Below are 144,179 nucleotides of genomic sequence, written 5' to 3'. Positions count from 1 at the left end.
TAGCCCCAGCAGGGGCAGGCTGATTACAAGAAACTGAATTGACCAACAAGCGCAAGTGTGAACATAAGCAAAAAACACACTTAACTTGAGAAGACTGGAAGAGAGCTGATGTCCAGGACCTGAGAAGCAGACTGAATCACCAGCACTAGGGTAGGGCGTCGGCTGTCTTATATCCAGTCTGATACTCCAGAGATCCAATCGTTATCTTCCTCATCAGGTGGCAGATCACTACCACTTAAACCAACCTCACTACCTCCTGTCACCACCAGAGGGAGAACAGAAGGGGAACTCTCAACTGGTGGAGCAGAAAATGAGTTCATGACAGTACCCCCCCTTGAGGAGGGGTCACCGAACCCTCATCCATGCCACCAGGCCGATCAGGATGGGCCGGTGAAAAGCACGAACCAATTTATTGGCATGAATATCAGAGGCAGAGACCCAAGAATTATCCTCCTGACCATAACCCTTCCATTTGACCAAATACTGGAGTCTCCGTCTAACCAAACGAGAATCCAATATTTTCTCTACCTCATATTCCACATTGCCATTAACCAATACAGGATCAGGAGGTGCCACCACAGGAACTACTGGCTCAACAAACCTCTTCAACAGTGACTTGTGAAATACGTTATGGATTTTGAACGTAACTGGAAGAGCCAATCGAAAAGAAACAGGATTAAGAATCTCCAAAATCTTATAAGGTCCAATAAATCTTGGCTTAAATTTTGGAGATGCAACCTTCATAGGAATATTCTTAGACGACAACCAAACCATATCACCCACTTTAAACCGGGGACCAATGGTCCTACGCCGGTTGGAAAAACGCTGGGCCTCTTCCTGAGAGAGTGACAACTTATCCACCTCTTGGTCCCATATCTCCTGCATTCTCACAACCACAGTGTCCACACCTGGGCAGGACGAAGATTCCACTTGCCCTGAAGAGAATCGAGGATGAAACCCAAAATTACAGAAAAAGGGTGACATCAGAGTGGCAGAACTAGCTCTATTGTTCAGTGCAAATTCAGCCAAGGGCAAAAATGAGACCCAATCATCCTGATCAGCAGATATAAAACATCTTAAATAAGACTCCAGGGTCTGGTTTGTTCTCTCAGTCTGCCCATTGGTCTGGGGATGAAACGCGGAGAAGGATAACTGAATTCCCAGATTGGAACAAAAGGCTTTCCAGAATCTGGAAACAAACTGGACCCCTCTATCGGACACAATGTTCTCAGGAATCCCGTGAAACCGAACCACCTGTTGTAAAAACAAGGGCACCAACTCAGTGGACGATGGCAACTTTGGGAGTGGTACAAGATGGACCATCTTCGAAAATCTATCACAAATCACCCAGATAGCAGTCATTCTCTGAGAGACAGGAAGATCAGAAATAAAATCCCTTGAGATATGGGTCCATGGCCACTTGGGCACCGGCAGGGGCATCAGCAACCCACTAGAACGAGAACAGGGTTTAGACCGAGAACAAGTCCCACAGGACTGTACAAAATTCCTGACATCACGAGGTAAGGCAGGCCACCAAAACGACTGACTCACCAAATCTCTGGTACCAAAAATACCCGGATGACCAGCCAATGCGGAGCAATGGACTTCAGACATCACTCTCTTTCTCCACTGGTCAGGAACATGCAATCTTCCCATAGGGCAACGCTCAGGTTTATCCTCCTGAAATTCCTCCAGGGCGCGTCTCAAATCGGGCGAAATGGCAGAAAGTACTACCCCCTCACCTAGGATAGTAGTAGGCTCGGTCACATTAAGAGAATCAGCAAAGAAACTCCTAGAAAGGGCGTCTGCGTTACCATTCTTAGTGCCCGGAAGAAAAGAGACCACAAAATTAAAACGCGTGAAAAACAAGGCCCGTCTAGCCTGTCTAGGATTCAAGCGTTTGGCCGACTCCAGATAAATCAGATTCTTGTGATCGGTGAGGACCACAAATTGATGTCTAGCTCCCTCCAACCAATGTCTCCACTCCTCAAATGCCCATTTCATGGCCAACAATTCCCGATTTCCCACGTCATAGTTGCGTTCAGATGGGGAAAACTTTCGAGAAAAGAAGGCACAGAGATTCATCTTAGAAGTCACAGGGTCTTTTTGGGACAAAACAGCTCCTGCACCAATCTCAGAAGCGTCCACCTCCACTTGAAATGGAAGTGAGACATCAGGTTGCTGTAAAACTGGAGCTGAAGTAAATCTCCGCTTAAGCTCCTGAAATGCTGAGACAGCCTCAGAAGACCAATTCAGCACATCTGCTCCCTTCTTGGTCAGATCAGTCAGTGGTTTGACAATACTAGAAAAATTACCTATAAATTTACGATAGAAATTAGAAAAACCCCAAAACTTCTGGAGAGCCTTCAAAGAAGTAGGCTGAACCCAATCATAAATGGCCTGTACCTTGGCAGGGTCCATTTCAATAGTCGATGGAGACAAGATGAATCCAAAAAATGAAATCCTCTACACCAAAGAGGCACTTCGATCCCTTAACAAACAGGGAATTCTACCTCAAAATCCAGATCACAGTCCGGACGTGTTCCACATGGGAATCCCAATCACTAGAAAAGATCAAAATATCATCCAGATAGATGATCAAAAACTTATCCACAAAGTCTCAGAAAATATCATTCATAAAGGACTGGAAGACAGAAGGGGGCATTAGTGAGCCCAAAAGGCATCACCAGGTACTCAAAATGTCACTCCGGAGTGTTAAACGCCGTCTTCCATTCATCCCCTTGCTTGATGCGAATAAGATTATACTCCCCCTGAGGTCAAGCTTAGTAAACCAGCAGGCACTCTTAACTCTGGAGAATAAATCAGACATCAGAGGTAATGGGTACTGATATTTAACCGTCATCTTGTTAAGGGAACGATAATCAATGCGTGGTCTTAATGAACCATCTTTCTTGGCCACAAAAAAAACCCAGCGCCTAACGGTGACGAGGATGGTCTAATATGACCCTTCTCCAACGACTCCTTAATATAGGATCGCATAGCATCATGTTCGGGTACAGATAAGTTGAAAAGCCGACCCTTGGGAAATTTACACCCAGACATCAACTCAATTGCAAGGTCATAACTCCTATGAGGAGGCAAAGACGCAGACTTACTCTCACTAAAAACATCAGAGAAATCAGCCAGATAATCAGGAATATCATGAGACTGAGGAGAGGTGGAGAAAACAGGAGCGTCCCTAAGAACACACTGACAACCCCAACTCACCACAGACACAGATTTCCAATCCAAAACTGGGTTATGAGTTTGCAACCAGGGGAACCCCAGAACAATAGTATCATGCAAATTATGCAGCACCAAAAATTTACAATTTTCTTGGTGGTCTGGGGCAACTCGCATTATCACCTGGGTCCAAAACTGAGCTTTATTCTCCGCCAAAGGAGTGGCATCAATACCCCTCAAAGGAATAGGCATCTGCAGAGGGGTCATGGACAAACCACAACGTTTAGCAAAGGCCAAATCCATCAGATTCAGAGCTACTCCTGAATCCACAAAAGCCTTAGTGGAAAATGTGGACAAGGAGCAGATCAGAGTAATTGCCAAAAGGAACTTAGGTTGTATACTGCCCACAGCAAATGTGTGTGCAAAACATTTCTCTTGTTTAGGGCAGACAGATATAGTATGAGAGGCGTCTCCACAGAAAAAATACAGCTTATTACGCCTTCTAAACTCCCGACGTTGCGCCCTAAACAAAACCCCATCACATTGCATAGGTTCAGACATTTGTTCAAAAGGTGGCAGCGACTCCCATGTAGTTTTACGTTCACGTAAACGCCGATCAACTTGAATGGCTAATGACATAGAGCCATCCAGACCAGAGGGAACAGGAAATCCCACCATAACATCTTTTACGGTCTCTGACAAACCTTTCCGAAAGAGAGCTGCCAATGCACTATCATTCCATGTAGTAAGGACCGCCCACTTTCAGAATTTTTGACAGTACAACTCAGCAGGATCCTGACCCTGGTTTAATGCCAACAGGGTTCTCTCAGCTTGATCAACGGCATTAGGTTATTATTATTATTATTATTATTATTTATTGTTATAGCGCCATTTATTCCATGGCGCTTTACATGTGAGGGGGTATACATAAAAACAAGTACAATAATCTTAAACAATACAAGTCATAACTGGTACAGGAGGAGAGAGGACCCTGCCCGCGAGGGCTCACAATCTTCAAGGGATGGGTGATAATACAGTAGGCGAGGGTAGAGCTGGTCGTGCAGCGGTTTGGTCGATCGGTGGTTACTGCAGGTTATAGGCTTGTCGGAAGAGGTGGGTCTTCAGGCTCTTTTTGAAGGTTTCGATGGTAGGTGAGAGTCTGATATGTTGTGGTAGAGAGTTCCAGAGTAGGGGTGATGCGCGAGAGAAATCTTGTATGCGATTGTGGGAAGAGGAGATAAGAGGGGAGTAGAGAAGGAGATCTTGTGAGGATCGGAGGTTGCGTGCAGGAAAGTACCGGGAGACGAGGTCACAGATGTATGGAGGAGACAAGTTGTGGATGGCTTTGTATGTCATGGTTAGGGTTTTGTAATGGAGTCTCTGGGCAATTGGGAGCCAGTGAAGGGATTGACAGAGGGGAGAAGCTGGGGAATAGCGGGGGGACAGGTGGATTAGTCGGGCAGCAGAGTTTAGAATAGATTGGAGGGGTGCGAGAGTGTTTGAGGGGAGGCCGCAGAGCATGAGGTTGCAGTAGTCAAGGCGAGAGATGATGAGGGCATGGACTAGGGTTTTTGCAGATTCTTGGGTGAGGAATGAACGGATGCGTGAAATATTTTTGAGTTGAAGTCGGCAGGAAGTGGAAAGGGTTTGGATATGTGGTTTGAAGGAGAGATCAGCATCAAGGATTACTCCGAGGCAGCGAGCTTGTGGGACTGGGGAGAGTGGGCAGTCATTTACTGTAATTGATAGGTTCGTAGGGGGGGTCACGTGAGATGGGGGAAAGATGATGAATTCTGTTTTGTCCATGTTGAGTTTCAGATATCTAGTGGAGAAGAAGGATGAAATAGTGGACAGACATTGAGGGATTCTGGTTAGTAGGGAGGTGATATCTGGTCCAGAGATGTAGATCTGTGTGTCATCAGCATAAAGATGATACTGAAAGCCATGAGATTCTATGAGCTGTCCCAGGCCAAAGGTGTAAATAGAGAACAGCAGGGGCCCTAGGACTGAACCTTGTGGGACTCCGACAGATAGGGGGCGAGGTGAGGAGGTGGTGTGTGAGTGGGAGACGCTGAATGTCCGGTCTGTTAGGTATGATGAGATCCAGGAGAGGGCCAAGTCTGTGATGCCGAGGGATGAGAGGGTCTGTAATAATAGGGAATGGTCCACTGTGTCAAAGGCAGCCGACAGGTCCAGGAGGAGGAGGACAGAGTAGTGTCGCTTGCTCTTGGCAGTTAAGAGGTCATTGGTGACCTTAGTAAGGGCAGTTTCAGTGGAGTGGTGTGACCGGAAGCCAGATTGTAAGCGGTCGAAGAGGGAGCAAGAAGAGAGATGGGAGGACAGTTCAAGGTAGACGTGTTGTTCCAGTAGCTTGGAGGCGTATGGGAGAAGTGATATAGGGCGATAGCTAGATACAGAGGATGGGTCAAGAGAGGGCTTTTTGAGGATAGGTGTGATGGAGGCATGTTTAAAGCTTGAGGGGAAAACACCAGTTGTTAGTGATAGGTTGAAGAGATGGGTTAGGGTTGGGATGAAGACTGTGGTGAGGTTTGGGATGAAGTGGGATGGGATCGGGTCGAGTGCACAGGTGGTGAGATGTGATCTTGAGAGTAGAGTGGAGAGTCGATCTTCTGTAATGGTGGAGAAGTTGGTTTTGAAGGTGGAGGGCTGGGAAGTCGGGAGGAAGGGCTCTGGGGGTTGTTGACCAAAACTGTCCCTGATGTTATCAATTTTCTGCTTGAAAAATGAGGCAAAGTCTTCAGCTGAGATGAGTGGGGAGGGAGGAGGTGCTGGGGGGCGGAGGAGAGAATTGAAGGTGTTGAATAACTGTTTAGGGTTGTGAGACAGGGAGGATATGAGAGATGAGAAGTAGGTTTGTTTAGCTGTGGCGAGTGTGGTCTTGAAAGTAGTGAGGGACTGTTTGAATGCGATGAAATGCTCGTTGGAGTGGGATCTTTTCCATCTGCGCTCAGCAGCCCTGGAAGCTCGCCTCAGCTCTTTGGTCAGGCTGGTGTGCCAGGGCTGTCTGTTGATTTTGCGAGTTTTGGTATGTGTAAGTGGGGCAGCGGATTCCAAAGCTACAGCTATTGTGGTGTTATATAGAGCAGCAGCGTCATCCGCATTGTGTAAGGAACTTATATCTGTAAGAGGGAGGAGGGATTCGGAGAATGAGTGTAGGTCAAGGTGTTTAAGATTCCTGCGAGGGTGTGAAAGTTTGTGGGGTGGGGATTGTAGACATGGAGTGAAGAGGGAAGAGAATGTGAGCAGGTTGTGGTCAGAGAGAGGAAGAGGTGAGTTAGAGAGGTTAGATAGGGAGCAGAGGCGGGTGAAGATGAGGTCCAGTGTGTGGCCATCTTTGTGGGTGGCTGTAGAAGACCATTGAGTGAGGCCGAAGGAGGAAGTGAGAGATAGAAGTTTAGTGGCAGCTGAGAGGGAAGTGTCAATGGGGATGTTGAAGTCGCCCATGATGATAGTAGGGATGTCCGCGGAAAGGAAATGAAGTAACCAGGTGGTGAAGTGGTCAAAGAAGGTGGTGGCTGGCCCTGGGGGGCGGTAGATGACAGCCAGTTGGAGGTTGGAGGGGGAGTAGATGCGCACAGAGTGCACCTCAAAGGAAGGGAGGGTAACAGAGGGTGGCAGTGGGATTGGGGTGAAGGAGCAGGTATCTGACAGGAGAAAACCAACTCCTCCACCATGTTTGCTGCTGGGGCGGGGGGTGTGAGAAAGGTGGAAGCCGCCATACGAAAGTGCAGCAGGAGAGGCTGTGTCAGAAGGGGTGAGCCAGGTTTCGGTGATGGCGAGGAAGGAGAGTTTGGTAGTAACAAAAAGATCATGGATGTAGGAAAGCTTGTTGCAGACAGAGCGAGCGTTCCACAGAGCTCCTGTTAGTGGGACTGGGGAAGCGGGGGCTGGGTGAATGGGTATAAGGTTGGAGAGGTTACGGAAGGTTGTGATAGAGCGTGGATGGGAGGTAGAAATGACTGTGGGAATGTGGTGAGGAGGACCAGGATTTGGAGAGATATCACCAGCAGTGAGAAGGAGCAGAGAAAGTGTTACCAGGTGGGAGCAGGAGAGGGCATGAGGGGGCTGTCTGTGTTTGGAGACAGAGGATTGTATGTTAAGGAACAGTTTTGAGGCGGAGGTGAGGTGGATGGGGAGGATTGAAGAAGAGATGAACAGTTCCTTACTAGGAGTAGGGATTAGGGGAATTAGCAGAAAGTGAAGGATTATTGGGGTGAAAGTGAAAACAAACAGAAACATTGTTTACAGTGACTGTCCAGTTACCTTCAGTTCCCTTCTGGTTCAATTCTGGTTTTAATTCTTAAATTAATCTTCACACTTCTAGCACACACTTATAGCAATCACAATGCAGACTGAAGTCTATGCAGACTTGTACTCTGCAATATATGTACAACTAAGTGCAGTCAGGTGTGAAGCAGAGAGGAGTGGTCTCTGCTCATCTTGGCCAGACAATTAAGAGTGGACCAGATGTATATGATCAAGCCAGAGTAAACAAGGTCATAAATAACACTGGGGTAAGCTGGGGTTAGCTGAACGGCATACCATGTGAATGCTAGGTGCAGAGGCAAGTCTATGTGCAAAGCTGGGTGACGCACTGTGTGTCCTTCATAGACAGACAGCAGGAGAGCAGGAGAGCTGGGTGGATGGACATACCATGTGAATGCTAGGTGCAGAGGCAAGTCTATGTGCAAAGCTGGGTGACGCACTGTGTGTCCTTCATAGACAGACAGCAGGAGAGCAGGAGAGCTGGGTGGATGGACATACCATGTGAATGCTAGGTGCAGAGGCAAGTCTATGTGCAAAGCTGGGTGACGCACTGTGTGTCCTTCATAGACAGACAGCAGGAGAGCTGGGTGGATGGACATACCATGTGAATGCTAGGTGCAGAGGCAAGTCTATGTGCAAAGCTGGGTGACGCACTGTGTGTCCTTCATAGACAGACAGCAGGAGAGCAGGAGAGCTGGGTGGATGGACATACCATGTGAATGCTAGGTGCAGAGGCAAGTCTATGTGCAAAGCTGGGTGACGCACTGTGTGTCCTTCATAGACAGACAGCAGGAGAGCAGGAGAGCTGGGTGGATGGACATACCATGTGAATGCTAGGTGCAGAGGCAAGTCTATGTGCAAAGCTGGGTGACGCACTGTGTGTCCTTCATAGACAGACAGCAGGAGAGCAGGAGAGCTGGGTGGATGGACATACCATGTGAATGCTAGGTGCAGAGGCAAGTCTATGTGCAAAGCTGGGTGACGCACTGTGTGTCCTTCATAGACAGACAGCAGGAGAGCAGGAGAGCTGGGTGGATGGACATACCTGTCGGAAGAATAGAGATGCTTGTTAGAGTGCGATGGTGGCAGGTAGCAGGGCACAGTCTGTATACATCCTTCTGGTTTTAATTCTTAAATTAATCTTCACACTTCTAGCACACACTTATAGCAATCACAATGCAGGTTCATCATACAACAACCCCAAGGCCTCAAAAAATGCATCCACATTAGTCAGAATAGGATTTTCAAGAGTCAGAGAAAAAGCCCAATCTTGGGGATCGCCGCGCAGCAAGGAGATGACAATTTTAACCTGCTGCACAGAGCTCCCCGATGAGTTAGGCTTCAAAACAAGAAATAATTTACAATTATTCTTAAAATTCAGAAATTTAGACCGATCCCCAGAAAACACATCAGGAGTAGGAATCTTGGGTTCAGCAGCATGTGACTGAATAAGGTAGGTGGAAATTCCCCGTACTTCAGCAGCAAGCTGCTCCACACGATCAGACAGTTGCTTAATCTCCATTAGGAAAAAAATCCTACGGCTCCAGAGAAAAAAAGGAAAAAATACATAAAAAAAAAAAATTCTGACACTTTTTTTTTTTCTTTAACAATTCTTTCCTGCTTTTGAGTACCCTAGAATCTGGGTATGGCTGGTGATTCTGTTATGAATGGGTCACCGAGGAGGAAAAAAAAGACAACAAGCTAAGTTTCAGAAAACCAGAGAAGTTGGTAGCTATGCAGATTGCAGATCCCTGATCTTAACCGCACAACTAGCAGCAGTCGTGGAGCATTCCTATGATGGTCCTAGATGCCTCATCACAACCGGAGAGCTACATAAGTCTAAAGCAGGAAAACTAACTGACCCAGAGCAGACCCCAAAGGAAAGACAGCCCCCCACATGTATTGACGGTGAAGCAAGATGAAAATACAAACAAAGGCAGGAAAATAGGCTGAGCAAACGATGGGGCCCGGCTAACTAAAAAGGACAGGAAAGGAAAAACACCTCATCACAACCGGAGAGCTACATAAGTCTAAAGCAGGAAAAGAGGAAAACTAACTGCCCCAGAGCAGACCCCAAAGGAAAGACAGCCCCCCACATGTATTGACGGTGAAACAAGATGAAAATACAAACAAAGGCAGGAAAATAGGCTGAGCAAACGATGGGGCCCGGCTAACTAAAAAGGACAGGAAAGGAAAGACACTGTCTGCAATCTGCCAAAAAAAACCTACAAAAATATTGTCCAACACTTCTGATAGCAAAATTAACCCCGAAGTCACTAGACTTCAAAACCTATATCAGCACTCTGAAATATTCTGAGACAGAGCAAAAAGAGGCCAATCTAATAAGGGACAAAAAGCAGATTGGCAAATACTGATAAATAGGAGTGGAACTTCAGCATAGCCCCAGCAGGGGCAGGCTGATTACAAGAAACTGAATTGACCAACAAGCGCAAGTGTGAACATAAGCAAAAAACACACTTAACTTGAGAAGACTGGAAGAGAGCTGAAGTCCAGGACCTGAGAAGCAGACTGAATCACCAGCACTAGGATAGGGCATCGGCTGTCTTATATCCAGTCTGATACTCCAGAGATCCTATCGTTATCTTCCTCATCAGGTGGCAGATCACTACCACTTAAACCAACCTCACTACCTCCTGTCACCACCAGAGGGAGAACGGAAGGGGAACTCTCAACTGGTGGAGCAGAAAATGAGTTCATAACACCACCATACTTCCTCATGTTTTGGAAAATGGACCCAAAATACCAGCAGATATATGGTACTGTATCAGAAGCGTACAGCTCTATACAGTCTAGGGATAACAGTAAATCTCCGTATATATTTCATGAGTCATACACTGACGCTCACAGGCTCAGTATGGATTACCCAATAAAATAAAAAGCTGAAAAAGGGTACAGTATACAAGGGTACAGTATACAAGGTATATATAGTATAGTGTAAACATTCTGAATCTTCGTATACATTTCAGGATTCAGACACAAATGCTCTCAGGCCCAGTATGGATTACACAAGAATATGAAAAGCTGTAAATGGGTAATGTAACACAAGCATACAACTGTATACAGTGTTGGGGTAATCTTAAAGCTCCAAACATATTGCCGGAGTAACAGACAGACGTTCACTGGCTCATTATGGATTACACCAGAATCTAAATAGCTGAAAAGGTTACAGTATCAGAAGCGTACAGCTGTATACAGTGTTGGCCAAATTTGAAATCTCAGTATATATTTTCGGAGTCACCCTCAGACGCTCACTCAGTCTGGGTTTCACCATAATAAAAAATGTTGTAAAAAAGGTACTTGATAACAAGATAGCAAGTATATATATTTATTATATGGTACAATTGAAATCTCCGTATACATAGTCCCGTAGTCACTCTCACACGCTTACTCAGAATGGATTTGACAGTAATACTAAATGTCGAACAAAGGTACTGTATAACAAGATACAAGCTGTATCGAGTTTAGGGTAAAAATTGGTATCTCCGATTCACTGTATAGAAGGCGTAAACCACACACGCTCACTCACTATGGATGATACCGTAATGCAAAATGAACAAAGGTACTGTATCAGCACATACCCTGGTGTATCCAGTCTAGGGTTAATTGTACATTTCCGTCTGTACTTCCGGAGTCAGACACAGACACTCACAGGCTCACTATGTATTACACCAGAATTTAAAAAGTAGAAAAAGGGAAAGGTAGTCGAAGCGTGCAACAGTATACAGTGTTGTGGTACTTTTAAATCTTCGTATATATTTCAATCTCAGTAAGCCAGTCCAGACTCTCCGCTACTGGAAGCTACAGGGATACAAGTACAGACGGAAAGTTGAGTGTTAGCAGAAATTTGTGAATTACTCATCGCTGGAAAACCTCCCAGTAGATGTTGCAGTGGCGATGCAGACCCTCAATTACTGTGTCTGTGGAGGCAGCGAAAACGGTTCTTTGTGAAGTAAGGATTGCTTTATCGCAGTAGCGTGGATCACATCACCGTTACTGGTCTCCATGAATAGTGATCACAGGGAGAGTTGTAGACATGGTCCTCACTGCCTCTCATGATGTGTCTTGTCATTTTGGAGTGCAAAAGACAGAAGCCACAGGCCGTAGGCGATTCTATTGGATTAAAAAAGAAGAAAAGAGAAGCCAGCGTTGCCAAGGTCAGAACGCATAACATAAAGTGCATTTGCACATAACATCTAACTGTATTCAAAATGAGATATTTAGCAAAAAAATTGATCAATTCAATTGGGCCACCCCGCCGCGCCAAGGCAATCTCATGTGGGGGGTCCTACTCTACGTTTTTAATAAACACTGTGCCATTACGGCCTCCTAGATACATTAAAAGCAAGACCACTTTAAATGCAATCCGTACCTGAGCATTTCTGGATCGCTCCCATGATGCCAGAAAAGGCAAGTGCGGATGAAGGCCAACCAGGTCTGAATGCAGACGTGTCAGGTTTAGCCTCCACACATTGCCTGACCAGCAAGCATAGATGAAGGGCAATGCAGGTTCAGATACAGGTGCACAATTAAATAAAGCTTGGGGCAGGGTGGGGCTGCTGTGTATGTGTGCACAGCAGCCTAGATCCATCACAGTGAACACAGAAAAAATGGCGAACACAACCCAGCGCGCACGGCAACAGTGGTGGTCAGCCACATACCAATGTACAAAAAAAGAAGAGAAGCCAGCGTTGCCAAGGTCAGAACGCATAACATAAAGTGCATTTGCACATAACATCTAACTGTATTCAAAATGAGATATTTAGCAAAAAAATTGATCAATTCAATTGAGCCACCCCGCCGCGCCAAGGCAATCTCATGTGGGGGGTCCTACTCTACGTTTTTAATAAACACTGTGCCATTACGGCCTCCTAGATACATTAAAAGCAAGACCACTTTAAATGCAATCCGTACCTGAGCATTTCTGGATCGCTCCCATGATGCCAGAAAAGGCAAGTGTGGATGAAGGCCAACCAGGTCTGAATACAGACGTGTCAGGTTTTAGCCTCCACACATTGCCTGACCAGCAAGCATAGATGAAGGGCAATGCAGGTTCAGATACAGGTGCACAATTAAAAACGTAGAGTAGGACCCCCCACATGAGATTGCCTTGGCGCGGTGGGGTGGCTCAATTGAATTGATCAATTTTTTTGCTAAATATCTCATTTTGAATACAGTTAGATGTTATGTGCAAATGCACTTTATGTTATGCGTTCTGACCTTGGCAACGCTGGCTTCTCTTTTCTTTTTTTATTCTATTGGATTGGCATGACAGGAGACATTAAAAAATGGTGGCAGGAATGTCACACATCTGTGACTATCACAACTGTGAAAGGTGATCATAAAGCACCACTGCATCTGCTTGTAAGTTGACGTCCATTACAAATGGTAGCCATTGATCATCTGAAGGTAGAGGCCAGCAGGACAGGCCATAGCTAGATCTTAACCATAATCGATCAATACACCAAATTTCTAGTGGCCGTCCCTGTGATGGATTTAACTGCCCAGACTACACAGCGGTGGAGCAGGGAGAGGCAAGTATTGCAACTTGCAAGTGATGTGGCCATGACCAAGCAGGGGGGCATACTCGTGGTCGACAGTACTGGCACAGGGCCCCTCATAGTATGCTGGTGTGTCTGACCGCGAGTGGGCCCCCCCACCGTCAGAGACACTGTATTGTACTATGAGGGGCCCTGTGCCAGTGCCATAGGCCATCAGTGGGCCCATCCACCTGTTCAGAGCAACGGCACTTGCCCGGGTGCGCCAGGTGTTGACCCCACCCCTTGGGGGGGGTGGGCAGCCCAGTTAGGGAGGTTTAAAAAATGGCATATGTTCATGTGTTGGCTGGACATTCAGCTGCTGCAAAGGGCGGAACTGGGCAAGTCTGAGGAAGAGGAGGACAAAAGCGAGGCAGTTTTCTGGCAACCTATGTGCCATCAGGGGAAGGTGGGACAAAATCCTTTGAAACCCATGCATGGTTCATTTTAATGAAGGTTAGATCATCGATCATCAACATTTTGGGTTGACAGACGGGTCGTTTTTTCTGTCAGGATTGATCCAGCAGCACTGAAGACTCTTTGAGATAACACACTACCAGCAGGGCAAGCGAACTCCTGTAAGGCATATTGTGCCAATTCAGGCCAGGTGTCCAGTTTAGAGGCCCAATAGTCAAAGGGGAATGACCTGTGAGGGGAGAACATCGATATGGGAGAAGTAGTTTGTAACCATAGTTGACAACTGCTGTCTCCTGTCACTTTTAATCGATGCAGTATTAGCAGTCGTGTGAGCGGTACTTGAGAAATCATTCCACAACATGGTCATTAAACCCCTGTCTCCAATGCCACTTCGGCTGTGTGCACCATGAACACCTCTTCCATTGTGCACACTACAGCTCGTGGGAGAACCAGCACCGCTGCTGTGTGCTGGGAAAGCCTCAAACAAACGATTTACCAGAGTTGCTTATTTGTTAGCCAATATTATCTCTAGGTTCTCCTGTGGCATGATGTTGTGTAATTTGCCTTTGTAGTGTGGATCGAGGATGCTGGCCAGCCAGTAGTTGTCACCCTCATCATTTTGGCAATGCGGGCGTCCCTTTTTAGGATCCAAAAGGCATAATCGCACATGTGGGCCAATGTTCCAGGTGTCAATGATGCACTGCCACTGCTGGGTGGAGGAGCACTTTCTGGCAAATCCACATCCCTACAGTCACGCACAAAGACTGTGTCATGGCTACAGGCTCTGCTTTTTCCCCTGCGCGCTCCTTCTTGGCGTGTCCCCGCGCCTGGCCTCCGGCTCCCCCGGCGTCAGGCACCCAGCGCGCAGCCTCCTGGGTTGTCTGCTGCGCTGGCCCCGCCCCCAACATGGCGGCGCCCACCGCTATTTATGCTCAGCGTCTCCTCAGGTAAGACGCCTGGTTATCGTATGCGGTGATGCCTGTCTTGTGCAGCGATCACTGTGTCCTCAGGCCCCTTCTCATTATCTCTGTCTGCACTGCCCTTTTTACCTCTGTGCTCCTCGCCCTGGTCCTCTGTCATCTGCCTCGGTACTCTGCCCTCCATGCTTCCCTGAGTCTTCCTGCCTCGCTACCCTGTCCCTGCCACCTTTTCTCCCTCTCCGTTCCCTTCCTGCCGTTTGTCTTCCCTTTTTGCCATGTACTTCATTGTACCTCTTTCTATTGCAGCCTCCAGTCCTTGTCTTCCCCCTGGCTCTCCAGTCCGGTGTCTTGTTAGGTCTCCGTGTGTCTCGGTGTCCAACTAGTCTGATACACCTGTGCCTCCTCACCTGTCTACTACCCCCTGTCACCCCTTTGGTTCCGGCTGTCGCGGTTCTACCCCCTGGGGGTCTGTCCCTAACGCTCCCTGTATAGGGGGCGGTCCTCACCTGGGCACTCGCCCTCGGGGGCTCTGGAGCCGTGACCCAGAGGGTCCACTCTCGGGTAGATCTGTCTTTCCTCTTTTGCACAGGTAACATCGCAACAGTATAACCAGGCCATGGACCCAGCTGGAGCCATGGCTGCTCAAAAAGAGTTAGTTTTTCTTCAGGAGAACCAGACGCGCATCATGTCCTTCATGAAAACTATGGACTTGCATTTCTCCGCCCTCTAGTCTTCTGACCCTGGTAACGCCGCCCAGTTGGCTGGCTTACAACAAGAATTGGCTCAGCAGCGAGATACCCAGTCACACATCCTCAGCTACATGGCTTCGGTGGATGGTCAGTTGCTCGCTTTGCACTCGGCCGCATCTGCTCCTCCTGCCACGGGTTCCCATCCTCCTCCGCGGTTAGCCAAGCCACCCCGGTTTAGCGGTGACCCCAAATCACGCCGGGGTTTTATAAATCAGTGCCTTCTCCATTTTGAGCTGCTGCCCCAACAGTACCCTACAGACCGAGCCAAAGTGGCCTTCATCATTTCCCATCTAGAGGGGGATGCTTTGGCTTGGGTCAATCCTCTCTGGGAGCGTGATGACCCGGTAGTCACTCAGCTTTCCATTTTTCTTGATACTTTTCGTTGGGTTTTTGATGAACCGGACCATTTAGCCTCCACCACTGAGGCTTTGTTTAATTTATGCCAAGGTTCTCTAACTGTGGGCCAGTACGCTATTCAGTTTAGGACCCTCTCCTCCGACTTAGGTTGGAATAACGAGGCCTTGGTGGGCGCCTTTTGGCGAGGCCTTTCGAGCCATATAAAGGATGAGCTTGCTGGCCGTGACACCCCAACAATTCTAGAGGATTTGATCTCTTTAGGCATTCGAATTGATCTCTGGTTTCAAGAGCGGGCCAGGGAGAGAAGGGTCTCTCGTCCATTTTCTTCTGTCCGCAGGCCACCCAGTCCTCGACCCAGGAACCTCCCTTCATCTCCTGCACCCGAACCTATGCAGGTGGACCGCATAAAGCTCTCTGACCAGCATCGTAAGGAGAAGAGCCTCCATGGTCAGCGTTTCTACTGCGGTAGCGGTTCCCATCTCATCCGAACTTGTCCAGAGCGTCCGAAAAACTTCTCCCCCTAGGCCAGGTAAGAGAGGCCTCCCTAGGTGTATGTGATACCTCTCTCCCCCTCACTTTGTCTGTCCTCTTGCATGTTAGTGGGAAGCGGGCTTCACCGGTGGCCTATGTGGACTCGGATGCCGCTGGAAATTTTATAAGGCTAGAAGAGGTTAATAGACTTTCTGTTCCCTTGAGGGCCTTGCAAAAACCACAAGTTCTCGCTTCCGTAGATGGTCGACCTCTGTTAGAGACTGTTACTTTAGTTACTCATGAAGTAGAGTTACAGGTAGGGGTGCTGCACAAGGAGAAAATTACGTTTTACGTCTTAGCAGGAATTTCTCATCCTATCCTGCTAGGTCTTCCTTGGCTGCGGCTCCACGAGCCCACCTTAGATTGGCATAGTGGCAACGTCTTGCACTGGGGGGAGTCTTGTCAGACTCGGTGTCTGCTGTCGGTGCATCACGTAGGTATCCCCCATCCTTCCTTTGTTCCCCCTGGATTGCCATCAGTGTACCATATTTTTTGGATGTTTTTGACAAGAAAGAGGCTGAGACTCTTCCTCCGCACCGTCCCTACGACTGCCCCATTGAGCTCGTTCCTGGTACCACCCCGCCTCGTGGAAGGATTTATCCTCTCTCCCCGGCAGAGACCCACGCCATGTCTGAATACATCCAAGACAACTTGGCTAGAGGCTTCACTCAAAAGTCTTCGTCCCCTGCTGGTGCGAGCTTCTTTTTCGTAAAGAAGAAGGATGGATCCCTGCCCCCGTGCATCGACTATCGTGGTTTGAATCAAATGACGGTGAAGAATAAATATCCACTCCCACTCATCTCTGAGCTTTTTGATCGCCTGAAGGGGGCACATGTGTTTACTAAGCTGGATCTACGAGGAGCCTATAATCTGGTTCGCATACGCTCCAGGGACGAGTGGAGGACTGCGTTTAACACGCGAGATGAACACTACGAGTATTTGGTTATGCCCTTTGGGCTATGCAACGCACCTGCCGTATTCCAGGTACTCGTTAATGATGTCTTTCGAGATCTCCTCTACTCCTGTGTCATAGTCTACCTGGACGATATCTTGGTCTTCTCCCCCGATCTGGCTACCCATCGTCGAGACGTTCGCCAAGTTCTTCTACGTCTCAGAGAGAACCACCCTTTTGCCAAGTTAGAGAAATGCCTCTTTGAGCGAACTTCGTTGCCTTTTCTTGGTTACATCGTCATCAACTCAGGATTAGAGATGGATCCTGAGAAAGTCTCGGCAGTTCTCAATTGGCCACGTCCCCTCGGAGTTAAGGCAATTCAGCGGTTTTTGGGTTTTGCCAATTATTACAGGCAATTTATCCCTCATTTCTCTTCTTTGACAAAACCCATCTCAGCTCTTGTCCGCAAAGGAGCCGATCACAATCACTGGCCCCCTGATGCAGAGGTTGCCTTCCAATCCCTGAAGCAAGAATTCGCTAAGTCTCCTGTACTCCATCGCCCGGATGCCAGCAGGCCATTCATCCTCGAGGTTGACGCATCCTCAGTGGGAGCTGGAGCAGTTCTTCTGCAGAAATCATCCTCGGACCGCACTCTCACCTGCAGATTCTTTTCTAAGGCTTTCTCCGCTCCCGAACGTAATTATGCTGTTGGAGATAGAGAACTCCTGGCCATAAAGATGGCTCTTGAGGAATGGTGCCATCTTCTCGAGGGTGCTCTCCATCCGTTCATCATTTTCACGGATCACAAGAATTTGGCCTACCTTCAATCCGCCAAGAGGCTCAACCCATGTCAAGCCAGATGGTCACTGTTTTTCGAAAGATTTGACTTTGAACTCCACTTCCGACCCGGGGAGAATAATATCAAGGCGGATGCTCTTTCACGGTCATTCAAGTCTGTCGACAAGGAGGAGGGTCCAATCCATCTCATCAACCCTACCAAGATCCTTACCGTGGCTCCATTAAGCCTGGTCTCCCCACCATCTGGTAAGACCTTTGTTCGGAGTGGAGACAGATTAAAAGTTCTACGCTGGAGTCACTCATCTAAATTCTTCGGAAATGCTGGAGTTAAAAAGACTCTCTCGCTTGTCTCCCGCCATTACTGGTGGCCTTCGCTTCGCAAGGATGTCCAAGATTTCATCACCTCCTGTCCGTCTTGCGTCCTCGACATTTTCCTCTGGGACTCCTGCATCCGTTACCAGTACCGGCCAACCCATGGACTCATATTGCCATGGATTTCGTCACTGATTTGCCTCCATCTTCTAGATGCACGGTGATATTGGTGGTCGTGGATAGATTTTCCAAAATGGCTCATTTCATCGCTCTGCCTGGTCTGCCTACCGTTCTTGAGTTAGCGAAGATCTTTTTGCTTCACGTTTTTCGCCTCCATGGTTTTCCTCAGCATATTGTCTCAGACCGAGGGGTCCAGTTTACCTCCCGTTTTTGGCGAGCTCTCTGCGGATTACTGGAGATAACGTTGGATTTCTCCTCAGCCTATCACCCTCAGTCAAATGGTCAAGTCGAGAGAGTCAACCAGGTGCTAACATCTTACATTCGGCATTTTTCCAACGCTCATCAGGATGACTGGGCCTCTCTTCTTCCTTGGGCGGAATTCGCCTACAACAATCATCCAAGTGAAGCTTCCCCAAATCTCCCTTTTTTGTGATTTTTGGTCAACACCCCGGCATTCCTCTTCCCATAACCCCCACCTCGGGTGTGCCGGCAGCGGATTCCTTATCTGTGGACTTCTCTCAGATTTGGAGGGAGACCAAAGTGGCTCTTGAGAGTGCCAGTCTCAGAATGAAGCGGTATGCCGACAAGAGATGGCTAGACGCTCCTCCATATCGCCCTGGGGATAAGGTTTGGTTAGCTTCTCGGCATATCAGGTTGAAAATTCCCTCCTACAAGTTAGGTCCACGTTACATTGGTCCTTTTGAGGTCTTGAGTCACATCAACGATGTGGCCTACAAGTTGAGATTACCCGCCTCACTAAAGATTCCCAACACTTTCCATGTATCTCTCCTTAAACCAGCTGTGTTTAACCACTTCCATTCTGCACCTTCTCAAATCTCCCAATCATGTAGCTCAGATAACACCTTTGAGGTACGGGATATTTTGGCTATGAAGACTGTTAAAGGAAAGACTCTGTTTTTGATTGATTGGAAGGGTTTCGGCCCCAAGGAAAGATCATGGGAACCCCAGGAAAATATTAATGCTCCCCGCATTATGAGACAGTTTCTCTCCAACATTAGGAGGAGGGGGCGTAAAAGGGGGGGTACTGTCATGGCTACAGGCTCTGCTTTTTCCCCTGCACGCTCTGGCCAGCGCACTCCTGCTTCTCGGCGCGTCCCCGTGCCCGGCCTCCGGCTCCCCCGGTGTCAGGCACCCAGCGCGCAGCCTCCTGGGTAGCCTGATGCGCTGGCCCCGCCCCAACATGGCGGCGCCCACCGCTATTTATGCTCAGCGTCTCCTCAGGTAAGACGCCTGGTTATCGTATGCGGTGACGCCTGTCTTGTGCAGCGATCACTGTGTCCTCAGGCCCCTTCTCATTATCTCTGTCTGCACTGCCCTTTTTACCTCTGTGCTCCTCGCCCTGGTCCTCTGTCTTCTGCCTCGGTACTCTGTCCTCCGTGCTTCCCTGAGTCTTCCTGCCTCGCTACCCTGTCCCTGCCACCTTCTCTCCCTCTCCATTCCCTTCCTGCCGTTTGTCTTCCCTTTTTGCCATGTACTTCATTGTACCTCTTTTTATTGCAGCCTCCAGTCCTTGTCTTCCCCCTGGCTCTCCAGTCCGGTGTCTTGTTAGGTCTCCGTGTGTCTCGGTGTCCAACTAGTCTGATACACCTGTGCCTCCTCACCTGTCTACTACCCCCTGTCGCCCCTTTGGTTCCGACTGTCACGGTTCTACCCCCTGGTGGTCTGTCCCTAACGCTCCCTGTATAGGGGGCGGTCCTCACCTGGGCACTCACCCTCGGGGGCTCAGGAGCCATGACCCAGAGGGTCCACTCTTGGGTAAATCAGTCTTTCCTCTTTTGCACAAGTAACATCGCAACACACTGTACCTGACCTTGGAACGCCAACATTTGCTCTTGCTCCCTGAGAAGCATCCTCCTGCCCAAAATAATCATCCCCCTCATCCTCCTCCTCCTCCTCTTCTTCCTCCACCTCGTCCAGGACAGTTCCCTGACCAGACAATGGCTGACTGTCATCAAGGCTTCCCTCCTCCTCGGCTGCGGACGCCTGATCCTTAATGTGTGTAAAACTTTGCATGAGCAGAAGCATAAGTGGGATGCTCATGCTTATGGCGTCGTCTGCACTTACCAGCCATGTGCATTCCTCAAAACACTTTCTCAAAAGAACTTTACAGAGGTCTTTCAGCTTTGACCACTGCTCACCCGACAATTCCATGTCTTCCCTCAAACTGCCTGCCCGTGTATCCTCCCACAAATGCATTACAGCCTGCCTCTGTTCGCACAGCCTCTCAACCATGTGCAGGGTGGCGTTCCACCTTGTTGCAACATCTATGATTAGACAGTTCTTGGGGAGGTGGAGCAATCGCGGCAGCTTCTGCATACGAGTGGAGTGGATGTTTGAGCAACGGATGTGTGAGCACAGTCTTCGCACCTTATGGAGCAGGGATGTTAACTCCGGATAATTATTAAGGAAGCACTGCACCACCAGGTTCAAGGTGTGAGCCAGGCAAGGTATGTGTGTGTGAGTTTTGCACGGGCTATGGCTGCCACAAAATTACAGCCGTTATCACTGACTATCTTGCCTGTTTCAAGATGTAGATTGCCCAGCCATGACTCAGTTTGTCGCTGCAAGTAGTCGGCCAGTACCTCCGCGGTGTGTCTTTTGTTGCCCAAAGACATAATAATAATAATAATAATAATAATAAATTTTATTTTTATAGCGCCGACATATTCCACAGCACTTTACATTTCAGAGGGGATTTGTACAGACAATAGACATTACAGCATAACAATAATCACATACACAAACAAAAAGCACAGAATGACAAATGTGCAAAAATACCTTGCAATAAGACATATAACAGTAGTCAGCAAGTGCTGATAAAAGGTAATAACAAACACAGGGTATTTAGTCTATACGTTTTTTTGCAAAAAAATGTATAACAAGCTGCCTCACCAACGTCAAGGTAACCCGTATTGAAGCAGTCCCTATCTAATGTATTTAATACCTGAACATATGAACTGTATCTAAATGAGCAGGATTAAGACAGGCGCTTTCTGGTATGGGCACGTGATGCAAGACAGCTCCTTATGTGCATGTCACACAAGAGAGGGGTGGGGTCTCTCAAATCATGCATAAGCACGAAAAAAACTGGATTAAAAACACACATGTGACATGCACAATGTGAACAAGTCTGTTGGACCATGTTCACTCCACCCTGACTGAAACACAAACAAAAAGCACAGAATGACAAATGTGCAAAAATACCTTGCAATAAGACATATAACAGTAGTCAGCAAGTGCTGATAAAAGGTAATAACAAACACAGGGTATTTAGTCTATACGTTTTTTTGCAAAAAAATGTATAACAAGCTGCCTCACCAACGTCAAGGTAACCCGTATTGAAGCAGTCCCTATCTAATGTATTTAATACCTGAACATATGAACTGTATCTAAATGAGCAGGATTAAGACAGGCGCTTTCTGGTATGGGCACGTGATGCAAGACAGCTCCTTATGTGCATGTCACACAAGAGAGGGGTGGGGTCTCTCAAATCATGCATAAGCACGAAAAAAACTGGATTAAAAACACACATGTGACATGCACAATGTGAACAAGTCTGTTGGACCATGTTCACTCCACCCTGACTGAAACACAAACAAAAAGCACAGAATGACAAATGTGCAAAAATACCTTGCAATAAGACATATAACAGTAGTCAGCAAGTGCTGATAAAAGGTAATAACAAACACAGGGTATTTAGTCTATACGTTTTTTTGCAAAAAAATGTATAACAAGCTGCCTCACCAACGTCAAGGTAACCCGTATTGAAGCAGTCCCTATCTAATGTATTTAATACCTGAACATATGAACTGTATCTAAATGACTTGCTGACTACTGTTATATGTCTTATTGCAAGGTATTTTTGCACATTTGTCATTCTGTGCTTTTTGTTTGTGTTTCAGTCAGGGTGGAGTGAACATGGTCCAACAGACTTGTTCACATTGTGCATGTCACATGTGTGTTTTTAATCCAGTTTTTTTCGTGCTTATGCATGATTTGAGAGACCCCACCCCTCTCTTGTGTGACATGCACATAAGGAGCTGTCTTGCATCACGTGCCCATACCAGAAAGCGCCTGTCTTAATCCTGCTCATTTAGATACAGTTCATATGTTCAGGTATTAAATACATTAGATAGGGACTGCTTCAATACGGGTTACCTTGACGTTGGTGAGGCAGCTTGTTATACATTTTTTTGCAAAAAAACGTATAGACTAAATACCCTGTGTTTGTTATTACCTTTTATCAGCACTTGCTGACTACTGTTATATGTCTTATTGCAAGGTATTTTTGCACATTTGTCATTCTGTGCTTTTTGTTTGTGTTTCAGTCAGGGTGGAGTGAACATGGTCCAACAGACTTGTTCACATTGTGCATGTCACATGTGTGTTTTTAATCCAGTTTTTTTCGTGCTTATGCATGATTTGAGAGACCCCACCCCTCTCTTGTGTGACATGCACATAAGGAGCTGTCTTGCATCACGTGCCCATACCAGAAAGAGCCTGTCTTAATCCTGCTCATTTAGATACAGTTCATATGTTCAGGTATTAAATACATTAGATAGGGACTGCTTCAATACGGGTTACCTTGACGTTGGTGAGGCAGCTTGTTATACATTTTTTTGCAAAAAAACGTATAGACTAAATACCCTGTGTTTGTTATTACCTTTTATCAGCACTTGCTGACTACTGTTATATGTCTTATTGCAAGGTATTTTTGCACATTTGTCATTCTGTGCTTTTTGTTTGTGCTTCAGTCAGGGTGGAGTGAACATGGTCCAACAGACTTGTTCACATTGTGCATGTCACATGTGTGTTTTTAATCCAGTTTTTTTCGTGCTTATGCATGATTTGAGAGACCCCACCCCTCTCTTGTGTGACATGCACATAAGGAGCTGTCTTGCATCACGTGCCCATACCAGAAAGCGCCTGTCTTAATCCTGCTCATTTAGATACAGTTCATATGTTCAGGTATTAAATACATTAGATAGGGACTGCTTCAATACGGGTTACCTTGACGTTGGTGAGGCAGCTTGTTATACATTTTTTTGCAAAAAAACGTATAGACTAAATACCCTGTGTTTGTTATTACCTTTTATCAGCACTTGCTGACTACTGTTATATGTCTTATTGCAAGGTATTTTTGCACATTTGTCATTCTGTGCTTTTTGTTTGTGTTTCAGTCAGGGTGGAGTGAACATGGTCCAACAGACTTGTTCACATTGTGCATGTCACATGTGTGTTTTTAATCCAGTTTTTTTCGTGCTTATGCATGATTTGAGAGACCCCACCCCTCTCTTGTGTGACATGCACATAAGGAGCTGTCTTGCATCACGTTCCCATACCAGAAAGCGCCTGTCTTAATCCTGCTCATCTAGATACAGTTCATATGTTCAGGTATTAAATACATTAGATAGGGACTGCTTCAATACGGGTTACCTTGACGTTGGTGAGGCAGCTTGTTATACATTTTTTTGCAAAAAAACGTATAGACTAAATACCCTGTGTTTGTTATTACCTTTTATCAGCACTTGCTGACTACTGTTATATGTCTTATTGCAAGGTATTTTTGCACATTTGTCATTCTGTGCTTTTTGTTTGTGTTTCAGTCAGGGTGGAGTGAACATGGTCCAACAGACTTGTTCACATTGTGCATGTCACATGTGTGTTTTTAATCCAGTTTTTTTCGTGCTTATGCATGATTTGAGAGACCCCACCCCTCTCTTGTGTGACATGCACATAAGGAGCTGTCTTGCATCACGTGCCCATACCAGAAAGCGCCTGTCTTAATCCTGCTCATTTAGATACAGTTCATATGTTCAGGTATTAAATACATTAGATAGGGACTGCTTCAATACGGGTTACCTTGACGTTGGTGAGGCAGCTTGTTATACATTTTTTTGCAAAAAAACGTATAGACTAAATACCCTGTGTTTGTTATTACCTTTTATCAGCACTTGCTGACTACTGTTATATGTCTTATTGCAAGGTATTTTTGCACATTTGTCATTCTGTGCTTTTTGTTTGTGTTTCAGTCAGGGTGGAGTGAACATGGTCCAACAGACTTGTTCACATTGTGCATGTCACATGTGTGTTTTTAATCCAGTTTTTTTCGTGCTTATGCATGATTTGAGAGACCCCACCCCTCTCTTGTGTGACATGCACATAAGGAGCTGTCTTGCATCACGTGCCCATACCAGAAAGCGCCTGTCTTAATCCTGCTCATCTAGATACAGTTCATATGTTCAGGTATTAAATACATTAGATAGGGACTGCTTCAATACGGGTTACCTTGACGTTGGTGAGGCAGCTTGTTATACATTTTTTTGCAAAAAAACGTATAGACTAAATACCCTGTGTTTGTTATTACCTTTTATCAGCACTTGCTGACTACTGTTATATGTCTTATTGCAAGGTATTTTTGCACATTTGTCATTCTGTGCTTTTTGTTTGTGTTTCAGTCAGGGTGGAGTGAACATGGTCCAACAGACTTGTTCACATTGTGCATGTCACATGTGTGTTTTTAATCCAGTTTTTTTCGTGCTTATGCATGATTTGAGAGACCCCACCCCTCTCTTGTGTGACATGCACATAAGGAGCTGTCTTGCATCACGTGCCCATACCAGAAAGCGCCTGTCTTAATCCTGCTCATTTAGATACAGTTCATATGTTCAGGTATTAAATACATTAGATAGGGACTGCTTCAATACGGGTTACCTTGACGTTGGTGAGGCAGCTTGTTATACATTTTTTTGCAAAAAAACGTATAGACTAAATACCCTGTGTTTGTTATTACCTTTTATCAGCACTTGCTGACTACTGTTATATGTCTTATTGCAAGGTATTTTTGCACATTTGTCATTCTGTGCTTTTTGTTTGTGTTTCAGTCAGGGTGGAGTGAACATGGTCCAACAGACTTGTTCACATTGTGCATGTCACATGTGTGTTTTTAATCCAGTTTTTTTCGTGCTTATGCATGATTTGAGAGACCCCACCCCTCTCTTGTGTGACATGCACATAAGGAGCTGTCTTGCATCACGTGCCCATACCAGAAAGCGCCTGTCTTAATCCTGCTCATTTAGATACAGTTCATATGTTCAGGTATTAAATACATTAGATAGGGACTGCTTCAATACGGGTTACCTTGACGTTGGTGAGGCAGCTTGTTATACATTTTTTTGCAAAAAAACGTATAGACTAAATACCCTGTGTTTGTTATTACGTTTTATCAGCACTTGCTGACTACTGTTATATGTCTTATTGCAAGGTATTTTTGCACATTTGTCATTCTGTGCTTTTTGTTTGTGTTTCAGTCAGGGTGGAGTGAACATGGTCCAACAGACTTGTTCACATTGTGCATGTCACATGTGTGTTGTTAATAATCACATACAGTAGATTATAACAAATACCAAGAGGAAAGAGGGCCCTGCTCGCAAGCTTACAGTCTATGAGGAAAGAGGGAGACACGAAAGGTGGGTGGTAACAGTTACCCTGATTGTATGGACCAGTCATAATGTTAAGTGTGTAACAGTACAGACACAGAGGGCTAATGGAGGCATAAAGCATGTGGGAACATGATGCGGGGAACCTGGTTATGGTAAAACTTTTGGCTCTGCCACACAGGGATAGATTAGGTTAATGTGTTGGGGTGGTAGGCCAGTCTGAATAAATGCGTTTTCAGGACACGCTTAAAATTGTGGGGATTGGGGACTAATCGTATTGACCTGGGAAGTGCATTCCAAAGAATTGGCGCGGCACGTGTAAAGTCTTGGAGACGGGAGTGGGAGGTTCTGACTATTGAGGATGCTAATCTCAGGTCATCAGCAGAACGGAGGGCGCGGGTAGGGTGGTATACTGAAACAAGGGAGGAGATGTAGGGTGGTGCTGAGCCATGGAGGGCTTTGTGAGTGAGGGTAATAAGTTTATACTGAATTCTGGAGTGGATGGGTAGCCAGTGTAATGACTGGCACAAGGTAGAGGCATCGGTGTAACGATTGGTGAGGAATATGATCCTGGCTGCAGCATTCAAGACAGATTGGAGGGGGGAGAGTTTGGTAAGAGGGAGACCGATTAGAAGAGAGTTACAATAGTCGAGACGAGAATGAATAAGAGAAACAGTAAGAGTTTTTGCAGAGTCAAAGGTAAGAAAAGGTCGAATTCTAGAAATGTTTTTGAGGTGCAGATGACAAGAGCGAGCCAGTGATCGAATGTGGGGGGCAAAGGAAAGCTTGGAATCAAGTATGACCCCAAGACAGCGGGCCTGTTGCTGGGGAGTAATAGTGGAACCACACACAGAAATGGCAATGTCGGGTATAGGTACATTAGTAGAGGGAGGAAACACCAGGAGTTCAGTCTTTGACAGGTTCAGTCAGTTAAAGACATCATCTTTAACACAGCCTGCTGACGCTTACCACTTGCTGATCGATAGTGGGACACCTCGTGTGCAACACTGCCAGCTTATGCGACTGCGCTCTGTGGACGAGCTTTCACTGATGGAGGTGGGGGGTCGAAAGCCTACAGCCAACTGTTTCCTATACCATGGGCTAGGCAGCACTGTCCACCGCCGCTGTCCACTGTGGAGCCTGCATCAACCACATTAACCCAGTGCGCAGTGATGGACGCGTAATGGCCCTGGCCATGCCTACTGGTCCATGCATCTGTTGTGAGGTGCAACTTTCCACTCACTGACTGTTTTAGTGCATGGACAATGCGGTCTTTCACATGCCAGTGTAGGGCAGGGATGGCTTTTCGAGAAAAGAAGTGCCGACTGGGTAGGTCATAGCATGGTACAGCGTAGGCCATGAGCTCGCGAAAAGCTTCGCTTTCAACCAAACAGTAGGGCATCATCTCTAATGAGATTAGTTTGGCAATGTAGGCGTTCAAACACAGTGTACGCGGATGAGAGGATGAGTACTTTCTTGTCCTTCTCAGAGTGTCTGGTAGGGTGAGCTGGACTGGAAAGCTGCATATGGGGGAACTAGCGGTGGACCACACAGAGTGAGAGGGGGGTGGTGATGATATTGGTTGTGATGGCCTAGATTCAGTGTTGTGTTGCAAAATCATTGTGATTCCCTGAGTGCTTTGGCCTTGCGATGACACCTCCACATTTAGTGCTGGTGGTGTGCTTAACAGTGGCGGTGGTCTTACAGTGGGGGAAGCGATGGAGCGTTGCTGGCTACCTTCAGTCGGAGCAGGTGCACATGTGCTACCTGAGGTTTTGTAGTCCGTCCACGCTTGCAAGTGCATGTTGATTAAATGTCTAAGCATGCAACTGGTATTCAAATTTCGGAGTTGTTTACCTCGGCTAAAGGTCCTTCCACACTTCTTACAGGTAACCTTTGCCTCATCAGTAGGATTTTGGACAAAGAAGTGCCATACTGCACTCTTCCTACTATGGTATACAATTAGGTCCATATATATTTGGACAGAGACAACATTTTCCTAATTTTGGTTCTATACATTACCACAATGAATTTTAAACAAAACAATTCAGATGCAGTTGAAGTTCAGACTTTCAGCTTTCATTTGAGGGTATCCACATTAAAATTGGATGAAGGGTTTAGGAGTTTCAGCTCCTTAACATGTGCCACCCTGTTTTTAAAATGACCAAAAGTAATTGGACTGATTAAATAATTGTAAATAAAATGTTCATGTCTAGTACTTGGTTGAAAACCCTTTGTTGGCAATGACTGCCTGAAGTCTTGAACTCATGGACATCACTGCAGTGATTTTCAGTTGCTGTTTGTTTGTGGGCCTTTCCTTTTCTGGCCTTGCACGCTGTGCTAAGTTGACCACCTGGCCAAGCTGTCCTGCAACTCTTAGTTTTTTTTCCATATTTTAGGACAGCTACGGGCCTGCTAGATAACCGCTGCTGCGATGTCAATGCCTGCTGCGGATCCTTCTCCTTATCTGAACTATTGCCAGCACCACCCTCCTCCCCCAATGGATGCCAATCTGGGTCAAGAACTGGGTCATCCATCACCTCCTCTTCAAAGTCATCTGCACCTTCCTCTTTACCTTCCTCTGTGTCACTGTGTAAGGTGGTATAGTATGCGGCAAGGGGCACCTGAGTTTCATCAGGGTCAGATTCTGGCTCAGAAGACTGCGAGGCCAATGTAGTGCTCTGGGTGAATGTACCAGCAGAATCATCTAGTAGTGGCTGTGCACCAGTGCACTCCATGTCAGATTCATCTTGGACTGGGGAATTCAGGATTTGACTGGATAACCCAGGCATGGTATTTGAAAAGAGCTCCATAGAGTAATCTGAAGTGTGGGCTGCCGCATCCCTAACTTTTGGTGGGGGTGAAGGACACAAGGAAAGGTGTTTTTCCTGACCAGAACCCTGCACTGACGACTCCGTGCTTGCAGGTTTCGAACGTTCAGAAGAGGAGGCAATAGAGCTGGTGGCTAGAGTTGAGCAAAACGGGTCGAAAAAATTCAAAAGTCGCCGACTTTCGCCAAAGTCGGGTTTCATGAAACGAAACCCGACCTTAGCGTGAGGTCGGCCACAAGGTCGGCGACCATCGCGCCAAAGTCGTGTTTCAAAATATGCTTTAGCACCCTTTTTCAGCCAATCAGGAAGAACGGACACTGTGGGCAACGTGATGACATAGGCAGCGGTCACCACCATCTTTGAGAAGGGCATGCAAGTGATTGGCTTGCTTTGTGTGGCGTCACAGGGGGTATAAAAGGGCGTGCACGCCGACCGCCATGTTACTTATGCAGATCTCAGAATAGGGAGAGCTGCTGCTGCTGATGATTCTGTAGGGAGAGCGTTAGGAAGGCCAAAAGAAAAAAAAAAACGCTTCTGCTGATAGCGCTTTTCACTGTAGTTAGTGTGCAGTGAAAGGTGAAGATTTTTGCTTTTGTGCAGCAGCGCTGGTGGTGATTAGGCTGCCTTTTAAGGCTACCTGCATTGCTATGTGCACACTGGTGTTCAAACTGCTTTTTTAAAAGCAATCCAAATTTTATTGTTTTGTCCTGGTGAGGTACTGAGCGTTCATTTTTTCACACACCGTACACCAATGTACGCTCCTCACACAGTACCGTGTACCGGCTGTTATCACGGCCAAATTGAAGCTATCTGTATGTAAGGAAAAGCCGAGGAGTTTGTCCGTTCTTACAGACCTACACCTTACAGTTTTATCCGTTTTTCAAACAGTTTCGTATATCTGCTGTTTGATTACATTCAAAACTAGAGAGAGACAGCGTGTGTCAGTCCGTATACAAAAACACGGAGCTTGACAATCTGTGTGTGACTCTGTAAGGAAAAGCCGAGGAGTTTGTCCGTTCTTACAGACCTCCACCTTAGAGTTTTGTCCATTTTTCAAACAGTTTCGTATATTTGCTGTTTGATTACATTCAAAACTAGGAGAGGGTGTGTCAGTCCGTATACAAAAACACGGAGCTTGACAATTTTACATACACACACCGTACAGCGTTTTACGTGTACGCTCCTTACAGTACCGTGTACCGGCTGTTATCACGGCCAAATTGAAGCTATCTGTGTGTGACTCTGTAAGGAAAAGCCGAGGAGTTTGTCCGTTCTTACAGACCTACACTCTAGGGAGATTCCAATTCTGCCCAATTCTACATACACCTTGTAGTTTGTCATACACTAGGTAATTTCTGCCTGTTACATTGCGGTGTAATATACACAGGGCCTGACAGAATACAACTGTGTCCTGAAGTCTGTAGAGAGATTCCATTTCTCCCCAGTCCTCTATACACCTCTTTTACACCATCCAGAATCAGCCTGTTACTTTGAGGTGTAAAATACACAGGGCCTGACAGAATACAACTGTGTCCTGAAGTCTGTAGAGAGATTCCATTTCTCCCCAGTCCTCTATACACCTTTTTAACACCATCCAGAATCAGCCTGTTACTTTGAGGTGTAATATACACAGGTCCTGACAGAATACAACTGTGTCCTGAAGTCTGTAGAGAAATTCCATTTCTCCCCAGTCCTCTATACACCTCTTTTACACCATCCAGAATCAGCCTGTTACTTTGAGGTGTAAAATACACAGGGCCTGACGTCCTGAAGTCTGTAGAGAGATTCCATTTCTCCCCAGTCCTCTATACACCTTTTTAACACCATCCAGAATCAGCCTGTTACTTTGAGGTGTAATATCCACAGGGCCTGACAGAATACAACTGTGTCCTGAAGTCTGTAGAGAGATTCCATTTCTCCCCAGTCCTCTATACACCTCTTTTACACCATCCAGAATCAGCCTGTTACTTTGAGGTGTAAAATACACAGGGCCTGACAGAATACAACTGTGTCCTGAAGTCTGTAGAGAGATTCCATTTCTCCCCAGTCATCTATACACCTTTTTAACACCATCCAGAATCAGCCTGTTACTTTGAGGTGTAATATACACAGGGCCTGACAGAATACAACTGTGTCCTGAAGTCTGTAGAGAGATTCCATTTCTCCCCAGTCCTCTATACACCTTTTTTACACCATCCAGAATCAGCCTGTTACTTTGAGGTGTAATATACACAGGGCCTGACAGAATCCAACTGTGTCCTGAAGTCTATAGAGATTCCATTTCTCCCCAGTCCTCTATAAACCTTTTTTGCACCATCCAGAATCAGCCTGTTACTTTGAGGTGCAAAATACACAGGGCCTGACAGAATCCAACTGTGTACTGAAGTCTGTAGAGAGATTCCATTTCTCCCCAGTCCTCTTTACACCTTTTTTACATCATCCAGAATCAGCCTGTTACTTTGAGGTGTAAAATACACAGGGCCTGAAAGAATCCAACTGTGTCCTGAAGTCTGTAGAGATTCCATTTCTCCCCAGTCCTCTATACACCTTTTTCACACCATCCAGAATCAGCCTGTTACTTTGAGGTGTAAAATACACAGGGCCTGACAGAATACAACTGTGTCCTGAAGGCTGTAGAGAGATTCCATTTCTCCCCAGTCCTCTATACACCTCTTTTACACCATCCAGAATCAGCCTGTTACTTTGAGGTGTAATATACACAGGGCCTGACAGAATACAACTGTGACCTGAAGTCTTTAGAGAGATTCCATTTCTCCCCAGTCCTCTATACACCTCTTTTACACTATCCAGAATCAGCCTGTTACTTTGAGGTGTAAAATACACAGGGCCTGACGTCCTGAAGTCTGTAGAGAGATTCCATTTCTCCCCAGTCCTCTATACACCTTTTTAACACCATCCAGAATCAACCTGTTACTTTGAGGTGTAATATCCACAGGGCCTGACAGAATACAACTGTGTCCTGAAGTCTGTAGAGAGATTCCATTTCTCCCCAGTCATCTATACACCTCTTTTACACTATCCAGAATCAGCCTGTTACTTTGAGGTGTAATATACACAGAGCCTGACAGAATGCAACTGTGTCCTGAAGTCTGTAGAGAGATTCCATTTCTTCCCTGTCATCTATAAACCTTTTTTACACCATCCAGAATCAGCCTGTTACTTTGAGGTGTAAAATACACAGGGCCTGACAGAATCCAACTGTGTCCTGAAGTCTGTAGAGAGATTCCATTTCTCCCCAGTCCTCTATACACCTCTTTTACACCATCCAGAATCAGCCTGTTACTTTGAGGTGTAATATACACAGGGCCTGACAGAATACAACTGTGTCCTGAAGTTTGTAGAGAGATTCCATTTCTCCCCAGTCCTCTATAAACCTTTTTTACACCATCCAGAATCAGCCTGTTACTTTGAAGTGTAAAATACACAGGGCCTGACAGAATACAACTGTGTCCTGAAGTCTGTAGAGAGATTCAAATACTCCCCACTACTATATACACCTTGTACCTTGTTTTACAGCACCATATAGTTGGTGGTATTTTGGGTACATTTTCCTCAAAAATGAGGAAGTGTGGTGGAAGAGTCCATGGAAGTGGGCGGGGGTTGGCAGCTGGTAATGATGGTGTTGGTGGTGGATTTGCTGGTAGTGGCAAAAGCAAAATAGCACCAAATGCAGGAGGTATTGAGCCTGTGTCATCGTTTGGATCTGCAAGGCCTCGAAGGCTCCCTTTTCTGGGAGTAGGTAAACCGCTTTTAAAGCCGGAGCTTCAGGAACAAGTTTTGGCTTACATTGCTGACTCAGCCTCCAGCTCTATCGCCTCCTCTTCTGAAGTTTTAAAAAATAAAAGCACTGAGTCGTCTTTGGAGGCTCATGGTCATGAACCACACCTTTCCATGTGTCCATCACCCCAACCAAAATTGAAGGATGCGGCAGGCCACACTACAGATTATTCCATGGAGCTGTTTTCACATACCATGCCTGGGTTATCAAGTCAAATCGTGAATTACCCAGGTCAAGATGAATATGACATGGAGTGCACTGATGCACAGCCACTGCTAGATTTATCTGCTGGTACATTCACTCAGAGCACTACATTGTCCTTACAGTGTACTGAGCCAGAATCTGACCCTGATGAAACTCAGTTGCCCCCTCCCGCATACTATACCACCATACACGGTGACACAGAGGAAGGTGCACATGACATTGAAGAGGAGGTGATGGATGACCCAGTTGTTGACCCAGATTGGCATCCATTGGGGAAGAGGGTGCCGCTGCCAATAGCTCAGAAGAAGAGGAGGAGCATCCGCAGCAGTCATCAACATCGCAACAGCTGTTATCTGGCAGGCCCGGAGCAGTCCAAAAACGGGTTACAAAAGCCAAAAGAGTTGCAGGACAGCTTGGCCAGACGGTCAAAATAGCACAGCGTGCAAGGCCTCAAAATATCTTCCATAGTAGGAAGAGTGCAGTGTGGCACTTTTTTGAACAAAATCCTAATGATCAGGCAAAGGTTATCTGTAAGAAGCGCGCAAAGACCTTTAGCCGAGGGAAAAATCTGAGAAATTTGAATACCAGTTGCATGCTTAGACATTTAACCACCATGCACTTGCAAGTGTGGACGGACTACCAAACCTCACATACCACATGTGCACCTGCTCCCAAAGAAGGTAGTCAGCAACGCTACATTGTTTCCCCCCCTGTAAGCCCACCGGTTAGCACACCACCAGCAGCAAATGTTGAGGTGTCGTCACAAGGCCAAAGCAGTCAGGGAATCACAATGTTATATCAACGAAAGACTGAATCTAGGCCATCAGAAAGAACACCAACTCCATCACCATCATCAACCCTCTCTCAGTCCGCCATGTGCACCGCTAGTTCCACCATATGCAGCTCTCAAGTCCAGCTCACCCTACCAGAGACTATGAGTAGGACAAGAAAGTACTCATCCTCTCATCCGCGTACACTGGGTTTGAATGCCCACATTGCCAAACTAATCTCGTTAGAGATGATGCCCTATCGCTTGATTGAAAGCGCAGCTTTCCGCAAACTCATGGCCTACGCAGTACCACGCTATGACCTAGCCAGTCGCCACTTCTTTTCTCGCAAAGCCATCCCAGCCCTCCACCTTCATGTGAAAGACTGCATTGTACATGCACTCAAGCAATCAGTGAGCGGAAAGGTGCACCTCACAACTGATGCATGGTCCAGTAGGCATGGCCAGGGCCGTTACGTGTCCATCACTGCGCACTGGGTTAATGTGGTGGATGCAGGGTCCACAGGGGACAGCGGTGGTGGGACAGTGCTGCCTAGCCCATGGTATAGGAAACAGTTGGCTGTAGGCATTCGACCCTCCTCCTCCTCCTCCAGAAGCAAAAGCTCATCCACAGACCGCAGTCGCACGAGCACTCCATCTGCAGCTGCCAGTGTTGCACATGAGGTGTCCCCCTATCAATCATCTAGTAGAAAGCGTCAGCAGGCTGTGTTGAAGATGATGTGTTTGGGCGACAGACACACCGCGGAGGTGTCGTAGCTGCTTTTGTTCTGACCAAGCGTGAGCTGTCCAGATCACCAGTGAGTCCGAATTGTGAGGTTTTTCGCCCTTTCTGTTGCAAGCGCTTGGAGACAAAGAGACTTCAACACACAAGCCGTGGTCAAATCACTTTATCTGATGTAATGAAATACAAGACATGTTTTTATACCATTTACAGCAATATGTGACTCTATGGAGCTCATTTGGCCCCCACCATCACCTCAGGGTCGCACCTTGTTTACAATGTACCCAGAACACGTTGTTGAGAACAAATATGATAACAAGTATAGTTTCCTTGAAGACAGAGACTAGTAGTCTATATAAGAATAATTCTAGCAATAATAAGGCAAAAGGCAATTGAAGTCTTAAAGGCATTTAAAGGGATATAAAAGCAAACCATTAACTCTTCTATATCAGAGGTACTGGCCGACTACTTTCAGCGACAAATTGAGTCATGGCTGGGCAGTCTACATCTTAAGGCAGGCAAGGTAGTTAGTGATAACGGCCGGAATTTTGTGGCAGCCATAGCCCTTTCAAAACTCACACACATACCTTGCCTGGCTCACACCTTGAACCTGGTGGTGCAGTGCTTCCTCAATAATTATCCGGAGTTAACAGGCCTGCTCCATAAGGTTCGAAGACTGTGCTTGCACATCCGCCGGTCGCCGGTACACTCCAGTCGTATGCAGAAGCTGCTGCGATTGCTCCACCTTCCCAAGCACCGCCTAATTATCGACGTTACAACAAGGTGGAACTCCACCCTGCGCATGGTTGAGCGGCTGTGAGAACAGAGGCAGGCCGTAATGCATTTATGGGAGGATACACAGGCAGGCACTTTGAGGGCAGACATGGAGTTGACAGGTGTGCAGTAGTTGAAGCTGAAAGACCTCTGTAAAGTCCTTCAGTGTTTTGAGAAATGCACACGGCTGGTAAGTGCAGACGATGCCATCATAAGCATGAGCATCCCACTTATGCGTCTGCTCATGCAAACTTTGACGCACATTAAGGAGCAGGTGTCTGCAGCCGAGGAGGAAGAGGAGGGAAGCCTTGATGACAGTCAGCCTTTGTCTGGTCAGGGAAGTCTCGTGGACGAGGTGGAGGACGAGGAGGATGATGATGGGAATGATTATTTAGGGGAGGAGGATGCTTCTCGTGGGGCTAGAGAAAATTTTGGTGTGGCAAGGTCTGGTACAGGGTTTGTGCGTGACTGGAGAGATGTGAATTTGCCAGAAAGTGCTCCTCCACCCAGCACTCGCAGTGCATCATTGACACCGGGAACATTGGCCCACATGTCAGATTATGCCTTGCAGATCCTAAAAAGGGACCCCCGCATTGCCAAAATGATGAACGATGACGACTACTGGTTGGCCAGCATCCTGGATCCACGCTATAAAGGCAAATTCCATAATATAATGCCACAGGAGAACCTTGACCTAATATTGGCTAACAAACAAGCAATTCTGGTAAACCTTTTGGTTGAGGCATTCCCAGCACACAGCAGCGGTGATGGTTCTCACACAAGCCGTAGGGGCCGAGGGCAGCTTGGAAGAGGTGTTCGTGGTGCACAAAGTAGCGTTGGAGACAGGGGTTTCATGACCATGTTGTGGACTGATTTTTCAAGTCCCGCTCACACGACTGGTAATATTACATCGACTGAAAGTGACAGGAGACAGCAGTTGTCAATGGGTCGCCCTCCCAGGGCTGTGGGGTACTCGGTACCGGGCCGGTGTCCGGGGGATGTGTCACAGCAGCGGTGACCTGGTCCGTGGCCCTGGGCGCCCAATATCAATGGCGGTGATGTTGATTGATGTATATCAATTTCCCCCTTTTGTAAATGGTATAACCTTTGCCACAGGGTCAGCTGATGTCCACAAAGGAGCTACTGTCTCATGGGTCTAGTACCCATAAGGGGGCTTCCTACCTGCTTCGCCCATCCACCCTCAGTGTGGACACTCACTTTCCCCATCAGCAATGGCTACCTGGGGTCTATGATACACTACGGAAGGTTCAGCCTTAGATTCTTTTTTTACGCGTACATTATTCAGTAGCTTAAGTAATACATATATTAGCGCTTTTACGGCTACATAAAACAATAAGCAAAACAACAAACTTTGCATACAAGTCTATATAATGCCAAAAAAATCCATCCTGCAAGGCCATTAAACCAATTTGCTGGATTTAGTAAAGAGAATGTGTTACCCCACCAGGAGTCTCTGCTTTCACTGTGTTGTTTTAACCATTGGTCTCTAAGTTCACCTATTTTGTCTATACTGGCCCTGATCGGGAGATTGCCAGCAGGGTCGATATAATTACAACAGGTGGGACCAATGATTTGACACATTCCTCCTTCTTTTGCTATCAGGTAATCTAGTACTATAGTATGTTGGTTAGTAACTATAATTAATTGTCTCTGTATTGTATTAGTTTCATTAAGAACTTCAAGAATCTGGAAAATCTGATCGTCCAGGTAATCGGTGGCTTCCACTAATTTATCCCACAGTTGTGTTATGAAGGGGTATATTAGCATACTACGGAATATTTTATTTGTTATCCCCATTTCTACTAGATGCGGCCTACCATTTGGCTTATTGTCTGAAGCCCGTCTATACAAGGTATGAATTGGAACTGCTACAGTGTCTATTTTACTATGAGGAACTATGAAAGTGGCTAGTGTCAGTTTAGCAAGAGTGCAAACCCCTCTTATGTCTGGGCTCACCCACCTGTAGGCACGATGTCCGCAAACCAAGAATACTCCGTCAGGGAAAACACAAACGTGACCAGGGGTCTGTATACATTGGTATAGACTCAAAAGTCCTGACCTACTGTAGGCTTATGGGCACAACAAGTATTATTCATTTGTTTTCCACTTATACCAGGTGTACATTTACCCCTTTCTTTCCTTATTATTTTACCCATAGATGATTTACAGCCTTCAACACCATCTTGGTACACTGTATCATTAACCTGTGTTTGATCGCGAGTGTATATGCGGCAGCAATTATTGTCCTCACCACAGGTGTCTGCTCCAGTGTGTTGAAGACTGAACTACAGTCCATCATTGGGAATAGGGTCTGTGCGAGGGATTTCAGTCCTCCTCCTGGCGACCATATTTCCGACATCTGAGTCATATTCCCGCCACCACATTTGTACCTTTAGGCCGCGTTATATTAAACTGAAACCAGGGGTTAGCGGCCCATCCGATTATAGCCAATTTTGGCAGATATATCACGGGGCACATCTTTTCCCCAAAACCTAGATTGAGTCCAAGTCTCATTGTGTATGCAGTGTGGGGTTAATACCTCCCATGGCTCCAAAGGTAAGGCTAAATACGGCATAGTCCTTGCAGATACTGGGCTGTGTGTACAGATCCAACAGTCCTTCGGTTTCTCTCCTTCCATGTCCTTTATAAGAAGAGCATGATGCCGAATAAGTTTGTTGTCCCAATCAGCATTTAAGAGTTTGTCTTGTGTCTCTGTAGAGTGCAGTAACCCTGTCACTGCCAGCAAGGTGATGAGGAGAACAGTCATTCTGCTGTTGACAGGACCTTCTTGCAGTGACTGGCGTGGATCCAGGTGGGCTTTCCCTCAAGTTTTACTGAGGTGGATGTGGTCAGCTGGACTTGGAAGGGGCCATCAAATCGTGGGTCCAGGCTCCTTCTCACATGTCTGCATATAACCACCCAATCACCTGGATTCAGCTGATGCACATCTGCACTGGCATTAGGATCTGGAATGTATGAGAACACATGTTTATGCACCACATTAAGTCTTTCCTGCAAGGCCTGGACGTAGGCTGTCATAGCACCGTGTTGCATTTGCAGCACCTGTGGGAAGTACAGACCAGTCTTTGGTGCATTACCAACAGGACTTCAAAGGGAGACAAGCCTGTCTTTCTATTTGGAGTGTGTCTGACTGAAAAGAGTGCAAGAGGCAAGCACTCTACCCAGCTCTTTCCTGTGTCTGCCATGGCCTTTTGAATTTTCAGTTTAAGTATCCCATTTAGTCTTACCACTTTCCCACTACTTTGTGGCCTATATGGTGTATGAAATGTTTGCTGTACACCCGGGGCCTGCATGACTTCCCTCATTTCTCCCATGAAGTGTGTACCCCTATCTGTTTCTGTGGCTTCTGGGACACCATACCTGCAGATCAGTTCTTTCATCAGATTGTCTGTAGTCATTTTAGCATTTGCACATTTTACCGGATAGGCTTCCGGCCAACCAGAGAAGAGATCTACACATACTAGGATATTTGCATACACTCCTACCTTGGTAGCTGTATGTCATCAATCTGCAGTCTCCGAAACGGGTAGAGAGGCCTAGGTGTCGCTTTCTTAGTGACTTTTACTGTTTTACCTGGGTTGTGCTGTGCACAGATGAGGCATGATTGTACAAGTTTCGCGGCTGCGTAACTGAAACCAGGAGCGATCCAGAAGGCATCTACCATGGCACACATGTGACTTTGAGGTGTGAGTGGGGCCATGTGCTGCTTGCGCCATGATTGGGAACAGGGACTTTGGTGGGCACATTTTATCCTTATTCTCCCATACTCCATTTGAGTTCAGCTTAGCTCCCAGTCTCCCCCGGTGTATCTTCTCTGTTTGGGCAGCCTTTTGCCGGAGGGATTTCAGGACATCTAGACCCAATGTGGCTGGAATACGCTGACTCCCCGCCACCGTCCACTGCTCTTTCTAGGCCGCCTTGTGCTATTTTAGCAGCCTCGTTCGCCCTTCTATTGCCCTCTACCTCCACGGAGTCACCTTTGTGTGTGCTTTTACCTTGACAATGCCAACCTGGACTGGTAACATCAATGCCTCCATCAATTGTTTTACCAGCTCTGCATTTTTAATGGGCTTCAAATCTGTGAAAATATTAGCGACTTTACCTGCAGTGGCTCTACACGCCTCAGTGAGTGCCTTCAACTCTGCCTCCTGCGCCAACATGTGAGGAGAGAGTGGTTCCGCTCGGATTACCTCATGTGAGGATACCACTGCATATCCAGTGTAGAATCGTCCATCCTGGTGGTATCTGGAGCCATCTACAAAAAATAAACTCAAAGTCTGCATTAGGAACAGGTTTTTCATGAACGTGTGCAAACCCAACTGTCTCCTGACTCATCAATTCTATGCAGACATGTTCATGCGTCATGTCAAAGCATCCTTCCTCACTTGCTAATACGGTCACCAATTCCCCCTTTTCTGAATCCACTGGCAGGAGGGTGGCTGGATTCAGAACGTTACATCTTTTGAGGGTGACTTACTCAGGAATTAGTAGAGCACACTCAAGTCGGAGCTGTCTGGCCATAGACAGATGTTTTGGTTGAACTTGTACGAGTATGGCATGGATGTCATGTGGGGAATAAATTGTCAAAAGAAACGTCAGTGTGATCTCACATGCCTTTCCTAGTAGTAGTGCAGCTGCTCCTACCGCACAGACACAATCAATTTTGTGTGAGGTCCCGTGTCTGATGACAAGCAGTCATAAAGTGGTTGGAATATTTGTGAAGCGGACCTTATCCAAGGCCTACTGTAGGTCACTAAACCTAGGAAAGTGCATAGATGCTGATGTGACCTGGGTAGAGGGAGATTTTGAATTGCCTGTTTCCTGTCAGGTGTCTGGTACCTTCGGCAATATAATGTCCCAACAAATGTCACCTTTTGTTTGTAATACTGTAATTTGTCACGTGAGACCTTGCAACCCTTTCCTGATAAATAAAAAAAATAAAAAGAAAACATAGCAAGGAAACCATAGCTTCCCTGCAGGACCTCTGGTCCAGGTAGAGCAGCAAAAGGTCATCCACGTACTCTAATAGTACAATCAGCGGATGAGGTGATTGCCACTACTCAAGGATCCCTGCCGTCACTGCTGAATAAATGGCAGGGGATTTCTTTCCCCCTTTGTGGGAGGACTGTCCAACAATATTGTTCACCTTTATGAGTAAAGGAGAAAGATACTGACAGTCAGGGTGCAGGGGTACAGAGAAGAATGCACCTGCTAAATCAATGACTGTGAAACATTTTGACATCACTTGGACCTGTGACAGTATAGCGTGTGGATCAGGGACGATTGAGGTCACACTCTCTGTAACATCATTAATAGCCCTTAAGTCATGAACCATTCTGTAAGTGTCAGCACACGTTCATGAAGATCTTTGCAGTCCGGGGGGGGGTTTCCTTGCACCAGAACCCCTGCCTTAACATACTCTCTAATATCTCTGCTCAGGGCAATTGATTTGGCTAGGCTCAAGGGGTATTGCTTAAAACAAGGAGGAGTGCTTCCTTTTTTTTTCAATTTAATCATGACGGGGAATGGGCAGCCGACCCACATCAGTTTTCCCCCTTGCCCAAACAGTGTCTGGCACCTGTCCCATTTCTTCATCCTCAGGCATTTTGGGGTCAGGTGTTGGTTTCACCGATTTTGTCATATACACCATTGCCGCAATCTTACACAAATGTTTATCTGAGAGGGGACTTGTGAGTGTAATACCCTCAGGAGAGTACTGTATGATGGCCGGGATCGCACTCAGCACATCTGCTCCCAGTAAATTCATAGGGGTATTGTCACTAACAATAAGTTTTGTAAGTGCCACAATTCCAGCACCTCACTTTTTCTATGTCCTTAGGTCCCTTATTACGTCTCCACTGTTTTCCTTGTGCTCCAGCATACATGACAGGTCGTCTTATTGTCCTTGTTTGATCAACTTCTTTAGCTCCTTAAGGAGGTCTTTTCGGATCTACATATCTCCATTCAGGTCTGGCGTCTCGTAAGTCTTTGTTCATACCGTCAATGAATGCATTCACCAGTATTCTAACATCAAGTGGGTTTATGCAAATGTACCCCATGTCTGCCCATTTCAGCTGTAACCGTCCAAAGTACATCTCTACACTCTCTCCTTTTTGCTGTCACGTCAGTCAGGAGAACGGACTGCTCTGATTGTTTCACTATAGCCCATTGTCTTAGTGACTCACAGTACGTCTCCCCAGACCGTGCAGATTTATCATCCATGCCCCAAGCCTGATTCTTTGTCACATCTGTATGTGTCTTAATTATATGTCTTAGTGCGTCACCTGCCTTTAAACTCACCAACCTCTCTAGGTCTGCCCAGGTACACTTTTATGTCTGCTGTATTTCCTTTGTGTCTGTAAAACGGGAATGATTAGTCCTCAGGGTCAGGCAACTGCTTCAACAAAGCTAGCTGGTCAGAGGGGCTCAAAGGATAATACACCTGCATCTTTCATATTCTAGTCGCACTTCTAGGTCCTAATGGGGTTGGTCGTCTGATGTCTCCTTGCAGCTTACTCCTTGAAGGTCAATGTCCCCACTACCCACTATCCACACTATTATGTCAGCTTTTTATGATCTTGTCTGGACAGGATTTAGTGCAACTCGCTTAGGTCAGTAGCACAGGTCACACAAGTAGCTATTCAGTCTGGGTTTGTCTGAGTCTGATCACAGTGTTTACAAGTCCATCTGTTTTGTCTGGGTCTCTGGTTGAATTTTGTCAATCAAAACATTCATAATACACCTTCCATACTGCTGCACATTCATTCTCAAGCATCATTTATTCACTTGCTATTTTCTTCCCTTGTCTGTGCCTTTTTGTACATCCAAACATTCACACTCTGGTATTTTTGCCTTTTTAAATATTGGTCCAACCTGTTTCACTGCTTCCTTTCTTCTCTGTCTTTTACAATTTGCATAGCTGTCTTGGATCTCATTGGGGCACCGACTGTACACAGAAAAAGTTGCCATGGCTTCAACCTTTTTCTGCCGACAGCTCACCTTTCTTCTGAAATGCCCACCCAGTGTGCCTGGACCTCTGTCTTACAGGCCACACTTAGCAAGTCAGAGAGAGCCTGCCAAGGTGTAGCGGGAAGGCTCCTTGCCTCTCACCCGGTAGACCTACAGGATGTAACGGGATGGCTCTCTGCCTCTCACCCGCTAGATCAGCTGACTAGATAGGAATAGGCCTTTTTCCTTCTAGCCCAGCTCCATGGATTGTGGGAAGGCTACTTCAACTTATACAGCTCACCTTTCTTCTGAAATGCCCTTCTGTGTGTCTGGACCTCTGTCTTACAGCCCACACATAGCAAGTCAGAGTGAGCCTGCCAAGGTATATCCAGAGGGCTCCTCGCCCTCGCCTCTCACCCACAACAAAAAACCTGCTGACTAAAGTAAGAAGGCCCAGGTGTGATAGGCCTCTGACCTACTTTATCAGCCGTACAGTCGGCTACCTCCTCTGTTGATACACAATTTGCTATACAAATCAATCACACAACTAGAAGCAGGTTCAAACACATTAATGACCAAACAATCACTTACAATTACCAAACAATCACTTACAATGACCAAACAATCACTTACAATGACCAAACAATCACTTATAATGACCAAACAATCACTTACAATTTCCTTCTAAATTTGGCACCATATTTTACTTTTAACTTCCAACTTCAATTAAGTACTGTTGCTTTAAAATGCACAAATCTTTCAGCGTGTACCTTACAGATAGAATTACAGAGAATTTTGAGCACAGCTCACACTCAGCAGAGGTAAGAGCGAAGGGAGAAGAAAAACAAACTGCGCAGCGGCATCATTCCCCCCTCCCATCAGAATGCAGCGTCGTCCTTCACAGAATTCCGTAGTTCTTTAGACTTATCAAAATCAATTTCTACAAAGAAACTCAAAATCACGGGATTTCACTGTAAGAGCAGATAACTGTATAATGAGATTAACCATGCCTTGCCCTTTTTCTGGCCAAATGCATTCAGGAAACTTTACAATGTAATGCCACATATAACACGAGCTATATCATTACTCAATTAATTCAGTCTCAGATGTAGATTTGAAATATCTATAACGCATCTGTCCGGGATTCCACCACAACGAGAAAGGTAACAAATCTCTTGACACAAAAATGATGTGTGATGATTCATTCATACATGCTCATTCAGGGATTTTTTTTTATACTCAATTCATTCAGAGGTTCTCATAGACATACATACAAGGATTCACACAGCCTGCCTATCTTGGACCTTGGATTTAACACCTTAACCTACAGCAGTGTCCACTGACACTCTGAGAACACCAAAGCCAACTTTTTTAAACAACAAGAATCAATGAAAACCAAACCAACGTCAGAAGGTCCAAAACAACCAAAAACCACAGCCCTATACAAAATACAGCCTCATATGATTTACTGCCAATCAAAAACAACAACTGCACAGAGTCTATCCCAGACTTTGTGCTACACAGTACACCATTACACAGCCAGTTAGTATATTAGTATATTGCTAGAACAGATTGACAGATAATACAGATGACAATTATTATCTTATTACTCTATTATTCAACTCTCATACAGACATACTCACCACTCACTGGTGATGTGGGTTCTTTTGAACCGTGTTTGTACAGTCTTACCCAGTGATATGTAGACATCCTTAGAAAGGTTGCAGATGCAGAATCAATGTAAGAATAAATGTTCTCACCTGCTGCAGCCTGGATTCTGCATATTCAACCTCCCTGGAAGCTCCCACATACGGATTCCGAATAGGCTGGTTTCCACGGGCGCCAAAAACTGTCGTAGCTGCTTTTGTTCTGACCAAGCGTCAGCTGTCCAGATCACCAGTGAGTCCGAATTGTGGTTTTTCGCCCTTTCTGTTGCAAGCGCTTGGAGACAAATAGACTTCAACACACAAGCCGTGGTCAAATCACTTTATCTGACGTAATGAAATACAAGACATATTTTTATACCATTTACAGCAATATGTGACTCTATGGAGCTCATTTGGCCCCCACCATCACCTCAGGGTCGTACCTTGTTTACAATGTACCCAGAACACGTTGTTGAGAACAAATATGATAACAAGTATAGTTTCCTTGAAGACAGAGACTAGTAGTCTATATAAGAATAATTCTAGCAATAATAAGGCAAAAGGCAATTGAAGTCTTAAAGGCATTTAAAGGGATATAAAAGCAAACCATTAACTCTTCTATATCAGAGGTACTGGCCGACTACTTTCAGCGACAAACTGAGTCATGGCTGGGCAGTCTACATCTTGAGGCAGGCAAGGTAGTTAGTGATAACGGCTGGAATTTTGTGGCAGCCATAGCCCTTTCAAAACTCACACACATACCTTGCCTGGCTCACACCTTGAACCTGGTGGTGCAGTGCTTCCTCAATAATTATCCGGACTTAACAGGCCTGCTCCATAAGGTTCGAAGACTGTGCTCGCACATCCGCCGGTCGCCGGTACACTCCAGTCGTATGCAGAAGCTGCAGCGATTGCTCCACCTTCCCAAGCACCGCCTAATTATCGACGTTGCAACAAGGTGGAACTCCACCCTGCACATGGTTGAGCGGCTGTGAGAACAGAGGCAGGCCGTAATGCATTTGTGGGAGGATACACAGGCAGGCACTTTGAGGGCAGACATGGAGTTGACAGGTGTGCAGTAGTCGAAGCTGAAAGACCTCTGTAAAGTCCTTCAGTGTTTTGAGGAATGCACACGGCTGGTAAGTGCAGACGATGCCATCATAAGCATGAGCATCCCACTTATGCGTCTGCTCATGCAAACTTTGACGCACATTATGGAGCAGGCGTCTGCAGCCGATGAGGAAGAGGAGGGAAGCCTTGATGACAGTCAGCCATTGTCTGGTCAAGGAAGTCTCGTGTCGAGGTGGAGGAAGAAGAGGATTTGGAGGATGATGATGGGGATGATTATTTAGGGGAGAAGGATGCTTCTCGTGGGGCTAGAGAAAATTTTGGTGTGGCAAGGTCTGGTACAGGGTTTGTGCGTGACTGGAGGGATGTGGATTTGCCAGAAAGTGCTCCTCCACCCAGCACTCGCAGTGCATCATTGACACCGGGAACATTGGCCCACATGTCAGATTATGCCTTGCAGATCCTAAAAAGGGACCCCTGCATTGCCAAAATGATGAACGATGACGACTACTGGTTGGCCAGCATCCTGGATCCACGCTATAAAGGCAAATTCTATAATATAATGCCACAGGAGAACCTTGATCTAATATTGGCAAACAAGCAACTCTGGTAAACCTTTTGGTTGAGGCATTCCCAGCACATAGCAGCAGTAATGGTTCTCACACGAGCCGTAGGGGCCGAGGGCAGCTTGGAAGAGGTGTTCGTGGTGCACAAAGCAGAAGTAGCGTTGGAGACAGGGATTTCATGACCATGTTGTGGACTGATTTTTCAAGTCCCGCTCACACGACTGGTAATATTACATCGATTGAAAGTGACAGGAGACAGCAGCTGTCAATGGGTCGCCCTCCCAGGGCTGTGGGGTACTCGGTACCAGGCCGGTGTCCGGGGGATGTGTCACAGCAGCGGTGACCTGGTCCGTGGGCCTGGGCGCCCAATATCAATGGCGGTGATGTTGATGGTGTTAAAGTTTATATGAATAGTTCGTGACGCCACCCGTGGTGTTTGGCAAGTAAGATGGTAAGCCAACGCTGCATACAGATCCGCTGGGACTGATGGTGTGGTGCAGCAGAGATGGTATAGCTCCCCACAGGTGGAGCTGTAGTCCCAGGGCAACTGTGTCCTGTCTGTAGAGAGATTCCATTTCTCCCCAGTCCTCTATACACCTTTTTTACACCATCCAGAATCAGTCTGTTACTTTGAGGTGTAATATACACAGGGCCTGACAGAATACAACTGTGTCCTGAAGTCTGTAGAGAGATTCCATTTCTCCCCAGTCCTCTATACTGTACACCTCATTTACACCATCCAGAATCAGCCTGTTACTTTGAGGTGTAAAATACACAGGGCCTGACAGAATACAACTGTGTCCTGAAGTCTGTAGAGAGATTCCATTTCTCCCCAGTCCTCTATACACCTTTTTTACACCATCCAGAATAAGCCTGTTACTTTGAGGTGTAATATACACAGGGCCTGACAGAATACAACTGTGTCCTGAAGTCTGTAGAGAGATTCCATTTCTCCCCAGTCCTCTATACACCTTTTTTACACCATCCAGAATCAGCCTGTTACTTTGAGGTGTAATATACACAGGGCCTGACAGAATACAACTGTGACCTGAAGTCTGTAGAGAGATTCTATTTCTCCCCAGTCCTCTATACACCTCTTTTACACTATCCAGAATCAGCCTGTTACTTTGAGGTGTAATATACACAGGGCCTGACAGAATACAACTGTGTCCTGAAGTCTGTAGAGAGATTCCATTTCTTCCCAGTCCTCTATAAACCTTTTTTACACCATCCAGAATCAGCCTGTTACTTTGAGGTGTAAAATACACAGGGCCTGACAGAATACAACTGTGTCCTGAAGTCTGTAGAGAGATTCAAATACTCCCCACTACTATATACACCTTGTACCTTGTTTTAAAGTACCATATAGTTGGTGGTATTTTGGGTACATTTTCCCCAAAAATGAGGAAGTGTGGTGGAAGAGTCCGTGGAAGTGAGCGGGGGTTGGCAGCTGGTAATGATGGTGTTGGTGGTGGATCTGCTGGTAGTGGCAAAAGCAAAATAGCACCAAATGCAGGAAGTGTTGAGCCTACATCATCGTCTGGCTCTGCAAGGCCTCAAAGGCTCCCTTTTCTGGGAGTAGGTAAACCGCTTTTAAAGCCGGAGCTTCAGGAACAAGTTTTGGCTTACATTGCTGACTCAGCCTCCAGCTCTATCGCCTCCTCTTCTGAAGTTTTAAAAAATAAAAGCACTGAGTCATCATTGGATGCTCATGGTCATGAACCACACCTTTCCTTGTGTCCTTCACCCCAACCAAAATTGAAGGATGCGGCAGGTCACACTACAGATTATTCCATGGAGCTGTTTTCACATACCATGCCTGGGTTATCAAGTCAAATCGTGAATTACCCAGGTCAAGATGAATCTGACATGGAGTGCACTGATGCACAGCCACTGCTAGATTTATCTGCTGGTACATTCACTCAGAGCACTACATTGTCCTCGCAGTGTACTGAGCCAGAATCTGACCCTGATGAAACTCAGTTGCCCCCTCCCGCATACTATACCACCATACACGGTGACACAGAGGAAGGTGCACATGACATTGAAGAGGAGGTGATGGATGACTCAGTTGATGACCCAGATTGGCATCCATTGGGGGAAGAGGGTGCCGCTGCCAATAGCTCAGAAGAGGAGGAGGAGCATCCGCAGCAGGCATCGACATCGCAAGAGCTGTTATCTGGCAGGCCCGGAGCAGTCCAAAAACGGGTTACAAAAGCCAAAAGAGTTGCAGGACAGCTTGGCCAGACAGTCAAAATAGCACAGCGTGCAAGGCCTCAAAATGTCTTCCATAGTAGGAAGAGTGCAGTGTGGCACTTTTTTGAACAAAATCTTAATGTAATCCTCTGTAAAGTCCTTCAGTGTTTTGAGGAATGCACACGGCTGGTAAGCGCAGACGATGCCATCATAAGCATGAGCATCCCACTTATTTGTCTGCTCATGCAAACTTTGGCGCACATTAAGGAGCAGGCGTCTGCAGCCGAGGAGGAAGAGGAGGAGGGAAGCCTTGATGACAGTCAGCCATTGTCTGGTCAGGGAAGTCTCATGAACGAGGTGGAGGAAGAAGAGGAGGAGGAGGATGATGATGGGGATGATTATTTAGGGGAGGAGGATGCTTCTCGTGGGGCTAGAGAAAATTTTGGCATGGCAAGGTCTGGTACAGGGTTTGTGCGTGACTGGAGGGATGTGGATTTGCCAGAAAGTGCTCCTCCACCCAGCACTCGCAGTGCATCATTGACACCGGGAACATTGGCCCACATGTCAGATTATGCCTTGCAGATCCTAAAAAGGGACCCCCGCATTGCCAAAATGATGAACGATGACGACTACTGGTTGGCCAGCATCCTGGATCCACGCTATAAAGGCAAATTCCAGAATGTAATGCCACAGGAGAACCTTGACCTAATATTGGCAAACAAACAAGCAACTCTGGTAAACCGTTTGGTTGAGGCATTCCCAGCACACAGCAGCGGTGATGGTTCTCACATAGCCGTAGGGGCCGAGGGCAGCTTGGAAGAGGTGTTCGTGGTGCACACAGCAGAAGTGGCGTTGGAGACAGGGGTTTCATGACCATGTTGTGGACTGATTTTTCAAGTCCCGCTCACACGACTGGTAATATTACATCAATTGAAAGTGACTGGAGACAGCAGTTGTCAATGAGTCGCCCTCCCAGGGCTGTGGGGTACTCGGTACCGGGCCGGTGTCCGGGGGATGTATCACAGCAGCGGTGACCTGGTCCGTTGCCCTGGGCGCCCAATATCAATGGTGGTGATGTCGATGGTGTTAAAGTTTATATGAATAGTTCGTGATGCCACCCGTGGTGTTTGGCAAGTAAGATGGTAAGCCAATGCTGGATACAGATCCGCTGGAACTGATGGTGTGGTGCAGCAGAGATGGTATAGCTCCCCAGGGCAGTGTAGGTGCAATGGATGAGGAGAGGCGCAGAATGTATGGAGGCTGGTACCCAGGTGTAGTGGTGCTGGAATAACTGGAGAACACCCGAGTATGCGGTTCCAAAGCTTTACTCACTGTTTGCAGTTCACACAACTGCCTGCCTCTGTACTGTGTTCTCCAGGTCAGGGCTCCAGCCAACCTCCAGGCAGGATGGGATTCTCCCTTCCACAGTCCGCCAACATGTACCTTACTGAACGACTCCTCCAATGCGCCTTTAGGTGCGAAGCACTCCAGTACTTAGTTACCCTGGAATGCCTCTCTCTAGGTGTTCCTAGTCTTTACTTGTATGACAGACAGCTGTAGCCTGCTTCGGGGACTCCGCACTGCGTCCCGGCTCTCTATTCACTTGCTGTTGTGTCCCAAGTCTATGATGGGAGCAAGGCGTTAGCGGCTCACTACTCCTCCGGTGTCTGTTGCTGGACATAAAGATCCAATCAACCTTGGGGACCGGGCCCTGTCCTTTGCGCTCTCTGGACTGGAAGGGTTATCTCTCTTTCTCAACCTGCTTCCCACCGTCCTTCTATTCTCCTTCGTTCCGATCTGTTCTATCTCTCTTATGTAATCTGTAGTCTTCAGTCTACGTCTCTTTCTCCTTCTCTTCCTTCCCTAGGGAGCTCGTTCCACTAAGACCAGTCCTCAGCCTCTCCTGACTGCCTTCCTCCACCTTGAGCTCCTCTCAGGCTGACCTGCTGTCAGCCTGCTGCTCTCTCTGGGACTCACCCCAGACTGACCTTCTGTCAGACTGACTTGAAATCCTACACCTTCCCTCTCTTTTATATCTAACTCCACCTGCCTCCCCAGCACCTCTCATGTTACGAAGCCAGGGACCACAAAAGGCACCCTATGTCCTTTCCAGCATAAAGCATGGATGGGTCCCTGCTGAACTATCCTGTGTGTGGGGTGCAGGTGTTGGAATGCGGAAAGGAGTTCCCAGCCTACCTGGATGATGGGGCACTACACCTTAGGAGAAGGTGCAGTAACTCTGTGGCGACTGAAGCCTCAGGGGCGCCACATAAACTATGGTTACAAACTACTTCTCGTTCCATATCAATGTTCTCCCTCACAGGTAATTCCCATTTGATTATTGGGCGGCTAAACTGGACACCTGGCCAGAATTGGCATACTATGCCTTACTGGAGCTCGCTTGCCCAGCTGCAAGTGTGCTATCGGAAAGAGTCTTCAGTGCAGCTGGATCAATCCAGACAGAAAAAAGGACCCGTCTGTCGACCGAAAAAGTGGATGATCTAACCTTCATTAAAATGAACCATGCATGGGTTTCCAAGGATTTTGTCCCAACTTATACTGATGACACATAGGTTGCCAGAAAAATGGCTTGCTTTTGTCCTCCTCTTCCTCGGACTTGACCAATTTCGCCTTTAGCAGCAGCTGAATGTCCCACATCAACATATGCCATTTTGTAAACCTCCCTAACTGGGCTGCCTCCCCCCCATGGCTGGGGTCACCACCTAGCGCCGTGCGAGTGCCGTTGCCCTGGACAGGTGGGTAGGCCGACTCTTGGGCACGGGCACTGGCACAGGGTCCCTCATAGTGCAATCAAGTGTCTCTGACGGTGGGGGTGCACACCCGCCATCAGACATACCGCCGTACTATGAGGGGCCCAGTGCCAGTACCGACGCCCAAGAGTGTGCCCCCCTTGCTTGGGCAGGGCCACAGCATTTGCAATGTTTACCTCTCCCTGCTCTTCTGCTGTGTAGTCTGGGCTGTCAAATCCTTCACTGGGACTGCCACTACAAATTTGTTGAACTGATAGATGATGGTTAAGACGTAGCTATGCCTTGTCCTGCTGGCCGGGCTCTAGCTTCAGATGATCAATGGCTTCCATTTCTTATGGACATCGACTCACAGTGACATGCAGTGGTGGTTTATCATCAGCTTTCACAGTTTTCCTACTCACAGACTTGACATTCCAGTGCACATTTTTAAATGTGCCCTCTCATGCCAATCCCATAGAATCGCCTACGGTCTGTGGCTTCTGTCTTTTGCACTCCAAAGTTACGTGACAGATCATGATAGGCAGTGAGCACCATGTTTACATCTCTCCTTGTGATAAAAATTTGATGGAGATGAGTAACGCTGATGGGATCAATGGTACTGTGATACAGCAACACTTTCTTCACAAAGAAATGTTTTCGCTGTCTCCACACACAAATTAATTGAGGGTCAGCATCGCCTCTGAGAATTGTGACAGAAGTTTTTCCCGTGATTCTTAATTCCTAGATTTCTGCAATCACTAGACTTTATGTTAGTAATTGTATGCATCTCATTTCCTATTGCGGAGAGGCTGGACTGTCTTACTGAGACAGAAATATATATGAATATTTAAAAATACCACCAAAAGTGTATACTGGTGTACGCTTCAAATACATTTCCTTTTTTCTACTTTTTAGATTGTTGTCTAATCCATACTGAGAACACGGAGATTTTAAATGTTTAAACTATGTTATATATACCTGCTATCCAGTGATAATGTACCCTTTCTCAACTTTGTACTATCTGGTCAAATCCATACTGGGCCCGAGACCGTCTGAGCCTGCCTCCTGATCTATAGACATAGGTTTTTAATGTGTAAACTATACTATACATACCTGTAATCCGGTGATACGTTACCCTTTCTCACCTTTGTCCAATCACGTCTAATCCATACTGGGCCTGAGACCGTCTGAGCCTGCCTTCTGATCTATAGACATAGGTTTTTAATGTGTAAACTATGCTATACATACCTGTAATCCGGTGATACGTTACCCTTTCTCGCCTTTGTCCAATCTGGTCATATCCATACTGGGCCTGAGACCGTCTGAGCCTGCCTCCTGATCTATAGACATAGGTTTTTAATGTGTAAACTATGCTATACATACCTGTAATCCGGTGATACGTTACCCTTTCTCACCTTTGTCCAATCACGTCTAATCCATACTGGGCCTGAGACCGTCTGAGCCTGGCTCCTGATCTATAGACATAGGTTTTTAATGTTTAATCTATGCTATATATACCTGCTATCCAGTGATAATGTACCCTTTCTCAACTTTGTACAATCTGGTCAAATCCATACTGGGCCTGAGAACGGCTGCCGAACTGTTAAGCAAGCTACAGCACCTGTGGTTTGGACACGTAATTTTTTCATTTTTTCAGGAATGCCGGTTAGGCCTAATTTCATAATTGCGGTTGACCTGCACTTACTGGGAAATCATCATTCGCGGGGAATATTTGGAATCCCAGATCCCCATCACTAACGGTGTTCAGCGGGTTATCAGCACCTATAAGTGACAAAAGCTGGTCCTTTCAGTGTAGCGCGCATTCAGCCCCGGACATGTAAGGGCGTGATAGACCTGTTATTGCTCGATCTCGCGTGCCAGAGCCTCGCATATCCCTCTAGTAAGCTTGACGCGTACCGCGGAGGCATGCCGGAGTCTCGGTCGTTAACGGAATAAAGCTGAGAAATCGCTAGCACAACTACAAACGGACATACCACACCACACACAAAATCGACAAAGCTTGCAATCTGTCCATCTTTTCTGTAGCTTTTATGGTTGTGGTTTCCCGGGTAGAATCCAATTAAGCCACAGGCGCCACTCCTGGTGGTTCCCTTTTGGACATTCCGTTAAGGTTCAGCTTTGCAATCATACAGCCCCCGGAAACCAAACACTTTGCCTTCATGGACGCTGTTTGGAGGTTCGTGGGAATAACGCCGCCCCATCGGCAGTTGGCATAATTTATTGGTGGGAAGTCCGACGGTATATGATCGTGTTCAATTTCAGAATTGTTTTTTTTTTTTTGGTTTGTAGTTTACATTTTTATTCCAGCCTTTCTGGACTTCATAAGGGCATGACAAGCCTATATCTGTGTCTCCTCCACCTCCTCCTTTTACTCCTCCACCTCTTTTCTAAATGTAGTTGCCCTTTTCCATATGTTATTTTTGTCTTCTGAGCATTTTGTCTGCTTTGGGACACCTTTAAAGGTGTTTTGTAATTGTTTTCTATGTGTTTGTGTTTGCCTGCCATTGTTTTCAATGGGGTTCAACGGTGTTCTTTGAACGTTCGACAAACATTCGACGAACTTGCCTCCTGTGTGACGAACCAAAACACTAGCGGGGTGGCTCAACACTACTCCTGATATATAGACGTACATTGTTAATGTTTAAAGTATGCTATATATACCTGGTATCTGGTGATACTGTACCCTTTCTGCCAGGAAGTCCTCCTCCAACCAACACGCTAAGTGTATCATTGACACCTGTAACATTGTCCCACATGTGTGATTATTTCTTGTGGATCTTCTTGTTATATTTTGGTGTGATCCATCCTGAGCATGTGAGTGTCTATGGGTTACTCCTGCAATTTAGGTGTACATTTAAAAATTAACCCAACACTGTTTACTGCTCTACGCTTGTGATATATTACCCATTTACTGCTTGTTATATTCTGGTCTAATCCAAACTGACCAAGTGAGAGTTATTTTCTGACTGTGGAAATAAATACTGAGATTGACAACAATGACACCTACACTGTGTACAGCTGTACTCTTGAGATCCATTACCGTTTTACGGCTTTTTAGATTGTGTTGTAATCCAATACTGAGCCTGAGAGTGTCTGTGTGTGCCTCCTCAAATATCTACGGAGATTTAGAATGTTTAAACTATACTATATATACCGGCTATCTGATGATACTATACACTTTGTCTAATTTTTTTAATCTTGTCTAATCCATACTGAGCCTGTGAGCGTCTCTGTGTGACTGATGGAATATATAGGGAGATTGACAATTATCCTTTGACTGAATAGAGCTGTACACTGCTGATACAGTGCCATATATCTGATGTTATTTTGGGTCTATTTTCTGCAAAATTTTGAAGTTTGGTGTAAGAGGCCGCGGACGTGGGCATGGAGGGGCCAGCTGGTGCTGATGGTGGTGGTGCATCTGCTGGTAGTGGCCAAAGCACAATAGCAGCTAAGACAGGAGGTGTTGAGCCTGCGTCATGGTCTGGCTCCGGAACGCCTCGAAGGCTAGCTTTTCTGGGTGTAGGTTAACCGCTTTTAAAGCCGGAGCATTAGGAACTGGTTTTGGCTTACATTGCTGAAACAGACTCCAGCAAATATGCCCTCCTCTTCTGAAGTTTCAAAAAATGCAATCACTGAGTCGTCAAGTGCTGGCTCCTGGTCAAGAAGAACCCCTTTCCTTGTGTCCTTCACCCCCACCAAAAGTGAATGATGCAGCAGGCCACACTTCACATTAGTCCATGTAGCTCTTTCTATCATACCATGCCTGGGTTATCAAGTCAAATCGTGAATTACCAAGTCCAAGATGAATCTGACATGGAGTGTGGGGGGCCAGCCAGGGGAGTAGGGTTAATCGGTACCAGGCCGGTGTCTCACAGGGATGTGTCACGGTGGTGGTGACCCGTTCCGTGGCCCTGGGCGTCCATGCAAAGGGGTGAATTACGTTTATAGGTGAATGATACGTGACACCACCAGTGGTTTCTGATTAGATTGACCAGCGCTGCAGTGTCGCTTCTCTGGGACAGATGTTGTGGTGCAGCTAACATGTAGAAGCCCTGCCCAGGTAGGGCCGTAGTCGCAGGGCAGATGAAAGAGTTGGTAGATGGTGTGCAGTGCAGGATGTAGCAGAGCCGTGCGCCAGGCGCAGCAGAAAGATGACAGACACAGTCGTGCAGTTCCTTTACCTGTACTTGGTAGGTGCCGTCCAGGACCCAGAGTACAGATGGAGAAGGAGTTGGTCAGCCTGGAAGAAAGTTTTGAATTCTCTCTCTGCAGATAGGTAGTGTGGCTTCCGTTCTAGCACTTATCTGAGGTACTCACAGTGCTGAGTTCAATGAAGTTCCCCCTGTTGACTCTCTTTTGGAACTTTCTCGTATGGCAGGCAGCCGTAGCCTTTTCCTTCTGGCTCCCACACGTCGATGCTGGGGCCTCCGAGCCTTAGTTGGGTACAGAGCATTTACAGCTGCTACTTCCTCCAGTTTCTGCTGCAGGAACGTAAGTGTCCCTACAAACTCGAAGACCGGAATCCGGACCATGCGCTCCAGCTAGGAGTGAGCCTTAACTCTGCTCATCCTCCAGCTCCCCTTCTCACGTCCACACACTTCCCCTTCCCTGCACAGAGTGCCCTAACTTACCTCCTCCCGACCACAGAGAGCAGCTCCTCAGCAGTCAGGTTCAGAGGTCTCCCTGCTGGCCTGGAGTGGGAAATGTGTTGTGTGTTGGTTTAACTGCTAGAGAGATCCTTCTTTGCTCCCAAGCATGACATCACACTCCCTAGGAGGAAGGTAATGCCACTGTGGCGACCGTAATCCTGGGGACGCCACAAGTGCACTGATGCCCAGCCACTGCTAGATGATTCTGCTGGTTCATTGACCCAGACCACTACATTCCCCTCACACTCTACACAGCCAGAATCTGACCCTGAGGAAACTCAGGTTCCCCTTCCCGCATACTATACCACCTTACACGGTGACAAAGAGGAAGGTGCAGATGAAAGTGCAGGTTCCTTGAGCAGGTGGGGGGGCATACTCATGGACGACGGCACTGGCACAGGGCCCCTCATAGTACGCAAAAGTGTCTCTGCCGGTGAGAGGGCCCACCCGCCATCAGACACACCGCCACACACCGCCGTACTATGAGGGGCCCTGTGCCAGTGCCATCGCCAACGAGTGGGCCCCCCCTGCTTGCTCCGGATCACAGCACTTGCAAAGTTGAAATACTTACCTCTCCCTGCTCCACCGCCATGATGTCTTCCGCGGGTCCTGACAGTGATATTCTGATCAGAGAGTGCAATTACATCACGTTTGTACACCCTCTGCGTAAACAGCCAAGTGCAGTGAGATGGAAGATGGGGACGACGAGGAGTCCAGACAAGTACAGGGATTCCCTAGCAAGGAGACTTATTTAATTGTTTTCAATGTTGGGACAGCAATTTTTGGGGAGCACTATACTCTGGAGAATGATATATGGGGCCCACCATACACTGGAGCATTCCAAAGGTGGACATCAGACACTGAAGCAGCATTTACAGGGCCCATTATACACTAGAGCATTAGAAATGGGGCCCATTATCTATGGAGCATTATTTGGGCCCATAAGAGAGTGGAGCTTCATCCATGGGGACCAACATATACTGTAGCATTATGTGGAGCTCATCATATACTGTTTCAAACATTATATGGGACCAATGATTCTGTATGGAGAAATATATGGGCCTCATTACTCTATAGCGCACTATGCGGTGCCCATAATACTGTATGGAGTTATATACTGTCCGTTTTGGAGCTATTGGAGAATTTAAAATGGATATCAGTCATGAGATGTAAAAAGTGAAGTATTTTTCATTGTACTATACCACTATTTCTCTGCCGTATCGGAGCATCATGAGTTGCGGTATGTGTTAAAGGGGCGCTCTTTCGCCCAGGGCACATGAAAACCTGGAGCCAGCCCTACCCCCCACAACTTTAGCCAAATAACCCCCAGTTTTCAGTGCGTAACTATTATTATGAAGTAAATTAAGGTTGACAAGCTTCAGTAATAAAAATTGATGTTTTTGCCATTTAAATGGGCACTGTAGGTGTGTTTAATGTCCTCCACTCCCTGCCGACTTTGCTTCCCCATTGACTTGCATTGGGTTTCGTGTTTCAGTCGGCCTTCGACTTTTCACGATAATCGGCCGATTTCATTCGACCCGACTTTTGAGAAAGTCGGGTTTCATGAAACCCAACTCGACCCGAAAAAAGGCAAATTCGCTCATCTCTACTGGTGGCTGTTTCGGCAATGTACACCAAAACCTGTTCCTGATGCTCCAGCTTTAAAAGCGGCTTTCCTACTCCAAGAAAAGGGAACCTTACAGGCCTTCTTCGGCCAGACGATGACGTAGGCTCAACACCTCCTGCCTTAGCTGCTATTGTGCTTTTGCCAGAACCAGCCGATGCGCCACCACCATCAGTACCAGCTGCGCCCCCCTGCCCACGTCCGCGGCCTCTTCCACCATACTTCCTCATGTTTGGGAAAACGTACTAAAAACACCAGCAGAGAAATGGTACTGTATGAGGAGCGTCCAGCTGTGTAAGGTGTATTTAAAAAATTAAATCTATGTATATATTTTGTTAGTCACAGACGCTCTCACAGTATGTATTTGACCGTAATCCAACAAGCAGATATGCAGAACAGTATCAGAAGTGTACAGCTGTATTCATTTTTTGTGTAACTAACAATCTCCGTATATGTATTTACGGAGTGTCACACACACACACGCTGACTCTATATAGATGTGACTGTAATGCGAACGGCAGATATACAATACTGTTTGAGAATCAGACAGCTCTATACCGTGTCTGTATAGAAAATTGTCAATCTCCGTCTATTTGTATACGAACTGACATACGCTATCTGTCTAGTTTTGACCGTAATCAAACAGCAGATATCCGAAACTGTTTGAAAAGCGGACAGCTCTCTAAGGTGTAGGTCTGGAAAAATGGAAAATCTCCTCGGCTTGTTTATCCAGAGTCACACACAGCTTCTATTTGTCCATGATACAAGGCAGTACACAGTAGTGTGTGAGGAGCGTGCACTGCTATACGGTGTCTGTATGGAAAATTGTCAATCTCCGTCTATTTGTATACGAACTGACACATGCTGTCTCTGTCTAGTTTTGACCTTGATCAAACAGCAGATATACGAAACTGTTTGAAAAGCGGACAGCTCTTTAAGGTGTAGGTCTGGAAAAATGGAAAATCTCCTCGGCTTGTTTTTCCAGAGTCACACACAGATAGCTTCTATTTGTCCATGATACAAGGCGGTACATGGTAGTGTGAGGGGAGCGTACACCGCTATACGGTGTCTGTATGGAAAATTGTCAATTTCATTCTATTTGTATACGGACTGACACACGCTGTCTCTGTCTAGTTTTGACCGTAATCAAACAGCAGATATACGAAACTGTTTGAATAGCGGACAGCTCTATAAGGTGTAGGTCTGGAAAAATGGAAAATCTCGGCTTGTTTTTCCAGAGTCACACCCAGATAGCTTCTATTTGTCCGTGATACCAGCCGGTACACGGTAGTGTGTGAGGAGCGCACACCGCTTACGATGTGTGAAAAAATTAACGCTCGGTAACTCACCAGAACAAAATAATAAAAGTTGGAGTGCTTTGAAAAAAGCAATTTGAACAGCAGTGTGCACACAGCAATGCAGCTATCAGGTAGCCTTAAAAGGCAACAACTAAGTGAAAGAAAATTCACAAAATAATAAAGCATAAATGGATATTCATAATCAATACAATAACCTACTCAAAAAATGAACACACCAAACGGAGTCCAAAACATTAAGACTCAAATAAATTTATTACATAATTACAAATGAATAAACAGAACAAGACATAGTAAAATACCATAATATATAATTACAGCAAAATACATATAAAAAGACATAGTGACCACTATAAATAGATAATCATACAAAAATGATAAGGATAATAATACTAATAAAATGCATAATATATATGGGCTGAAAAATCAGCTACATCAGCTACTCATAAAGTGCATAGAAAATATATAGTATATAAATCCAAATCATATATACCCGTAATGTGTGGCTCAATGTGTCCAGGGAGCCTGAATTGCTGAATTGCCTTGACACCATGAGGATGCGGCCAATTGAGCACGGCGGACACTTTCTCCGGGTCCATGCGCAAGCCGGAGTCGGAGATGATGTAACCCAGGAACGGGAGAGACGACTGCTCAAAGGCGCATTTTTCAAGCTTGGCATACTAGTACTAGACACACATTCCTTCGATGGGTAGGCATATCCGGAGAGAAAACTAAAATATCGTCCTGGTATACCACCACACAAGAATACAGCATAACTCGGAAAATATTCACAAATTCCTGGAACACTGTGGGGGCATTGCACAAGCCAAAGGGCATCACCAAATACTCGTAGTGCCCGTCCCGGGTGTTGAAAGCTGTCTTCCACTCATCTCCAGGGCGGATACGGATGAGATTGTAGGCTCCACGCAGATCCAGTTTGGTAAAGGTTCGTGCTCCCCGCAGCCGGTCGAATAACTCAGGAAGGAGAGGGAGCGGATACTTGTTCTTCACAGTAATAACGTTGAGACCATGGTAGCCAATGCAGGGACGAAGAGATCCATCCTTCTTAACAAAAAAGAACCCCGCGCCTGTGGGGGATGAAGACTTCCGAATAAAACCCTTGGCCAGATTTTCCTGGACGTACTCGGTAATGCCTTGGGACTCGAAAGGATTTAACGGGTAAATACGGCCTCTGGGCAGAGTGGAGCCTGGACGCAGGTCGATCGGGCAATCATAAGGACGATGCGGGGGCAGACTCTCCGCTTCTTTCTATTGAAGATGTCTGTGAAGGACCAGTAAGGTGGAGGCAAATCTGCAGGTACCGTGGCGGGCCGAGGGGACTTTAACGGTTGAACGGGGAGCAGGCACTTGGTCTGGCAGGATTGCCCCCAATGTAGAATGTCTCCAGATCGCCAGTCAAGGATGGGACGTGGACTCTCAACCATGGAAGACCTAATAGTAACGTATGGGACAATGAAGGCAGCAAGTAGAAGGCTATCTTCTCCTGATGAAAGGCTCCAATCTGTAGCTCCACCTCCTCAGTGACAAGGGTGACGGTCTCCCGCAAAGGCCTGCCATCAACTGAAGCTATCTGCCGAGGAGTCTCCAAGGACCTGACAGGAATCCGAAGTCTTTTGACCGCTTCGAGCTGAATGAAGTTCCCTGCTGCCCCAGAATCAATATAGGCGACCTCCGAGAAGCGACAAGAGACAGAGAGGGTCAAGGGTAGTGAGGTATCACTGACACCTAGGGAGGCCTCTCTTACCTGGCCTAGGCGGAGGCGTTTCCCGGCCTCTCCGGACAGGAGCGTAGATGGTGGGAGGCACTTTCACAGTAGAAGCAGAGACCCTGTGCGACTCTCTCTCTGCGGCGCTGCTCTGCCGGCTTGAGACGGTCTACCTTCATGGGTTCTGGTGCCAAGGCCGCCGAGGCAGATGCGAGTCACGGACGGGGGGACTGCGTGTGACCGAAGATAGATAGGGAAGTCTCTTCTCCCTGGCAGCTTCACGGGAGCGTTCCTGGAAACAAGTAGATGCGAGTTGCCAGGGAAATTAGATCCTCTAGAGACGTTGGCATGTCCCGACCCGCCAGCTCGTCCTTGATCCAGGCAGATAAGCCCCTCCAAAAAGCTCCCACCAGGGCCTCATTGTTCCATCCCAGCTCGGAGGACAGAGTACGGAAGTGAATGGCGTACTGGCCAACAGAGAGAGTGCGCTGGTCAAGATTAAAAAGGGACTCGGTGGTAGAGGCCAAGCATCCGGGCTCGTCGAAGACTTTGCGAAAAGTCTCAAAGAAGGTGGCGAGCTGGGAGACCAGAGGATCATCTCGCTCCCAGAGGGGGTTCACCCAATGGCCAACTTAGCCCAATCGGTGGGGTATTGTAGTGGCAGTAATTCAAAGTGCAATTGGCACTGATTCAGAACCCCCAACATAATTTGGGATCTCCGCTATACCGCGGAGGTCTGGCCAAACGGGGCTGTGGGTGTGGAGCAGGAGCCTGAGCAGGGATCGAGGAGGCGGACTGTAGGGATAACAGTCGATTATCCACAGAGGCAATATAATTAAGGATGTGGGCCTGAGTGTCGCATTGCTGGGCAAGTTCCTGCTGGAGACAAGCCAGCTGGGATGTGTTCCCTGGATCAGAGGGTTGTAATGCTGATATGCAAGACTCCATGGACTTTAGAAAAGCCATGATCCGGGTTTGGTTTTCCCATAGGAACAGCAGTTCCTTTTGGGCAGGGGCTGAGGTACCAGCGGAGTCCATGGCCTCACTGTACTGTGACGACTAGTGGACCACCAAGGGTGGACCCGCTGGACCTTGACAAGAACCTCCCTCGGACGAGCTGACCAGGTGGACCACCCCCTATACAGGGAGCATTAGGGGCAGGCCCGAGGGAGACTATCACCATGGCAGCTGGTACCCGGGGAAGAACAACAGGAGCCTCAGCGAAAGACAAGGCGGACTGGCGGCAGGCTGGCACGGCTGCGACAAGGGAATACGGACGGGACGGAGACACTGGCAATCGAGCTCAGCTAAGACATGGGAACACAGGCAGGCTGGTGACACTGGCAGGAAGACACAGCTGGGACACAGGAATACGGGCAGGTTGGCGTCACTGGCAGGAAGACACGGCTGGGACACAGGAACACGGACAGAGACACTGGCTGGTAGACATGGTGGAGACACGGGAACACGTGCAGGTTATGGAGACACAGGTGGGCAGGCACTAGGAGGAAGCACATGGAGGGCATAAGGTCAGAAGCAAGGCGGGAAGGGCTAGCGGCAGAGAAGTCAAGGAGCGCTGAAGGATGTGGGGCCAGGATCACTTGTATAGCACAAATGACAGTCAGGCACAGCCAGGAGGAAGAGGCAGCCTGATAAGCAGAGTGCGCAGAGGACTTCCAGGTCAGGGTCCTCCATATCATAGAGCAGGCTGGAGAGAGAGGCAGGGTTGCTAGGGACAGTTACTAGGGACGGAGCGCATGCGCCCCCGACGGGAGACAGGAGCCGGAGCAGGGACCTGAGCGGGCACGTGCCGGGACACCAAGGACCGGAGTACACCGGGGCTCGGGGGGAGGCGGCGTGACAGGGAGAGGCAATGGCAGCAAGACAGGGGCCGGTGGCAGCCGCGGCAGCGGCATCGTGATACAAAGTTTGAAGGCATGACTATGTATGGTTCAGCCTCCTACTGATCGTCCAGTTTGTGCATCCTCCTCTTTCTTTTGAGGACCTGTTCTCCCGGTACTAAAGGAGTAGCCGTAGCTTGTTGGTTGTAGCTCTTTTCCTGTCTCTGCCTGGCTTGAGACACTTCTTTCCACGCACTCTTGCACTTTGTGGTATTGCTGCTGCAGCTCTGTATCCCAGTCTGCATCTGATGATGTCGTCCAAGCCAATGGGTAACTTGCCAGGTGTCGCCCTAAAAATGGTAGGCCGGAGTGCAGTTGGTGGAGTTTACCGGGATATGGTTGTATAGATCTACTAAATCCGACAACTTTTCTGGCCACAGGTTTCGCTCTTCCAGGGGCAAGGTCTTCAATAGGTCAATTACCACCTCGCTCATTTTCTCACACATGCCAATTATCTGCAGATGGCACGGCATCATCCTAATTTTCTTGCAGCCGTACCGGTTACAGAACTCCTGGAACACTTCTGCCTCAAAGGCTGGGCCTTGGTCGGTGAGCACTTGTTCAGGGTCACCGTGCAGTCAACAAAAGTGTTCTTGAAACGCTTTGGCTGCTGTCTTCGCTGTTTGGTCTTTGACAGGCACGACTACCAGGAACCTTGAGTAATGGTCAACGATGGTCAGAGCGTAGGTGTAGCCATTAATACTCAGAGACAACTTCATGTGATCCAAAGCTACCAGATCAAGTGGCTGCTTCGTGATGATCGACTGTAATGGGGCTTGCTGGCTGTCACGGTCTTTCTTGCGCAGGTTGCATGGGCCACATTCTCGGCACCATTTCTCAATGGCTTTCCTCATGTCAACCCAGTAAAATCTATCACAAAGTAGGACCTCCATCATCTTCCATCTGAAGTGTCCTGCTCCATCGTGGTATGCCCTTAAGACCATTGGCGCATCCCGCTTCGGGACTACTCCCTGCCAGTCCAGTTCATGTGTGCACGAGTTGATATTCCTCTGACACGGCTTACCATCATAGATGAACAGCCTGACCTTCTCCTTCCACAACTGTTGCGTTTCCTGTGGAGCATTTGGACCAGGGTATGAGTCAGCTTGTGTCAGCAACTCCTTTACTAGGCAGACTGCCATGTCGCTATCCTGCGTCTCGGCCCACTTATGGTGGGGCAACGGGTTAAACGTGGCCTCTTGCATGACATAGCGCTTGTTCCTCATGCAATGGGTGCACGGGGCCGCCTCGTGGCAGTGGAAGGCTGGTAACTCGATTTCTTCTAGCTCTTCCGGGTCTTCTCCCCCATCTGGTAAATTTGGCATCCTGGACAGAGCATCAGCACTAGCGTTCTTATGCCCCGCTCGGTACTTGACGGTAAACTCATAGTTGGACAGCCAGCCCATTCATCGCTGCTCCAACGCACATAGCTTTGCGGTTTCCAAGTGAGTCAGCGGATTATTGTCCGTGAAGATGGTAAACATTGCTGAAGCCAGGTAGTGTTTGAATCGCACAGTCACAGCCCAGACTATGGCGAGAAACTATAACTTGAAGGAACTATAGTTTTTGGGGTTCTTATCAGTGGGACAAAGCTTCCTGCTGGTGTAGGCAATCACTCTCTCTCTACCTTTCTGCACTTGTGACAGCACTGCTCCCAATCAAACATTGCTGGCGTCAGTGTAAAGTATGAATGGCTGGTCATAGGGTAAGCCAGGACTTCATCTCCCGTGAGAGCCAACTTCAACCGGGTGAAGGATTCTTCTATCCTGTTGTTCCACTTGATCGGAGGACTCTTGTTCTTGGCCTTCTTGAATTGGCCCACTAGAAGGTCTTGCAGGGGTGCGGCTATCTTGGTGAAGCCCTTGATGAATCTCCGGTAGTGACATTTGGACGGCTTCACTTTCAGGCTAAAGTTGGACAGGGCTTCGAACACCTCGGCCATATGTTTCAAGTGGTCTTCTTAGGTTTTGGAGAAGATGATGATATCATCCAGGTACAACAAAACAGTTTCAAAGTTTTTATGTTCTAGGCAGCATTCCATTAACCGCTAGAACGTTCCCGGTGCATTGCAGAGCCCAAATGACATGCAGTTGAACTCGCAGAGGCCCATTGGTGTCGTAAACGCCGTCTTCTTTCTATGTGCTTCTGCCACGGGAACCTGCCAGTAACCACTGGTGAGATCCAAGGTGGAAAAACAGATTTCAGGGCAGCTAATGACTCCTCAATTCGTGGTAATGGATAGGCATCTTTATGTGTAATGCGGTTTATCTGCCTGTAATCAACACACATCCTCATTGTACTGTCTTTCTAACGAGGACTAACGGAGCTGCCCAGGGGCTACAGCTATCTGATTACCCCAGCCACCTTCATCTCCTGTAACATGCCCTTGGCACATTGATAGTGTGTTGGGGGTACAAGCCGGTACCTCTCTTTAATGGGCAGATTAGGGGATTAGTTTGTGATGCCACCCGTGGTGTTTGGTGATAAGAAAATGGACGACACTGCGGTTCAGATCCACTGGGGCAGTTGGTGATGCAGCAGAGATATTACAGCTCTCCACGGGTAGAGCTAGGCCTCAGGCAGTTAAAGTGTTAAAGTCTATGATGGACTGTTTTAGTGCAGGGAATAAGCAGGGACACAGAAAAGTGCAGTTTTCTTTACCTTTTACTTCTTGGTAGATGAAAATGCAGTCCGGGGTACTAGTTACAGATGATAGTAGGAGTCTGGCTAGCCTGGAAGCATTCAAGGGATCCACCCTGCCAGGTGGGGTTGGAGGCCTTCCTGCTGCGCTCTATGTTGCGTGTTGGATTTGACCTGTATGGCAGACAGCATGAGCCTATCACGGGCACTGCCTGTTCACTGGCAGCCATGGGCTCTTAGTCTGCTGCGGTGCCTCCAGGTGTTCAGGGTGGCTAGGGAGCTTGCAGTCCCCTGCCCTCCAGATTCGGCTGTCGGGGCATACAGCACTCGGACAGCCAAGAACTCTGGCGTCCTATTTGTCAGCGCTCTGCTCTGGGTTCAGCTCTGAAGCATCTGCAATTCCTCAGAGCCCTTGTCTCCGCTCATATCTCTTTCCTCTCCTCAAACTAACTGACTTAACTCCTCCTCCTGACCAGAGAGAGCAGCTCCCTGAAGTCAGGTTCAGAGCTCCCCCTTCTGGTCTGGAGCAGGAATTGTGTTGAATGCTGTGAATTACCTGGCATGAAGACCTCTTCCTGCTTCCAGGCATGACATCACCCTGCAGAGAAGCAATGTCACCGTGGCAACCAGACTCTGTGATGCCACACATACATCTTAGCACTTACAGAGTGCTGCTGTATTCTTTTGCTTGTGTATTATGCAGTCACAGCAGTTTGCACCTGTTTACACATACTTTATTCTGTTCGGAGGTGCTGATCATTTTTTTTCATAACAAAGAGGGCATTGGTAGGGTTGGTTTCAGACAAAGTGCGGATCTGGTCAGAATTAAAAATGGGGCCCTAAATACTAACATTTTGCACCATCACACTGAAATGGTTTTATACAAGCTAATTAAAGCCATTAACCAAGTGCCAGTCATTTATATTCAAGTCGGTCGGCGCCTGTTTACTGACCTCTTTATACAGGCTCACAAAGAATGACGTGGATAGAATGATCACTAATGGATCATTCTGTCCTGATATGTATCATGTTATTGGAAGCACACCTCCAGTTTACACCAGAGCAATGATTTTTGTTACAACATAAATGCTCCAAGAAACCAGCGATTGAGCATCATTTTGCTAGCTTGTTCGATGATTGCCTATAAACTCTCAAATGCAGTTCCAGTATTTATAAGTGTACATGCTGCACATACAATGTGTGTTAAACATGCACTTCACATTAAACAGACACACATACAATGCATGTTGCACACTTATACCAGTATATCATGTCGGGGTAGCTATTTTGGGAGGGCTAAATTAACCCTTCACGGTTGAGCCAGTGATGTCCAAATTATTCCAGTGTTGCTAGCAACTCAAATGACCACACGGAGACTGGGGTCTCTGTACGGGAGGATCGAGGCAGATCACTAAGCCCCTTTATTTTAGCCACTTCTTTTATAATATTTTGCTTAATTATGCAAGGTTCTCAACTACCAATAACATCATGGTAATGCTTCACTTTGTAAGCCAATAAAATTGCAAGAAAACCGGAAACTACATATATGTCCGTATCCAAATAGAAAGTAGTATAATGGCATATTCTTCAGAGTTTTATACCCCGCCTCCCTTATCTTGCACCTGATGGGAACAGTCTAGTTTCATGACAGTTTGAACTTTTACTTAATTACAAATTTTATCTTACATCAACAAAAACGGAGAAACGAAACCTTCAGAGAATGGATAAAACAAAACTTCAACTCTGATTTTAGTATTAACCCTTCACATTCCCCCTAGATGAATTTTGTTAACACATATGCAGCATCAGAGGTGCTATCCCAAGCTAACAGCTTGAGGGGTACTGGTCTTCACATGGCTGATTCCGTGTTATCAGTCATGGCTGTCGCGGCGCACCCATCCCCCCTGTATACTGCAGTTCATGAATAACAATTTTTGATGATGGTGGTGGGGATCTTTTGTAGGTAGGCATGTGCTTGGCTTCAACATCTTCATCAAGTAGCCTTTTGCGACGATCGGTGCAGAGAAGAGCAGGGGCAACGACACCTTTGGTATCATCATTAGCTGGCTTAGTGTAGAATTTCCTAATACATACAGAAATACAACAAAGAACAAGTTTTAGTATCACATATACAACAAGGATACAGGCAGCAATGTATAACAAGCTTTGTAAGATCCCAGCTATCCAGCCCCCAATTCCCTTAAACCAATTGGCTGGATTGAGAAGGGAGAAGGTGTCTGACCACCAACTGTCCTTATTACGATCATTGTGTTTATCGTATTGATCTCTGAGTCTTTGAATATCTTCTAACTTTAACTTTTAACTTCTACCAGTAATAATATAATAAAATGCGAAAAACCAAAACATTATGCCCCTTCACTTGCTATTGGCTTGTTGGGTGATGAGGAGAACTTGATAGGGACTGTCATACAAGGGTTCTAGTCCGTGCTTCCTGACATGCCTTTTCACGACTACCAAATCACCAGGCTTCAGGTTATAACAGGTGTCGGTTTCTGCTGAATCTGGAAAAGAAAAGAAACTAGAACATAGGTGTTAGCAAGATTTTTACTAAGCTGAATAACACATTGAACAGCACAGTCAGTTTCTTCTGATAACTGCTGAGGCTGGAAATTTGCAACTGGGGGACTAGCACCAAACAATATCTCATATGGGGACAGGCCATATTTTGCAATAGGGGTAGTATGAATGTGGTATAGTAGAAGGGGTAGGAGCTCTGGCCATGGAGCCGTAGTCTCCTGCATCATTTTGGTCAATTGTCCCTTGAGTGTGCCATTCAGCCTCTCAACTTTCCCACTGGATTGTGGGTGGTACGAAGTATGGAGTGCTACAGTGGATCCAAGCATTGTCAGAACTTCTTGGTACACATGGGAAGAAAAGGCCGGACCTTGATCACTTTCAACAACTTCTGGAACCCCATATCTGCATATAACTTCCATCACCAGTTTCTTCGCTGTGGTTTTTGCAGTCATGTTGGTAACGGGGAATGCTTCCGGCCAACTGGAGAACCGGGGCCCAGTAGAATTTTTGCACCAGTGCGAGGGCCTGATTCTTTCCTCGATGTGTAGGCCCATGTGCCCATGTGGCAATAGCAGGGTACATCCACTTAGGGAGACACACAAGTTGGTCCTTTTTCCAGAGACCATTATCCATACGTGCCCCATCAGTCTTCCATCAGTCTTCCATCAGTCTTACATTGCTTCACCTCTTCCTTTAGAGACATTCTCTGCATCGTCATTAAGCGGTCTCGCAGGGTCCGACAGAAAACTTCAGTCTGTTGTAGATCCTCAGGTTCTGTAGGGTCAATGCTTCTTGTAACTGTTTACGCTGAGAGCGTGTGGTCACCATAGTAGGTATGGTTGGTTCAACGGGTAAGAGAGCAGCGGCTTTTGCTTGCATATCCACAAATGCGTTGCCAACAGTCTGTGGACTGGTCCTAGGACCGTGCGCTCTAACTTTTGATAATGGTCACCTGAGTAGGTAATTTTATTGAGTCCATGAGGGTTTTAACAGCTTCAGCATTTTTCACTGGGGTTCCGGCAGCAGTAATAAACCCTCGATTGGCCCATAGAGCCCCAAAATCGTGAGCAATACCAAATGCATACCGTGAGTCCGTGTATATATTAGCCCGTCTGTTCTTGGCCAAAGTACATGCAGTAGACAGAGCCTGGAGTTCTGCTTCTTGTGCTGACTGTGAGGGCGGGAGTGCAGCTGCGTGCACTACAGTGTCCTCTGTGGTAACAGCATATCCCGTGTGGAATCTACCAAACTCGTCAGCATATCTTGAACCATCCGTGTATAACACCAGATCAGGATTTGGGAGTGGATTCTCACTGACATTTGGTGGAGTAGCTGTTTCTTCTATTAGAAGTTGAGAACAATCATATTGGAGGTAATCCTCATCACTGCCATCTTTCCTTATAGTTCATTATACGTCTTTCAAGGCGTTGTAAAGGGGTTGCATTATGCGGGATGCATCTGGTATCCACTGACAACAATAAGTGCATAGTCCAAGAAAACGCTGGAGTTCAGCTTCATCTTTTGGGAAAGGAAGGGAGCTGACAGCTATTTTTCTTTCTTCTGCGAGGTGTCTGGCACCCTGAAGGAGACAGTGACCCAAGAACATCACTTGACCAAGGCAGAACTGAAGTCTCGAGGCCGAAACCCGACAGTTCAGTGCTGCCAGATACTTAAGGAGGCTAACAATGGCAGCAATGGCAAAAGACACCTGCTCATATTTTTTTGCAAACTGGTTGGGACTGTTTTGGGCCCCTTGTGACATAACTGTCCATGCTAACTGTCATCCCAAATAGAAACTGGCAGTCTGGGTGTAACGGAATGCTAAAGAAGGCATTGGCAAGATCAATAACTGTAAACCAAGCAGCATCCTGGGGTATTTGGGACAAAAGAGTATGTAGATTAGGCACCAGGTTTGAGAAACACTTTTACTGGTTCTACAGGCATTTTCCCTATATCATTTGGCCCTTTTGACCAGAGTTTAGATAGTATCTCTGAGAGGTATGGGGTGAGTCATTGATCCTCAGGCAATATTGGGGGTGGATCTGAGCCTATCAGGGCCATCATAACCATAAGAAGGGCATGCAAAATAGATTTCCTCACTGTCTTCATCTACATAGAGATTATATAACGTAAGAGCCATCTGACCATCATCTTGGAATTGTATTCCGGAGCGGAACTGTGATAATAAATCTACCCCCAGTAAATTTACTGGACATGTGGGAGAGATTACAAATTGAGCAGTAACCTCGGGGAAAGGCTCCACAGGGATGGGTTTTGTAAGAGTATGTTTATTGGGTCTGCCATCTACTCCAATTAAAACAAACACTTGATCTGAGAGTTGAATAGGGATATCCGTAGGTACATCTGATAACTTGATTATAGAATTGGCCGCCCCAGTGTCTACCATGAACTTAACAAGGGTGTCCCCTACAGGGAACTTGACGGATGAGCATGCCCCAGGTTTTTTGGAGGACATTGTGATGGCAGACCCTGGTTGGCCACCCCTTCAGTATGGACAATTATCAGGATTTTGGGGCTGTCCGTAACCGGGGTATCCTCTGGGGTTCCCAGTATTTAGATTACGATTGGAAGAGGGAACTTGAGGGTAGCATCTATCAGCGGGGAAGTGTGACAGTCTCTCTGAAAGTGACCAAGTCGGCCACATCGCCAGCATTAGCAGGGAGGGGCTGAGGAGCAGGGTTCCCAGTAGCTGAAGTCTAAGGGGGGGCAGAGTTTGCTGTGTGCTTCACTGATACTGATAAGAGACTGACTGTGTACCCGCAGCTGCGGTGAGGGCGAAGGGGGATATGGTGTGGGCTAAGATGGGAGGGGGTACTGAAGCAGCTGCAGCTGCTAGCTTGCTAGTTTGCTTTTTTTTTTCTTTTTTTTTCCTCTCTCTCTGCTGAACAGAGCAGGTTAAAGTCTTCTGAAAACTTTTTTTTTCCTCTAGATCGGGTTAACGGGGATTGAGGCTGGCTGCAGATGATAATAGGTACCGTCAGAATTCAACAACGGAAAGGTGGGGGCTGCGACTCCCGGTCTCCTTGTACAATTGTCATCTAGCAGGGAGACCTCTTCTTTCAAATCACCACTTTTAACTATTCGTCTGCCTGACACATTAGTCTCATTAATCTCAGTTCCTTCTTTAATCAATCACTTTCTCACACCACAGTCACTTCCTTGAACCACAAACCATCCAGTCGTCATAATAGACAATTTTTCCTTCTTCAACATAGCAGTAACAGAAACAATCAGAATTCACTTCCTCTGTTCTTCCTAACACCTTCGTCACACAATTCATCTGCCAAGCCACAAAATTCTTCTTTTCCTTCCATGGATTCTCTCATTTAGAGCTAAATATCCTGACTTAAATTGTGCACAATACCGAAGCAGCCGTCTCCGTTTGTTCCACCGGGTAAACCCCCTCTGGGAAGCCCAAAAGTCAACGTGGTACTCAGTGAAAGGAGGAGGGCGTCTCAGACTATCCCTCCGGACACCTCTGGTTATATATATATCCATCTATATATACCTGAGTTACGTATCCTACCCATCTTCGATCACATGACCATGCCTGATTACTAACAATGATCAGGAATTCAGGATATTTTGACTAAAAAGAGAGCCACAATCACTGGTCAATCCGGGGTGTCCGTCCCTTATGAGGTACTGTTCGAGCACTGGGCCCCCAACGGGACTACACCTCTATATGTTTCCACCCAAGAATCACCCCACCAGGGGACAAACCTCAGATCCTCTTTGCAGCAACAAGTACAGGAAAACCACACCAACGGTTAGTCTGAACAGTATAACTGCCAACTTACCGTGGTTGTTGTGGGGGATGATCAGTCCCAATTTTCCAGCACCCGTGTCCGCTCCGAGGGTCCTTTGTCTTGTTGTCCTCCCGGGGCAGAGGCGTCCCTGTTTGGGGCCCCAGGTTGCGCGCCAAGCTGTCGGGGTAGCTATTTAGGGAGGGCTAAATTAACCCTTCACGGTTGAGCCAGTGATGTCCAAATTATTCCAGTGTTGCTAGCAACTCAAATGATCACACGGAGATGGGGGTCTCTGTACGGGAGGATCGAGGCAGATCACTAAGCCCCTTTATTTTAGTCACTTCTTTTATAATATTTTGCTTAATTATGCAAGGTTCTCAACTACCAATAACATCATGGTAATTCTTCACTTTGTAAGCCAATAATATTGCAAGAAAACCGGAAACTACATATATGTCCGTATCCAAATAGAAAGTAGTATAATGGCATATTCTTCAGAGTTTTACACCCCGCCTCCCTTATCTTGCACCTGATGGGAACCGTCTAGTTTCATGACAGTTTGAACTTTTATCTAATTACAAATTTTATCTTACATCAACAAAAACGGAGAAACGAAACCTTCAGAGAATGGATAAAACGAAACTTCAACTCTGATTTTAGTATTAACCCTTCACAATCACACACACACACACACACACACACACACATCAGTATAAAACACAACACACATAACAGCATATATCCCACACAAGTATGGGATCAGTATAAGGCCGCGGTCACACTAGAGAGAAATACGGACGAGTGAGAGGCGTAAAAACCACGCATTACACACAGACAATTGATTCTCTATGGGGTAGCTCCCATCATCCATATATTTCTCGCGTGTATTTTACGGTCCATGCTAATCGCCGCATGCTGCGATTGTCAGCGTACTACGCCCGTAGTACGCCAATGCAAGTCTATGGGTGCGCAAAAAATATGTATTACACATGGACCACACGTGTGACTTGCGAGAAATACGCAAGTCTTTGGCAGGTGACAGGAAATGGGCCAATCCATCATCAGGAAGCTTAGACATGCTAATTACCTCAAAAAGCACTCCAAACATCCAGGAAGTACGCCTCCACGGAGTAGAGCATCATGGCACCCTACTATCTCAATGTGGAGATGCTTATTGTGTTAGTGCAGGAGCGCCAGGAAATCTGGGACCAACTTGATGTCCAATATGCCAACCGGGCGAGAAAGGAGGCGTCATGGAGGCGCATGTCGCCAGATGTTCAACGATTTTGGTGATCGCCCACGTGAGGTGCAGCAGCAGCAAATGAGTAAGTACAACCAAAAAAAGGGTTGAAAATTACCTCACATCAAAAAAGGCATTTGGAATAAGGCCCCCCCTTCCATCCTGTGCTTGGCCTTTTTGCCTCAGGAGGCGTGTAGAATTTGATTTGAACCATTGTTTTACACTGACATAATTTGTCCCTGGCCACAAGCTCCTCATCCTCCTAGGCAACCAAGTTAGGAGTAGTTACTTGACCCCTGAGCTATTGTGACCCTGTGTATCTGGCCTGGATGCCCCAATTATATATGCCACCCTGGTTAGAAAGCACACCCTAGAAGGCCACATGACTATGCTACTTTTAGCAAATTTTATATATCAAATATGTGAAATTTAGAATATTTCCTGTCACATTGCAGTGGAAGATGTGATGAGACGCTGGCGCAGCATCCGTGAACAGTACAGGTGTGAAAGTCCGCAGCGGGCCAGGAGTGGTGATGCGGGCCACACAAAGCGCAAATATATATATTATTATCGCCTCTCCTTCCTCACTTCAATTCTGGATCTGAGACAGTAAGTAGATACCTCACACCACATTACACAGATACTTTACAGGGACCAAAGTAATATTTTTAATTTTGGCTATGTTCTATTTCATAACAGAACTCAGTCAAACCTTACGGAAAGGGAAACTGGCTCAGATACAGAGCCCATCATCGATCCTGTGGCTGGAGGGGAAGAGGTGGCTAGGCCCATCTTCTCCCCCTCCAAGAAGCATGGGTGAAGTTTCCTCTCCTGAAAACCCAGCGCCTGCACCAAAAATCCCACCACCAGGACCACATCCACAAGCAGGACCGTCTGCTGCAGCACCATCCGCCATACAGGATGAGCAGGGCAACATCAACAGCAGCCCAACTGCCCAGATACAGGGTCATGATCATGACTAAGACTTTTTTTTAGTTGAAATGCATTGATCCTCCTCACTGGTGTGCTTGGTGTTTGCTATAAGAGATTTTTAAAGAATCAACATATTTTTAAGTTGTCCAATAAAGCTTTGTAAAATTGCAGCCGCCTCCGTCTCAAGCTGGATCAATTTTTTTTCCTCTTGCTCCTAAAGAATGCCAAAGGAACACTCCACCAGTCGCCGAGCACGTGATAAGCGCAAGTTAAAAATTCTGCACCGGTGGTCCAGGTTGCGCCGGGGATATGGCCTCATGACATTGCGCGTTAACTGAAACGCCTTATCTGCCACAAGGACATAAGGAACTTATTCTTGAGTGGAGCCTGGTAGCTGGCGTGGTGGGGGGTAGATCTAACTGGTTGGTGCGTAGCCGCTGACCCATAATGGAAGTATTGAAGACTTTAGAGTCTCCCATCCTTCCATAGGCCCCAATGTCGACAATTATAAACTTGTGTTGAGGGTCGGCCAGAGCCACAGTACAACAGAAAAGTATTGCTTATAATTGAAGAATTGGGAGCCAGAGTTCAGCGGCTTACGCACCTGGATATGTTTGCCATCAAGGGCGCAATACAATTAGGAAACTGGCAGCATTCCTCCTCAAAGTCCCTTGAGATCCTCAACCAGTCTTCCATCCTGGGCTCAGTCATGACAAGTTGATAGAGTCTTGACCATATTTCACTACATGTCAACCTGACTATGCCAGAAATGGTAGATCTTCCAATGAGAAACTCATGGTGGAGGGCGGCATAAGACAGACCAGTGGACAGGAAGCTGAAGAACAACAGAAATGGAACATTTTAGAAGGCAAAAATCATAAAAAGACCAGCTGCAGACATACCAAACTTTTTATTGTGTCATATCTACTAACACATATTTTTTCTTGCATAATGACTATGTGATATTCAGTACATATTACACATAACATTCTCATTCTGGTATGTAATTTTTAATATATATGGACTAAGATGAGGGCAAAAAAATTATTCCAAAAACAAAAATACACATACTTTGGGCAACACATCATGAACACGGAGAATGTGGTTGTGTAGTACATACCGTAATGTGAGTAGAAGTCGCTCCTCTGCAGATATAGCTTTGCGCATCCTTGTGTCCTGAAAGGTTATCCCAGGGCGCACTGCCTCCAAGAGTAGATCAAATGTTGCAAGGCTCATGCGACAGTATTGGAAAAGATTTTCCTGATGATCCCTCAGAGAAGAATAGAGCCGGTGAAAATGACTTCTTGTGAGTCGTTGCCTCAAAAGTGGATGGACCCACATGCGTCTCCTCCTCCGCGGATCCATTATCACTCGGTATGGGTGACCTAAGCGGCGTGACAAAAGCCAATTGAAGAGAACCTGCTGAGTTGTGTTGTAACTCAGACTGTCTGCCATGTTGCACATAAAACACCAACACACCTAGTCAAGGCAAGGTCACAAATGGACAGAATGGAGGCAGCCACCTGTTCCAGAGCCAATAAATAGGGTGTAGGCTCATGATTTAAATAGTTAGCAGGCCTCAAAACCGTTAAATGTCCATTTTGCAAGCCTGCGAGAAAATCTCGCAATACGGATTACATACGGATGCTTACATGCACACAAAATACGCGACCACACCTTGCTTACGGATGACATACGGAGCACTATTTAGGGGACATGTCTCCGTATTACCCATGTAAAATACGGACCGTATTTTGCATCGATACACACAGTATGTAACACACACATCAGTATATAATGCACACAACAATATATAGCACACAGCAATTTATAACACGCACACATCAGTATTTAACATAAATATACACACACATCATCATCTATAACACACAAACACACACATATATATTTGGACAGAGATAATATTTTTCTAATTTTGGTTCTAGACATTACCACAATGAATTTTAAACAAAACAATTCAGATGCAGTTGAAGTTCAGACTTTCAGCTTTCATTTGAGGGTATCCACATTAAAATTGGATGAAGGGTTTAGGAGTTTCAGCTCCTTAACATGTGCCACCCTGTTTTTATAGGGACCAAAAGTAATTGGACAGATTAAATAATTGTAAATAAAATGTTCATTTCTAGTACTTGGTTGAAAACCCTTTGTTGGCAATGACTGTCTGAAGTTTTGAACTCATGGACATCACCAAATGCTGTGTTTCCTCCTTTTTTATGCTCTGCCAGGCCTTCACTGCGGTCGTTTTCAGTTGCTGTTTGTTTGTGGGCCTTTCTGTCTGAAGTTTAGTCTTTAACAAGTGAAATGCATGCTCAATTGGGTTGAGATCAGGTGACTGACTTGGCCATTCAAGAATATTCCACTTCTTTACTTTAATAAACTCCTGGGTTGCTTTGGCTTTATGTTTTGGTCATTGTCCATCTGTAGTATGAAACGACGACCAATCAGTTTGGCTGCATTTGGCTGGATCTGAGCACACAGTATGGCTCTGAATACCTCAGAATTCATTCGGCTGCTTCTGTCCTGTGTCACATCATCAATAAACACTAGTGACCCAGTGCCACTGGCAACCATGCATGCCCAAGCCATCACACTGCCTCCGCCGTGTTTTACAGATGATGTGGTATGCTTTGGATCATGAGCTGTACCATGCCTTCGCCATACTTTTCTCTTTACATCATTCTGGTAGAGGTTGATCTTGGTTTCATCTGTCCAAAGAATGTTCTTCCAGAACTGTGCTGGCTTTTTTAGATGTTTTTAGCAAAGTCCAGTCTAGCCTTTTGATTCTTGACGCTTATGAGTGGCTTGCACAGTGCAGTGAACCCTCTGTATTTACTTTCATGCAGTCTTCTCTTTATGGTAGATTTGGATATTGATACGCCTACCTCCTGGAGAGTGTTGTTCACTTGGTTGGCTGTTGTGAAGGGGTTTCTCTTCACCATGGAGACTATTCTGCGATCATCCACCACTGTTGTCTTCCGTGGGCGCCCAGGTCTTTTTGCATTGATGAGTTCACCAGTGCTTTCTTTCTTTCTCAGGATGTACCAAACTGTAGATTTTGCCACTCACAATGGGGTTTTTTCTGTTTTTGCAGCTTAAGGATGGCTTGTTTCACCTGCATGGAGAGCTCCTTTGATCGCATGTTTCCTTCACAGCAAAACCTTCCAAATGCAAACACCACACCTCAAATCATCTCCAGGCCATTTATCTGCTTAATTGAGAATGACATAACAAAGGGATTGCCCTCACCTGTCCATGAAATAGCCTTGGAGTCAATTGTCCAATTACTTTTGGTCCCTTTAAAAACAGGGTGGCACATGTTAAGGGCAGCACAATGTAGATTGTGAGCCCCATCGGGGACAGTGATGATAATGTGTGCAAACTGTAAAGTGCTGCGGAATATGTTAGCTCTATATAAAAATAAATATTATTATTATTATTATTATTATTATTAAGGAGCTGAAACTCCTAAATGCTTCATCCAATTTTAATGTGGATACCCTCAAATGAAAGTCTAAACTTCAACTGCATCTGAATTGTTTTGTTTAAAATTCATTGTGGTAATGTCTAGAACCAAAATTAGAAAAATGTTGTCTCTATCCAAATATATATGGACCTATCTGTACATATCAGCATATACCACACATATACAGTTGAAACCAGATATTTACATACACTATATTAAAAGACAAATATGCATGATTTTCTCAATATTTGGCATGAAATCAGAATAAACCTTTGTCGTTTTAGGTCAATTAGGATTACCATAATTAATAATATTTGCCAAATGCCAGAATAATGAGAGAGAATGTTTTAAGGCAGTTTTATTACTTTCACTTGGATGGGGCCTTTGACTATAACTCAGTTGCCTTTTGGACTCCTGGACATCCCCCAGATATGGCTCTAGCTCCCCTCTTTTGGGTGTCAGCCCCCCTTTGAGAACCCAAGAATGGGGATGCTATGATCCTTTGCTTCCGCAAGGAACTCTTAACCGTCTGGTACCTCTCCACCAAGCTCACTAGGTCTTCGGCATTACGGGGATCTCCCTGGGCAACCCAGGATTGCCACAGCCTTGGTAGTGAGTGTATTAACCTGTCCATGATGACCCTTTCCATCATCTGTCCTGGGGAGGAAGATTAGGTTGCGACCGGGGTGGTTTGTCAATGCAATAGGCCCACTAGTGCACCTGTTGCACCCTGACAGCCAGAGTCACTCCTAAACGTGCCATGATCTCAGCTTTTAACTTGGCGTACTCTTTAGCATCCTGCAAGGCCAGGTCATAATAGGCCTTCTGTGGTTCACCTGTTAAATATGGTGCCAAAACCTCCGCCCACTGCTCTGGAGGCAATTTCTCTCGCTCCGCCACCCCGAAAATCATCAAGAACGCCTCAACGTCATCCCCCGGGGTCATATTTGGCAATGCTCTTCTTACCGTCTTCCTCACATGATAGTCATCACCTGGATTCGGGGTTGGGGCGGTTGCTCTGCCATGGATCACCTCGGCTTGGAGTTCCATTTTCTGCTGCTGTTGATGCTGCGGCTGCTGCCATAGTTGCGGTTATTAGCTGCGGTGAAGTGAGCTCAGAAGCATGCTCCAGCACATGTAGTGCTGAAAGAATTATTAGGCCATTCCAGGGCCATGTTTTATGAGCAGTCATAAGAGATGGGTGGGGATGACTGCTCACATATCCCAATCCCAGTAGCGTGGTTTGGCAGATAAAATGGAAGATGAGTGTCTCATTCAGGGTCTGGAGCTGGAGATTTGTGGATCTCCTGTGTGTTGGTCTATGCTAAGGCCTAAAGAACCGGACACAATCCTGAGCGGGCGGACCCACTGTATGTTGTATGGACTTTTTACTTTATGTTTTCTCTTTGTGCCGGAAAAGGCTGTTCTTTTGCTTTGCTATCCTGAGCGGGTTATACCATTTAAATAAACTTGCCTGGACATTTCAGCAATACCGCTTCCTGTGCCTACCTCAACCACAGCTGAGTGAGTACAAACCTCTACAATGTATAGGTATAACAAGTGATGCATAGGGATAACAAGTGATGTACTGAATAGAGATAGCAAGTGATGTATAGGGATAATAAGTGATGTATAAAGGGATAATAAGTGATATATAGGTGATATATAGGGATATCAAGTCATGGATTGGTGAAGTGAGGTCAGACCTCCACAAATCATAAACTGAAATAACATTTTTGCAAGGTTTTACTTTTAGCCACCAGTAGGTGGCAGTAATTACCTACAGATTTTCACAAAATGATCATGTTAGTACTTTTAGGTATAAAAGACAATAATATTTTAGGAGTATACTAGGAGCGATACCTTTATCGGCTAACTAAAAAATAGATATATTTGCAAGCTTTCAGAAAAACAATTAGGCACGCTTACAAATAAAGCCTTTTTACTCTGAAAGCTTGCAATAAAAAAATATTTTTTTTCTGGCTAACACTGTGCAACAATATATTTTTTTTACTCTACATCACAAAGTGATGACATACATTTAATGAAAGTCCCTCATACACAAAAGTCCACTGTCTGAAGGATTCAAACTCATTTTGAAATAAAAAGAAAAATGATCATATTTCTAGTTAAGAAGGTTGTCAGCTACACACGTCTCAGCACATGCCATGGGTGCGACTGAAAGGGCTTAATCTATCTCCACTCAGTCAATCTTGCACTTACCTTCCACTTATGTTGCAAATTGAGCAAAAAAACAAACTCCAAAAGTCCAAACTCCCCAAACACACAACATGATGCCACCACTCATCAAAATACCAGGTTGATGAGTCTGTAAAATGCTCACAACTGTCTATCAGTCAAGAGGCCAAACACTCTCAGAAAGGCTATGGAATCTTAATCATATACAAGATCCTGACACTGGTATTATCGATTTTTCCAGTGAGACCCCTCCCATAACCTTAACCCACCCCACTAAATTAAATACCCAATAACCTACCCCCAGCATTAAAACAATGACACCATAATTTTGGATAATGTCAGCCACAGCAGCCTTTATTTATACAACATACAAATATTTAACAATAATATATGTAAAACAAAGGGAGGGACCTTGAAGCTCCCAAAATCTGGTGATTAACAAAACATAAACTGTGGACATAATAAACAGACCATAGATTACTCCCAGCCTTTATCCCACTGGCTCGGGAGCACCATCACCCCAGGGGGTTCCATTGTCCACTTAAACCTTGGGGATCCTACAAACCATTGCAGTAAACCTCTCCAAAATCACCAGACCAAAACCATATTGTATTACCAAATGAGGAATCCATATTACCATGGATCCCCTAGACCAATTTAGCACCAACTTCAAGGACACCCCCAACCGCCACAACAAAGGGCTTTGATCACATCAAATGCCTGAGACCCCCTTACAATGAAATGCTAAGACCCATTCGATCCTGTCCTGTAAACCAAGCGCCTAAAGATCGTTGCCTACAGCATTCAAATGTACCCCGTCCGCCAACCAAAATTCTTCGTCCCCTTTTTCTAAATCAAGGTGACGAACCTCAACTCCTCCATTCCTACAAACGAAACTGGACACAGCCCTCTTAACTTTTATTCTTGCCTTATTAACCTTTTCCACTGACCTCACGTTACGCCAACATTTCTGGGAACAATTTCTGACCACACTACAGTCATCCCTTTAAAAGACACCCATAAGCGAAGCAAGTCGTGCTTTATGTCCTTTACTAATTCCCGAAAAGGGCGAACCCCCAGATAATTGCCCCCAACATATAACACCAAAATATGTGGAGACCTATCAAGTCTCGCGCTGCTCTGCACCTCTTGTAAAATCCTGCTCCAACCCATCTCCCTGAAACCAAGCCACCTGATCACCGCCACGTTCCTGGAAAAACCGAGCTGTCTACCCTCCCGCCTCACATCCACTACGCAGCGCTCCCCAGTGGACATACAAATGGCCCATGATCCCAATTAACAAGGGATTGAAACCTACAATAGAGAACACAAATGTTTTATACAACATTCCCTTCCCCTAATCATTCAACAACAAATCAAACCTTAATTGTGTAATTCTGCTCCAACTCCTTGAGGCCTAATGTAACTCCGATAGCACCTGGAATCCCATCTACCAATCCACTGCACTACGTCCGGACCCAGCCCACACACCGCTGCTTCCGTTGTTGTTAGGGCTGGCGGAATGCACCAAATAATAAAGATGGTAATAAGGTGCGATCGCAGCCCGGGATCCACCGTGCAGGGGTGGTAACCTGCTGCTCAGTAATGGCGGATGCTATATGGCGGTATACTATAAGAACACACTCGGGTTATCGTCACCTGATGTGTACAGGGACAGACTCTGTTCCTTCACAGAGCCGCACTACCGCTGAACATAAACGCTGGAGCCTGTTTGTGCTCACAGAGCTCGGCTAAAAGAGCGCACAGTTTACGACCACAGAACTCTACCCCACCACAGAACTCTACCCCAAGGACACGGAGTTAGAGTCCTTCTAGGCCCACTGAACGTGCGGCGTCGCTGCCGTGAGCGCCGCTATAGACACTGGCTATGGAGCACGTGCACTGAGGCGTGCCGAGTCCCTGGTGAGGCCTGATGCCTGACTCATACTCAGACCTACCTACGCCTAAGCCTGGGCGCTAGCAGGCTAGGCTGCACAACACATACGTGCCAAGGGTAGGGGTTTCTTAATGAGTCATTCACCAGAGACATTCATACGTGCATACATCACTCACTCCACATAGTCTGTAAATACAGTCTATCCTAGCGCATGGGCGAGCGGCCATGTGAACCTTTTATAGCCACGGGCGTCCGGGACCATCCTGGCTTCTCGGATGGGCCAATCCGAACACGAGCAGGACCTGAGCACGTGACCCTCGATCTCCAATGGGAGATCACTCCACGGGCATGCTCAGTGGCCCGACATGAGGACTTAGTCCCTGGAGAATCTCACTGCTGAGCAGCATGCATTGTCATAGCTGTGCCAGAGGTGGCAGCAGCAAGCAAACCCACGGAGATGGCCTGGGCAGAGCGCCGGGACTGACGAATCTGCTGAGCAGGCTCCACTGCGGCTGAAGAAGAATGGGAGACCGCTGGGTGCAAGGCTCTGGATTCCTGCTGTGCAGTGGCAGGAACCCGACACCTAACATTACCCCCCCTCCTAGGGCCCCCTCCCCTCTGAGCCTCGCTACGCTCAAACGCCGCAATGAGGAGCGGAGTGTGGATGTTCTCCACTGGCTCCCAGGTCCGAGCCTCTGGACCATGACCCTTCCAATCCACCAAATAAAACTTTTTGCCCCGCATCACCTTGCATCCCACGATGGCATTGACCTCAAACTCGTCTGAAGACAAGTCTGATGTCCCGGCAGGAGGGACACGTGGAATGTATCAGAGATAGCCAAGTGTGGTGGAAGGGCCAGACGGTAGACTACAGAGCTGATCTGCTCGAGGACCTTGAAGGGGCCAATGTAGCGCGGTGCGAACTTAGCGGACTCTACCCGCAGCCTGATGTTTCGGGCGGAGAGCCACACCAAGTCGCCAGGGGCAAATGTTGGAGCAGGGCGCCGGTGTGCGGCAGCGGAGGTCCTCATTCTCTCCTTGGAAGCCCGGCTAGCATCCTGGGTGTGATCCCAAATGTCGCGTGCCTCCACCACCCAGTCTGCCACCCTGGAGTCGGTGGATGACACGGACATGGGCACAGGGACGCGCGGATGCTGACCGTAATTTAGGAGGAATGGGGTCTGACCGGTGGAGTCGACCACAGCATTGTTCAAAGCGAACTCTGCCCACGGCAGCAAGGATGCCCAGTCATCCTGCCTGGCCGAGACAACATGTCGAAGATATGTGATCAGGGTCTGGTTGGCTCTCTCTACCAACCCGTTCATCTCGGGATGATAGGCCGAGGAGAGATTCAGCTCAATGCTGAGCAGGGAACAAAGCTCTCTCCAAAACCGGGACGCAAACTGAGGACCCCGGTGACTGACAATCTTGTCCGGCATGCCATGCAGGCGGAAAATGTGCTTAATGAACAACACTGCCAGGCGCCATGCAGAAGGTAACCGGGATAGAGGTACCAAGTGCACCATCTTAGAGAAATGGTCGGTGACAACCCAAATGACCATGCTGCCACTGGACTTGGGTAGCCCCACCACAAAGTCCATACCGACCATCTCCCAGGGCCTGTCCGCTACCGGCAGAGGAAAAAGAAGCCCAGCGGGCCGCTGCCGAGAGGACCTATTCTGGGCGCAAGAGACGCACGCCTGAATATAGTCCCTGGCGTCACGGGCCATATGCAGCCACCAGTACGTCCTCGCCAAAGCTCAGAGGTCCGTTTTGCCCTGAAATGTCCACCCACCCTGGACGAATGAGCCCAAGAGAGGACCTCCGGTCGCAGACGGGCAGGGACAAATGTCTTGCCCGGAGGTACTGACTCAAGGGCAACCGGAGCCACAGTCCTCAGGCTCTCGGATGGGATGATCAGCTGAGACTCCTCCTCCTTTTCCTCCGATGACACCACGGAGTGAGAGAGAGCATCGGCCCGGATGTTCTTCTCCCCAGAGAGAAAATGGAGGGTGAAGTGGAACCGGGAAAAGAACAAAGACCATCTGGCCTGGCGAGAGTTTAGCCGCTGGGCTGTTTGCAAATACACCAAGTTTTTGTGGTTGGTGAACACCTGGAAAGGGTGACGAGCCCCCTCCAGGAGGTGTCTCCACTCCGAGAAGGCCAACTTCATCGCTAGCAACTCCCTGTCCCCGATGGCATAATTCCTCTCCGCCGGTGTGAAGGTCTTGAAGAAAAAGAAGCATGGGTGCTTCCGACCTTGCGTGTCCTTCTGAAACAGGACCGCTCCAGCACCGACGGAAGAGGCATCCACTTCCAGAATGAAGGGCTTATCTACATCGGGGCAATGTAGAATGGGAGCGCTAGCAAAATGGGACTTAATAGAGGAGAAGGTCTTGGAGACCGGTTCCGACCACAACTTGGGGTTTGCACCCTTCTTGGTGAGGGCTACCAAGGGTGCTACCAAAGTCGAGAAGTGAGGGATGAATTGGCGATAGTAATTTATGAACCCCATAAAGCGCTGCACCGATTTGAGAGAATGAGGTTCCTGCCAATCCATCAGCGCCTGTAGCTTGGCAGGATCCATGGCCAACTTGGCGTAGAGGGAGTTTGCCCGCAGGCGATCGAAAACTTTGCAAACATCTCTCCGGTGGGAGTCAATATCTGGAGAGTAGATGAGAATATCATCCAGATAGACTACAACCGAGGTGGTAAGCATATCCCGGAAGATATCATTCACAAAGTCTTGGAAGACGGCCTCGGCATTACAGAGGCCGAAGGGCATCACCAGGTATTCATAGTGCCCATCCCTGGTGTTAAATGCCGTCTTCCATTCGTCCCCATCATGGATGCGAATCAGGTTGTTAGCCCCCCGCAGATCAAGTTTGGAAAACACCCTCTCTCCCCGTAGCCTATCAAACAGCTCTGATATCAGGGGCAGATATCTTATTCTTAACGGTGATGGCGTTAAGACCCCTGTAATCAATCGGCTAAAAGAGGGCACAGTGTACGGCCACAGAACCCTACCCCAAGGACACGGGGTTAGAGTCCTTCTAGGCCCACTGAACGCGCGGCGTCGCTGCCGCGAGCGCCGCTAGAGACGCTGGCTATGGAGCACGTGCACTGAGGCGTGCTGAGTCCCTGGTGAGGCCTGATGCCTGACTCAACCTCAGACCTACCTACGCCTAAGCCTGGGCGCTAGCAGGCTAGGCTGCACAACACATACTTACCAAGGGTAGGGGTTTCTTAATGAGTCATTCACCAGAGACATTCATACGTGCATACATCACTCACTCTACATAGTCTGTAAATACAGTCTATCCTAGTGCATGGGCAAGCGGCCATGCGAACCTTTTATAGCCACGGGCGTCCGGGACCATCCTGGCTTCTCGGATGAGCCAATCCGAACACGAGCAGGACCTGAGCACGTGACCCTCGATCTCCAATGGGAGGTCACTCCACTGGCATGCTCAGTGGCCCGACATGAGGACTTAGTCCCTGGAGAATCTCGCTGCTGAGCAGCATGCATTGTCATAGCTATGCCAGAGGTGGCAGCAGCAAGCAAACCCACGGAGTTGGCCTGGGCAGAGCGCTGGGACCCACGAATCTGCTGAGCAGGCTCCACTGCGGCTGAAGAAGAATGGGAGACCGCTGGGTGCAAGGCTCTGGATTCCTGCTGTGCAGTGGCAGGAACCCGACGCCTAACAGTTGTTGCCCCAATCCGAAAAGAATGAGATGCAAAACGGGAGGCATCCAGACGCTACAAATGCAAATCCTTCCTAAACTCTGTAGGAACTGGTATTTTGACAAAAAAGAACCATCTTGTTGGCAGCAGATTATTCAAGATACTCTCCAACCGTGTGATAACAGAGATTCTTTATTCAGAAACAAACAGGAATAATATATGATAAGCTTAATAGCTCAGGAATAATTCATTTGTTTGTCTCTATCTGTGCAGCATCTACAGCAGGCTACTTCTCTCATACCCATGTAATAAACGTGCAAGTGCTGGTATGTCACCACGGAACTGAGACAGATCAAAAGTTAAAGGGTTTTATTTACAGGGATATGATACTCCTCGCAGAGAGAAAGCAGTGGGGGTTAAACTGGTTTTAAAGTAGTATATCAAACAGTCAAAAAGAATAACAGTTAGAACCCGGTGTTCTTGGAGCTTATCAGTCTGCTGAGGACTTGCTTGTAGGGTCATCTTCTCCCGCATCGGCGCCGTCAGCAGTGGCACTTTTCGTCTCTCTAGTCGCTGTAGGCTCTGCAGTCTCTAAGGACCCACAACAGGGGTCTCTGGGGTTAATGAAGAAAGGCAGGGGGAACACAAGTCATTCCGGGTGTCCCCTGCTCTGAGTCTATGCTCCAAAACTAAACAGTCTCTCTGCAGGAATCAAGGGCTCTGTGTCTCTATAAGTCTCTCAACAGGAGTCAGGGGCTCTGCACCAACACCACAGGTACCGGGGCTACTCACGGGGGTCACTGTCTCTGCACGGGGGTCAGAGCGCACATCTCCAGTTACTGCAGGCTCTGGTCTTGTACTCACAACGATGCAGTCTCTCTGCACAGTGCCCATGGATTTGTCCTCTGAGCGGGAGTTCTCTCTTCTCCCCTGCGTGCAGCTGCAACCTGCCCTGTCCCCTGCACATGCTGCTCTGAGCTTTGCGCGCTCTCAGGCTGCTCTCCTTCCTGTTCCTCTCTCCTCCCAGCAGTCACATGACCCAGCACATCCAGGGCAGAAAGTCTTCCCCCTAGCAAGCATGCTGTCTGGCCAAGTGGTTTCAGAGCAGGAGCAGAGAAAGTAACCCTCCTCTGAGTTATCTTGTGCTTCACCCTCTTACATTCCCCCTCTCTTTTCGCTCGCCATTCCACGGGTGAGAATTTCTGAAGTTCCTTTTGATAATCATCCAATCCCTGCACAATCTGCTGCCAGATGAACTCATCCTGATTGTGTCGAACGGGGGGTACACCAGCCATTGAACGTTCAGAGCGTCTCAATTCAGCAGGGGTCGTGGTGTCAGCTGCTGTGGGAGGAACAGGAGACTGGGCCGCTCCCGGCACATTGGTAGTTTCAGGCATCAGCTCTGTTTCTGGGTCCCCTTGGGGAAATTGGATATCTTCCTCGTCTTCAACATCAACATTAACCACTGGTATGGCTGGTGAAGGCACTGGGGCCAGTGGAATTGGTTCAGGATCTCAAGACAAACAAAGACGCAGCATATTCCGATGCAGCTTGTGAGTGGGGGCCCCTTCGTCTGTTTCTGGCTGGACCACGTAGACAGGACCCTTTCTGCCAAGTCACCGCCTCACCCTGTACGGTCTTTTCTCCCACCGGCACTCCAATTTGTTGTGTGGGCGAGTATTCCCTCAAAACGACTTGATTTCCAGGCTGCAGAGCTGTCCCCCTTTGAGGAGTGACTTGAGAATGTTGTAGCTCCCACAGCCGATTCTGCATTAGCTGATGGATAGTCAGTAGCCGACGATGGTCTTCTTGAACCCAGGAGTACACCCCCATCTGTGGGTAGTCCTCCTCGGGCTCCAACTCCAACTCTGCCAACTCCTTTCCAGACCGCCAAAAGAACAGAGAGTATGGTGTGAATCCAGTGGTGCTGTGTTTCCGATTGTTAAATACCCACGCCAATTCAGGGACGTACTCAGTCCAACGGGCCTTCTGTTTTTCTTCCAGAGTCCTCAGCATTTGTATCAGGGTGCGGATAAATCTCTCACAAGCTCAGTTTTCCTGTGGATGATAAGGAGTTTTCCGGGACTTATTGATCTTGTACAGCTGGTGCAGTTCCTCCATCACCTTTCCGAGGAAGCAGGCCCCCTAATTGGAATGGATGCGTTTGGGACACCCATACACCTGAATGAAGTGTTTGCAGATTGCGTGAGCAGCAGACTCGGCAGTCTGGTCCTGTGTAGGTGTCACTACTGCAAACTTGGTAAAATGGTCTATCATCTCTAAATAGTGCTCATAGCTTTGGTGCGTGGGTCCATTTGTCAGGTAATCTATGGCCAGCAGGTCCATAGGACCAGAGGACTTCACCATCTCTGTGGGGGCCCGTTGTTCTGGTGGTTTGACCAGGTCACAACTCCGGCATTGTTGGCAGAACCTTTCCATGACGTTCCTCAGATAGGGATGATAAAACAGGCACTGCAGTCACTGGAAGGTTTTCTCGGGTCCAAAGTGTGCTCCTTTTTCATGCGCTTCTGTAGCCACCTGGTCTACCAGGGACGAGGGAATAACCATCTGCCAGACAAGGCCGAGTTCTGAATGGAGGAACATTTTTCTGTACAGGATACCATCCCTCAACTGTAGTCTTTCCCACTGACGCAGCATCTTCAGCATCTCAGGTGAGGCAGACCTTCTCTCGCTTTGGCTAGGCCCCTGTCTAGACACAACCCACCGTCTTAACTGGGCTATCTCCTTATCCTCCTGCTGTATTCGGACCCACTTATCGCAGGGCTGTTCCAGCAAATTCACATGGGCCTCTTCCTGACCAGTTTCCCACGTAGCTGCCACCATCCTGGCAGTCTCTCCAAAATCCGGGACTCCCACAGCCTCCAGCTCTTCATTCCGACTAAGATGCTGGTTTGCGATAATTGACTTGAGAAAGGGCATCAGCATGAACATTCTCTGATCCTCTCTTGTAGGGGATTCTGTATCAGAACTTGGCCATCCAGGCTACCCAACGTTGTTCTAGAGCCCCTAACTTGGCGGTCTCTAGATGAGCCAATGGATTGTTATCCGTATGTACATGAACTTCTGAGCCAGCCAGATACTCCGCAAACTTCTCAGTCATCGCCCACAACAGCTCGAGCTTGAATGAACTGTAGTTTTCTGGATTTTTCTCCGAGTCATGTAAAGACCGACTGACTATGACACGCTCTTTTCCATCCTGCATCTGGGATAGCACTGCTCCGAGCCCCTGTAAACTCCCATCAGTGTGTAAGATGAACGGCTGCGAGAAGTTAGCAAAGCCAGCACAGGGGCCTCCGTCGAAGCCTTCTTCAGGGCAAGGAATGCTTCTTCCTGATGCTTTCCCCAATGTATGTTCCTGTTTTTGGCACATGTGTGTACTCCCCTCAACAGCTCCAGAAGAGGATTTGCAAGGCAGGTAAAGTCTTTTTTCGAAGGGTCGAAAGTATCCCGTGAGTCCCAAGAATGCATGCACATCTTTCACAGTTTTTGGGGTCGGCCACTCTTGTACCGCAGCAATCTTCTCCTGAGAAGGCTTCACTCCCTCAGCTGAAACAAAGTGCCCCAAATATTCAATCTCAGTCTGGAAGAGGTGACACTTCTGGGGCTTCACTTTCAACCCGTACCTCTGTAGCCGACTCAGAACCTGCTCCAGTCTCTGCAGATGTTCTTCAAAGGTGGGGGCAAAGACGATGATATTGTCCAAGTAGATCAAAGTGGCTTCAAAGTTCAGGTCTCCCAGACATCTCACCATGAGGCGTTGAAACGTTCCTGGGGCATTGACTAGGCTGAAGGGCATGCGGTCGAACTCATACAATCCCATCGGAAGGATGAAAGCTGTCTTGTCTCGATCTCGTTTGGACATTGGTACTTGCCAGTAACAGCTGGCCAGATCTAATGTGGAAAAGTACCTGGCATTCCGTAGCGCTGACTGGGACTCCTCTATCCTCGGCAGTGGATACGAGTCTTGCATTGCGCAAGCGTTGAGCCGGCAGTAGTCCACACAGAAACGTAGGGACCCGTCCGTCTTTCTCACCAAGACCATGGGGGCAGCCCACGGGCTTTGACTCTCACGTATCACCCCCTTCCTCAACATCTGCGACAGCATCCCCTTTACCTCTTGGTACATCTGTGGAGGTATCTGGCGGTACCGCTCCCGGATTGGTGCCGCATCCCCAGTGGGTATCTCATGAGTGATGGCCGTGGTGCGCCCGAAGTCGTCTTCATTCTTCGTGAACACTTCCTGGTATTTTCCCAGCAAGGCTTCCACCAGGGGCACCAGCTCAGGGGTCAGTTCTGTGAGCTCTGCCCTCATGTGTTCCAGTATCCGTCGCCCCTCTTGCAGCAATCTGGGGTCCGGGTCTGCCGCCGCCTTGACGGTCACTAGCCACGGATTTTTCTGACCTCAGTCGGGATCAGCTCATCTGGGAGACCCAGGACGTGGACGACTTCACTCTTGGGGGGTAAAGTTACATCAGTTTCCCCCAAATTTAAACATCATACAAGGACAGTGCCATCCCGCACGGTAGCCAGAGTCCGTGTGACTATTACTCCCGATGGCAACTGGTCGACTTCTCTGGGTTCAGTTTGAACCTCCACCCCTCCAGAGGAACACCAGCTCGGACAGGCAGGGGTAGCACAGTCTGTCCAGGGGGCAACATACAATTAACAGAGGTGGGTGCGATGACTTTGCCGAATTCCTTCCCATCACTATATGCTTCCCAGGCCTGAGCTGTCTGTTGTGAGTTCATTTTCCCCTTCACTACTGAGGCCCGAGGAACTCCCTCTTCTGGTGAAGAAAGGTAGTGAGCCTGATTGTCAAACACCTGGGGCTGATGATGATGACTGGCTGAGTGGAGTTAATGACTGGATATAAGGCTGCCGACGCCCTTCTGGCCTGCGGGTGATTTCTCTGTGGACTTCTAGGAAACCAGTCTGATTCCTGCTCATCTAAAGCTAAGATTTCTGCTTTGCCTTTTTGCATTAGTGTTTTGTTTTCCTTGCTTTTCTGGATTCTGCCATTCCCTGCTGGGGTGAGCTGAATTTCCTTTTGCCTGTTGCTCTGTCTTCAGAATATTCCTGAGTACTGACAGCCTTTTTTGAAGCCTAGCGTCTTCAGGGCCTTTTTTACTGTCAGTTGTTGGCTCTTATTTTCATAGGGTTTTTCACGGATTGCAGACAGCAGCCTTCCTGTCCTTTCCTATCTAAGCTAGCTTGGGCCCCATCTTTGCTCAGTCTATCTTTCTGTCTGGGTTTTGTTCTTTCTTCTTGCTTCACCGTCATTATATGTGGGGGGCTGCCTTTTGCTTTGGGGTCTGCTCTGGGGCAGTTTAGATTTCCCTTTCTGTCTTTAGGCTATGTAGTCCTCCGGCTGTGATCGAGGGGCCTAGAGCATCGTAGGAGCCCCCCCACGGCTACTGCTAGTTGTGTTGAGAGGTTCAGGGGTCTGCAATCCGATAGCTGCCAACTTCTCTGGTTTTCTGGACTTAGCTAGCATTTCTATTTTTGCCTCCTACGGTGACTCAATCATAACAGCTGTCCTGTCCATATCAATTGCTGAAAGACCTTCCTCTGAGGGGTTTGGTCGCACAATTGCTGCAGGAACTGCTCCGGGGACTCATTAAACAGAAGACTGCCGAGATCTTTAATCACATTCATGCCCAGGGTCAAGGTATGGTCCTTAGCTGCTTCTCCATCCACCAGTACTATGCCTCTTCTCCCTACATCTTTACCGCAGACTTCTATGTTCATCCATACCACCCCTGTAACCGGAATGGGTAAGTGATTAGCCGCCATAAGTTTGATCACTGAGCCGCATTCTGGCCGTAGTGCCTCCGTGAAGTGACGGCGGAAATATCCTTCATGCATGGTGGTCACTTGTGAGCCAGTGTCTACCAGGCAGAGGACTGCTTTTCCAATTATGTCTGCCTAGACCAGGGGACCAGGGGGCATGTGGAAACAAGGCTGGTGGGACTTCTGCTACTCTTCCTCCAATCTTCACGCTTCGGGCGGCGTCCCTCGGGATCGGAACCACCTAGTTTAACGGATGGCGTGGGGATGGTCGGCTCCGCCGGGGACACCACCGGGTAATGTGGCCGGGCTTTCCACAGGTATAACATGTTCAAGGGGTTCTCCTCTGGGTAGTATCAATCTCACGTCGGGGGGAAGCTTCTCTGTCCCGTACCATAGTGACGGGCTCTATCGCCCGAGTTCTTCTGGGGGCTGCCATTTCTTCATGGACCTGTCTAATCTCCATCTTCAGGTCTTCCACCCATTGAGGGATAGTGTCCGTGGGGATGGTTACCTCCCCTCTCCGCATCTTCCCCACTGGCCCTGACACTCCCTGCTCTTGCTCTCGCCCACGTGCCTCTTTTATGAACAGGTCACCGAGGAGGATGGCAGGAATAGGCTAAGCCACCAGGAAACCAGAAAGGTTGGTCACTTAGCGAATTGCAGACTCCTAATCCTAACAACACAACTAACAGTAGCCGTGGAGCATACCTACGATGCTCTAGATGCCTCGACACAGCCGGAGAACTAACTAGGCCTAAAGCAAGAAAGGTGAAATCTAAACTGCCCCGGAGTAGAACCCCAAAGAAATAGCCCCCAAACATATATTGTTGGTGAGACCAGATGAGGGACAAACACAGGCAGAAAATAGACTGAGCAAATAATGGTGCCCAATGAGCAAATGATGGTGCCACCCCCTCCAGGGCCATTAATGCATTCTCTGCCTCCAGGGCTGGTGTCATGGGATGCATCCGCATCAGTCCCCGGATACGCTCCATCCAAGGAAAGACACTGTCTGCAATCATGCAAAAACCCTAAAAAATCCAACACGTCTGATGTACAAAAAACACTGAGGTCTCACGACCTCTCCTCCACTATATCAGCATTCTTGTGTAAACTGGCAGCAAAGGAAAAGAGACTAATATAACAGGGGACTGAACAAACTGACACAAGCTGTAACATATGGAGCGGGGTCCAGCACAGCCCCAGCAGGGAGCACGCTGAACCTGCACACCAAAGCAGAAAGAGGCAAAACCAGATCAGAAGCAAAGGATTAGCAAATGAACAACTTAGCTGAGAAATGCAGGATCAGGCAGGAGACAGCAGACCTCAAGTTGCACAGGAAGAACTAATCACCAGCAACAATTGAGGGAAGCCTGCTCACTTAAATACTCCCAATCAGTAACCCCAGGTTTCCAATCATCATCGTCAGGTGGCAGACCTCTGTCAATCCGGCCAGCTCCACTACCCACAGTAACCACCAGAGGGAGCCCCGAATCAGAAGTAAGAGAATTCACAACATGCCTCACTGCCAATTTCAGAGAAAGTTATTTCTGGCTTTACCCGCATGCGCTCTTTCAGGGCCTGTTTCATCAATATGTCACGCAAACCCATCACCAGCTGGTCCCAGAGCACAACGTCAACTGATCCTACCCCTATGCCGTCCTTCCATTTGATGGCAATATGGAGCTCTTGCAGGGCTAAATTGTGTCACAGTCTCCCCCTCTCTTTGCACCCGGTGAAACAGTCGCATGAGCAGTTCTCCTACATCAGTGGGATCCCTATGCATCTCCTCAAGTATGCGCAGCACTTTGTCCAGGGTATCTCTTTCTTGGGGGGACCTAAGCATAACAGAATCCCGTGCCACCCCCTCCAGGGCCATTAATGCATTCTCTGCCTCCAGGGCCGGTGTCATGGGATGCATCCGCATCTGTCCCCGGATACGCTCCGTCCAACTTCACAACATCACATTACTCCCAGTAAACTTTGGCATATTATTCAACATGGCTCCCAGGGAAATGCTAGATCTGGGGCCTCCCCCAACTGCTTGATCTGCCCCGTCCACGCTACCGTGTGACATCCTGCCGACCACGCCAAATGTAATAAACGTGCAGGTGCTGGCATGTCACCACTAAATTTATAAAACAACATGGACAAAACAGAATTCATTATCCTTCCCCCATCTCACTCGACCCCCCTAATGGACCTATCCATCAAAGTAAATGGCTACCCACTCTCCCCAGTACCACAAGCTCGCTGCCTCAGGGTAATCTTTGACTCTGATCTCTCCTTCAAACCACATATCCAAGCACTTTCTACTTCCTGCCGACTTCAACTCAAAAATATTTCCCGGATCTATACATTCCTCAACCTAGAATCTGCAAAAACTCTAGTGCATGCCCTCATCATCTCCTGCCTTGACTACTGCAACCTCCTGCTCTGTAGCCTCCTCTCTAACACTCTTGCTCCCCTCCAATCTATCCTAAACTCTGCTGCCCCGCTATCACTCGGCCTCTCCTCTCTGTCAATCCCTTCAATGGCACCCCATTATCCAGAGACTATAGCTCAAAACCCTAACCATGGCATACAAAGCCATCCACAACCTGTCTCCTCCATACATCTGTGACCTCGTCTCCCAGTACTTATCTGCATGCAACCTCCAATCCTCACAAGCTCTACTTCACTACTCCCCTTTTATTTCCTCTTCCCATAGTCGCATACAATATTTCTCCCGTGCATCCCCCCTACTCTGCAATTCTCTGCCCCAACATATCAGACTCTCAGCTACCTTGGAAACTTTCAAAAGAATCTTGAAGACCTACCTCTTCCAACAAGCCTACAACCTGCAGTAACCACTGATCTACCAATCTGCTGCACGACCAGCTCTGCCCTCACCTATTGTATCCACACCCAACCCTTGTAGATTGTGAGCCATCACGGGCTGGGTCCTCGCTCCTCCTGTACCAGTCGTGAATTGTATTGCTTAAGATTATTGTACTTGTTTTTTATTATGTATACCCCTCCTCACATGTAAAGCGCCATGGAATAAATGGCGCTATAATAATAAATAATAATATTAATAATATTTACTGAGTACCTAAAATTGTACACCCCCCTAACTAAAATAACATATTGTGTCAATATATTAAAGGGGCTGTCAAATAAAAGACAAATAAAGAACAACCTAACTCCTGCTTAATCATGTTAGTGTCACAAAGAAAATAAAACCTATGCATATCTCACCTCATACAACGATGCAGCTTCAGTGACGCTGATACTGCTGTTCTTGGTGGGGGATGTGACTTTTTTTTGCCACAAAAATGCTGTAACCATTCAGCTGATCGGCTGCTGCTCATAAATATTCCTTTAAGGTGCCCAGGACAGTGACCGTGGTCGAGCTGCTGCTCCATGACATCTTGACACATTTCAAAAATATTGTGTCCCAGTCCATATGTGTTGTGCTGTGTATGATGCATTACACTCACTTGCAGGCTCGAGGCATTCGCTGTTGCCACGTCTTCAGCTCCAGGAACAGCCGCGCACACTTCAGGGTACATGGGATCGCAGGCCCTGCTCTTTCTTATAACTAAGCAGACAATAAAAAAAAAAGCACTAGACACCTTAGCTGGCATGAAATGGCTGAGAGGCTTTAATAGGGTGACTTTTTAAAATAAACAAATAAATGTAAAATTAATTAATACTAAAATAACCAAAGTTATCAAAGTCCATATAAGAACCAGTGTACTCAGGGCCATTTTATAATTAAAACTTACCCCTCAAAAAAGCCTCACGACGAATTTCCTTAGGCCTCTTTCACACTTCAGTTTTTTGTGTCAGTTAAAATCCGCCAAAAAGGCGAACAAGCGGATCCGTTCTTAACTGATGTGAACGGATACTACAGGATCCGTCTTTTGACGGATCCGCAAAATGAGTAAATTTAAAGGAACCGCTGGTGAGAGAGAGAGAATTTTTTTTGTCCGGCACCCAGACAGAATTTCGGGTTAAATCAGTGTCTGGAGGATCCGCCGGCCAAAAAAAGTTGCAAGCTCCGTTTGGAATTCTTTGAGGATGTTGACGGACAGCAACATTATGGCGGATCCGCACAAAAACGGATGCAACGGACGGCAATCCATCAAGATCCGCCATTAATGAAAGTCAATGGGGAAAAAAACGGATCCGCAAAAAAAATTGCGGATCCGTTTTTTTCAAAACCTGGCGGATTATGACTGATTGTAAAAAACTGAAGTGTGAAAGAGGCCTTAGATGAATGTAGCAAACTCCAAGGATTGGGTGGGTGGGTGACAGATAATTAGTCTCTTCAGAGACACTGAGGAGAAAACATGAGGGCCGGGTATAAATAACCCACCTTCCCGCACTTTTTACACCAATCAGAGTGACATCTGACCGACGACCAGGCCAGCGAATCAAGGCGATCGCCCGTCTCTGTTACTTGACAATAGGGACTGTTAACCCTTTACCGTTTTGCTCATAAGGATCCTCATGAGAATTTAAGGCATCTATACATGTAAAAACAAAAACTGGAAAACAGCATAACAGTATTAAACCTTGTTCAACATCCTTTAAACTTTAAGTGCCACAAACCTATGTAGCCCCCGCTCTAATTGCTGTGGGGGCTGTCCACTCAGCTCGATTCAACAGTCAAAAGATTACTGGACAGTTCAGTCTTTAAAGGGAACCTGTCAGCAGGATTGTGCACAGTAACCTACACACAGTATCAGGTCAGCACCATTATCTACTATATAATCGTCTAATTCTATCTGTCTGTCTGTAGCGGAAATCCCATGGTGCTGATTGGTCTCGCCTGGCCGCCCGCGACCAATCAGTGCATTCGAACGACGCATGCCTCGGTCAGGAGATTTGCGGCGCGGAGAGAGAGAGATTCTAGAATACCCGATGTGTTAGAATTGGGCCACCATCTAGTAGTGAATAAAATAATAACTTGGTTGATGAATTCGGTCTTGTGGCTGTTTCTTAAAGAAGTTGTCCGGGCTTTTCACATAATCTCAGTACATATCTGGGCAGCAGAATTATGACAATAAGTAATTTACTTTCTGTCACTAGTTTGCACGGTTTTCTAGATATTCTGAACAGAACGTCCAAGAGGGGGGGTGTTATGGCATTGAAATGAGAACTAGTTGTAACCTCCTACTCTACTCCAAACATGCCTTCTATAGCAACAACCCCACCCTCCATAGCTACAGGCCCTCCATGTCCACATGAAGCAGCCCTCATCACACAGTAACGAATCCTTCCCCTCCAGCAGCTTCACTGCAGAGAGCAGAGAGCTGCTCCTCCCCCAGACACACACTGAACAGTTATCTATGGAAAGTGAATCTAGTGAGGAGGAGGGAAAATTGTCCTGTATTCTAATCTGCACAGGGGATGGCAGTCACTGATGTAATCTGTTGTGTGACAAAGCCTCTGCTGTGTGAATGAGACAGCTCTGTGTCACTGATGTCTTCACACACCAGTGACTGGAAGTAAACTTCATACCTCCTATCACAGCTGCAGGCTCCTGCTGTCTTTTGACAGCGTGGGAACTGCAGCTCTCTGACTGGCGGGGAGGATTTCCCCGCCGATCAGAAGCTATGTTTTCCGCTCTGTCATGCATGTGACAGCATGTCAAACACTGTATTGTATTGCCTCGAACCCCATTCATTCAAGTGCTGGATAACAGGCTGAATGGAATCATCATTCAGCCTGCCATCTAGATGTAGCAGAGCCGAGTGATGTCACATCCGGCTGTCCTTGACTTTTCTGCAGCAAATGTGCTGCAAGAAATGTCAACCAGCGTACTTGCACGCTGAAAGAAGTGAGTGACATGCTCTATGTCTAAAAAACGCTGCAAAGCACAAAATCCTGATCACAAAAAAATCTGTGTGTATAAGATTTCTGAAATCTCATAGGCTTTGCTGCTAATGAAAAAAGCAGCTGAAAATTAGCATAAAAAAAGCAGCAAAAAACACTGCAAAAACGCCTTGTGTGAACTTACCCTAATGGCGCCGACCTGACACTGTGTGTAGGTTACTATGCATAATCCTGCTGACAGGTTCCCTTTAATGCGTAGTATCGGACACAGCACCCTTCGCCACTTGTTTCATTAACACAATACAATGCCATCATTTCCTTATGTTCAGTTCAGACTATCCCTAGTGTAGGGAAGGTGACCTGACGGACGGACGGACTAGTCAGAGTGAAGAAAGATAGGTTTGCACAGTGTAGGTAGGAGTCAGTGATTACAGTGGGGAAACAACTAGGAAAGTGTAGTGGACGTGCAGTACCTTGGGATGACCATTAGATGGCAGGGTGGAGTGTGAGCAAAGGACTTTACAGCAGCTTAGGGCTTTAGAAACCGTTGGTCATGGGGGGCGTGGTGACAGTTAGAGTGACAGTTTCAAGGAACCGGGAGAGTTATAAATACTGAGGGAAGGTTCCAGTCCCTAGGGGGAGCTCAGGTGACAGGAGGACTACGCCAGTCTGTGTGCCCTGAGGAGAATCCGACCAAGGGGACTGAGGAGAGGAAACGTCAGGGGGGTGGTCCTGACAGGAAAGGACCGCAGCAGAGACAAGGCTCTGGGTGGAGGACACCGTATGTGTAACGACGAAACTGGCCAGTAAAGTGCTGATGGTGTACGGGCCTAAGGCGGCCACAGTAACTGAGCTGTCAGGATTGTCACAGTGTGAGATGGGACGGTACGTATAAATACGTCCCTAGCGTAACGTACGGTGTTGAAGCGGCCCTGGACACGGAGGGCAGAGAGAGAGATATCGCGGTGTACCGCGAGGACCGTCAGTCGGACGGTGAACAATAAACTTGGACCTGTTGCACCCAGAATCTGCCTCATCGTGTCTCTGTTATCATCTCTGCGCGGTAAGAAGTGGGACCACCCCCTATCACCCCCCAGCTCGGCACCCCACCACCGACCCTACATTTGGCGTAGTCGGCAGGATCGCCGCCGCTAATACCCCATCTTCTGCGGCAGACCTGCCTCAAAGAATGGAAAAGGACTTGGACTACTCTGTTTGGATTACAATTACCTGTGGATTACAAATGACCTACCTGTGGAATACAAATGGGAAGCGCTGTGGCGGATCTGTGTGGCCAGCAGAGGATCCGGGGCGGTACCAGGTACTGTGCAGTATGGCGGTGTTGCTTCAGCGCAGAGGAGAGGTCCGGGTGTTTGCAGTCGTGTTGAATGGACTGGGACCCCCTCCAACGTACCCCAAAAGGAAGCAGTATGTACCTGGAAATCGACGCTTCCATATATTGGACCCTGACAGGATGGTGGAGAGGCCTGCCGACACCTCACCTCACAGAGGGAGTGGCACAGAAGAAAAACTTGGCTGCGGCTGTCTGATGCCATTCGAGTGCTGCCCAACGGACGGTATGAGACTCTGCAGGTGTCGGGGCATCGGCCGCCTAGAGTGGCAGTGGCGGCAGGGGATGGAGCTGTGCCAGAAGTCGCCCTCAGAGCCACGGGAAAGCAGCGGGATGCTGAGCTGGGGAGCGGAGCCTGAGCGGAGTCAGCGAAAACGGCCGCCACCAATACCAGCAGAGGACTTCTCAGCGGAGCCCCCGAGATTAGGGGAAAAACCCGTGGGACAGTGGAGCGAGGGACGGAGGCTGCAGGTGAAGCCACGTATTGATGTGATGGAGGCCGCAGCGCCGGGGAAGGTGAGAGTACCCCCGGCACCACCAGTGCCTCCACCAGCGGCCCTCATCATTCCGCCGCAGCACGCTGCCCCCTGCGCACCGGAAGGCCTGGGTACATCGGGCCCAGTGGTGTATGCAGAGTTGTGCGAGGCCCCTGCTCAAGTCCCTGAGGTACCCCGCCTGGAGCCGCCAGTGCGGAAGTCATCCAAAGAAGACGCTGCTGCGTTCCCCCTGCTGATAGCAGCTGCGTTGTTGGAACCGGCCGTTACTCCGGCTCCATTGGAAGTAGTGGATGCGGCCTGTCCTGAGGCCGCGGTTATGCCGCTGCTGAAGTCGACTGCGGCCGACTTAGTGGGCCTTGTGATTCCAGCCTCCAAGGACCCGGTTGTCCCCATTTGCCACCTGGCCCCAGCGGCTGTTGAGCCGCAGGAATCATCGGCCGCCTCTGATCCACGTCCTTCCTCGGTTAAGTCCCGCCCACCGGACTCCAGGGCTCATGCCGGACCCTCTGTTTGGGTCGCAGGAGTTATAGAGAAGAAGCGGGCCAGGGGGCAGGAAGTCTGGAACCTGCTCCATGAGAGGGGAGAGGCTGGCATGGCGGCTGCACGACCCCCGGGACGGCTCGTTTATACTATCTTGCAGAAAGGGACACTTCTTGCATCCTGGGAGCTCCACGGTTGTGGGGTCCCATACTACTGACCACCGAAAGGAGGATTGAACTGTCAGGAGTTCGTTGCACCGTTGTGCAGGTCAAAAGGACAGTTCGCGGTCAGCTTTTAAAAAAAAAAAGAAATGTTTATCTGTGATTTTTATGTCTGTTTTTCTATGTTCCTCTTACAGGATAGATTGTGTTTACTTTTTAGACTGACAGAGCGCGGGATACTTAGAAGAGAGGGAGTGTCCATGTCCAAGGAAGGGAGGAGGAAAGGAGACATGCAATGTTATGTTATATTTTGGTTTTAAAAGCAAGAAAAAAAAAAAATTATTAAAATGGGTACTTGTGCTATTATAAAGTTGTATGATGTATAATATGCAAAGTAAAATGCAACAGGTCCGGGTAAGGGAAGGTCTGCGGGACCAAAGGAAAGTGTGAGATCCGGTAGGGATCTAAGAGTTGAGGTCTGGGAGACCGGGACGCCGACCATGACATGTAATTGAAAGAAGGAAAATGAGTGGGAAGACGTGAGAAAGACAGCCGTCCTAGGTCAGGTCCCCAACACCACGGACACCACTGAAGAAGGAAAGGCGGGCGCCGGCAATGATCTGGTAGGTGAGTGGCCTCGATCATGGCGTACCGGATAGTGAAAGGTAACAGTAGGGGAGAGTAGGGGAAAGATACACGCCGTAGAGAGAATACGGGTGTACCTTGCCCAATTTGAAAGACGTTGTCATGTGGCGTGCGCGCTGGTGAGTAGCAGTAGGCTGCTCAGAGCATAGTGCTCCCAGTATGGTTCGGCCCCCGCAGATAGTGGGTTTGGCTCAACTTCTGGTCCGACAACAGAATGTAGGTGTAGATTCAGAACGACGAAGGCAGGGATGACGATTGTCGAGGACGACAATGGACAAAGGAAGGGGGAGTGTAGGGAAGGTGACCTGACGGACGGACAGACTAGTCAGAGTGAAGAAAGATAGGTTTGCACAGTGTAGGTAGGAGTCAGTGATTACAGTGGGGAAACAACTAGGAAAGTGTAGTGGACGTGCAGTACCTTGGGATGACCATTAGATGGCAGGGTGGAGTGTGAGCAAAGGACTTTACAGCAGCTTAGGGCTTTAGAAACCGTTGGTCATGGGGGGCGTGGTGACAGTTAGAGTGACAGTTTCAAGGAACCGGGAGAGTTATAAATACTGAGGGAGGGTTCCAGAAGGTTCCAGTCCCTAGGGGGAGCTTAGGTGACAGGAGGACTACGCCAGTCTGTGTGCCCTGAGGAGAATCCGACCAAGGGGACTGAGGAGAGGAAACGTCAGGGGGGTGGTCCTGACAGGAAAGGACTGCAGCAGAGACAAGGCTCTGGGTGGAGGACACCGTATGTGTAACGACGAAACTGGCCAGTAAAGTGCTGATGGTGTACGGGCCTAAGGCGGCCACAGTAACTGAGCTGTCAGGATTGTCACAGTGTGAGACGGGACGGTACGTATAAATACGTCCCTAGCGTAACGTACGGTGTTGAAGCGGCCCTGGACACGGAGGGCAGAGAGAGAGATATCGCGGTGTACCGCGAGGACCGTCAGTCGGACGGTGAACAATAAACTTGGACCTGTTGCACCCAGAATCTGCCTCATCGTGTCTCTGTTATCATCTCTGCGCGGTAAGAAGTGGGACCACCCCCTATCACCCCCCAGCTCGGCACCCCACCACCGACCCTACACTAGGATTGATCCTCCTGTTAGCGCCAGAGATTTTTAGTATAGTATTCCCGACAGTGTCAGACTGGTCCACCAAAGAACCGGAGGATTCTCCGGTGGGTCATGGCACCTGCAGGCATACAGGGCCAGCAGTTTCCTAGGGCCCCCGCTGATCCAGGGGGCCCCAGACAGTGATGTGTTGCTAATAGCAGCACACCATGCAGCTGCTATGGGGGCCCTGCCAGCTGAGCAGCAGCGCGTGACAGGAGGCAGGAGCCCCTGTCCCCACTGCTAAAGAGAAATGAATATTCACTGCTTCCCATGCCTACATGGGCGTGGAAAGGGGTGAATAACATTTCACTTTAGCGGCTAACATTGTCCACTATCAGTGCTGGGGGACTAAGACCCCATGCTCCCCCAGGGGCCCCCGGCCCAGGCAGCCACTATGGCAGGGATGCCACCATAACGTGCTGTGTGCGGGCACTCGTGGTCATGGGGGAGTGTCCGAGGCCTCTGCCGCTAGGTTGGTAGGTCTCCAGTGATCGCTGGCCTTGGGCTTCTTATCAGTGGCCGGCGTTGTGCAGGGGAGCGCAGTCAGCATCAGCACTGTCCGTCCTGGGCTGGTGACTATGTGACAGCTGGCGGTGCCATCATCACTGCTGCAGTCCGCACCTCGGGAGCAGCATTATTAGGCTGTGTGTGAACCTGCTGAAGAGCACCATCCCCAATCAGATTGAGTACTACTCCAAGTTCTCCCCCTCCCTGCTCTCCATCAAGCAGTTCCTGGATTTTGGTGAGTAGATGTATGATGTCAGGCGTGATTACGTCATAACGATCACATCTTAAATCCACCAGTGCAGGTAAGGTGGAGTTGCCCATAGCAGCCAGGTGCATTACTCCCATTTTCCACCCCATAAGATGCAGTGAGTGCTCCTCTAGTTGTTGGCAGTGGTGTTACACACAGGTCGCAGGGCGTTGAGTACTGGGGTCAGGCGTTGCCATGTTTTTGTGTGTGGTCCCATCGGGTCCAGTTTCATCAGTCCGCCTATCCCTGCGCTTGCAATTAAGGTCTAAGATCGGCCAATGAAAAACTGCACAAGGTCCAACCCCCCCCCAAAATAAATACCGTATATATTGTAAGGTTGCTTTCCCACAGAGTATTTGGTTATCTTCCAGATTTTCTGCGTCTATTCTGTAAATTCTGTTACCTGCAAGGTGTTGTTAGTGTGCTTTAACTGCCTTTTTGACTCTGCAGGGTTTTTTTTGGGTGGGGGGCTATTTTAATCAGAACGCCATGTCTTACGTAAAGCTGCTTTGATTTACTTTCCTTTTTTTTAAACTTCCTGGCACTCGGCTTTATTGATGGTCCTGTATTACTTTAGTTTTTTTCTTAACCTGCAGATTTTACATATATCATTCAAGTGTAAGGCTGAGTTCACACGTGGCGGTTTTTTCGCGTTTCCGTGGTGGTTTTAACCGCGCGATTTTGCCACGAAAACGCGAAAAATAAGCATCCCATGCATTCCTATGGGATTCCGCAATGCTGTGCTAATGCTGCGGTTTTCACCGCGGCGGAATCGCTTTGCGGTAAAAAACAAAGCATGCTCATTAATTTTGCGGAATCGCGGCGATCCCGCACCCATAGGAATGCATTGTTCTGCTTACTTTCCGCATGTGGCTGTGCACACCATGCGAAAAGTAAGCAGAACATTTGCGGATGGTACCCACTGTCTGAAGGAGAGGAGACTGTCATCCGGGCTTTGGGTACCATATCCCTGTAAAAAATAGAATTTAAAATAAAAAATATTGCTATTCTCACCTTCCGACGTCCTGCGCAGCCTTCCCGCCTCTCTCCACGCTCCCGGTCCCAGTAAGCCTTTGCGAGCGATGACGTCCGTTCTCGCGGGATTGCGAAGTCTCGCGGTCATACGCGTGACGTCATCGCGAATGACCACGAGACGTCGCGATCCCGCGAGAACGGACGTCATCGCGGTAATTGTCGCAAAGGATTACTGGGACCGGGAGCGTGGAGAGAGGCAGGAAGGCTGCGCGGGACGTCGGAAGATGAGAATAACAATATTTTTTTTTTATTATTATTTTTTACATTCTATCTTATACTATTGATGCCGCATAGGCGGCCTCAATAGTAAAAAGTTGGTCACACTCGTCAAACACTATGTTTGACGAGTGTGACCAACCTGTCAATCAGTTCTCCAAGCGATGCTACAGATCGCTTGGAAAACGCTAGCAATTCTGCAAGCTAATTAAGCTTTCAAAATGCTAGTTTTTCCGCGGGAAAATCGCGGGAATTCAAGATGCGATTTTCCCGCGGAATGGAATTACGGAATTCTCGGGGTAATTTCCGCGAGAGTTCCGCTATGTGTGAACCCAGCTTAAAGCGTACACCGACCTCAAGAGGAATTCTTGTTGTGGATTTCAAACACGGCACGGGTCACACAAAAAAGCCACAAAATATCAGAACATGCAATTTTATTTATTTGTTTTTTAACCTTTGAGATGTTCCTGCAGAGACCGATGTGACAAATCCTGTAATCTCTGCCGTCCCTCCATAAATCCTTCACATTTCACTGAATCCGTGAAAATAATTCACAATAGAGATAGATATAGAGATAGATAGATAGTTGATAGATATAGAGATAGATAGATAGATATAGATAGACTATCAATCTATCTATCTATCTATCTATCTATCTATCTATCTATCTATCTATCATCTATCTCTACCTATCTCTATGTCTATGTTCTATCTATCTATCCATAGATCTATCTATTTATCCCATATCTGTCTATCTATCTCTATATCTAAATATATCTATTTATTTTTTCTATTTATCTCTATATCTATCTCTATCTATTATCTATCTGTCTCTATATCTATCTATCTATCTATCTATCTATCTATCTAGCATTATACCCTATGAGAGAGGGGGCAGCATTATACCCTATGAGGGGGGGCAGCATTATACCCTATAAGGGGGCAGCATTATACCCTATGAGGGGCAGCATTATACCTTTGAGAGGTGCATTATACCCTATGAGGGGGCAGCGTTATACGGGTGCATTATACCCTATGAGGGGGGTAGCCTTATACCCTATGGGGGGGCAGCATTATACCCTGAGGGGGCAGCGTTATACCCTATGAGGGGGCAGCATTATACCATATGAGGAGGTGCATTATACCCTATGAGGGGGCAGCGTTATACCCTATGAGGGGGTGCATTACACCTTTTGAGGTGGGCAACTTTATACCCTATGAGGGGGGCCGCATTATATTCTGTGGAGGGCTACATTATATTCTATGAGGGGGATATCTTCTATGAGATGGCTGCATTATATTCTGTGAGAGGGCTGCATTATATTCTATGAGGGGGCTGCATTATACTATATGAGGGGGTTGCTTTATATTCTATGAGGGAGGCTACCCCTACTCCTGCTACATAATTAAGATTTGTACTACCTTATATTATAACCAGATATTAGGGGTTGTTGGTCTTGTATTTATTTCCATGTAGCTACATAGTGGGCCCCAAGAATGATTTTCTCTGGTGGGCCCAAGGTGTTCCAGTCCGACGCTGATTCCCGAGATCCGCTACGTTTCACTCACGCGGTATCCAAGGTACACAGCGGGTAACTAAGTGACGCACATGCTTAGTTATCCGATATTTACCTTGGATACCAGCTCCCAGCACGAGCACGCAGGTATCCAAGGTACAGAGCGGGTAACTAAGCGACGCACGCGCTTAGTTACCTGATATTTACCTTGGATACCAGCGTCCTCGCTGGTGAAATCTGCCACTTTGACAGCTCACCAGCGATCCTGACAAGGTCGTATCATTGTCGGGATCGCTGGTGCATCGTTTAGTGTAACGGGACCCTTACTGCGTGTGTTTATTTAACCCTTTACTACTATAAGATTAGTAATGGATAGTTGTCTTATTGACACCTCTCCATTACTAAGCCGGGCTTAATGTCACCTTACAATAGAAAGGTGACATTAACCCCTTATTACCCCACATGCCACCGCTACAGGGAAAGTGGGAAGAACCTGACAAAGCTCCAGAATAGGCGCATCTAATAGATGCGCCTTTTCTGGGCAGTTGCGGCCTGCTGTTTTTAGGCTGGGGAATAGCAGCCCTCACCTGTTAGTTTTGCCGGGTTGGTTCAAAATATAAGGGGGACCCCACGTCGTTTATTTTTCATTCATTCTTCCCTGCTCGCAGTGTTGCCGGCAAAGCAGGGAGAATGACAGCCACGTTCAGCACCACATGCAGGGGAACAGCGCTTACTGTAGTGCTACTTCCCCAGTGTCCATCCGTGTGGTACTGATGCGGCACACAGCGGCACACGTGTGCCACACATATACGGATATCTCCGGTACCGGAAATATCTGGACGTGTGAAACCGCCCTAAGAGCTGTGTTTTTTTCACTGAAGAAGATACCGTCTGAACTTAAAGCCGCAATGCTCCTCTGGGAAATATTCTAATTATGCAAATTGTCTCTTCAGAGAGGAAGAGGACTAGAACTCTAGTGCCACCTATTGTAAGTAGCAATCCTAAAAGTCAATGTCGACCCTTTAACGAGCCTTGTTACATGACTTAGGATAAAAACCAAGCCAGAATCTCAATTTGCAGACACTGTGTTTCGGGGTACTGCCCCTCGTCAGTGCAAAGTGTGAGATCTGGTTTGGGTGTGAGTTCTAGTCCTCTTCCTCTCTGAAGAGACAATTTGCATAATTAGCATATTTCCCAGAGGAGCATTGGAGCTTTAAGTCTCCTCATCTCGACATTATTATTTATTATTAGAGTTGAGCGAAACGGGTCGAAAAATTTCAAAAGTCGCCGACTTTTGGCAAAGTCGGGTTTCATGAAACGAAACCCGAACCTAGGATGAGGTCGGCCACGAGGTCGGCGACTTACGCGCCAAAGTCGCGTTTCAAAAGTTTGTTTTGCGCTCTTTTTCAGCCAATCAGGATCCACGGACACTGTGGGCAACGTGATGACATAGGCAGGGGTCACCACCATCTTTCAGAAGGGCATGCAAGTGATTGGCTTGCTTTGGTGGGCGTCACAGGGGGTATAAAAGGGCGTGCACGCCGACCGCCATCTTACTTCTGCCGATCTCAGTATAGGGAGAGGTTGCTGCTGATTCTGTAGGGAGAGCGTTAGGCAGGGAAGAAGACAAAAAAACTGCTTCTGCTGCTAGCAATTTGGCCTGCACAACACACCAGTCACTGTGTGTGCAGTGCAAGGGGAGGCTATATAGTGGTGTATCAGTGGTGTTGGTTGTTGGGCTGCCTTCTAAGGCTTCCTGACATTCCTGCATTGCTGTTTACCCACTGCTCCGCAAACTGCTTTTTTAAAAGCAATCCCAATTTTTTTTTTTTGTCCTGCTGAGAAGAAAAAAAAACTGCTTCTGCTGCTAGCGATTTGGCCTGCACAACACCCCAGTCACTGTGTGTGCAGTGCAAGGGGAGGCTATATTGTGGTGTATCAGTGGCGTTGGTTGTTGGGCTGCCTTTTAAGGCTTCCTGACAGGCTGGCATTGCTGTTTACCCACTGCTCTGCAAACTGCTTTTTTAAAAGCAATCCAATCTCCCTTATCCTCTAGTCACTTTTGTCACAGCTGTGCCATCGAGCCTGTGACATAGCGCTCAGATATCAGTGGGCCTCACACAATCCAAAAGTGTCCAGTGTCCACAAGTGTCTGCAGAAATTCAAAATCTCCCTTATCCTCTCGTCACTTTTGTCACAGCTGTGCCATCGAGCCTGTGACATAGCGCTCAGATATCAGTGGCCCTCACACAATCCAAAAGTGTCCAGTGTCCACAAGTGTCTGCAGAAATTCAAAATCTCCCTTATCCTCTAGTCACTTTGGTCACAGCTGTGCCATCGAGCCTGTCACATAGCGCTCAGATATTCATTGGGCCTCACACAATCCAAAAGTGTCCAGTGTCCACAAGTGTGTGCAGAAATTCAAAATCTCCCTTATCCTCTAGTCACTTTTGTCACAGCTGTGCCATCGAGCCTGTCACATAGCGCTCAGATATTCATTGGGCCTCACACAATCCAAAAGTGTCCAGTGTCCACAAGTGTGTGCAGAAATTCAAAATCTCCCTTATCCTCTAGTCACTTTGGTCACAGCTGTGCCATCGAGCCTGTCACATAGCGCTCAGATATTCATTGGGCCTCACACAATCCAAAAGTGTCCAGTGTCCACAAGTGTGTGCAAAAATTCAAAATCTCCCTTATCCTCTAGTCACTTTGGTCACAGCTGTGCCATCGAGCCTGTCACATAGCGCTCAGATATTCATTGGGCCTCACACAATCCAAAAGTGTCCAGTGTCCACAAGTGTGTGCAGAAATTCAAAATCTCCCTTATCCTCTAGTCACTTTGGTCACAGCTGTGCCATCGAGCCTGTCACATAGCGCTCAGATATTCATTGGGCCTCACACAATCCAAAAGTGTCCAGTGTCCACAAGTGTGTGCAGAAATTCAAAATCTCCCTTATCCTCTAGTCACTTTGGTCACAGCTGTGCCATCGAGCCTGTCACATAGCGCTCAGATATTCATTGGGCCTCACACAATCCAAAAGTGTCCAGTGTCCACAAGTGTGTGCAGAAATTCAAAATCTCCCTTATCTTCTAGTCACTTTGGTCACAGCTGTGCCATCGAGCCTGTCACATAGCGCTCAGATATTCATTGGGTCTCACACAATCCAAAAGTGTCCAGTGTCCACAAGTGTGTGCAGAAATTCAAAATCTCCCTTATCCTCTCGTCACTTTTGTCACAGCTGTGCCATCGAGCTTGTGACATAGCGCTCAGATATCAGTGGGCCTCACACAATCCAAAAGTGTCCAGTGTCCACAAGTGTCTGCAGAAATTCAAAATCTCCCCTGTCCTATAGACACCTTGTACCTTGTTTTACATTACTATATAGTTTGTTGGATTTTGTCTACATTTCTACCAAAAATGAGGAAGGCTGGTGGAAGAGGCCATGGAATTGGGCGGGGGTTAGCAGCTGGTAATGATGGTGTTGGTGGTGGATCTGATGGTAGTGGCAAGAGCAAAATAGGACCGAATGCAGGAGGTGTTGAGTCTGCGTCATCGTCTGGCTACATAAGGCCTCGAACGCTTAGTTTTCTAGGAGTTGGCAAACCGCTTTTAAAGCCAGAGCATCAGGAAAAAGTTTTGTCTTACATTGCTGACTCAGCCTCCAGCTCTATCGCCTCCTCTTCTTCAGTTGTAAAAAGTAAAAGCACTGAGTCGTCATTGGAGGCTCATGTTCATGAACCACACCTTTCCTTGTGTCCTTCACCCCAACCAAGATTGAAGGATGACGCAGGCCATACTACTGATTACTCCATGGAGCTGTTTTCACATACCATGCCTGGATTATCAAGTCAAATGGTGAATTACCCAGGCCAAGATGAATCTGACATGGAGTGCACTGATGCACAGCCGCTGATGGATGATTCTGCTGGTACATTCACTCAGAGCACTACATTGTCCTCGCAGTGTACAGAGCCAGATTCTGACCCTGATGAGACTCAGGTGCCCCTTCCCGCACACTATACCACCATACACGGTGACACAGAGGAAGGTGCACATGACATAGAAGAGGAGGTGATGGATGACCCAGTTGTTGACCCAGATTGGCATCCATTGGGGGAAGAGGGTGCTGCTTCCAATAGCTCAGATGAGGAGCATCCACAGCAGACATCGACATCGCAACAGCTGTTATCTGGCAGGCCCGGAGCACTCCAAAGACAGGTTCCAAACATCAAAAGAGTTGCTGGACAGCTTGTCCAGAGGGTCAAAAGATCACAGCGTGCTAGGCCGCAAAATGTCTGCCAAAGTAGGAAGAGTGCAGTGTGGCACTTTTTTGACCAAAATCCTCATGATCAGGCCAAGGTTATCTGTAAGAAGTGCGCAAAGACCTTTAGCCGAGGGAAAAATCTGAAAAATTTGAATACCAGTTGCATGCTTAGACATTTAACCAGCATGCACTTGCAAGCGTGGACACAACACCAAACCTCAAGTGCCACATGTGCAACTGATCACAACGAAGGTAGTCAGCAACGCTACATTGTTTCCCCCACTGTAAGCCCACCGGTTAGCACAGCAGCAAATGTTGAGGTGTCGTTGCAAGGCCACAGCAGTCAGGGAATCCCACTGTTATATCAACGAAAGACTGATTCTAGGCCATCAGAAAGAACACCAACTCCATCACCATCATCAACCCTCTCTCAGTCCGCCCTGTCCACTGCTACTTCCACCATATGCAGCTCTCAAGTCCAGCTCACCCTCCCAGACACTATGAGTAGGTCAAGAAAGTACTCAGTCTCTCATCCGCGTACACTGGGTTTGAACGCCCACATTGCCAAACTAATCTCGTTTGAGATGATGCCCTTTCGGTTGGTGGAAAGCACAGCTTTCCGCGAACTCATGGCCTATGCAGTACCACGCTATGACCTACCCAGTCGCCACTTCTTCTCTCGCAAAGCCATCCCAGCCCTCCACCATCATGTGAAAGACCGCATTGTCCATGCACTCAAGCAGTCAGTGAGCGGAAAGGTGCACCTCACAACTGATGCATGGTCCAGTCGGCATGGCCAGGGCCGTTACGTGTCCATCACTGCGCACTGGGTTAATGTGGTGGATGCAGGGTCCACAGGGGACAGCGGTGGTGGGACAGTGCTGCCTAGCCCACGGTATAGGAAACAGTTGGCTGTAGGCGTTCGACCCTCCTCCTCCTCCTCCTCCAGAAGCGAAAGCTCGTCCACAGAGCGCAGTCGTACGAGCACTCCATCTGCAGCTGCCACTGTTGCACACGATGTGTCCCCCTATCGAGCAGCTAGTGGAAAGCGTCAGCAGGCTGTGTTGCAGATGATGTGTTTGGGCAACAGACACACCGCCGAGGTGCTGGCCGAGTACTTGAAGCGACAAACTGAGTCATGGCTGGGCAGTGTACATCTTGAGGCAGGCAAGGTAGTTAGTGATAATGGCCGTAATTTTGTGGCAGCCATAGCCCTTTCAAAACTCAGCCATATACCTTGCTTGGCTCACACCTTGAACCTGGTGGTGCAGTGCTTCCTCAAAAATTATCCGGAGTTAACAGCCCTGCTCCAGAAGGTGCGAAGACTGTGCTCGCACATCCGCCGGTCGCCTGTACACTCCGTTCGTATGCAGAAGCTGCAGCAATTGCTCCACCTTCCCAACCACCGCCTCATTATCGACATTGCAACAAGGTGGAACTCCACCCTGCACATGGTGGAGCGGCTGTGCGAGCAGAGGCAGGCCATAATGCATTTGTGGGAGGATACACGGCCAGGCACTTTGAGAGCAGACATGGAGTTGACAGGTGTGCAGTGGTCGAAGCTGAAAGACCTCTGTAAAGTCCTTCAGTGTTTTGAGGAATGCACACGGCTGGTAAGCGCAGACGACGCCATCCTAAGCATGAGCATCACACTTATGCGTCTGCTCATGCAAACTTTGACGCACCTTAAGGAGCAGGCGTCTGCAGCCAATGTTGATGAGGAGGAAGAGGAGGAGGGAATCCTTGATGACATTCAGCCATTGTCTGGTCAGGGACCTCTCCTGGACGAGGTGGAGGAAGAAGAGGAGGAGGAGAAGGATGATGGGGATGATTACTTAGGGGAGGAGGATGCATCTCGTGGGGCAAGTGAAAATGTTGGCGTGGCAAGGTCTGGTACAGGGTTTGTGCGTGACTGGAGGGATGTGGATTTGCCAGAAAGTGCTCCTCCAACCAGCACTCACAGTGCATCATTGACACCGGGAACATTGGCCCACATGTCAGATTATGCCTTGCAGATCCTAAAAAGGGACCCACGCATTGCCAAAATGATGAAAGATGACGACTACTGGTTGGCCAGCATCCTGGATCCACGCTATAAAGGCAAATTACAAAACATCATGCCACAGGAGAACCTTGACCTAATATTGGCTAATAAACAAGCAACTCTGGTAAATCGGTTGCTTGAGGCATTCCCAGCACACAGCAGCTGTGATGGTTCTCACACGAGCCGTACGGGCCGGGGGCAGCTTGGCAGAGGTGTTCGTGGTGCACACAGCAGAAGTGGCGTTGGAGACAGGGGTTTCATGACAATGTTGTGGACTGATTTTTCAAGTACCGCTCACACAACTGGTAATACTGCATCATTGGAAAGTGACAGGAGACAGCAGTTGTCAACTATGGTTACAAACTACTTTTCCTCCCATATCGATGTTCTCCCACACAGGTCATTCCCCTTTGACTATTGGGCCGCTAAACTGGACACCTGGCCTGAATTGGCACAATATGCCTTACAGGAGCTCGCTTGCCCAGCTGCAAGTGTGCTATCGGAAAGAGTCTTCAGTGCAGCTGGATCAATCCTGACAGAAAAAAGGACCCGTCTGTCAACCCAAAATGTGGATGATCTAACCTTCATTAAAATGAACCACGCATGGGTTTCCAAGGATTTTGTCCCACCTTCCCCTGATGACACATAGGGTGACAGAAAAATGTCTTGCTTTGGTCCACCTCTTCCTGGGACTTGACCTATTTCACCTTTTGCATCAGCTGAATGTCCAACATCAACATATGCCACTTTCTAAAACTCCCTAACTGTGCTGCCTCCCCCCCCATGGCCGGGGTCACCACCTAGCGCACGACACCGTGCGAGTGCCGTTGCCCTGGACAGGTGGGTAGGCCGACTCTTGGGCGCGGGCACTGGTACAGGGTCCTTCATAGTGCAATCAAGTGTCTCTGACGGTGGTGGTGCACACCCGCCGTCAGACACACCGCCGTACTATGAGGGGCCCAGTGCCAGTACCGACGCCCACGAGTGGGCCCCCCTTGCTTGGGCAGGGCCCCAGCATTTGCAATCTTTACCTCTCCCTGCTCCTCCGCTGTGTAGTCTGGGCCGTCAAATCCATACTGTGCCTGACACCGTCTGAGCCTGCCTCCTGATGTATAGACATATATTTTGAATGTGTACGCTATCCATACATGTTATCTGGGGATACGGTACCCTTTCTAACCTTTGTGCAATCACGTGCAATCCATACTGGGCCTAACACCGTCTGAGCCTGCCTCCTGATGTATAGACATATATTTTGAATGTGTACGCTATCCATACATGTTATCCGGGGAAACGGTACCCTTTCTAACCTTTGTGCAATCACGTGCAATCCATACTGGGCCTAACACCATCTGAGCCTGCCTCCTGATGTATAGACATATATTTTGAATGTGTACGCTATCCATACATGTTATCTGGGGATACGGTACCCTTTCTAACCTTTGTGCAATCACGTGCAATCCATACTGGGCCTAACACCGTCTGAGCCTGCCTCCTGATGTATAGACATATATTTTGAATGTGTACGCTATCCATACATGTTATCTGGGGATACGGTACCCTTTCTAACCTTTGTGCAATCACGTGCAATCCATACTGGGCCTAACACCGTCTGAGCCTGCCTCCTGATGTATAGACATATATTTTGAATGTGTAAGCTATCCATACATGTTATCTGGGGATACGGTACCCTTTCTAACCTTTGTGCAATCACGTGCAATCCATACTGGGCCTAACATCGTCTGAGCCTGCCTCCTGATGTATAGACATATATTTTGAATGTGTACGCTATCCATACATGTTATCCGGGGAAACGGTACCCTTTCTAACCTTTGTGCAATCACGTGCAATCCATACTGGGCCTAACACCGTCTGAGCCTGCCTTCTGATGTATAGACATATATTTTGAATGTGTACGCTATCCATACATGTTATCTGGGGATACGGTACCCTTTCTAACCTTTGTGCAATCACGTGCAATTCATACTGGGCCTAACACCGTCTGAGCCTGCCTCCTGATGTATAGACATATATTTTGAATGTGTACGCTATCCATACATGTTATCCGGGGAAACGGTACCCTTTCTAACCTTTGTGCAATCACGTGCAATCCATACTGGGCCTAACACCGTCTGAGCCTGCCTCCTGATGTACAGACATATATTTTGAATGTGTACGCTATCCATACATGTTATCTGGGGATACGGTACCCTTTCTAACCTTTGTGCAATCACGTGCAATCCATACTGGGCCTAACACCGTCTGAGCCTGCCTCCTGATGTATAGACATATATTTTGAATGTGTACGCTATCCATACATGTTATCCGGGGAAACGGTACCCTTTCTAACCTTTGTGCAATCACGTGCAATCCATACTGGGCCTAACACCGTCTGAGCCTGCCTCCTGATGTATAGACATATATTTTGAATGTGTACGCTATCCATACATGTTATCCGGGGAAACGGTACCCTTTCTCACCTTTGTGCAATCACGTGTAATCCATACTGGGCGTGAGAACGGCTGGCGAGCTGTTAAGCAAGCTACAGCACCTGTGGTTTTTACACGTAAGTTTTTCATTTTTTCAGGAATGACGGTTAGGCCTAATTCCGGAACTGCGGTTGACCTGCACTTACTGGGAAATCATTGTTCGCGGGTAATAATTGTAATCAGTGATCCCCATCACTAACGTTGTTCAGTGGGTTATCTGCACCTGTAAGCGACAAACGCTGGCCTTTTCATTGTAGCGCACATGCAGCCACGGACATGTAAGGGCATGACACACCAGTTATTGGCCAATCTCATGTGCCAGAGCCTCACGTGTCCCTCTAGTAAGCCGGACTCGGACCGCGGGGCATGACGGAGTCTCGTTCGTTAATGGAATTAAGCTTGCAATGTGTGCATCTGTTCTGTAGCTGGCATGGTTGAGGTTTCCCAGGTGGAGTCGAATTTAACCGTAGGCTCCACTCTTGGTGGTGCCCTTCTGGACATTCCTTTAAGGTTCAGCTTTGCAACCATACTGCCCACGTAAAACAAACACTTTGCCTTCATGAACGCTGTTTGGAGGGTCATGACTCGTGGGAATAACGCCGCCCAATCAGTTAACCTGCTAGAGAGATCGTTCGTTGCTCCCAAGCATGACATCACACTCCCTAGGAAGAAGGTAATGCCACTGTGGCGACCGTACTCCTGGGGGCGACACAAGTGCACTGATGCCCAGCCACTGCTCGATGAATCTGCTGGTACATTGACCCAGACCACTACATTCCCCTCGCACGCTACACGACCTGAATCTGACCCTGATGAAACTCAGGTTACCCTTCCCATATACAGTTCCATCTTACACGGTGACAAAGAGGAAGCTGCAGATGAAAGTGCAGGTTCGGCCCACCCGCCATCAGACACACCACCGTACTATCAGGGGCCCTGTGCCAGTGCCGTCGCCAACGAGTGGGCCCCCCCTGCTTGCTCAGGATCACAGCACTTGCAAAGTTGAAATACTGTGTAGTGAGATGGAAGATGGGGACGACGAGGAATCCAGACAAGTACAGGGATTCCCTAGCGAGGAGACTTATTTGATTGTTTTCAATGTTGGGACAGCAATTTTTGGGGAGCACTATACTCTGGAGAATGATAGATGGGGCCCACCATACACTGGAACATTCCAAAGGTGGACATCAGACACTGGAGCAGCATTTACAGGGCCCATTATACACTAGAGCATTAGAAATGGGGCCCATTATGTTTGGAGCATTATTTGGGCCCATAAGACAGTGGAGCTTCATCCATGGGGACCAACATATACTGTAGCATTATGTGGAGCTCATCATATACTGTTTCAAACATTATATGGGACCAATGATTCTGTATGGAGAAATAGATGGGCCTCGTCATGAGATGTAAAAAGTGAGGTATTTTTCATTGTACTATACCGCTATTTCTCTGCCGTATCGGAGCATGATGAGTTGTGGTATGTGTTAAAGGGGCGCTCTTTCGCCCAGGGCACATGAAAACCTGCAGCCAGCCCTCCCCCCCACAACTTTAGCCAAATAACCCCCATTTTTCAGTGCGTAACTTGTATTATGAAGTTAATTAAGGTTGACAAGCTTAAGTAAGAAGAATTGATGCTTTTGGCATTCAAATGGGCACTGTAGGTGTGTTTCCTGTCCTCCTCTCACTGCCGACTTTTATTCCCCATTGACTTACATTGGGTTTCGTGTTTCGGGACAACCCCGACTTTTCCCTATAATCGGACGATCTTGCTCGACCCGACTTTTGGAAAAGTCGGGTTTCACGAAACGAAACGCGACCCTAAAAAAACAAAAGTCGCTCAACTCTATTTATTATTATTATTTATTTATATAGGACCATTGATTCCATGGTGCTGCACATGAGGAGTCACATACGAATTACAGATATCACTTACAGTAAACAAACGAACAATCACAGACTGATATAGAGGGGAGAGAGGACCCTGACCTTTCGGGCTTACATGCTACAGGATGGTGGGGAAGGAGACAGTAGGTTGGGGGGGTTGCAGCAGCTCCAGTGATTATGAAGCGGTAGCTCCAGTAGTGGTGAGGAGGCAGCGGAGATCATTGCAGGCTGTAGGCTATCCTGAAGAGGTGGGTTTTCAGGTTCCGTCTGAAGGATCCGAGTGTGGATGAAAGCCGGACGTGTTGGGGCAGGGAATTCCAGAGGATGGGGGCTATTCAGGAGAAGTCTTGGAGGCAGTTGGGCAAGGAGCGAATAAGTGTGGAGGAGAGAAGGAGGTCTTGGGAGGACCGGAGATTTCGTGAGGGGAAGTATCGGGAGATTAGTTCAGAGATGTATGGAGGAGACAGGTTGTAGATGGCCTTGTAGGTCAGTATTAGTAATTTGAATTGGATACGCTGAAGGAATGGGAGCCAGTGAAGAGATTTGCAGAGGAGAGAGATGAATTAGTCGGGTGGCAGAGTTGAGGATGGACTGGAGATGTTGCAAGGGTGTTAGCAGGGAGGCCACAGAAAAGGATGTTGCAGTAGTCGAGGCGGGAGATGATGAGGGCATGCACAAGTAATTTAGTAGATTGATGGTTGAGGAAGGGACGGATTCTGGAGATATTTTTGAGCTGGAGGTGACAGGAGGTGGAGAGAGCTTGGATGTGCGGTTTGAAGGACAGGGCAGAGTCAAGGTTAACTCCAAGACAGCGGACCTCCGTTATGGGGGAAAGCGTGATGTCGTCAATTGTTATAGAAAGGTCGGGTAATGAAGATCTGTGGGATGGGGGAAAGATGATTAGTTCAGATTTGTCCACATTGAGTTTGAGGAAGCGAGAGGAGAAGGAGGATATGGCTGATAGACACTCTGGGATTCTGGAGAGCAGAGAGGTGACATCTGGGCCAGAGAGGTAGATCTGAGTATCATCGGCATAAAGGTGGTACTGGAATCCATGGGACTTTGAGTTGCCCCAGGCCAAGTGTATAGATTGAGAAGAGTAGGGGTCCTACAACAAAGCCTTGGGGGACTCCAACAGAGAGAGAGTGGGATGAGGAGGTAGTGTGGGAGTGGGAGACGCTGAATGTGTGGTTGGAAAGGTATGAGGAGATCCAGGATAGGGCGAGGTCTTTGATGACAAAGGAGGAGAGGATCTGTAGTAGGAGGCAGTGGTCAACTGTGTCGAAAGCAGAGCACAGGTCTAGAAGGAGGAGTATAGAGTATTGTCCATTAGCTTTGGCTGTAAGTAGGTCGTTGGTAATTTTGGTCAGGGGTGTCTCAGTGGAATGATGGGGGCAGAAGCCAGATTGTAGATTGTCAAAGAGCAAGTTAGATGAGAGGTGGGAGGAAAGTTCAGCGTGGACATGCTGCTCCAGGAGTTTAGAAATGAAAGGGAGCAGCGATATTGGGCGATAGCTGGACGTGGCTGTTGGATTGAGGGTTGGCTTTTTAAGGATTTTTGTGATTGTGGCATGTTTGAAAGCAGAAGGGAAGGTACCAGAAGTTAGTGATAGGTTGAAGAGGTGGGTTAGGGATGGGATAAGAGTGGTGGTGATGTTGGGGAGGAGGTGCGATGGGATAGGGCCAAGTGCACAAGTGGTGAGGTGTGATTTGGAGAGAAGATGAGCAAGCTCCCCTTCAGTGATGATAAGGAGGTTATGGGGTTTGGGCATAGGTCTGGTATGCACAGGGGTTGTGGTGGTTGAGCAATAAAGACTTGCCGTGTTTGGTCTATCTTGTTTTTGAAGTGTGCGGCAAAGTCCTCGGCAAAGATTAGGGAAGTCGGAGGGGGCAGTGGTGGGCGGAGGAGGGAGTTAAAAGTATTGAACAACTGTTTGGGGTTGTGGGATAAGGAAGATACAAGGGATGTGAAGTTGGCCTGTTTAGCAGAGGTGAGGGCAGATTTATTTGCAAGTGTTGCTTGTTTGAGTGCCGTGAAGTCGTCTTGCAAATGCGTTTTCTTCCAGCGCCGTTCTGCAATTCTGGATGCTTGCCGAAGCTTTTTAGTGATGTTATTGTGCCAGGGTTGTCTATTGATTTATCGCACTCTGATATGCATGACAGAAGCGACCGAGCCGATGGCTGATGCAAGAGTGGCATTGTAGAAAGTAGTGGCAGTGTCTGTGTCGTGGAGTGAAGCTATGGAAGACAGTGGTAGGATAGAGTCAAAGAGTGTGCGAGTGTCTAGATGTGTGATGTTTCTGCGGGGGGTGCATGTTGCTGGACATGCGTGACAGGTGAGGAGGACATGGATGAGAAAGTGAGTAGATGGTGGTCAGATTGAGGAAGAGGGGAGGTGGTGAAGTTATAAAGAGAGCAGAGGCGGGTGAAGACCAGGTCTAATGTGTGTCCATCTGTGTGGGTGGCTGAGGAGGACCAATGAGTAAGTCCAAAAGATGAAGTAAGGGACAGGAGTTTGGAGGCAGCTGACTGGTGGGTGTCAATGGGGATGTTGAAGCCTCCCATGATGATGGTGGGAATGTCAGCAGAGAGGAAGTGAAGGAGCCAGGTAGAGAATTGGTCAATGAAGGCAGTGGTCGGGCCTGGAGGTCGGTATATGATGGCCACTTGGAGGTTGGAGGGAGAATAGATGCAGACAGAGTGGACTTCAAAAGAGAGGAGGATAAGGGAGGGAAGAGATGGGATTGGGTTGAAGGTGCAGTTGGAAGAAAGGAGAAGGCCCACTCCTCCACCATGTCTGTTGCCAGAGCGAGGAGTGTGGGTGAAGTGGAGGCTGCCGTAACTAAGCGCAGCAGGGGAGGCAGTGTCGGAGGGTGTCAGCCATGTTTCGGTGAGGCCAAGGAAGAAAAAATTCTGAGAGGTAAAGAGGTCGTGAATCACATGGAGTTTATTGCAGATGGAGCGGGCATTCCAGAGTGAAACAGAGAGTGGGAGCAGGGTGGTGGTTGTGATGGGCACGGATTTGAGGTGGGAAAGATTTCTGGTGTTTGTTTTGGAATGATAGAAGGGGGTAATAATGGGAGGTATGAGCAGTGGGGGTCCAGGGTTGGGAGATATGTCACCAGCAGTGAGGAGAAGAAGAGAGAGGGAGAGCATGTGGGAGAAGGAGGGTGGGTGGCTTGTTTTGTATTTTATTAGGAGAGCTATGAGGTTGAGCAGTTCAGCAGAGGAAGTCAAGTGGGGAGGCAAGAGGGAAGGAGAGATTACTATTTGGTTAGCGGGTGCTGGAGTTTGCGGATAGCGAAGGAGAGTGAGGATTAATGGAGCCAAAACTGTTAGAGCATATGTCAGCATGGTGAGAGTAATTTAGAAGGCAAAAGAAATTTAGTACATCTAAGCACAGTGGTTAGTCATACCTTCTGGTCACTTCAGGCTAATTTCAGGCATTATTTCAGACTAGATTAAGGCCCGATGCTATCGCATCGAGAGGATAGTGACACACCTCTTGCCATGATAACCCTCAATACACACACACCTCCTCAACATACACTCCTCTCACCTTTCACCATCTCCACTCACATCCACTCACTCTTTCACTCCACATACGACCCTTTCTCTCACTCCGTCTCTCATACTCACACTGTCATCGTCGCTGCTCCATGATCCCCGACATCTTCTTCCGCCGGCGCCATCCTGGATCCCGACGTTGTCCACGCCGGCGACATGTTCTTGCGGCCATGCCATCTTGAGTATTCTGAAATCCTGCGAGTGGACATTAGTGGAGATAGTGAAAGGTGAGAGGAGTGTGTGTTGAGGAGTGGTGTGTTGAGGGTTAACATGGCAAGAGGTGTGCTGTGACGTCACCAGTTACAACTGGACGGAAGTTGTTACAACCCGGAAGCTGCTTAGCGCATTTATTATAGTAGATTAAGGCCCGATGCTATCGCATCGAGAGGATAGTGACACACCTCTTGCCATGTTAACCCTCAATACACACGCACCTCCTCAACACACCACACCGCCTCAACACACACTCCTCTCACCTTTCACCATCTCCACTCACGTCCACTCACTCTTTCACTCCACATACGACCCTTTCTCTCACTCCGTCTCTCATACTCACACCGTCATCATCGCTGCTCCACGTTCCCTGACATCTTCTTCCACCGGCGCCATCCTTGATCCCGACGTTGTCCACGCCGGCGACATGTTCTTGCGGCCACGCCATCTTGAGTATTCTCAAATCCTGCGAGTGGACATTAGTGGAGATAGTGAAAGGTGAGAGGAGTGTGTGTTGAGGAGTGGTGTGTTGAGGGTTAACATGGCAAGTGGTGTGCTGTGACGTCACCAGTTACAACTGGACGGAAGTTGTTACAACCTGGAAGCTGCTTAGCACATTTATTATAGTAGATTAATGCCCGATGCTATCGCATCGGGAGGATAGTGACACATCTCTTGCCATGTGAACCCTCAACACACACTCCTCCTGAACACACCACACCGCCTCAACACACACTCCTCTCACCTTTCACCATCTCCACTCACTCTTTCACTCCACATACGACCCTTTCTCTCACTCCGTCTCTCATACTCACACCGTCATCATCGCTGCTCCACGATCCCCGACATCTTCTTCCACCGGCGCCATCCTAAATCCCGACGTTGTCCACGCCGGCGACATGTTCTTGCGGCCACGCCATCTTGAGTATTCTAAAATCCTGTGACTGGACGTTAGTGGAGATAGTGAAAGGTGACAGGAGTGTGTGTTGAGGAGGAGTGGTGTGTTGAGGGTTAACATGGCAAGAGGTGTGCTGTGACATCACCAGTTAAAACTGGACGGAAGTTGTTACAACCCGGAAGCTGCTTAGCGCATTTATTATAGTAGATAGATGTATCACACCTATGTTTTTATGTGGATAAGATATTTACATAGTGAGCCTCAAGAAGGACAGTATTACTGATGTATGTAAAGTGCTATTGAAATAATAGTACTCTATTAATAAATAAAAAATTAATTATTATTACCTAAGTTATGTAGGTATGTGTTAGCTATGTAGTTGAAATCTACGTATGTTTGCCTAAATTTTTTTTGTTTTTGCCTTTTTTTTTTTAATCTATATATACCTATACCTATGTATATTTTTATGGATTTAAATATGTCTATGACATATATGTGAAAGAGATAATTAGTGTAAGATATATCTATCTGCTTAAAATATTTATATATATAACATATATCAAGCTATGTATAGAAGTCTTAGAAGTCTATTATCTATATCTATTTAGAATGTAACTATTATTTATATATCTATATATCTATCAATTCCAGGACCAACTTAAATAGTTTAAAGTAAGACATTTTTGTAAACGACATTTCTAGTGAAGATTTTTGGGCTATTAGGTAGCAATTGTCCTTGAAGTGGTGTATCCACCACTTTGACCCTAACGTTGCTGCGTTGCTTTACTCGGGAGAATGCAACATACAATTGTCCATGGGCAAATACAGGTTCGGGCAAAAAAATTCCAACTCGATTGAAGGTCTGTCCTTGGGATTTGTTAATGGTCATAGCAAAAGCAGGTTTTAGAGGAAACTGTCGACGTTTTAATTTAAAAGGTAGCCCAGTTTCTGAAGGACACAAATCGATGCGTGGAATAAACACAATGTCTCCTTCAGCTGAGCCAGTAATCACTTTAGCCTGTATGATGTTGCGGAGTAAGGCAATGACAATGAGGCGAGTGCCATTGCAGAGACCTTTCTTGGTGTTTAGGTTTCTTAATAGCATCACAATGGTGCCAATTTTAAGTTTTAAGAGATGTGATGGCATTCCTGATGGTGTCAGAGAGTTTAAAAATTCAACTGGGTAGTTTTCACATTCCTCTGCCTCATCAGCATCAACAGAATCATCACTTGTATATACAGTATAATCACCACTAATGCGATCCATTACTTTACAGTTCAGAAAATCGACGTCATCATTTTTCAGACATAGTATAGCATGTGATGCAGCAGTGTCGAGGCTTTGTTGGTCATTAACATCAATGCAAATATGGTCTCCAAAGATCTCGGTTACTATAGAGCCAGTGCAAAGCATGTCTGGAGGAATTTCAATGACATCCTCTCCAAGGTTATGTTCATTAGACAGCTCACCATTTCCAAGTTTAAGCAACCAAGTGCTGTATTCAGGATCAGTGGAGCGCATGTTGTTAATTAGCGGTAGTCTGGTAAAATGTTGCCAATGTTCTGAATATTTAATGCAGGAATCTACAATGTCTATTCTTGTTCCATGAGCGATGACGGGAAGACATTGTCTGAAGTCTCCTCCAAGAACAATAACTTTACCTCCAAATGGTGTTTTATTTTTTTCAGCAACATTTGTTGTCATGATGTCATGTAGAAGTCTATCTATCACATTCAATGCATGTTTTTGGACCATAGTGCACTCATCAATAATAAAAAGTTTTGTACTCTGTAAATGTTTTCCTGCATTTGTATCGTTTTTAATCCTGGAAACAGATGTTTCGTTGATCGGAATAGGTATGCCATATAGAGAGTGGATTGTTCGGCCTCCTTGTATCAAGTTAGATGCTATTCCTGTAGTTGCTGCAGGTGACACAATTTCTCCTTGTCCTCTTAAATGATGTGTAAGTAGATGGTATAGGTAGGTCTTTCCACTGCCACCAGGTCCATCGAGAAAAAAGCACTTTGGTATTAAACTGCTATTTTGTAAAGCTTCAGTAATGACATCACAGGCAAAAAGTTGCTCCTGATTAAGAGTTTCTTTCATCTCTGCAGCTTTTTTTAACTCATAATCCTTATCATATTGTTTAAGGAGTTGTTTAATATTTTTTGCTGGGCGTGGTAAATTATAATCAGCAAAAGTTTTTCCATGGACTATGAGGACATCTTGGACATCTTTCATAGCATATCCTTCACAATCGATACACTCTTCAGTGTTGCTGTGGTATGTATGACAATAGTCTTGTAAAAAATGGTCCTTAAATTCATTCCACAATTCAAGTGGATTACTGGGGGGGCCAAAAATACAGATATAAGCAAACATGTCTCTAAGTTGGGAAGGCATGTTAAGAATGCAAGCATCTGTTAAAGTATGTCTCCAGATGCTATCATCGAATAATAATCCAAGTGCTAACGCAGCATCCTTAAAGGTTTCATGCATAACTCCATTGACGGTTTTAATGCTGTCAAAACTGGTAGCAGCTTTTACATGCAGTAACAACAAACGTAAATAATAGCGTTCTTGGTCTTTCACACTAACAGTATACATTCTTCCAATAACTGTGAGACCCCCTCGTTTTCTTTGTTCCCATGTGCCTTGTTTCCAAACGTAGTGTTCTGGAATTTCGCGGTAGAAATAGTTATGTGCATTGTGGTCGATCTTATTAAGGTTGAAATACGCCATAAGTGTAGAATTGGAATTGAGCTTTTGATGGATGTTGTCTGCAGAGTCATTCTCATGAAAATAGAGTGGTTGAGAATTAGGCAGATGTACAGCTAGGCGAATGATGGCATGAGATTGTTTATGCATAGGAAAAGCAAATATCCGCCATGCAGCCTCAGGTGCACTAACATATCTGGTATCCGTAAATTGGTGTGTTTCATCATGTTGGATGTTATTTTGGGAAATTTCAAGGTTGGCTTTGTCATGTCCTTTGTAAACGTATTTAAATAAATATTTTACACTTTGAATGGAAGCACATATTTCTACATTAATATGGCACTTGTATTTGGTGAGTAAAAATGGGTTATATGGAACTACCCATGAATTGTCAATCGTCTTAGAATGGTGTTCATATGTTTTGCCAATGGGTCTGCGGTAAGTGGGATAGCCATCCTTTTCTTTGATGGTATATGGTTGGTTTTGTTTTGGGAAACCTTTGCTACACTTTCCAAGATCCATACAGGGAGAATTAGGATTGTGTTCTCCACAGGGACCATGAATCATGTGTTGAAGAACAATGTTATGGAGCTGAGGGTAGATTGTTTCATCAGGTATTTCAGCCCAGACTATATTGTCTATGTCCGCCTCAGTCCGTAATTTAGACAGGCTGTCAAGAATAATTAAAATATGAGCGTGTGGGAGACCACGCTTCTGAAATTCAATGACATGGACCATTGCAGTGACGTTTCCAAATAATCCACTGCTAATGTCTTTTAAGAGGGATTCCAGTTTAATTTTAAAGACACGTGCAACCAAGTCTGGTCTGTGTTCAACACGCTGCCACGGTTCTAAATGTGTAGTAATCTCATTCCACTTAGGATTACATGTCATGGTGATAAATAGATCTGGTTGACCATACTTTGTAACAATAGCCATAGCATCCTGGTAGCGCTGCTGCATGTTTCTTGGACTGCCTTCAAAAGAAGATGGTAAAATGACGGTTTTCCCAATAGGGATGCCCTTTTGAACCGATTTTTTGAGTAGATGTTCTTGAAGGAGGCAGTAATCCTCCACTTTTAAATCTTTTTGGTGTTTGCGGATGTAATGTAGGCGATTAGCTTCGATTTTGACATAAGCATCTACTAAATATTGCTGTGTTAGCTTACCACCATTGAGGAGTGGATTAAAGTAATTTCTGACAGATAACATATAGCAATAGTATTGGAGTTGAGTGATCCTCCTCGAACTTTTGCCTTGTTGTTTGAGTCCATCATGCCATCCTTGGTCTCCATAAGGGAAAAATATTGGATAGAGGAGGGCATCCAAATTGCTATGGAGAATACTAATTTGTTGTGTTTTTGGAGCTAAAGGGTTATGGGGATCAGGTTTTAAATGAATTAATATGTCTCTATTGAAAGGTGGCTCACCATTGTCATTTTGAAACACGACTGCTACTTCACTGACAGTGGGATTATTGTAGCGTCGAGGGTCTTGAGTACGATCTTGTTTAATAGCCATAGTGATGTTTGGCATGACAGTTCCGTTTTGTAGAGGTTTAATTTTTTCTTGTTCTTCCACATCACGTAACATTTGATAAGCTTCCACAAAAGGATTAATAGTTTGGATTTGAAGGGCAATAATGTTCATCAATATAGGATGACATTTTTGATTTTCTTTACATCGTAAGCGTTGTTCGTTTGCGGTAGTGGTATCGAGAATGTAAAGTTGGGCAAATGCGCGTTGCTGGTCATCTGAGGGATGTAGTGTTCCAGTTCTATGATAGATCTGGCCATGTATGCGGAAACAGTATGGGCCATATCCAGGAGGTGGTGAAATATTTGCACCCATGGAGGCAAAAGCAAAGGAACTGTTAATACTTCGAATATTATCCATGAAATTTTTGCTAAATTCACTTTGCCCTTTCAGCAAACATGTAAAGACATCAGGATATTGTAGTATGGGTACATGGACTTTACCCTTCTGACAGCAGGGCGTAAAGTTGTTATCAGAAGGTATCTCTGCTACAAAATGCAAAGCTTCGCAATGCTCACATACATGGGTCATGTCACCACAGCTGTGTTCGGTAATACTATTTTCATCATTAGTGAAAATGTGAGGTTGTAGTAGAAATGCATGTCCAACCGATGGGGTGCGCCTAGTTTTGAGACCAACGTATATTTGTCTTGGTTGCACTTTCTGCGGGCTAACTGCAGCTTGTATGTGAAGAAACTGTGCGTTGGTATTGAATGGTGGTATTGATAGGGCAGAAACAGATTGCTGATTAGTTATGTCAGTGAACGGCATATAGGATGAAGTGTGGTAGTAACTTGTTCCACATGCTGATGTGGAAGCATCCTGTTGTGAGTCTACTAATAATGATGAGGAAGAAGCCGTCTGTTGTTGGCGGTGATGGCGTGTAGAGGCTTCTTCAGCCAATGTAATAGATTTAGAGTTAGGGGATTCGTGTGTGAGACGACGGCGTTTATAAGCCTTAATCTTGTCAAGTCGATGCTGTTTTTCCTCAGGAGTCTCATTAGCACGGCGTTGTTTTTGTCGTAGTGCTAAAGCTGCTTTCCTTTCACTGGCATTGGCATACTGTGCATCGGTATTGAATGGTGGTATTGATAGGGCAGAAACAGATTGCTGATTAGTTATGTCAGTGAACGGCATATGGGATGAAGTGTAGCAGTAAATTGTTTCACATGCTGATGTGGAAGCATCCTGTTGTGAGTCTAATAAAAATGATGAGGAAGAGGCCGTCTGTTGTCGGCGGTGACGGCGTGCAGAGGCTTCTTCAGCCAATCTTATGGATTTAGAGTTAGGGGATTCGTGTGTGAGGCGACGGCGTTTATAAGCCTTAATCTTCTCAAGGCGTTGGTGTTTTTCCTCAGGAGTCTCATTAGCACGGCATTGTTTTTGTCGTAGTGCTAAAGCTGCTTTCCTTTCACTGGCATTGGCATACTTTTTGTTATGACTCATGTTGGCACAGGTAAAGGAGTCTATTTGGCAGTTATCTGGCAGTGAAGAAGGCGTCCTGGAGTATTGTAGAGTAAACAGATACTAATTGACCCTGTAATTGCCCAGCAGTAGTTATGAAGTGGTAGTGGCAAATTGGCCCTGTAGTTAGACACCGGCAGAGGAGCAAGGCAGCAGTAGTTATGGCGGTAGAGGCAAATTGGCCCTGTAATTAGACACCGGCAGAGGAGCAAGGCAGCAGTAGTTATGGCGGTAGAGGCAAATTGGCCCTGTAATTAGACACCGGCAGAGGAGCAAGGCAGCAGTAGTTATGGCGGTAGAGGCAAATTGGCCCTGTAATTAGACACCGGCAGAGGAGCAAGGCAGCAGTAGTTATGGCGGTATTGGCAAATTGGCCCTGTAATTAGACACCAGCAGAGGAGCAATGCAGCAGTAGTTATGGCGGTAGAGGCAAATTGGCCCTGTAATTAGACACCGGCAGAGGAGCAAGGCAGCAGTAGTTATGGCGGTATTGGCAAATTGGCCCTGTAATTAGACACCGGCAGAGGAGCAAGGTAGCAGTAGTTATGGCGGTAGAGGCAAATTAGCCCTGTAATTAGACACCGGCAGAGGAGCAAGGCAGCAGTAGTTATGGCGGTAGAGGCAAATTAGCCCTGTAATTAGACACCGGCAGTAAACAGGCAGATGACCAAAGCAGCAGTAGTTATGGCGATAGAGGCAAATTGGCCCTGTAATTAGACACTGGCAGAGGACAAAGGCAGCAGTAGTTATGGCAGTATAGGCAAATTGGCCCTGTAATTAGACACCGGCAGAGGACAAAGGCAGTAGTTATGGCGGTAGAGGCAAATTGGCCCTGTAATTAGACACCGGCAGAGGAGCAAGGCAGCAGTAGTTATGGCGGTAGAGGCAAATTGGCCCTGTAATTAGACACCGGCAGAGGAGCAAGGCAGCAGTAGTTATGGCGGTAGAGGTAAATTGGCCCTGTAATTAGACACCGGCAGAGGAGCAAGGCAGCAGTAGTTATGGCGGTATTGGCAAATTGGCCCTGTAATTAGACACCAGCAGAGGAGCAATGCAGCAGTAGTTATGGCGGTAGAGGCAAATTGGCCCTGTAATTAGACACCGGCAGAGGAGCAAGGCAGCAGTAGTTATGGCGGTAGAGGCAAATTGGCCCTGTAATTAGACACCGGCAGAGGAGCAAGGTAGCAGTAGTTATGGCGGTAGAGGCAAATTAGCCCTGTAATTAGACACCGGCAGAGGAGCAAGGCAGCAGTAGTTATGGCGGTAGAGGCAAATTAGCCCTGTAATTAGACACCGGCAGTAAACAGGCAGATGATCAAAGCAGCAGTAGTTATGGCGATAGAGGCAAATTGGCCCTGTAATTAGACACTGGCAGAGGACAAAGGCAGCAGTAGTTATGGCAGTATAGGCAAATTGGCCCTGTAATTAGACACCGGCAGAGGACAAAGGCAGTAGTTATGGCGGTATAGGCAAATTGGTCCTGTAATTAGACACCAGCAGAGGAGCAAGGCAGCAGTAGTTATGGCGGTACAGGCAAATTGGACCAGTAATTAGACACCGGCAGTAAACAGGCATAGGACCAAGGCAGCAGTAGTTATGGTGGTACAGGAAATGCCAAGCGTCCGCACAGCAAGTCGGCGTGAGGTAAATGACGCAATTTCACGAATGCAAGATGGCGTCGGCGAAATCTCGCGAGATTTCGCCGACGTCGTTAACACCTCTTGCCATGTTAACCCTCAACACACCACACCGCCTCAACACACACTCCTCTCACCTTTCACCTCCACTCATGTCCACTCACTCTTTCACTCCACATACGTTCCTTTCTCTCACTCCGTTTCTCATACTCACACCGTCATCGTCGCTGCCCCGACATCTTCCTCCGCCGCCGCGATCCAGGATCCAGACGTTCTCCAGGCCGCCGACATGTTCTTGCGGGACGCCATCTTGGATTTCGTGAAATCCCGCGATATTCAAGATAGCGTCGCCGCAACAACATGTCGCTGGCGTGGACGACATCGGGATCCAAAAAGATGGCGTCAGCGAAATCTCGCGAGATTACGCCGACGCCATTTTGGATCCCGATGTCGCCCACGCCAGCGACATATTCTTGCGGGACGCCATCTTGGATGTCGTGAAGTCCCGCGATATTCAAGAAGGCGTCGCTGCAACAACATGTCGCTGGCATGGGCGACATCGGGATCCAAAATGGCGTCGGCGTAATCTCGCGAGATTTCGCCGACGCCATCTTTTTGGATCCCGATGTCGTCCACGCCAGCGACATATTGTTGCGGCGACGCCATCTTGAATCTCGCGGGACTTCACGACATCCAAGATGGCGTCCCGCAAGAACATGTCGGCGGCCTGGAGAACGTCTGGATCCTGGATCGCGGCGGCGGAGGAAGATGTCGGGGCAGCGACGATGACGGTGTGAGTATGAGAAACAGAGTGAGAGAAAGGAACGTATGTGGAGTGAAAGAGTGAGTGGACATGAGTGGAGGTGAAAGGTGAGAGGAGTGTGTGTTGAGGCGGTGTGGTGTGTTGAGGGTTAACATGTGCGTGTGTGTGTGGTGATGTCACCGGTTACAACTGGACGGAAGTTGTTACAACCGGAAGCTGGTTAGGGCATTTATTATTATAGATATTATCCTTAGAAGACATCTTTGGAATGACAGCCAGACGGAGGTCCAGCATGTTATTCTCCGCAAGGAGAAATGATACTTCTTGGATATCGGTCAGACGCCTCTCTCACAGCCAAACCAGATCTCTCACACTTTGCACTGACAAGGGGCAGTACCCCGAAACACAGTGTCTGCAAATTGAGATTCTGGCTTGGCTTTTATCCTAAGTCATGTAACAAGGCTCGTTAAAGGGTCGACATTGACTTTTAGGATTGCTACTTCCAATAGGTGGCACTAGAGTTCTAGTCCTCTTTCTCTCTGAAGAGACAATTTGCACATTCAGGATCAAACACAAGATCTGTTTTTAAAACTGATGTGTGTATGGATCAATGAAATTCCAAGGATCGGTGTTCTGTCCAAACAAAAAAGGACTGCACACAGATGTGGCAAATGAATATGTTAATGCAGCCTAAGGTCATGTTCACACATCAGTATTTTGATCATTTGATCATCAGTAATTGTAAGCCAAAACCAGTAGTGGGTGATAAATACAGAAGTGGTGACATGTTTCTACTGTATTATACTTTTCCTCTGACTGTTCCTCTCCTCTTTTTAACTTGTAAATACTGATGTAAAATAATGACTAGATACTGATGTGTGAATGTGGTCTTACAGAAAGAAATCATCAGTACTAATGGAAGCCAATGTAAAAAGCACAATTTTATACATTTGGGAGTTAGGGTATGTGCACACGCTGCGGATTGTGCTGCTAATTTTTCCGCACGGATTTGGCTAAATCCGCAGGTAAATTCGCAGGTCAAATGACCTGCATTTTACCTGCAGATTTAGTGCAGTTTTTGTGCGGATTTCCCCTGCGTTTTTACACCTGCATTTTCCTATAGTGGAGCAGGTGTAAAAACATTGCGGAGCCTTAAAAAGAATTGACATGCTGCGGATTTGAACCCGCAGCTAATCCGCGTGGAAAAATCCGCAGCATGTGCACAGCGTTTTTGAAAATAGGTTGCCTTGAACAGTACTGTAAATGCAGCAGAATCTGCTGCGGACCCTTAGGGCCAAATCCCCTGCGCATCCACAGCAGAATCCGCAACGTGTGCACATACAGTACCCTCAAATGGAGGGCAAACGTCTGTCCTGAGATTCAGATACTTCACATTTGTAAAGCAGAAATTGTGCCAGACCGTGTATTTCATTATTTAGTATTCATCCTTCAGTCCCCACAAGAAAATGTTAGAAGTCTGGTGTGCTCCTATGTGCAACATTAATTGCAGAATGTACTGAATTGAGCTTGCATAAATCTGTAGAAATCGCAACAGCGTGGGATGTCGTCATGGACAGGAGACAGATCAAGAGTTAACAGGGATTTATTAGCAACAGGGATACTCTTCGCAGGGAGTGGCAGGACACGGGAATGTGATAGGGAGAAGGGCAGAACTGGGAGCTTGGAAGGGGTAGAACAGGGATGAATGATAGTTTAATAGGAAAAGGCAAACACTTATCAGTCTGTAGTCTCCTTGATTGCAGCGTCTCGGTTCTCCAACGGTGGCACCGATAACAGCTGCACGTGTAGTCTCGGAGTGGTCCAGAACTTTAGCTCTGCAAATATATGCTGGTGAAATCAGGGCACAAATGTCAGTCTCATACTCGGCCCCTAGTTCCAGAACATATGCGACCATAGCCAGCAAGGTCGCAGCACAATCAGGGTCTCCCGCGGGTGGGAAAGTATATGCTGGTAAGGTGGGTCGCAAAAGTCTGTCCAATACTAAGCTCTCTCCTTGTGGCACGTGCGCTGTGTCGCTCAGTCACTAAATGCACGGCACCTCGATCTCTGCAAGCTACTGGGCGCGCTGCACTTTCCTTTCCATGCTGCGTGCCGCCTGTCCGTGCCAAGACTCAAGCGCTGACAAGCACTGGCGCGCTGCTTCTGTCTGGTAGTTGTGGGAGGAACGGCCCCCTCGGGTGTACGGGCCAGAACCAAAGGAGCCGTCATTCTGGGTTCCGGAGGAAACTGTTCCCGGGGGACAGAATTCGGGGATGGACCGTTCTGACAGACAGATGGGCTGGGGGAGGGACCAGTATAAAGGAGGCGGGGAATTCCCCGGTCGATGAGTCAGCAGACCGGGACAAAGACTGCAGGAGTGCGTGGGAGCGACGGGAAGCTAGAGTGACTCACCAGTGCGATAGAGGACGCTCACTGAGGACTCCAGAGGGACGGTGCCAAGGCGATCGTCCGAGACTTGCTGCCCTGCTCCAGCCCGCGGCCACTGCGGCCCCAGTTCAACCCACGGCCGTTGCTGCCTCCTCTCAGCCCGCGGTTGCGGCCTACCCACGGGCACCTGCGGCTGCTGCCACCTCTCCTCAGCGTGCGGCTGCAGCCTGTTCCCCGCCACCCGCAGCCGCCCCGTTCTCGCCCGTGGCCGCGGCAAGTACCACGCCGTCGGAGGCCACCACCGTCCCGCTCCAGCCCGCAGCAGGGGCCCGGCCTCTGCTGACCACGGACTCCCCGTCGCAGCCGTTAACTGCGCAGGTGGGACTGTCATCCGCCACCGCGCATTGCTGCCGCTGGCCCCAGTGCAAGGGCTGCGGCCCACCCATCCAAGGACTTCGCCGGGCCCTGTGGGGCTCCAATGTCGCCAGCGTGCCGGAGGGCGCGAAGACTCCGTCAACGCCTCAGCAACTGGGCCCAGCAACTACTACGCCGAAAGACCACCAACCCGAATGGCGAGGGACGTCTGGACAGCAGCTAAGTTGACTTTTCAATTAAGGACCCGTAGTCGGCCAAACCGCGGCCCTATAGTGACCGGCTATTGCCGGAAGTAGTCGTGTTCTACTCAGTGGTGTTTGCTTTTCTAGAGCCCCTGCGAGGGCAACACATGTTACCCCATTTTGTGTTCAAGCCGTGACTGAGGAAAGTTCCCCCAGTCTGATAAAAATTATTCTAGAAAGCACCAGTTTGTCTTGCGACTCGTCAATGCATCCTGCGTACCTGCGAATACCACATAGTCACCGGCACACTGTACATACCTCTCCCTCTCTGGTCCTAGCTGTTGGCGGCGTGCGCCGCTGGTCTGCATGGCGCTGGTGCTCCCGGCCGGAGCACTCCTCTCGTTGGCTGCTGCAACACCCGGCTCAGCTCTGTGCGCACGGCTCTGCTCTGTGTACACAGCTCTACTTTATTCTGCATGGATCTGCTCTGTACTATGGCTGTTTCTCTGCAGGCGACTCTCTCTACGTGGCCGGTCCCTACACAGGTCCTCTGTGGTGGGGGCAGGGGAGGCAGAGCACACCGCTCACTACACTGCGCGCTGCTCTGCACTGGCGCCAGAACCTCTTGCTGTGCTTGCTTTCCTCTTAAATATCCCTGCTGCTTTGTGCCCTTTTCAGGTTCTCTCCACCTCCCCTTTCAGCAGGAAGCTCTGTCTCCCTAATGCTTCCCTCAGGCAGAATGGGAAGGTCTGCCTTTTTAAAGCTTCCCCCCTGAAACAGAGGATGCAGCCCTTTCAGTTCCGGACCCAGCATGCAGGTACCTGCAGTTCGGTCGACCTCCTTACATTCCCCCTCTCTTTTATTTTGCCATGCCAAGGGCGACAACTCTTCGTGCTCCTTTTGAGGTGGGACAGATGCCCACAGTTCTCTCATCCATTTCTGTCTCTCTTGCACTACGTCTTGCTGAATGAAACGGTTCTGTGCAATAGCATGATCACACTGGGTACCTTGAGTCTCTTCTCGAATTTGCTTGCCAGGAGTACTCAGAATTTCAGGTTGAACGGGAAAAGACTGAGACATGCCCAAGTCAGTTGAGGTGGAAATTTCAGGAGCTTGTTCCTCTTCTGGGTAAACACAGGGTGATCCAAGAAGCTCTTCCTCTTTATTTTTGGCAGCTGTAGGGAGAAACGTCTCAGATGCACTTCGTATCTCCTCCATTGGGTTAGGATCCCTTGGACTGGCGGGTGGCAAACTTTCAACTTAAGAGGTCAAAATAAGTGGTACTTCCTTCTCGCAATCGGTAACAGTGGGAGCTGGCAATCCGGGGACATTTGACTCTGTCTCTTCTTCGGGCTGAGTCTCACAGATGGAGCCTTCAGATCCAATTTGGAGCTTTACCAGACTCGCCTCCACATGCCTAACCATCGCAATTGTCTCACCATATTCAGTTGACACCTTCTCCACCTCTTCTCGGTGTCAGACGTCGTGGCTCTCTCCTTGCTGTACCATCTCTCCCAGGGGCGGGCTCTCCAACTCGCAGGACCTTTGGAAGGATGAGCGGAATTTCTCCATCGACTGTTAAGGGTCGGGCAACTTCTGGACAGGTGTCCCATTCCTCCCCATGTCCAGCACCCACTCCTGCCCATGTCTTGTGGATGCTTCAGTCTGGATCACCGTCTTCTCCAAGGTGTATACCTCCTCGGTTTTCGTGTTTCACCCCAGGATATGGGGTTACACTCTGAAGCTGCCACTTAAGTTTCCTTCATGCCCCACACCTCTCCTCTGACCTCCTTCACTTGGTTCCGTGAGTTACCTTGGGATATGATGCTGGGGTTCAAGACAGCAGCAAGGGTTTTCTTCAGGCTTTCAACTTCTTCCCATGTTTTTTTGCAATTCCTTGCCATAAGTCGCGGGACCACTTCAGCTCTTCCTCATTCGGGGTGGGTACTCCGCAACACCGGACCATCCCTGTCAAGGCTGCAACCCCCTGCTACTGCTTCGCTCACTATTTCGGTAAACGTCATGCACAGGTTTGTCCGCAAGTGCTCCGACAAAGCCTGTGACCAACTGGCCTCACAGCAGTAGGTCAGGGGGTCCTATGCCTGCGATGTGTGGCGCCCTGTGTCTTTGCCGCCACAAAATGGACAAATATGTACTATGTTATATGTGTTTTGTAAATGATGAAAATAATGCTTTCTCTGCTGGAGACAACTGCACACACAATTTTACCCCACTCGCTTACTTGCCTCAAGCTTAGAGCTTTGCAGATATCCTAACTGGGAGTGGAGGAGTTTTAGTTAGTGTGTGAGGAAAGACAGTATGAGAAAAGATGGAGAATGTTCTTGGAGCAGTTACATGTGCTCTCTCCAGGAGCAATGCTATGAAGGATCAGGGCTTCAGCCCCTAGGCCATCTGTGTTTCTAGAGTCAGACGGTAAGCTGAGAGGCTGTGTGTTTACACAACCAGCAGTGGATTGTCTTCTCCCAGAAAAACTACAGCAACAGAGAATCAGTGAGGGAATATGCCAGAACAAACACATGCTTCACATAGGATTCAAGCTGCATGTTGCCTGGGCAGAAAACAATGTGAGTACTGGTAGTACTAGAAGTTTCAGACTCTGGGAAACCTTTGTCCCTGAAGGGATTAGAACAGCAGGAAGTTTACACTGAACCACAGCAGAGGTGTAACTCCCACCGTGCAGAGCAGACTGTAAACCTGGTGAGAGAGTTGTATTTTATCCTCTGAACTGCATATGGACCTCAGTAAATGATAAAATGACTTTCCTTGTCTCCTGCCTTGTTACTCTGTACCATCTTCTTTCATCACTATCTCTGAGGACCAGCCCTAGTTGGAGGGGGCTAAACAACTGCACTGCCATCATCATCTACCCCCCAGGGATCATCTGCAGTGCCGGCTATCTTACAGTCGAACACTCCAACTGGCGTCACAAACTCTTTTTGTAATTTTTTTTTGTTTTCCTTTTTTATTTTCCTCTTATTTTTAACCCCTATTTCACTGTCCCTGGAGCACAGGCACCGGGCACGGCTGCAACCCCCGTGACCCCCTGAATCTAACGCTGCCCGGCAATCTGAGTACCCCGCTCTGGGTGATACAGTTATCTTTCTTAGTAATAGCAGTGTGGATTTCCTGTAGCTCGTTCATATACTGCGTCACAGTCTCCCCCTCCTCCTAGAACTTTTTTCAGATTTAATTTGAAGTCTGCCTGGAACATGCCCACATTTTTCTCTTTCTTTCTGCAGTGTTTTAGGGATTGATGTTCTATAGCTGGTTAAAAATGACCTGCATGGAAGTTTGGCCGTGGTTCCCTTTTCGCTAAAGCAGCTTTTTGATTTCACAATAGATTTTCAGTATCATTATACCACAATGCTCTTATGTCTACGAGTGTGCAACAATACCAGCACCGACTGCATTTACTATTATTTTTATATTGCATTCTTTATTCTTTTGCCCTAACAAGTCCCTCAGCGCCTGTGGAATTTCTGTAAGTAAAGTGTCATCTCCGCTGATTACACTGCCCCATGTACTGGACAAATATTGAGAGCAAACAGTAAAATCATGCTTTATCATCTAACTATTGGTTTAGCATTGCCAGTGTTTAGATTTGAGCGAATTTGTTCGGGCTCTCTGGAACCCGGCTTCCTGGATCGCTCTGGCTAATCAGCTGATCGACGCAGCAGCTGCATGTGGCAGGGCTGTGTCACAGTCACAGCACATGCATAAAGAGTGACACAGCCGCGACACATGCAGCTGCGGCGTTGATCAGCCGGCGCGATCCAGGAAGCTGGGTTCCCTTTGCAGCTTATTCGGTAAGCGCTATAGCTTGCCGAATAAGAGGAAACCCGGACAAATTCACTCAACTCTACTAGTGTTCCTCTGGCGGTTCCCTATGTTTCCACAATAATGTGTGGGATTCTACAAAGTGATTGTTCCATGATACCAGCCAATGGAAAAAGTTAATACTTTGACTAGCAATTATTTAGCGTTTGTATCGAAACAATATTGAGGCTTAGAAGGAATATGTACAGGCAGGTTCCTTGTCAAAACCCTCGAGTGACTACATTTAGGTACCACTACAGTGCAAGTTTTTAGTGTCATAGAACATTTCTGATTCAGATTGAGCCACACCTCAATGCTATAAAGTACTGCAATCATATACGTTTTAGTAATATGTAATGCCACCAGTCACTATATATCAGGTGTGCTTGTCTATTATGTGTTGCTTGTAGCCATCTGCCAGTTTGGTGCCATAGCACCATGTCTAGTAAACAGATATGAAGAGCAGGTTTCCAAATGGTGACATTTTTTAGTACCCCTGCACAGAAGAGCAGATCTGAAAGTGCATATACTGGCAAATAGAGAAATAAATATAGGGTGATACTGTCAGTTAGGAGAGTAATCAAAGCTGGATGTAATAGTGTGAGTGTACTTTATGCAAGAATATCACATGGGGTTAAGATGATAAGCCCTGGATGTAAGTAAACTGTCATGACAAAGCTGTAAGGTGACCTGGGACCACGGGCTCCTTTTCTGGCCCTACCACTAGGGGGCTCTCTAGCTTGCCCTGTTCCCCGGGATCCTTCAAATGGCGAAGACGCCGGGGCCACCGCCCTTGCCATATCGCCTACAATATCCCTCTGTCTGTTCTCTTCCCCCACCCAGGGAGAAGGGGGCGCTACTGTGCACCAACCCGACAAACAGGGTGACAAAGACAAAGGGTAACTGAAAACTCCCCACACACCAAATATAAACTCAAATATAACAGAGGAATCCACCGGGGTGTGCAGGAAGGTGAAGAAACCAAAATATTGCATACTTGTGGTCACATACCGGCCATTCCCTGTGCTGACACCAGATAATACTCACAGCATGCAGTGCATGCTTTTTGAGCATTAACAAGCCCGCAGTCACATAGACTGACTTCAGATTTATAGTTTTTGACCGGATACTTCCTTTAAGTGAACAATAAAAAATATCTCCTGACATTGGCACCTGTCAAGAGGTTATAATATATTAGGCGGCAGGCATCAAGTAAGCAGACATTTCTAATCAATCCAAACCAGTAAAACAGCAGTCTTGTAGAGTTTTCCTAGTTTCGATTGATTAGTACCTACTAAAAGATGTACAAGAAGGACAACCACTGAACTGGTGAACTGGGTCTCCAAAGCTCATTAATGGCCATGACAAAAAGACTACTGTAAGACAAATTGGTGGCTACAACAAATGACAGTACAAATAGAGAATGATTTATTAAGACTAGGGATGAGCGAGTATACTCGTTAGGATACGGTACCCGCTGTACTCAAATCCTAGCGAGTAAATTTCACTACTCACCTCGCAATATTCGGCACAGCCCAGCACAGTCCCGCACAGCCCGGCACAGTCCCTGCACAGTCCCGCACAGCCCCGCACAATCCCGCACAGCCCCGCACAATCCCACACAGCCCAGCACAGTCCCACACAGCCCGGCACAGTCCCGCAGAGCCCGACACAGGCCAGCACAGCCCCGCACACACACACAGCCCATTACTCGCATTTCCCATAGACATTGGACTCGCTATTCGTTACGAATACCCGAGTATTAGGAGCTACTCGTAATGAGTACAGTGAGTCCGAGTATTTCACTACTCGCTCATCCCTAATTAAGACTGGTAATTCTCTCACTTGTCTTGATGAGGGAGCATTTTGGAGTAGACACTCCTGATTCACTCACCATAACTGGGATGTACAATTATGGCAGTCTGTATTAAAGGGATTCTTTGGAGAAAACAAGTTATCACCTATCCACACACCATTGATTGGTGGGGTCCGACCAATGGAACTGCAGCAATGGGTATAGTGGGAAACTTTTATCCCTGTCAGGGCAATTTTATCCTCATGTTGAAATGGAGCAGCTAAAATGGAACACTTTTATCCTCATATCAAAATGGAGAACTAGGTTATTTGACTGACGCTCCATTCATCCTCTTTGGGGCTGGCAGAAAAAGCCAACCACAGTGTTTGGCAGTCACTTACTGAATAAATGTCACAAAGGTGGTGTCAAATATGCCACTCCATTTTAATGGGGATAAAAGTTCTACATTCTGCAATCCGTGTGGGTTCATAGAATCGTAGAGTTGGAAGGGACCTCCTGGGCCATCTGGTCCAACCCCCTGCTCAAAGCAGGATTCGCTAAATCATCCCAGTCAGATGTCTGTCCAGCCTCTGTTTGAAGACTTCCATTGAAGGAGAACTCACCACTTCTCGTGGCAGCCTGTTCCACTCATTGATCACTCTAACTGTCAAAAAGTTTTTTCTAATATCTAATCTGTGTCTCCTCCCATTCAGTTTCATCCCATTGCTTCTAGTCTTTCCTTGTGCAAATGAGAATAAAGTTGATCCTTCTACAATGTGACAGCCCTTTAGATATTTGTAGACAGCTATTAAGTCTCCTCTCAGTCTTCTCTTTTGCAAACTAAACATTCCCAAATCCTGCAACCTTTCCTCATAAGACAGGGTTTGCAGACCGGTCACCATTCTGGTCGCTCTTTTCTGAACTTGCTCCAGTTTGTTGATGTCTTTTTTAAAATGTGGTGCCCAAAACTGGACACAATATTCCAGATGAGGTCTGACCAAAGAGGAGTAGAGGGAAATAATGACTTCACGTGATCTAGACTGTATGCTTCTGTTAATACATCCTAGAATTGCATTTGCCTTTTTTGCTGCTGCATCACACTGTTGACTCATATTCAGTCTGTGATCTATTAGTATACCCAAGTCTTTTTCACATGTGCTGTCACTTAGCCCTATTCCTCCCATTCTATATATGCTTTTTCCATTTTTATTGCCCAAATGTAGTACTTTGCATTTCTCCCTGTTAAAAACCATTCTGTTAGTTGCTGCCCACTTCTCCAGTTTATTTAAATCTTTTTGAATCCTCTCTCTCTTATCTAGTATTAGCTATCCCTCCTAGCTTTGTGTCATCAGCAAATTTAATCATTTTACCCTCAATTCCTTCATCTAAATCGTTGATAAAGATGTTGAACAATACAAGGCCCAGGACAGAGCCCTGTGGTACCCCACTTGAGACATTCTTCCAACTGGATGTGCAGCCATTTACGACCACTCTTTGGGTCCGATCACTAAGCCAGTTATGAATCCACCTAACAGTTGCCTTGTCCATTCCATACTTAATCATTTTTTCAATAAGGATTGTATGAGAGACTTTGTCAAATGCTTTGCTGAAGTCAAGATATACTATATCTACAGCATTTCCTTGATCCACCCAATCAGTGATACCGTCATAGAAGGAAATTAAGTTAGTCTGACATGACTTATTAGTTACAAACCCATGCTGACTCTGTTTAATCACTTCATTCTTATCCAGGTATTGACATACATGTTGTTTAATAATTTGTTCAAAGATCTTTCCTGGTATAGAAGTCAGACTCACCGGTCTATAGTTACCTGGGTCCACCTTCTTCCCCTTTTTGAAGATAGGAACAACATTTGCTCTTCTCCAGTCTTCTGGCACTTCTCCTGTTCTCCAAGAATTTTCAAAGATTATAGAGAGGGGTTCAAAAATTTCTTCTGCTAACTCCTTCAGTACTCTGGGGTGTAATTCATCTGGACCTGGAGACTTGAATTCATTTAGGCTAGCTAAGTGTTTCCTCACTATCTTTCTGTTTATAGATATCCTGGATTCTTCTATTCCCTTAATAGGACAGTGAATAACAGTTGATGTTACATTTCCTTTCTGAGAGAAAACAGATGCAAAATAGGAATTTAAAAGTTCAGCCTTCTCAACATCCTGTCTTACCATTTCATCATTTTCATCCTGTAAAAATCCTATAGCATCTTTGACTTTTCTTTTACTTTTGACATATCCCCAAAATCCTTTATTATTGCTTTTGACATCTCTTGCAAGCCTCAATTCATTTTCAGCTTTAGATAATCTGATTTGTGCCCTGCAGGTTCTGCAGACAGCATTATATTCTTCTTTAGATATGCCTCCCTCTTTCCATTTTATAAACATTTTTTTCTTCCTTTTTAGCATGTGCTTAAGTTCTGTGTTCATCCATCCTGGTTTCCTTAACTGCTTCCTATTCTTCCCTCTTTTCGGAATTGTTAACAACTGTGCTTTGAGAATTTCATTTTTCAAGATTTCCCATCCTTCCTGGACATTTTTGTCTTTAAGGATATCCAGCCATTGGATCCCTCCAATTCTCTTTCTGAATCCCTTAAAATCTGCCTTTCTGAAATCTAACCTTGACGTCTGAGTCTTCACAGGTCTTCCGCCTCTAGTTATCCAAAATTCTAAAATAGCATGGTCGCTACCTCCTAGGGTCCCAGCCACTTTTACCTCCTCAACCATTTCCTCCCTGTTTATAAGGATTAGATCCAAGGTAGCAGTTCCCCTTGTTTTCTCCCTTACCTTTTGGAAGATAAAGTTGTCAGCAAGAGAGGATAAGAATTTCCTTGACCTGTTAGTTTTGCCTGAGAGAGATTCCCAACAAATGTCTGGATAGTTGAAATCTCCCATGACAACTATGTCATATTTTTTGGAGAACTTGGCCATTTGATGCATAAAGAGTTCATCCATAGCCTCAGTTTGCACAGGCGGCCTGTAGTAAATGCCTACAATGGTGTCCTTTCCATTGTTCTGTCCTTGTATTCTTACCCAAACAGTTTCCACAGAACTCCCAGTCTCTGAAGCTTCAATCTCTGTGCAGATATACGCGTTTCTAACATACAATGCGACACCCCCTCCTCGTTTATCAAGTCTGTTTCTTGCAAATAAGTTGTATCCTTCTAGTCTTGTATTCCAATCATGTGTATTGTCCCACCAAGTTTCAGTGATTCCAATTACATCATATTTCTGTTCCTGTGTTAGTAGTTCCAATTCTCCTTGTTTGTTGCCCATGCTTTGTGCATTAGTATAGAAACATTTTAGTTTGTGATTGGTTTCTCTTTCTCCAATATTTTTATTAATTAGATTCTTTCGTCTTTGTTCTTCCTTTCCACTTCTAATAGCAGAGTTCTCAATAGCATTTGTCAGGTGTATGGCTTTTTCTGGTCTTTTGCTTCCCTTCCCATGTTGTTCTAGTTTAAAGCTCTCCTTACAAGTGTAGCAAGGCGACTTCCAAATACATGCTTTCCAGTCTTCGTAAGGTGCACCCCATCTCTAGCAAGTAGTCCATCGTATAAGTAGTTCACTCCGTGATCCAGAAATCCAAATCGTTGCTGACGGCACCATCGACGTAGCCAGTTGTTCACCTGCAGAATCTTATTCCACCTCCTTGTTCCATGGCCATCCACTGGGAGGATGGAAGAGAAGACCACCTGCGCTCCCAGTTCTTTCACTTTCTTGCCTAAGTCTTCAAAGTCTCTGCAGATGATTTCCAGGTCATTTCTTGCGGTGTCATTTGTCCCCACATGTAGTAGCAGGAATGGGTAGTCATCTGTAGGTCTGAAGAGTCCTGATATCCTGTCAGACACATCTTTAATTTTTGCACCTGGAAGACAGCACATTTCTCTTGTAGTTATATCCGGTCTGCAGATAGCGGCCTCTGTTCCTCTCAGCAGGGAATCCCCCATGACCACCACTCTCCGTTTCTTCTTCACAACATTTTTCTTTCTCCATCCAGGAGGACTCTGAGGGCGTACAAGGTTGCTGTTTGTTGGCAAAGTCTTATCCTGATGTATTTCTTCATCGTTTTCCTGCGTGAGAGCCTGGTACTGGTTCCTGAGCAGTATGGGTGCTGACTGCCTCCTGATCCTCCTGCTTCTCTGGGTCACATGTCTCCATTCCTCTGTTTCTTCAGGTGCACTTCGAATTTCTTCTCTTTCTGTAACATGAAGAGATAATTCTGCTCTGTCCAAGAACTCTTCACCTTCCTTAATGATCTTCAACGTAGCTAACCTCTCTTCGAGATTTTGCAACTTTTCCTCCAACAGGGACACAAGCTTGCATTTGTGGCATGTGAAGTTTGGCTTTTCCACTGGTAAATCTGTGAACATGTAGCAAGAAATGCAGCTCACCAAATGGCTCCTGGCCTCTTCCATCTTGAGATTTCTTAAAAACGATAAAAGATGAGCCAAAAGATTTCCTCTTTTCAGCTGCAACGGCCAAAACCCAGTGATCGTTGAGCTCGCGGAGACTCTTCACTTATCCCAGAAGGCACTGGGAATATGCAAATGATCTCCTCAAGACTCTTCCCCTGGTTTTCCGATTTCCTCTTTTCAGCTGCAACGGCCAAAACCCAGTGATCGTTGAGCTCGCGGAGACTCTTCACTTATCCCAGAAGGCACTGGGAATATGCAAATAATCTCCTCAAGACTCTTCCCCTGGTTTTCCGATTTCCTCTTTTCAGCTGCAACGGCCAAAACCCAGTGATCGTTGAGCTCGCGGAGACTCTTCACTTATCCCAGAAGGCACTGGGAATATGCAAATGATCTCCTCAAGACTCTTCCCCTGGTTTTCCGATTTCCTCTTTTCAGCTGCAACGGCCAAAACCCAGATGTTCCAGCAGTTGGACCCCACCAATCAATAAGTTATCACTTATTCTGTGGATAGGCGATTACTTGTTTTCACCAGAGAACCCCTGTAAGTGCATGTTTACCATTGTGTAATGGTATGTTCCAGAACAAGAAGGGGTTAAAATTCCAAGTATTCTAAGAGAGCAAGTTATTTCCATTGTGGTGTAATGACCACTGTGTCCGCTAGGGGGCGCTGTGCGGATGTCCTAGGAGAAAGGATGAATGGCAGAACCATAAAGGACCGTTATGTATCTCAAGGTGGGTGGCCTTGAGATGGAGACTGATGCATGTATTGACCAGCAGTGATACTGCTGAGGTATCATTTCTACGTGTAAGGGAGAAGTCTCCAGGTAACTAGAGAGATGGGCAGACCTGGTTACCTACAAACCCACCCAGGGGGTGTGTTTAAAGCACTGTTGTAAAGAGTGTGAAAATGCCTGAAGGACCTGTGATGAGGTCAGAGTCATGTGACCCAGTGGACATGGCTATGAACGATATAATGTGGCAAGGGTGAGTCACAAGGGGTGAATGCTGGGACCTGGTTGGTCCAGTGTGGAAGGTCCCACTGAGATGGAGCTTCCTGCCTGACAGCACGTGTGATGTGGCTGTGAGTAATGGCGACGTGTACCTGTTAGTTCCCTGGAGGGAATGGATGCATGCAGCATGGAGGAACAGCCGTGAGAGAACCCTGATGGGTGAGATAACTTTGAGGCTGAAGAGCCTGAGTACTGGACATTGAGTAACCTGTGTGTCCACATGTGACCACAGGCTTAACAGAGGGAAGCTCTCTAATGGACGCTATGCTGGTGATATGAACTTTATGTTATTGGTCACAGTTTATGCTGCACAATAAACCGCATGGAGTTATGGTTTTATGGAAAACCTGTGCCGGATCTGCTTTTTTGTGGCTGCTGAGTGAGTATCCCCTACTTAGATGACAGCGCTACCTCACACCATGCACAACACAATTCACTATACTAAGACCAATATACCAAAAATACCACATACAAGAGACAAATACTGCCACACCATAACCTGCTACATATTACCATCAGAGGCGTAACAATTTGGGTAGCAGAGGGTGCGACTGGGCCCGTGCGGGAGGGGGGCCCGCTTACGTTGGCTCTTAAGGCCCCGTTAAGGGGGTGGCAGTGCTATGGACAGTAGAGACAAGCTGCCCCTTTAAGAGACAGCATCCCCTTGGTTAGAGCAGTGGGACATTATGCGCTTCCCTGCTGTAAAGGCTGTTTGGTTTCATCTGCCAGACTACAGAGGGGAGGGGCTGCTTTTCTGTGTGTAGAACAGACCCGAGATTTCTGCACAAAGCAGGTGTGCCTGCTTGAGCTGTGAGGAATAGAACGTTTAGTCTGCGACTGTGACTTTGTAAACTATTGTGTGGAATAAAAGGTGGCTTTCCTGTCTTGCCATGAGAAGCCATGAAGAAAGGACAAGAAAGGAACCCAGAGGAGGAATCCATCGTTCCTAGGAGCATCATTGAACTTGCACACAAGGAAAACAGCTTCCAGAAAGAAGTGCGCACCATCTTGCAAAGCTTCAGGTGCCCCCAAATGGACTGAGATACCAACTACTGTGAGTGTTAACCCCGTGCGCGCACATGTTTAGGGCTTAGGAAAGGCTGCAATAGACAGAGCACGGTAGCCATGCAGCTGGAGTAGCCAGTCAGGCTATAGTTAGAGTAGCAGCACACTGTACTTTATTGTATTGTTTTGCCTTTTGCAAAATACACTGATCTGTAATAGTTGGTGCTCTGTGCCATATGTATGGCCCAGCTAGAGAAAATCACATTTGAAAATTGTTTTGTCATTGCATACCCCTGTTTACACTTTCCTAAAACTGCATTCCTTGCCGGTAAATAAATTAACCCTTTGTTGCTTGCACCTCATCTTGTGTACCATAGTCTCCCTGCATTGTGGTGGTCCCCCGGCCATCGCTTCATTATGTTGATTAAATCATTTCCAGTGAGACTTATGCTCAGGTTATGTTAGTTTCATAAGTTATACAGTGTCATGGCCACAGCCACGGCCCCCGTCGCGCACCTCCATACTTATCTGCCGGCGCCGCAGCCTCTCTCCTTTCTCTGTCGGCGGCGTCCTCCTCTGACCGGCCCGCGGCCTGTGACGTCACTGCAGACCTTGCGCATGCGCCATAGGCCGCGGCCGGCTGTCCCTACCTCTCCTTATGCTCTGGCGGTGCCCTGACCCGGTAGCACCGCCGGACCAATGGGGGCCGGTCCTCAGGTATTTCAGGCCGCCCTCCCTTAATGGAAGCGCCTGATCATCTTTGTGCTATCCGCACGCTAGGCTCCCGTGCCCCTGCCCTGTGCTCTGCGCTAACAAGTTCTCATACCTTCTTGTGTGCCCTGCAGTCCTACTTCCGTCTCGTGTGTTCCTGCTCCGTCCAGCCTGCCGTGTCTTGCCCTGCAGTCCTACTCCAGTCCTGTGTGTTCCTGCTCCGTCCTGCCTGCCGTGCCTCGCCCTGCAGTCCTACTCCGGTCCTGTGTGTTCCTGCCTGCCTTATCTTGCCCTGCAGTCCTACTCTGGTCCTGTGTGTTCCTGCTCCGTCCAGCCTGCCGTATCTTGCCCTGCAGTCCTACTCCAGTCCTGTGTGTTCCTGCTCCGTCCTGCCTGCTGTGTCTTGCCCTGCAGTCCTACTCTGGTCCTTTGTGTTCCTGCTCTGTCCTGCCTGCCCGTTTCTTGATCCTGCAGTCCTACTCTGGTCCTGTCTTGCTCCAGGCCATTCCGAGCCGCCCCTCTTGGTACCGGCTGCCGTGGCATTCGAACCCCTGGGCCTGCTCATAACGGTCCCTGTATAGGTTGCTCGCCCGGGGCCCCTCGGTACCACGGTCCAGAGGGTCCACTCCTGGAAACCTGCCTTGCCTAGCGCATCGCTAACATACAGTATGTCGATTTGATATGTATGTCAAGACAAGTGGAAGGAGCGAAGAAAACCTTCCCAAGTAGTACAGTCAGTAGGTTTAATGAACTCACACCTGTGGACATGTTTTTTCTTGGGACAGATTTGTTTTAAGACTATTAGGCTGTGTTCCCAGTGTCAGGCAGAGTGCGCACTGGATAAAATGTGGCGCTAATAGTGTAAGTGTTAGATGCTAGCAGGAACGCGGGATTCAGTGACGAGCAGGAGGCAGAGCAAGAATTAACGGGCAACTTTATGCAAGGTAGAGTACAGTCAATACTCCACGCAGGGAGTTTGCAGTAAAGATAAGGTAGGAATGCAGGAAGGGGAACAGTGGATAAAACAATATTAACAACAAATAGCTCAAAACAGTTCAACTTATCAGTCTGTGGCTTCCGGACGGTCGAGGTTGAAAGATCCCACGATGGTGGCGCAGGTGCCGCAAGACATCTCTGAAGCAATCCCGGAAGAAGTTAAAGCACTGGCTCTGGCTCGTCCTGACGTAATCCCTCAGTCCTGGAACACTGTATTATGTGACGGATAGGATTTGGCTCAGTGGGTGTGAAACAGAGTCCCAGAGTGGAGGCCACAGCAGGACCCAGCGGACAGGCATGCGCTGTAGGGTCGGCACGGTACGGCTTTGTAAGCAGGCGTCAGGGGTGCTGACCAGTCAGAGCTCTCGAGTGCCGGGGTTTGCGAGGGGCTCAGTCTTGTAAGTGCACAAGTAGTGCACGCAGGGTTAGACAGGCTGCAGAGTAAGCCAGATAGTTGCTCAGAAGCAGGGAAGACGGAGTCAACCTTTTCCTTCAGCGTGAACTGTCTTCCCGCCAGTAGCCCCGTTTTCACGCTCCACTCCTTTTATCTCCACCCCGCCCCCTGTAGTCAAGTGCAAAGGTCTGCGTTGGTCAGAAAGTCCTAAAGGAAGCCCTTCCCCCAGCAACACTGGTGACAATGTAGGAATCACAGGTACGCGGGATGCAGTGACGAGACGAGAGACGGGATGAACTTAGGATGTAACTTTTTATATATATTTATACCTGTAAGGCTAGTTTCACACTAGCTTATTTTCCACGCAGCGCTCGGTGCCGCTAAGCCCCGCCCCCTGCCGGCTCCCTGTCCACCCCATCCGGTCATCACCGCCTATCGCACGGCTGCATGCGATCTGCGCACCCTATTTTTAGCATAGGGTGCACAGACCGTGCGCTGGCCATGCGCTAGTAGGATTTTAGCGTGCGCTGCGCACTGTTGAAGGTGCACTGAACGAACCAAAATGCAACATGGTGC

The sequence above is a fragment of the Dendrobates tinctorius genome, unplaced genomic scaffold (genome assembly GCF_039654945.1).
Source record: "Dendrobates tinctorius isolate UK_male_01 unplaced genomic scaffold, ASM3965494v1 ptg000107l, whole genome shotgun sequence".
NCBI lineage: Eukaryota > Metazoa > Chordata > Amphibia > Anura > Dendrobatidae > Dendrobates > Dendrobates tinctorius.
The sequence above is the reverse complement of the archived record's forward strand: the minus strand, read 5'-3'. Positions refer to the sequence as shown.